Source organism: Spodoptera frugiperda, chromosome 9 (assembly GCF_023101765.2).
Source record: "Spodoptera frugiperda isolate SF20-4 chromosome 9, AGI-APGP_CSIRO_Sfru_2.0, whole genome shotgun sequence".
NCBI classification, from domain to species: domain Eukaryota; kingdom Metazoa; phylum Arthropoda; class Insecta; order Lepidoptera; family Noctuidae; genus Spodoptera; species Spodoptera frugiperda.
In genome coordinates, this window is record NC_064220.1 from 8,722,456 (window position 1) to 8,864,120 (window position 141,665).

General features: G+C 35.1%; 9 protein-coding genes and 1 non-coding gene across 12 annotated transcripts; 6 read left to right on the top strand and 4 right to left on the bottom strand.

Moving 5' to 3' along the window:
• The first annotated feature begins 1,380 nt into the window (after positions 1 to 1,380).
• On the top strand, positions 1,381 to 4,482 carry LOC118271386 (uncharacterized). Its single transcript, XM_035587470.2, has 3 exons — positions 1,381 to 1,507; positions 1,923 to 1,963; positions 2,120 to 4,482. Exons 1-3 carry the CDS (start codon positions 1,493 to 1,495, stop codon positions 4,323 to 4,325), a joined length of 2,262 nt encoding a protein of 753 aa, XP_035443363.2. The 5' UTR covers positions 1,381 to 1,492; the 3' UTR covers positions 4,326 to 4,482.
• Positions 4,483 to 4,919: 437 nt separating this feature from the next.
• On the top strand, positions 4,920 to 63,479 carry LOC118271203 (torso-like protein). Of its 2 annotated transcripts, none has more exons than XM_050695901.1 (7): positions 4,920 to 5,318; positions 56,203 to 56,327; positions 56,731 to 56,955; positions 57,577 to 57,699; positions 58,361 to 58,535; positions 59,058 to 59,192; positions 61,936 to 63,479. In XM_050695901.1, the coding sequence occupies exons 2-7, from the start codon at positions 56,221 to 56,223 to the stop codon at positions 62,194 to 62,196; spliced, it is 1,026 nt and encodes a 341-aa protein (XP_050551858.1). In that variant the 5' UTR covers positions 4,920 to 5,318; positions 56,203 to 56,220; the 3' UTR covers positions 62,197 to 63,479. The 2 variants fall into 2 exon arrangements, with proteins under 2 accessions (XP_050551858.1, XP_050551859.1); XM_050695902.1 differs by lacking the exon at positions 59,058 to 59,192 and adding an exon at positions 61,380 to 61,514 and having other exon boundaries at positions 4,946 to 5,318.
• Trnal-caa (transfer RNA leucine (anticodon CAA)) lies at positions 54,757 to 54,870 on the top strand. The gene is made up of 2 exons: positions 54,757 to 54,794; positions 54,826 to 54,870. It is a non-coding gene; the product is annotated as a tRNA-Leu (tRNA).
• A 4,309-nt stretch (positions 63,480 to 67,788) lies between the features above and the next one.
• On the top strand, positions 67,789 to 71,753 carry LOC118271205 (torso-like protein). Its single transcript, XM_035587201.2, has 5 exons — positions 67,789 to 67,999; positions 68,985 to 69,212; positions 69,919 to 70,222; positions 70,912 to 71,046; positions 71,436 to 71,753. Exons 1-5 carry the CDS (start codon positions 67,881 to 67,883, stop codon positions 71,694 to 71,696), a joined length of 1,047 nt encoding a protein of 348 aa, XP_035443094.1. The 5' UTR covers positions 67,789 to 67,880; the 3' UTR covers positions 71,697 to 71,753.
• A 316-nt stretch (positions 71,754 to 72,069) lies between these two features.
• On the bottom strand, positions 72,070 to 81,559 carry LOC118271204 (tetratricopeptide repeat protein 5). Its single transcript, XM_035587200.2, has 8 exons — positions 81,363 to 81,559; positions 81,001 to 81,133; positions 80,498 to 80,721; positions 79,787 to 80,086; positions 78,894 to 79,079; positions 78,173 to 78,348; positions 74,603 to 74,747; positions 72,070 to 74,145 (listed from the first exon to the last, which is right to left on the bottom strand). The coding sequence occupies exons 1-8, from the start codon at positions 81,429 to 81,431 to the stop codon at positions 74,026 to 74,028; spliced, it is 1,353 nt and encodes a 450-aa protein (XP_035443093.2). The 5' UTR covers positions 81,432 to 81,559; the 3' UTR covers positions 72,070 to 74,025.
• Positions 81,560 to 84,061: 2,502 nt separating this feature from the next.
• LOC118271088 (uncharacterized) lies at positions 84,062 to 85,129 on the top strand. The gene has a single exon (XM_035586973.2). It carries the CDS (start codon positions 84,221 to 84,223, stop codon positions 84,968 to 84,970), a length of 750 nt encoding a protein of 249 aa, XP_035442866.1. The 5' UTR covers positions 84,062 to 84,220; the 3' UTR covers positions 84,971 to 85,129.
• A 2,601-nt stretch (positions 85,130 to 87,730) lies between these two features.
• Positions 87,731 to 91,065, bottom strand: LOC118271192 (uncharacterized). Its single transcript, XM_035587181.2, has 7 exons — positions 90,797 to 91,065; positions 90,007 to 90,214; positions 89,671 to 89,882; positions 89,317 to 89,410; positions 89,083 to 89,211; positions 88,529 to 88,752; positions 87,731 to 88,098 (listed from the first exon to the last, which is right to left on the bottom strand). Exons 1-7 carry the CDS (start codon positions 90,970 to 90,972, stop codon positions 87,825 to 87,827), a joined length of 1,317 nt encoding a protein of 438 aa, XP_035443074.2. The 5' UTR covers positions 90,973 to 91,065; the 3' UTR covers positions 87,731 to 87,824.
• A 348-nt stretch (positions 91,066 to 91,413) lies between these two features.
• Positions 91,414 to 96,684, bottom strand: LOC118271463 (pickpocket protein 28-like). Its single transcript, XM_050695903.1, has 7 exons — positions 96,560 to 96,684; positions 95,904 to 96,129; positions 95,232 to 95,499; positions 93,989 to 94,054; positions 93,350 to 93,539; positions 92,839 to 92,930; positions 91,414 to 91,770 (listed from the first exon to the last, which is right to left on the bottom strand). Exons 1-7 carry the CDS (start codon positions 96,643 to 96,645, stop codon positions 91,649 to 91,651), a joined length of 1,050 nt encoding a protein of 349 aa, XP_050551860.1. The 5' UTR covers positions 96,646 to 96,684; the 3' UTR covers positions 91,414 to 91,648.
• Positions 96,685 to 103,992: 7,308 nt separating this feature from the next.
• Positions 103,993 to 107,735, top strand: LOC118271237 (uncharacterized). Its single transcript, XM_050695906.1, has 4 exons — positions 103,993 to 104,148; positions 106,255 to 106,321; positions 106,707 to 106,877; positions 107,372 to 107,735. The coding sequence occupies exons 2-4, from the start codon at positions 106,264 to 106,266 to the stop codon at positions 107,590 to 107,592; spliced, it is 450 nt and encodes a 149-aa protein (XP_050551863.1). The 5' UTR covers positions 103,993 to 104,148; positions 106,255 to 106,263; the 3' UTR covers positions 107,593 to 107,735.
• A 3,489-nt stretch (positions 107,736 to 111,224) lies between these two features.
• Positions 111,225 to 126,450, bottom strand: LOC118271398 (CAPA peptides). 2 transcript variants are annotated; one of them, XM_050695905.1, is made up of 5 exons: positions 126,308 to 126,450; positions 119,400 to 119,475; positions 114,921 to 115,031; positions 112,610 to 112,792; positions 111,225 to 112,125 (listed from the first exon to the last, which is right to left on the bottom strand). In XM_050695905.1, the coding sequence occupies exons 2-5, from the start codon at positions 119,464 to 119,466 to the stop codon at positions 112,028 to 112,030; spliced, it is 459 nt and encodes a 152-aa protein (XP_050551862.1). In that variant the 5' UTR covers positions 119,467 to 119,475; positions 126,308 to 126,450; the 3' UTR covers positions 111,225 to 112,027. The 2 variants fall into 2 exon arrangements, with proteins under 2 accessions (XP_050551862.1, XP_050551861.1); XM_050695904.1 differs by having other exon boundaries at positions 119,400 to 119,478; positions 126,308 to 126,413.
• Positions 126,451 to 141,665: the final 15,215 nt, after the last annotated feature.

The following is a 141,665-nucleotide window of genomic DNA, read 5'->3' on the forward strand; positions in this document are numbered from 1 at the left end:
AAATAGGGTAGTTTATAGTCAGTAAGTCTCACACTTTCTCTCGCCTTACCCGAGACGGGAGGTTTCTTAGAAAAAAGCACATACAAACAATAGTTTAAAATCTACTATTTGTGACATGCTATGACTATACAGTTGAGGCAGTTGTGTTGCAAATGTTGCAATCGAATGGTGCTGATAGGATGGTTGTCTAACAAATTGATGACAAAGCACATGCATGAGCAACTAATAAAAATAATGCAACCCAATATTTTAATGTAATAGTTACTATATTTGTTCAAAAAAATTAATCAAATCTAAACAATAACAAGTTTATACATCCATAATTTGTTTAACATTAAAATGAAAATGACTTACAAAAATGAATCACAAACAACAATCCAAAAAAATATCTGTGTAATAAAACAAACACAATTTTTTATTTTGAACACCTCACGTAGGCTTAGGTGGTTTCTCAGTAAAGCCTATTTCCTCACCCCTTTTTAGTTTTTCCTTTAGCTTTTCAATCTGTTCTCTCTGTTGCTGATGGAAGTAGCCTTCTTCCTGAGCTGTTCCATACCTGCCCAGACCACCACCAGCTTCCCTCACCGAGCCTCCTGCACCACCACCCTTACCAGCTCCTGATCCAGGGATCCCTGCAGGGAGTGTGAAGTCGGTAGAATCAGTGTAATGTTTAACGTTAGTGTGTGCACTGTATTTGGATGTGGTCTTTCTCAGTAACAAAGTAAACTGATTCCTCGATGGCCCTTTGACCGTGTTCAGCATTCTTGACTACTTTCTCACTCAATAGTTTTGAAGAACAGTATCTTGCTAGTTTTGTCTGATTTTCTTCAGTTTCTTTGCCACTATTTCGCCTTCTTACTTTCTATTGTAAGGCTGTCAATCGCAAGATTTGCTTGTTGAACGATTTTTTACTAGCTTAACAAGGTAATTTTGTTTAATTTTGACGTTTTTGGTCTCTCAACTTGTTTGACGTAAAGGCATTATGTAATGGAAATATTTTTTATACTATATCGTCGTTGGTTTGACGTAGGCAATGCCAGTGCCAGTTGTTTTTGATATGGATGGGCAAAAAGGTTTTGTACTTCTTTGTCACAATAGGTGGTTGTTATGTGGGGGTGTGGATTGAATTGTGGAGTAAACTGTATGCTTATAGAAACTCCAGTGTACTTTTAACTCTCTTATGAAAACAAATTTCTTTGTTTTTTAGAAGATTTTGTTGAAAATTAATACCCAACATTAATAAAAACTCTCACACATGTTTTAATTGACTCTAAAAATGTCTAAAATTACTACTGTAACACATTAACTTCGCGATAACACGAATTTGTTGCAGTAAATTGCACGTATGTTCCAAATTAACACTAATTTGTTACTAATTATTTTCTCTCATATAAAAGACTTGTACTTTAGTAGGTCTGTTTATTATTGGCATTCAGTGGGTAGCAGGGAAAATGTGATTGCTCTTGGAACGAAATTAGTATTCTTCTTTACAATGAATTTATTAAAGGTAACCAAATTGTTATTTTTGCTTGTCTTTATACTCAATTTGCAAGTCGCTTCCAACTGGCCTATCTGGAAGTCATTGTGGGAGGCCTAAGTTCAGCAGAGGACATTTTATAGCTGATGATGATGATGAAGCTCGATGTGTGACGGCAGTATGAAATTAATTTGTGACTATCGTTGCTCATCCCGTGGTGGTACAACACGACTTAGAGACTGCACTGCATCTGAACCTGCTCCTTCCGAACTACGACCTCTCCAACCCACATGTCAAGTGTAGAGTTTACGAACAAACCCTTACTAGGAGGCCCATAGTGTACCAAAGAATTATAGAAGATACTGATTCAAAAAATGCTTATGAGCTGCTTTGTTGCTCAAGAGCAAGAGGCTTCACAAAATTAACGTTACTTCTTTCATTTTAGATCTCACTCCTTCTTCTGTGTGCCGGTAATGTACTTTTAAGGTAAAAATCTCATAATATTCTTTATTGTCTTAATTTATTTTTAGCATTTCTTTCTTTATTTTGAAGTTTATATTTGGTTCTCTAGGATATAATCATCATAGGCACAATCGAATTTACCAATTCTCCTTTCAATTCTTCTTTCAATTTAATTTTCAGTCCAAGCAAATCATCGAAACCATGGCAATACAACACTAGGAAGATGAACTCATTACCAGATGAGACACAACACTGTTTCTGCTACCCTGAAGGTGATCTCCCAGTCGTACACAAGCTACTGGACTCCGACAACAATGGCCTAGAACGTTTGGTCATCTATCTCTACAAATCTGTCAACTCCAACGAAATCAAAATGTACACTCCAAGTGTGGAAAAACAGATCCTTATACCCGACATACCTTACGATTCCAATGATGGACTTGTTACACTAACCAATGAAAACATTAATATGTTGTTTTACAACAATCCCTACAAAATAATTGTCTACAATGATCGCTTAGAAACTCTAAATCCGACTATAGTAAGCTCCTTACCTATTGGACTGCACCAAGGAGAGATAGAAGACATATTGCCTGGAGCTAATGATGGCACAAGCCCAAATGACCAAGATAGCAATGAATACGATTATAATGCTTACGGCAAACCTCAATATAATGGCTATGATGATTCTGATCAGCAACAACCAGGAGTCCCGCCTGTACCCTTAGACTTTGATCCAAACAATTTTCCTGGAAACGATTTAGGCCCAGATCAAAACTGGGTCGACCCAAATACAAACCTGGACGGTTTGGAGCCAGATCAAAACTGGGTCGGTCCAAATACAAATCTGGACGGTTTGGAGCCAGATCAAAACTGGGTCGGTCCAAATACAAATCTGGACGGATTGGAGCCAGATCAAAACTGGGTTGTACCAAATACCAATGTAGAGGGTTTGGGACCGGATCAAAACTGGGTTGTCCCAAATACCGATGCGGAAGGTTTGGGACCGGATCAAAACTGGGTTGTCCCAAATACAAATGTGGATGGTTTGGGACCAAATCAAAACTGGGTTATCCCAAATATAAATGTGGAGGGTTTAGAAGAAATTTCAGCCGTTTTGAATTCAAAAGACTTACAAGATCCAGAATCACAAGCTTTCCCGCTAACACCCAATGATAAACTACATTCGCAATTGGTGTATTCCTTCCCAAACCTGGGAGATCTTGAAACATCTCAGGTGGAAAACTTCGACGTATGGTTCAAGCAACAATTGAAGAGATTCCAACATCCACATTTTCCTGGTGATCTAAAAACTATAGACAGTAATCTACTCAAAATATTGGTAATCAAGATCTTCTCTGAAAATAAAATATTTGTCAGTACCAGTGGTGTGATAACAGGACCAAACGGAGAAATAATCGACACAGCTAATTTAGAACTCCGTCCACTGTTGTTAGGAGAAAAGATCAATCTTCAAATCTTCAATAACAGTCAGAAAAAAATTAGCCTTCTGAAACGTCTGCCATTTTTAGAAGGTATACTAGTCACATTAGTGTCGCCTCCACAAATATTAGGCATAATACCACTTGGTAAGATTTATTTGACCAAAAGTTCCATTTACATGGACCAGATACTAGGCCAATTAAGTGCCGTCAACAGTTCAAAGGTTTACACCAGCAAATATACTGATGCAACCGTTTATGTAAATCCATCACAATCAACTCTTAATCATATTCTTTCTGAACCAGGAAAAGTAAAAGTAGAATCGCTTTCTTCCATCTCAAGCGAAGGTAACACAGGCAATTGGGAAACAGACCTCCAGGCTCAAGCTGTTCCCCTTTCAGACAAAGAAACGCAACTGCCAAGCGCTGGCTTATATCGAAAAAATGGGCAGTATTACTCCGCTCCAAATGTACCATACCCTAACTGGCATCCCTTGGTTGAAATCCAACCTTTAGGTCAAAGAAGGAAGTTAAATGTAAAGATTGAGCATCTCGTTGAGCCCCCACCAATCAAAACAAGGAAGAAAATAAACCACGACCCTAGTCCACAGAAAGATGCGAAAACAAACGTCACAACGACAACTACACCTGAACCATCTGTGAATGTGAATTCCACAGAACCTGCCAGAAGATTCTCTGGACCCCTTCTTAAGGGAATGTTGAAGACATTGATGTTGCTTCTAAATGATTCGCCAAGTAGAAGGAACTATGAATCGAACCAAAATACTACGCAGAATTTTGATATCATCAGCGATTCTGAGCTGACCAAGTATGATGAAGATGGTCCAGATTTTAGAATCATTGGTGGCAGTGCTGCTACCGGCAGTGGAACTCCTGTCAGTAGTAAGGGCAGGAGTGGTTCTGATGAAGAATATGCATCATAAAACTTAATGCACAAAGCGTAAAATATATTTATTATTCATGTTTGTTTAGTAGTTAAGTTATTTTTAAGTGAATCCTAAAAGATAAATGAAACGGCTCGTTAATGGAATTTTGATTATAAATTAGTTATTAAATATTTGGGTTTGGGTGGCATCATTATTTTTGTCTTTTATTTGCAACTCAAAAAAAGACATTTAATTAATTTGTTACTTACGACATCTATCAACATTACATGAAACTAAATTCATTTTGCAAAACATAGGTAAGACACGTTTGAAATAGTTCATGAAGTATCACAAAGATGTCGCTTTACAGTAACTGTGTAACACTGCCATCTACACCTAACGTTCCGAACTATTTAAAGTACTACGTAACAAATTCGTGTTTCTACTACTCAACAGATGGCGCTGATGTTAGTTTATAATCTCGACACTAGGTGGCAGTAATTTTTTTAAAAATTGAAAATAATTATTTTATAAACTGCAATAAAACCAAAACAACAAAGTTAATCTAAAAAACACAATATCTAACACCTATAATCAAAGAATATGAAGCGTAAACATGGCGGCTATTTGTTTACACTCCCCGCATACACAACTCGTCGGTCAAGTTAGCATTCAAGTCAAGTTAGTCGCGCTGCTCAGCCAGTAACCGCTAGTCAGCCAAGGAACACGAGTGCCATTGGGCGCGCTCTAAAAATATCCGCGGACTTCGGCATGTTAATAAAACGAGTAAAATAACTTGACTTGTCAATGACAATAAGCATGAAAGAAGATTGTTAAGTGATTAACAGATTTTTACCAACATTTTGTCGTCAGTTTTGAAGAGACGGTTTATTTTGAAGTAAACTTGATATAGTAGTGAATTCGCGGTAATTTCCCCGTGTCGTATTGTTTGTGAATGGAATCAATGTTGCACCTATAAAAGGATGTTATCGTTACGGCATATGGTACTAGGAAACAGTATTTTCTAAATTTCATGGGATTTGAAAGCTGGTAAGTTGCATTTGTTTACTTATATCTTATTTGTTGTTCTGTGTTAAGTTTAAGTTAAGTTAGCTTATGTTGGTGCGGTCGTGTTTGTTTTGTTGTTTTTAAGTCATGTACCTAAAATTATTTACTTGATTTATGTTTCCCGTAATGTATAAAGAAGGTAATATAAAAAAATCCACAATTACAAAAAAAAAAAAACAAATCTTGTACAATACAATAATGTCTATCTGCGTAAATTTAATTCGAACATCTGTCTCGAAATATTTATTCCAATTAAACCATAAATAGGTACTTTTGAAATATCAACAAATATCGTATATCAGAATCTTCATTTTAGAACATCTATCTATTTCTCTTACAAACTCGAGTCATTGCAAAATTCTTGTAATTCCTACCTAATACATTGCATATTTCATTACCCATTTGAGGTGTGAATCTAACTTTTTGTAACGTAACTTCACAAACGTGGGTAAGCCGTATAAAACACCGACTAAATAGGTAGATATTAAACATTTTGACAATGGATATAACTTACATAGACTATGTAATACCTTCGTATTTAATTTATCTAATAGATATCTAAATAGGTATACGAAAGTCTAAGTTAGGACAGTGCAAAAAAAATCCGCGTGAGTAGGTAAGACATTATTGACACTTACATTTAATTTAATTTAATTACACTACGTATTTCAATAAATAGTGAAAAGTAACTGTAACTCCTCTGGTGTTGCGGGTATCCATCCGGGCGGCGCTGATCAATTACCATCAGGTGACCTATCTGCTCGTTTCCGTATTCCGTTAAAAAATCATATACCTCTATTTTTCTTCACTGTGTTAAAAATAATCTTAATCTTAAATTATTTCGAAAAAGTCGCGCCACAATCACAATTTTTTCCACTTACGAATGTCCATCAATTGCTCCAATTCGAATTAGTTCCACCGAAGAAAATCAACTACGGACTAATTAACAATACAATTACATAATTCTAATCAGCTAAGACAAAGAAACCATGAAATTAATAAAATATTGACAAAATACCATTGGCAATCGAAGTGGCACTAATAAACAGTAGCATTTCACAATTTAAAGAAAAAAAACGACGCGATGGCATTGGACATCATCCATTGCCAGCAGACCTTGTGTCAGGCGGTGAGACTCCCTTGCAAAACAGTTATTGTACCGCTAAGTAAAGTTTTGCAACGTGTCTCTCGTCTCCAGCATTCCGGTCAATGTGACCATATTTAATAAACTGCGACGACTTTGTGGATAAAACCATGTTTTAATTCAGTTCATGGTCGTGATATATGCAAAATAGAAACTAAATTTGTTTAGAACTAAGTGTATTATAGATGTTTACCATCACAGGTGTACTAGACAGTATCACAAAGAACAGGTATTGCCCAAATATTTGGACAAACTCAATTCAAAACTAAGATTATGGGCACATCGGAACTGCTAGTACTCTTAGAGATGTTAGAATACTGTAAGTTTATAATGAACTGCATATTGGCATTTTTAATGGGACAGTAGATACAACCATGAACACACCGGAACCTTAAACTCCAGCGCGTCCCAGGGACATGAATATCTGTCTTGGATAGCACAACGAAACGAAGAAGAAAAGAAAAAGATAGTTTCCACTTTCCTCGGAAAAATTAACCGCGGGAGACAGAATAGCCGAAGCCTAAAGGCACAAAAAGAGATTACATAACTGGGAGAAGCCCTGTCGTTAAGCACCACGGAAATTTGAATTAAAAGTAAATGAGTCCTATGTGTGAGCTGTATATTGAAGACTTATTCTTAGATTAGTTAAAAGGTATCTTCTTGATTCAATATCGCAACTGATATTATTGGAGCATAACATTGACCTTACAGACCGTACACAATACTACCCAATAGACGAATCACTAAATTGCAATGACAATAAAACTAATTTCACAATTACTAGGAAATACATTGAAGGATTTCAACTAGGTACTGGAAATAGGCAATTTGCTCTACAATATGAGTCACTGATTAAATTAGAGTTCCATGAAGCATTTAATATGCAGTTGTGGACTGAGTTGTGAATAGATCTGACAACATGATTTGATGACAGTCATCATGAACATCATTGTAAATATCAGCCACAAGAAAACCAATGATGATTGATGATTACAAAATCGAGACTTCAATGGCAAATTAATAAAAATACTGCTACCGAAATACTGCTATTAGACAGACCTTCTGAGTCCAAAACAAAGTGAGCAAAGTGCAATGAGTGAATTGATAAAAATGTCAAGCTAACAATCAAATAAAATGTCTAGAATCTAGAGCTATTAACCTATAATAAATCACAAAAGACGGAACTTAAACATTTAATAAATAATTGTAACACTAATGCCTACTACCTGAGAAAGTGACTTAATGTCCTGAAGCAGACATCTACAAGCCTATAATGACAACTAACTGATACTAAAAAATATTCAGCTGCACAATCTATTCACCGACAAGCAAAGCAAACACTGTCGATTTCTATAAAAAAGATCATTACCAAACTCAACACGTGTAAAGTCCTTTCCGGCTTCTAAGAACTCAAGATTCTCAAAATCTTTAAACATACTACAAACTTTTTTGTCTATAACCTTGTTAACACTTGAAATTTGAACATTTGAAGTGCCTTCAAGTAGTTTGTGCTTAGACGAAAATAGAAAAAGTGAACAGTCTCTCGAACTTGGAAAACAATAAAAATTCACGCTTCCCTGATCTTGGTCTTGAATGTGATTATTGCTATTGTTATACTCGAGCATAATAAATTATGTATAATAGATACCTGTGTAATATTAGGTTATAATGATATATTTTAGAACATTGGTGGCTGTAACGAAACAGATTATTCATTAGCTATGTTAGCTCATAGTATTTTTTTTATATCTAAAGGAGCCATTGTCGTATACTGATGAACAAATTAGGACTCCTTTCAAACATTTTTTTATATTTTCCATAATCCCTACACTGGGCAGACAGCTTGGGGGTCCTAGTTTTAGCTGTTGCCCGTCACTAAATCTCTTTCATATTCAGAAAAGCACGTGTAGGCGTGAACAAAAATCACATATACCAAATAATTGGTTTTCAAGTTTGTAACTGCATTAACACCGAGACAAGATATTTTATCATACTCTAAAACAAGTTTACTTACATTGAACTCAGTAATATGTATTACTTAATTTTGGCAATCGTGAAACATTACCTCACAACGTGTTTGACCAGTGACTGTTGACAAATTGTAGGCTTGAACTATGTGTGGATATAGTAATGGACTGTACGTTGGTGCATTGGTGATCGGCTGCTGATTGATTGCGAGCTAAAAATGAAGTTGAGACAATTAAAAAGTTACTTCGATGGTCAGAATACGGATTCTGGTTACTAACCAACTACGCAGGAAATATGGTTACCTTAACTTAGCTAGCTTCTACCAGCGAGTTAGCTACTTCGCCCGCGTTTCAGACCATAATCTACCCCTGTTCCAAATTTATCCCGATCCCTTCAGCCGTTTTAACGTGGAAGAGTAACAAACATCCATAATAATTTATATGGTTGATCGAACTATCAGTACTTACTCTCTGTTCTTTTGTCAGGCACTAACTATCAGTTTTACTTGCTTAATGATGCCCTGTGTTGGAACTCCTTCTATTTTCCAAGACACCCTTGAGTTTTCTCAAGATACGTTAAAATAAGAAAAATCTCTTAGTACTTTTTGTCCGTCCTGGGAATCATCGTGTTGAGCTCTCCTACTTACAACCACTCGATCAACTTCTACCTTAAAATTAATAATAATATCACGACCGTCATCATCATCAACATTATCCCAATTATCATTTTAATCGACATCAATATACAATTTTTAAAACTTTGAATTAAAACTATCAATATTTTTAACTACATATTAATTTTATTTAAACGGTAAAATCGGAATATTCCTTGAACCAATTTTAAAATTTGGAATTAAAATTGTAAACAACTCATGTGACGTCATTTAGTAGTTTATTTTGAATATTAAATAAATATAGTATATGCAAGAGACTTAGATCTCTTTTAATGTTAGTATAGTATACGAAATTGAAGGTTAAACTTATTGAAAGTATTTGTAAATCTATCCATTAGTCATAGCGTGCCAGGTACTGTATGAATCACTGATTTTTTATGCTTTTTATTATTTTTCCATGGGATTTTGTTTTTGTTGATAGCAAAAAAAGATACTTTATATGTGTAGCATTTTAACCAACTTCAGATTGAAGATGTCAACCGGAGTCCCACCTATCTAACACGGTTGTTACTAATATGAACATGGAGGCACAATCCCCAATTCTTAAATAACCATTAAATTCCTAACCCCCAAAAGGCCGGCAACGCAACTTGTAACGACTCTGGTCTTTTAGGGTGTCCATGGGTGGCGGCGATTGCTTACTATCAGGTGATCTGTCTACTCGTTTACTGGCTTATACCATAAAAATATATATGTACAATTTGTATCATTTGCGTATGCAAAGACTAAAAACAACATACATACATGTAAGTAAGTACGTATTATTCAGTAAATTTGTCATCAATTATGACATGATTTAATTACATTAATGTACGACGACCACATCAGTGTGCAAATCTGATAGCCTAACTTAGTAAACAAGTTTGTAAAGTGCATCTTATAATAACGAGATAAAGGTTGAAAATAGCGTGGCGTATGCACTTGAGTGAACTAGTTTTGTAGATAATTGTACTCATCATAGCGCTATAGGTCAAGAAATGACGCTGTGGTAGATAATAATAGTAAATTGCTGATATTTCTAAACTTACGAGAATTTGTAGGTAATTTTAGCAGTCTAGTACCAACTTACATGGCTAAAAATGGAAGAAATAACGTTTAGAATGAAAATAAGAACTTGAAGATAATATCTTTAGGGCAGAACTATCCTGATCCGGAGCTGCGGACTACCTAACGGGTTTACCGGGGCTCCGGCTCGAAAAGCAGGAGAAGGAACGGGGTGGTTTTTAGTCAGTAAGAGTCTGACACTCCCTCTCGCCTCGCCCAAGGCGAGAAAAGTCATTGGATGATTTTCCCCCCTCAAAAAAAAAAAGGGCAGAACTATAGCTCTCTATCGTTTAAGTTGATGCCAAAATTAAGAAGTTGTGGTAATCGTTCTAAAATGTGTTAATAAGCCATGACTTCTATTTTTTTTTATTAAATAAAGACACGAAAATAAATAAAGAAAATCAGAAGGATACAAGTGAAAAAAAGAAAGAGAGAGAGAGAGAGAGAAAGAGAGAGAGAGAGAGAGAGAGAAAGAGAGAGGAAATGAGAAAAGCCAACAACTAAATAAGAGAACTCTGAAGCTTAGTTAATAGATGATCCAATTGACATTATTAGTAAGATAGATATAGTAGATATATACTAGATAGTAGATATATAATTCTGCCAAAAATAATCAACAGGATAAAAAGAAACAAGTACCTAATTTATCTTGCACTATTTTCCTTGAACTTAAACGTCATTTGGGTCATCCGTAATAATATGTAATGACGCATTTACAATCAAAATCATACGTAAAATCCAATGCACGCATATTGTTAACAATACCTATATCATCTTCAAGTCAATTGCCCAGTGGAGTGTCGGGAATCCCAGTAGAAGTAATCTCGTAAACATCAATATTAATTTTATGGAAAACTTTAACAAATTTGGAAGGGGATAATTTAATACACCTATTGATGTATGCAGTGCAGAAAACAACTCAAATGGAAATATCATGACAAAACTATTCATTTAGGGATAGCCGCAAAATTGGTTCTATTTTCCTTTATATTGCGGTTATGGCAATTGATGACATCAACCAAAATTCACGGTTTACTCACATAAATTAATGGAGGAAAGGTTTACTAGTTTCGAGTCATAGATGAACTCGTCATTATGAGCAGCGTGCGCAGAAGCGGCGACGTCGCACAGCCCATTATTCTTCTTAGATCTTAAATAGTCCAAAATTATTTTCTACTTTCATTTCTATGAAACAGCTAAATGGTTTGTAGTAGTGTCTTATTGTTGTCAGTTACATCATTACCGTCTTTATTACCGTTTTTAAGGCTGAATCCATTATCATTCCAAACGGTAGGGTTATTGTTATTGTCTAAAACCACCATAAGATCTACTTCCAACAAGATTTGAAAGGAATAAAACGGAAAGGTGTCGTGTCCCCGACCCACGACATTTCTTGGCTCACCGTCAACCGTCACGATCAACACTAATCGTGAAATATCCACAAAATAAGCCAATAATTCAATAGCTTGAGAAACATCCATTTATTTAAGCTACGCTACAAAACTCTTTGTTTTTCAAGTTATTGATTTGTGTATTGTGAAAGATCCATTATCTTCATTGTTGTTTTCTCTTCCATTTGTTCCAAAATTAGGTCTAAGTAAAAGCTTTCCAATTAGAATTAAGGACCTTTTTTGAGGGGGCAAAATCTTTCAATGACTTCTCCCGCCTTGGGTAAGGCGGAAGGTTGAGTCAGACTCTTACTGACTAAAATCACCCTGTTCTTGCTTGTCCTTATCCATATGAATAAGCAAGTGGCTTAGTTACAATATAAATCTCTGTAGTAGTTTGTCCATCACCTTTCAAAAATGTGTTTATTCTTCTTTGTAGTCTTCTAACTTAGGTAAGAGTCTTTGTAACAAATATTATTTGGATTATTAGTCATTTGATTAGGTGTAGGTACTTTCTTAAATTTAACAATTAACGTGTTTATAACTGTGCCTGATTATGATAAAGCATCACAAATCCCAAGGAATTATTAACACAACTGTCATCGTGGTGGTCTCCATACGAGAAGAGGCTTTGGTCAACAGCAAAACTGGTGAAAAATCAAACACGCATGAGCTGTTGTTACTCGTACTTAGCGCAATTTGTAGGCTTTACTAGATTGAAAGAGAGATCAAGTAAGTAAGCACGTGTTATCTGCGGCACAACTGGAGCGAGTATCGCAATCTCCGTGGGTTGGACAATACTCCGGTTACTGCCTGATATTGAAACACTTTAATGTAGGCTAGTCGACACAGGCCTCTTACAATCCTTCGTAGTAGGGGGCATTGGTACAATTACTTTTTATATTTACTTTAGAACTTACCTGTATTCAATTAATAGTAATTATGGGTAGTTCATAGTCCTTTAAGTTGTTAGACTTTAGATATACAATATATTTGCTTGGTTCATTTGATGTGCTATATTATTGGAAGTTTCTGGTTTGGTTGTCAATAAGTTTTTTGTGAGTATTTAGAAAATTTCTCGTAATGAACACTAGTTTAACAGATAGATAAATATTTGATTTCTAGTATTTGGGATTTCTTGTAACGAATGGCGTGAAGTCTGGAATTATGGGTGTATTGATACATGTCTTTGGTCCTTGTAACAGATACATTATTTTGTGAAGCAGTGAAGCACTGTGTGTATAATCAGGCAGACAAACATCTACACTTTTAACGAGTGTCACTTGAAATAAGATACTTAACTGAAGCATGCAAATATTTATTCTCTTTAGTTTAGTGTTCGCAACTGTGACCGCTACACGAGAGTGCGAAGTTCAATTAATAGTATCATGGGGATTTTGGATGTTGTAATCATCCAGTAAATTTCAGAAAGCCTGAATGTCACACTAAAACTTTACCCCGCCTTGGGAACAGACTATCAGAAAAAGCACGTATTTTTTCTACAGAGTAAATAATAAAATTCACGTCTAACCCACAGCAGATAAAAATACCCCTATCGTATTCCAAACAACAGCTTTCAACACGAGATAAAATCTACAAAAGCATCTCACGTACACTAGAGGTTTATTTTCAACCATAAAAATGCTAAAATAATGTGGGTCAAAGGACCACGAACCAACCATTAAAGAATTTCTAATACAAACCAAAACTTTATCTCCATATTATTAGGAACTACTGTACGTTTAGTTTAACGTAGCTTCAACGTATGTTGCTATTCTACAAATCCTCAATTATTCTAGCGTGATTATATTTTATTGTTTGTAATTTTTGCTAAACAATCGATCCTAATATTAGGTGTTACCATTACCTTCCGATTTAATATTAACTATACCCATACAAATATAATATTTTACTAGTTCCCTATCTAAATAAAAACAATCAATCTGTTCTAAACAACACTAAGTAGTCTACAAGTACACAACTTTCATTCCAAACACATTCATCTCGTTAAAAAGACCAATCGTTTTTTAGTTAAGTCGGACAATGGTTACATCTGCTTTGTCCTCTCAGACAAGCGGAAGGACCAATTTAGGAGAGGAGGACCATTTTAGGTCAATTGGACTGTCGTTGCTCCATAAAATCAGTGATGATTGATTACTGGCCTGTGACAGTCCTATTATTAACCGATAAAGACTTAAAGAGAGGTTATGACTTTATGATGCAATGCAAGCTGTGTCGGTTATTGATTGTTTTTCGGTTTAGAAAAGTTTTTGTTTAATGATGCCAGTAGTCAGGCCTAAGGGTTAGTGTGTTTATTCAGATTCCGCCTTTTTCAAAAATCATTATTAATTTATCATTTTGATACTAAATGGAAGTCGTTACCCTAATTTGAAGTCAATTAATGTAAGGACAGATAACATTATGATCGTTTACATCAATATAATTTAGATTAATGTTTATTAAGTTGCTTATAAATATACTGATAACCCAAAATCTGCAACCAATAGTAATACATTAATAGCCTTATCGATTTCAAATGTCTGATGACTGAGACATAACTGCTCATAGTAATCAAGTTTCGGTCCACACAAGACCACAGCGAGTTCTTTGTCAAAAATAGTCGTGACCATATCATTTAATTTTCCATAAAATACAACGTGCCGTGACTAGTAATTTCTAAACCTATGCATATTTAGTACATAGGTACTTACTACAATATAACAATGTGTAGAAGATACATAAACAGTGTTTGGTATCAATGTTATAACTTAAAGGTCATTGTGTTTTGCAACACATACGCCGTGCATCAACAAAAACACGTAGGTATGGCTAACTGTTGATGATTACATTTTGGTCCTTATGTCCGCAAATTATTTTACCAATTTACTCCAAAGTAATGATGTGTTGGATATTGTTTTAAAATTGCTAAAAGATAAGATGTTTTTGTTAAAATAAAATAACAAAGAAAAACATAAGGACCAAATTAGGTAGGTAATGTGGTCCTTTTAAATATGAAGTCCTAAAAATATCATCTTCAAAACAACAATACAGTTTTAATACCAGCAATACATATGAATAAACAATACAAACAAAAATGTATTCTATAATTTAACCAAATGGCACAAATCGCCATGACACATGTCATAGAACTTAAGGACGATGGTTTAGCAACCGCAAAGATTACGAATTTGATTTCCAGTTGCGTAAAGGTTGCAGTTTCTAGGTTCCCTGAATATTAAAAGGTTTAAAAGGCTTTAAATCAGACAGGTACTTGTGTGGGTGCGCTACCGAGAATACTAATCGAGAATTTAAATAAAAAAAGAGTTTCGGTCTTTGAAATCTTTCCACCGCGTTGTTTTTGGTGTCGGAAAAAATGTTTAAATTCAAATTAGGAACTTGACAGGCGTTTTGACGTTTTACTGTTTTTTTTTTATTATTTCTTAAAAGGAGATAAATGTCTTATGAATTTTTCTTTTGATTTTATGAGAATTTGACATTTGTGTGATATGTGGTGATTCTTCAATGTCTTTCTTATTTTTTAGAATATACTTCTTATGCTTGTACTTAAATTATTGATGCAATATAAGTATTTATGTAATATTATCAGAGTAGGTTAAAAAATCTTTCTCAACGACCTTATCAAGTTTTAATTATATGCATTATAAATTATATAATAAAACGGTAACTAAACTAGTTTGTAGGAAACTCATTCGGCATTCATAAGTACCTTGGGTGTTGATTTGTCATAGTAAAAGTTGTTCTTAAATTCATTTTAAAAATAGCAGTTCAATGTCCTACTGAGTGTTTGTTTTATTATGTGTTTTATAAAATATATTTATTGACTATGAGAGAACTTTGTAAGGCATTATCTGCCATATTTTCTTGTCATTACGTTTTAAAATCCTTTCATTCATAACAGAATTACAATTCCATTAGACAATGAATACAAAATACACCATTTTACTTAACAGTACAAATAAAGAAAACTCCTTAAAAGATACATACATAATAGTAATAAATAGTTATCGACTTGTTGACATATAAGTTTAAAAAAGTCGGATTTTCCCACACAATTGCTCAAATCACGTGTAATGTCAGTAGTTCTGCTTAGTGATAAATGTAATCTGTATAATAAATCACTGAATAATAATAAAACATGTCATAATAACATCTATGTGTTACGCATGTCACGGAAAACTCACACATCAAATATACCTAGGTGAAAGACAGTAATGTCAATTTTTGTTTAAAACAGATCTCATAGTTACATCTTCTATCGCTCTTTCTCTTATATGTATGGTACGGTACGAACCTGTTGTTTCTACCAATGCTTTTTATTATAATTTGTTGTTCATAACCCTGATTGGTCTTCTAATCAGGTTAAAGCCTAAAGTCAGTATTCAATGACTCGTGGTATACTTTTTTTTAAGGGGGGAAAATCATCCAATGACTTCTCTCACCTTAGGCGAGGCGAGAGGGAGTGTCAAACTCTTACCGACTAAAAACCACCCCGTTCCTACTCCTGTTTTTCAAGCCTCGTGGTATACTTAAGCTAATGTGCTTATATTATGATGATGATAAACCACAACTCATTGTAGATGGGAACCGTTAACTCATTTTCAAATGATGCATAGTTCGTTCGAAATATTCAGTAATTCGACCAAAATGTGTGTAATTAGTTCAAATACGTGAGACATTAACAAATATAATTAGTAACAGTTAATAATAATCTTGTGCAAAACAACTCAAGGTCGATGCATTGCAAGTTTGTGTCTTAAATTGGCAATGTTTGGCTATTTTAAAAGAATGCCTATCAATCTAGAGTAATGAGTCGTATCGAAATAGTCACATTAAGGTGCGAACTGCGGTGAACTGCCACCATTTAACATTGCTTACTACCAAGATCATAAGTTAAGAAAAAAACGTTTAACAGCGTTCGTCAACTGGCCTTGGAATCGAACTTTAGACTTACTGACGTGTCCACAATCTCATTTGCAATCAGAAACTTAAGAAGGTATTAAAATAAGCATCATACAACATATAATATAAACAGTAGGAAAGCTATTCGGACGAAAGGACCAGAAATAGTCCTTCGATCTACAGACTTCATAGATCTCTTTAGAGTGAATAAAGCTGCAATAATAGTAGTTAGTAACAATAATAGCTTAAGTTATTGATGGACTAGGTACAAAATCAACACACAACCTGCACATTAGTTATATTATTTCAATAACAATCCTGCCGCCATTGTTTCTTATGACTCAGTGACACGCGTCGAACTAACTTCAACAATAATATTTATTTATAGATTATAGGAACACTTTCTAATATAAACCACGTAGTAAGCAGTAATTATGAAGTTATTAAGTAATAGTTTTGAAGTAATTTTGTAAGAATAAATGTGATACTTTATAGTTTTTGTCGTAGACTCGTTTCGGTCACGTGTGGATGCACTTGACCTTTTTAGAGGGCATGACGGAGACGCCTGTTAAATTAACATTCGTGAGGTATGATTATACTTGATATGAATATAGCTCAGCTGTATTTACGATGATATATCCATGTCATGGATGCAGTCGGTTATATCCAGTGGATATAGGTGGTGGCTAGTCATTCTATGTGGACTGTGGAGGACTAAGGGGAGGTCTTTGTTCAACAGTGGACGTCTCTCGGATGATGATGATGGTGATGATATCTACGACATTGTGTAAAAAACCGAAGTCAAGAAGCTGGTAGATGATTTCAAGACCTGGCTTCTGATATGCCTGGTCGATCCTGAATCCTGACTTTTTCTTTCGCTTCGACTTTCTACCAGGGTAAAGGTTCTTTAATCCTCCAATTGCTTGGCCTTAAATCTTCTATCTTCAATTCTACTCTATTAGTCTTCTTTTGCACAACATTGATATTATAAAGTACAAATAATGTCCTTGTACAGCATGAGCTCCATAAGTGCATTCATATTGGAATCTTAATATCAATGCACTGGTAATGGCCAGTCTACTATGAAGAACATTGCTACCCACTAATAGGACCTGTTTGGTACACCTATATCCTTGTAAATATCGGAGGCAGTGAACTTTCATTGGTTTTTCCTTATCCTCCCCCTCCTGACATGAGGAACACCTCCGGACATGAAATACGAAGAAATGTTCACAGTTTTTTTTTTAAATCATTCGTGTACAAATAGGACATTTTGATAATTATTTTTTATTTACGACATCGCAAATATGCGCCCAAAAAGACCACAATATTTCTAGATATCCATTTGAGACAAAAATAAGCAACAGGACAAAATACTGAAATCCGAAATTACTATAACTTTTTACTATTAAAATACCATCTGTCCCAAATATCAATACCAAAACACTTTCAGAGTTCAATGCAGTTGCAATAAAACACCCACACTTTGTCTCATTCAAGAATCGAACCACCTGACCGACCTTGTACGAAATTGGTTCATTAGACCAACTAGTACTCATCCATTGGCAGTGAAAGGTATTTACAGTATCTGGCGATAAATATTGCACATTAACTAAATAATTAAAAACAAATAATATTAATATTACTTTTCTTTTTTATCATTAATGACTTATTTGATTAGTTTAAGTGGCTACACTACATATGAAAAAACAAACTCACTTTCTCTGTCCATATGTATGCTTAAATCTTTAAAACTACGCAACGGATTAAGATGCGGTTTTTTTTTATAGATAGAGAGATTCAAGAGGAAGGTTTATATGTATAATACATGCATAATATATCTCCATTGCATCCATGCGAAGCTGGTGCGGGTCGCTAATATAATCATATACTGGGGCCCAGTAGCGCTGATGCCTGATCCAGAGCTTCGGACTACCTAGCGGGTTTACCGGGGCTCTGGTTCGAAAAGCAGGAGTAGGAACGGGGTGGTTTTCAGTCAGTAAGAGTCTGACACTCCCTTTCGCCTCGCCCAAGGCGAGAGAAGTCATTGGAAGATTTTTCCCTCTCAAAAAAAAAATATTATCATATACACAGCGTCTTGGCTGATTATGTCTTTTCAAAGGTCAATATGCAATATTTATTGCCTGGTACTGTACTGTATTCAATGTCCTTGGCTTACCAGAACCTCTTATTACATTCATATGTGCCTTAAATCAAGTTTAATGTGCAGATTGTACGTCTACCCAACCTAAGTTACCCAGTTTGTTTTTAGAATTTCAACTTTAAACATTTTGTGGTAAAGTTTAAAATACATTTGATTTATTAGTTTAGCTTGATGTGCTGTCGTGTTCACGATGAGCAGAAATATGTATTCTGAAATACGATAGTAAGATACGTTGGGGACTTTTTTCTAGCTCAAGTTGTTATGCGACCAGTACGCGTTTTTGTCGGTCATCGTGGCAAAAAATGTACAAAAAGTATGGATGTATCTAATAGCGATTTAATATTATATAATTATGACGCAGATACTTGCAAATTGATTGAGGTATCTTCGCTTCGACATTGGTGGTTAATTTTCTGATAAAAAAACGTCAATTGATATGTTATTTTTGTAAGGTCAGCCTTGTAAGGTTGCGAGTAAGGACATATTATAATTTCACAGTAGCAACCACATATACGGCGCCGTCCTTATTTATCACACTCAGACTCTTACTGACTAAAACCATCCCGTTCCTACTCCTGCTTTTCGAGCTGGAGCCCCGGTATACCCGCTAGGTAGTCCGCAACTCCAGACAGACAATACCTTGAGAGTAGGCAGAGGTACATTACGGCACGTAATGCCGTTATACAATGTACACCCGCTTTTCACCATTTGTTTTTTAAGTCCCATGTAATAAGGGGTGAGCCTATTGCCATATACTGGGCACAATTCCAGACTCCGTGCTACTACTGAGAAATTTTCGAAAAACCGAAAAAAGCCCAGTAATACTTTGCCCCAGACGCACAAACTTGCAACCACTCAACCAATGAGGCAGTCACTTGCTTGTTTTAATAAAATTCAATTTCAACACTATGTTATTATAATTATCCTGACCACGTGTTCTACAATTGTACTTCACAAAATATCAGTGAGGCATTTTATTCCTAGTTATAAATACTATCGCCTTCAAGGATAACAACTTACTGACATTTCGTACACAAAGCTTATAGTCGAGGCCTATGGATATACTTATTACAATACATACATATACAAACATATATATATAATACATAGATTGTATTAAGGTGTTCCAAACTGGTAGCCTCTGGCTATAAATACTTACGACTTACAAAAAGTATTTCAACTTTTCATTCCCCTTCAGAGGTTGGACCCGATACCTCCTTTAAGTGCAGATCATGGCCACCGGGGAGGTTTTAGTGAGGTAAAAATCCCACACTCTAGTTTTTCCCCAAAAAGCTAGGCGCCTTTTGAAGGTTTCCCCCTGTCAACTAAAAATAAAAAAAGAGGTAAAGGTTAACCAATATGAGAATTAACATATTAAGTCATGAGTGACGTTTGGTCACGATAGTAAATGATTTCCCCTAATTTACTGCTACTGAAATATGTAAATATACATATAAATACACACGAGACAAAAACAGCAACAAAATAAAACCCATAGTTACTTTATCAAACGAAACAGATACAAGTATTCCATTATTGATTTATTTACGATAATTTATCAGAGACCTCATAAAATACTATAATTAAAAAGATACAGTCGTCGATGCCACATTCTTTTTGTCCAACAGTTCCGGGTGCGAACCACTGTGCAAGTTTTAGGTCACGATTCTTTTTTGTCTACGCTCGTGTTTATTTTGACTTATGTCAGCACTTTTTGTTATTTCGATCACTGTGCTACTTTTTTAACTGTTATGTCAATGTAATTTAATGTAAGTAAATATAGTTGCTTTTTGTTCGATAGTAGCTTACATGGTGGATTTGGACAATTTATTTTCTATTGTATAGATTCCTATTTCGTCATGTTTAAAATTGTTAAGCCTTAGACTTAGGTGAATATTTGGCAAAAAGAATTAACCGATTCAGTTAGATATTAGACTAGCTACTTCCGCGCGTTTTGCTTGGCTTCTATAAGTCATAGCGTGATGTTTTACGGACCAGTAGTTCCGGAGATTAGCGCGTTCAAACAAACAAACTCTTCAGCTTTATAATATTAGTATAGAAGTATAGATTATTGTCAAGTTTTTTGCTTAGAAACACATAATAGGATTATAAATAGAGAAGAAGTTATTGCCTAATATTAAACAGGTACTAGAGGAAAATCATCTCCCGCAATGAGTTTTCACGCCTTGGGTGAGATGAGAGGGGTGTCAGACTCTTACTGGCTAAAAACCACCCCGTTCTTATTGCTGCTTTTCGAACCGGAGCCCAGGTAACCCGCCGGCAGTCCGCAGTATATAACACCCTTGCGTGTGTTCCCTGAAACATAGAAGAAGCTAATCAATCTAAAAATAATTAGCAATATTATTAGATAGGTACACGTTAAGTCATTACATCATAAATTATGATTATAAACAGTTTTCCTAAGAATTGTTTATAATAATTATCTGATGAACTTTATAATAATCATAATATTTATAATTTAACTTGTACAAACAAACATAATGGAATTTTATTTCGTAACATCTACGGCCTTTTGATTTTATAGTTACAATCACTGTTAATAAAACCTGTCTATCTATTAAATATTATCAAGCTGTAATAATTCGTATGCTGTATTGTTTCTTTTTTAAAACAAAGTTTTAAATGTTTTTAACCTTTTAAAACAGTTAGTAAAAGTTGTTAGGTTCAAATGGTAGGTCAATACCATTAAGCAAATACAAAGAGATGTCATAACTGGATTCCCCTTTAACATAGTATTTTTTTTTTTATTTATTTTAAGGAAGGCTTACAGACTAATAACATTATTTAGATACTAACTATAGGTTTAACTTATTGCTAATAACAAGCCCCCACATGTAATGCATGACTATTTACGGGGAGCACGAGACGTTACAAACTACATCCCTCTCTATTTTCCAACATGGAGGACGTTACTACGAACACCTTCCTAGTTGTCCACGTTTTAATGTGCCTCTTTCTGAACGCTTTAGCCTATCTACACCTTTTTACTTATAATATCATTAGGCAGGGTCCAATTATTTTGTCACAGTGCACAATCATATTATAGCATCTCCTCTTTGTTCTTGCAACATTTCATGCTTATAAAGTAAGTATGGAAATTTTACTAAAATAAATATAAAGATTGGTATTAGAAAATACAGAAAACAATCAGTGAATAATATCAATTAATCCTTCCTTCATACGATATTAGACCTAGGTATGTTGAAAATTAGTTTCCTTTAAAGACCAGATTTGCCAATCATTTCTGCAATTGACAAAGAAACTTGTCACCTTTTTTAAAGTTATACCACACACCAATGTCTCCCTAACACACGTTTAAAGGTATTAATGTAATAAAAATGTTTCCATAAATAACTCCCACTTACACATCACATAATGTTCCTAACTACAAATAGAGCATCCTCAATCATTAGGGTGTTTAGCACCATTCGCAGGAACAGCTGTTTTTAATAATTTGTTCAGGATTTCCGTTAACGTAAGTTTTTTCTTTACAGCTTAGGTATTAACAATGTTTATTGTTCCAATTTTTGAAGTTTACGATTATCCTGATTTGAACGAAACAACGAACTTATAACCTCAGTACAAGTTTGCTTAACGTTTAATATAATTGATTGATGGACCTGTTCGAATATACCAACCAATCAAAGCGCCGAATGAGCTGTCGAGTTTCGACTACTTTAAACGTAAAGCAAACTCATACTAAGGGTAGAAACACTTACGTTATTCAGGGATGATTTGCTAGTGTCGGATATGAGTTAAATGTAATAAGTAATTCATTTTGCTCTATCAAGTTCGCCCAGTACCTGATATATCATAGTCAAACTGATATAAAAGTTCCTATGAATTAATGAGAAAGATTTTCTTTCATCATCGCTACACATGGCTATCAAAGACATTATTTTTTTTCTAAATCCGAAGATTAGTCGTCGAACTAAATCGGTTCCGGTATTAAAAATAAAATCACACATTAGTTTTAAGCAACTCTTTGTGTGATCCACAAATTGTTGTTTCAGGTCTGGGTGTTATGTGTATGTGAACTGGTATGTTTGTAAACGCACCCACGATACAGAAAAAAATCCTAGTGTGGGGCAACTTTTAAATGAAGAAAGATTTAACAATTCACAACTATTTTGGAATAATTATAATTATGAAACTAAACTACTAACTAATTCTTATAGACCTTTTCATTTAGAAAAGGAAATCATTGACAGAATTGCTATTTTTAAATGACCCGATTGCATTGAAGCGAAAACTTTTAATTAGTTAAAAGGCGTTTAGTCGACTTTTTATTTTATTTAGTCGACTAATTTTAGTGATAATAGTGTTGCTACACCGCGCCGGTTATTCGATACGCTGAGTTTTGGTACGTTTTTAACTGAATTTAGAATGGAATGTGAGTTCAAAGACGTTTTTGGTTTTCGACTTTTGATTTGAATACGGTAATAATATTTTAACTATGAAAATGAGATCGCCATTTTATGAGCTATAATAAAAAAGGTTTATTGCACATTATGACCAATATATTTACTATAACTGTCTCGTTGGTCGATGCCGTAATGTGCACCTGTGCCTACCCCATCAGGGATAAAAAGCGTGACGTTGTGTATATTCACCATAGCTAGTAAGCTACCTTCATTTCAAAGTACATAGGTACTAGATATAGGTAATTGTACTAAATCTAAAAGTCAACGATCCCACCAATTGTCGTGAACACATAATGCTAGGGTACACATTGTGTGCAGCTAAGGATGGAACAATAATGACTGAACCTCACTGATCACCGACGTAGAAACCGCCATAAACGCACCTCGAAATACACTATCACGCCAAAACTATTCAAGCCATTTTCACCTTTATTAACGAAGGCTTAAAGTTAAAACTCAAATACAACAGCGTGGGGTAGCTTGATGTGCCGTACGTACTACGGACTTCCTTTCAACTTGAATTATTGTCATGGTCTACTCATTAGACCATTAAAGCTTCAACATGCATTAAGGTAATGTTTTATATAAGTACAAAGAGTTATGTTATTCTCAAGGTAAAGGTTTCTAGATACGTGTAAGATGGTTGCTTTGTTTTCATAATATAGGTAACTTTGTGTCTTTTTTTCCCAGGTGCAATTTATGTTATGAATACTTGTAACAGAACACGTGCTTAAGGACCGTCCATTCATCACGTGAGATTTTATTAGTGTTTCTTAAAGCAAGATATTGCTAGCCTATTTTCGGTTTTTCGAAAATTTCTCAGTAGTAGCACGGAGCCTGGAATTGTGCTCAGTACTTATATCGCAATACGCTCACCCTCTATTACATGGGACTTATAACATAGATGGTGCAAAGTGGGTGTACATTGTATAGCGGCATTACATGCCGTAATGAGCACCTCTGCCAACTTTTTTACCCAAAATTGGGAGAAAGCAAATAAAAAAAGGAATGCATGTTTTCCCCAAAAACTGCGCAACAAAATACGATACAATTTTGGATTCAGATAGATAGCACAGAAAATCTTTATAAATTAATTTTTAGAACTTTAGGACAGACAATCTTTATAAATTCATTCAATTAATAATACTACGATTAAAAGCACTTAAAGACTAAATAATGATGTATGAACATCTAAAAATACACAAAGTCATTTCATAATTTAGCAGATTTGAGGTCATTACTGCGCATGCGTTTACAATGATATTATTTCGACACTGGTTGTAGCAGCAATGCAATGATGTATCTCTGATAAACCAGATTGAGTGCTATGGTTATGTAATTAGAGTCGATTGCTGAATGAATCGGTGGGTGAATGGTCAAAATATTTTTTCGACTACTAGAATTTCAGCCTGTTTCTTTGGTCCAGTGGTCGCGAGTGCGACTGTTGGACAGAGGGCTTCGATTTGCTTCCAGAAAATATCACTGGGCTTTTTCCGGTTTTTCGAAAATATCTCAGTAGTAGCACAGGGTCTGGAATTGTACAACACAAATAGTGAAAAGTGGGTGTACATTGTACAATGGTATTACGTGCGGTAATGTGCAGATGCACCTCTGCCAACCCCTTCAGGGATTAAAGGCGTCACGTTGTTGTTGTAGAATTTTAGCTGTGAGGTAAGGATTTGAAATTGTTAACTAACTTAAGTTGTATTTAGCATCTTAACTTCCATTTGTTTCTCAAAAAAATGAATACCAATTTTATTTTAAACAAAACAGTTTTAATTCTTGACTCTGTCATTCACACTAATGTAAACCCATGTAATACCTTCTTGAGTGCCAATGACATGGAAACATAAACATAATTTTCCAATACATAAAGAAGCTTAATACATACCTAATAACATGTTTTCCACCAATAGTAATAACGATATCATTTCTTTAAGGTTTACCTTGTGTTAACCTTCAATTCTTCGTAGCATCAAAGGTTATCGGTTATTTCCTTAAACAAGACTAAAAAATACGTAATACTTTGTTACTCAACCGCTAACAAGGTTGTATTGGACACTAGAAAAACCTGAACCATCTTGATGACCTCACTAGTATAATGTTATTGGATTTGTTTAAATTGAGTATTTAATTAATATTAGGATTTAATTTATAAATGTCTGCGGTGGTCGTGAATCACGATTGCAACTGGTAATCACGAAATTGTTGGATTTCTTGTTTAAAATTTCTGTTTTTTAGGTTTAGAAAATAACAATTAAAGGTTGCGTGATTTTTAGTCTTTGTTTTAAAATAACGCTTGAACAAAAGTGTAACAAAAAACCTAGCTTTCTGTTTAATCTACCTATGTTATTTAAAAAACGTACAGTTCCAACCCAGCAAGTCCCAATGTGACTTTTTCTAAAGTTTATGTAGTTTCTAAAATTAAATCCAATGTGACTTTTTCTGAGTTATATCTAAGAATACTTACATCACTGACTAACAGTGAAGGAAAACATCGTGAGGAAACCTGGGCTTACAATTTCTGATTATAAGTTTGAAATCGCCAACTCGCATTGAGCAAGCGGTGTGATTAATGCTCAAACCTTCTCCGTTAGAAAAAAGGTCTTTGGCCAGCAGTGGCCACTTATAGGCTGATGATGATGTGTAGTATAGCTTGGAGGTCTAGGAAAAGTTATCAGACATTTTTTTTGTTACTTGGGTACTTAAAATGTCATACACTACAGCGTATCTCGTTTCCAAAACCAGTTTATAAATGATAATCTCACACCAATTTATGCATCACGTGTATGATGAGCATGCATATTTAAATTTTATAGTTTCTGAGCATCACTGATTACTCTGACATTAAAGGAGACATCTTGATTATCATACCTACCTGGTAATTCTGCTAAATTATCATATTTATGCGAAAAGTCCATTGAAGCTACGTTAATAGTATTATTATCGTGTAACTGTGTGCTTTAGGGATGATGAAAATTTAAAATCTATTTAGTCTGTCAATTAGGTATCTAATTAAAAATATTAGATAGTTATTTTTTTTTTTGTCATATAATAGTAGTTTTTTTTTGAGTTCTCCCGCTTTGGGCGAGGCGAGAGGGAAAGTCAGACTCTCACTGACTAAAAACCACCCCGTTCCTACTCCTGCCTGTCGAGCCGGAGCCCTGGTAAACCCGCTAGGTAGTCCGCAGCTCCGGAGGCATCAGCCCTGGGGTCTAATTCAAACCTCCGTGCTCGACTACTTAAAACCGTTCAATCAAAGAGCATAATTCTGTGGTGTCAAGGTAAAAGGGGATAAGTCATAAATTTTGAAAATTGAGTTAATGACACAGTTGGATGAAATAAATGAATTAGTTTTACGGTAAAAAGGAGATAAGTCAATTTAAATGGACTTATCCCCTTTTTCTCAAATTAAATTGACTTATCTCCTTTTTACCGTAAAACTAATTTATTTATTTTATCCAACTGTGTCATTAACTCATTTTTCAAAATTTATGACTTATCCCCTTTTGCCTTGACACCACAGAATTGTTTCCTTCGCATAACAAAGCACTGTATTATAATAGTTAATAACTTGCAAATAAAGCGGATTGTATTAATGCCCTCGGCGCAAAAATATTGGGCAATGCTACTGCATGATAGTGAAAGGACGCTTTGAAATCGATCTTGTTTGTCTCTGGCCTAAAGTATGAACAGTGGCGGGAAACTGACGCCATTTTGAAATCGAATCAATTTATGCGGTTATTACAAACTTCGGTTACCAAAAAAAGGGTAAATAATTCGCAGTAAATTGACATTTTCGTAATGATTTGTGATGAAATTGATAAGTTTTATTGAATAATTGGTTTTGGTGACAATTTTATGATTTCTTTTTACAACTAGATTCTAGATTAATTATTGGTCATTTGAAACTTTGGAAGTAGGGTAGACTGGGGGCAGTAGTAACAGTGGACAATTGTAACATTGGCGATATTTTGACTATTAAGCCATTAACGCATGTGTGCGTGAGCCTGAATACGCGCAGGACACGTCCCGACCTGCTCACTAGCCAGCAGCGCGGTAGCTGCGAAACTGACGTATTAACGACGAAATTTTATTTCTGTAGCACCAAAGTAAGTTTTTCGTACTAATTAATTGTGTAATATCTACTTAAATAATCTATATTCTCTCGAGATTTTTCATTAAGTCACTTTCTGAGCTATTGTATTTTGCGTGGCCTAATGCTTATTTAATAATATTTAGTGTAGTATTAATTATTTCGATTTTTCCATAGATTGTGTATTAGGGACAGTTGTACCACTGACGACGGGGACAATTGAAACGTTACAATTGTCCTCGTGTTACAATTGTCCACGTGTCCAATTTCGGAAATTGGAAAAGGAAGACTGCAATATATAGATACCCCAGAAAAAGAAGCTATACGTAGAGAAGCAGAAACAAGGGAAAAAGCAAAACAAATTAAAATAAATTTTAGTGCAGATAGTACAAAAGGTCGGGATAAAGGAAAGGTCAAAGGAATACGAAAGGGAGAGCAGAAAAAGAGAAAACTAAAAATATTGTTGAATCTGACGAAGACCTACACTACCAAAGAGTGGTTTTGTCTGGTTTGTATAGAACCTTACAGCGCCAGCCGATCGAATGAGATATGGATACAGTGCCCTCAGTGCAAAATGTGGGCACACGAGGTGTGTACAGCATAAGAAGCAAATTATATCTGTCACACCTGCGAAAGTGTTTTTATTAAATTCTCTTTTGTCATTACTTTTTTCATAGTTCTCTTTTGTCATTACTTTTTTAAATAGATTTTACACCGTATAGGCTAAAATTCTTAGTTAAACTGTCATTAACTTAATAAACTGACATTTCCATGTATTTTATCCGTGTCTCATATAGGCACGCATTAAATGCCAATCGCCTATTAAAATGCTTATACAAATTCACGCATAATTTCTGTTACTTTATACGCCATGCAATTATCACCTTTATTTCTGAAGTCGAATGGTTGTGTTTACAATTTTATGTGATTTAAGTCCTATTGTTCGATTTTATGACTTTATTAATGTTTTGTGTACAGGAATATTTATAGGTAGGCTTTGTTTTTCGAGTAATGGCTATTTCAGGGCTTAGGAAACTACTCAATATTAATTAAGTTTGAATATTAAGACTTTATAAATTCGATTCCAAAAGCTGTTTGGATAACATTAATTTTGTAAATAAAGAATTTGTTTGTTTAGATTTTTGTCCGTCAATGAACTGAGTAGGGTGATTGGACGCTTCTTATCCTACAGGAACGGGCGAAGCCGGTGGCATAAACTAGTAAAATTTATAAATGCAAGTAAAAAAACATGCAACAGCAAACGGTCTATTTTACAAACACATTTGGTCCACTTACAAATAATATAAAAGTGATTGTAATAATGACTGCTTTTACTTATGGCAACTTCTTACACACTAAATGACCTATTGCAAGTCATAAAAGGGTCACATCACCAAAACAAACATTCAATAAACAAAATAACATACAAACACAGGTGCAAACCTAACTATATTAGATTTATCAGCATTACAAACCGCACACATTGCAGTGCGTGGGAAAACAACACGTAACCCATTGTGTTATGAACTAGTTTTTGTCGTTACACATCTATGTGACCGCTTTTTTTAGAATTTGTAATATTGTGATTAATATATAGGTCATTTGATTAATATGTAGTTGGTTTTATTCAGTAAGAGTCTGATACGCCCTCTCGCGTCACCCAAGACGGGAGAAGTCGCTGGAAGATTTCCCTCATTAAAAAAAGATAAGTTTGTGTAAAAAGGAGTGAAGTCAAGAAAGAAAGAAAGGATAAATATAGTATGGGCTTTAAGGCAGACACAAATTATAAATAATATACCTATGATTTAACAAACACATAGCAGGTTATTTTGTCTAAGGTTGATTACATATGTATTAAAAATCCGCATATTTATATATTCGTAATAAGGTACAGAAATATTAAAAAATCCATGGTATAGCAGCCGTTTCTTGTAACCCTAAACCGAAATTCATCCGCCACTAAAGGTCCCGCCACACTAGCTAGATAGTATAGTACAGAATATTCACTGAAAGTACAGACTCATATAAAAAATAACATTAAAAAGTTAAGTAGGTTACTAATGAACCGACACAGTAAGTTAGCACGGATGACCTTGATCTACTCTCATTCCGATACTTATTATTGATATATTTGCATAAACTTTGTAAACGTGTATGTGAACGGTACGTGTCAAATGTTCAGTCAAGTGGATTACTTCAAAACATTTCCTCCTACTGAAGTATTTGCTGATTACATTTAAATATTTGTGCTGATTTCAAGGTAAACGATAATGTTTGCTGATCATCCAGGATATTACGATGATGATCACGGAAAATCTGTTTAATTATTCGCATAATTTATTGCTAATTAAAAAAGTAAATATCAAATACTTAACGTGTAAATGATTTCGTCATAATTTGTCAAAAAAAAAACAAGTTCCTTGTTCAAAGTTTAGCAAATTGGATCGTTTTCTTTATTAACCGACTTACTGCCGCATTCAGAGACAGAAAACAATACCTAACTAAGGACTGGGTTAAGTAACCATTAAATGACTCCAAATATGGCGGTTAAAAAAGATGTTCGGTATTTTTCAGTCCGTTGAAATTAGGTTCCTATAAAATATCTACTACTTTCTGCAGATTAGGCTATGCAGATCCTAAATGCACCACATACCGGTTCAAATTTCAATAAAGTTCATGGTTAGACTTTATTGAAATTAGACATAAAAATACGTTATTGTATTTTATATTCTTATCAAACAATTTATGTACATATTTTCAAAACGGACAATAACCTAACCTTAACCCTTCGAAGAAAATAAGACGAAGTCAATCTTTAAATCACACCTGACAAACAGACACATGCATTTTACAATATATCTACTTAAAAAGCAAAACAAAACATACATAATAATATCAAATTCTACGGAATTCACAAATGGCGGCGGCGTGGAGCGTCGAATACAAATGTCAAGACCAAGTGTCGAGTAGCGGCGCATGCGCAGGTACAGTCGCGAACAGCGCAAAGGTCATCTTTGTTCCGATGATATTTTAGCGAGATTTTGCTTGCTTGTGATTGTGATTGAGGTCAAATTTTAGATGGGTTGGCGAATGAAAGTTAAGTAGAGTGCTGGATTAGTAGGTGCAAGGTTAAGTTTGTGGTCATAATTATATGCAATTAAATGCATTAGTTTAAACTAAAACTAATATATTTTTTTATTTTTGTTGCAGGTACGTAATTTTGTGACGCTGTCTCTTCATGGTGAATGAGCTATCATTTTTGTAAGATTTTTTTTTTAACTTATTTTAATGTGCCTACTTACGTGCGTATGCTTCCTAAACGATATAAAATAAATACTCTATACAACGGAACTAAACTATAAATATCTACAATGCTAGTAAAATCAACAAAGTATCAATTATTTTTAAAGAACCGTTACTGTCGTATTCCTGGACTTAAAGGACTCAGCAGTCGTGGTCACAACTATTAGATCCACACATAAAACAAAGCCTTTTCTGAGCGGCGAAAATCAAATGACTTTTCCGTCTTAAGACGTGAGATACTGTATCAGACTTCTTACTGACTAAAAACCATCCCGTTTCTGCTCCTGCTTGAAGCTGCAGCCAGGTAACATGGGCAGTCGCAAAATCATAGACTTAATTAACATTACAATTTCTCCAAAACTCTAACAGTTAGCCAACCACCACAATTTAACTGTTTATCGTTCAGCCGTTTTGTTTGTGAAAACTACCGAATGTGTAACACTTAGTCCTAAACACGTGCACAGTGTTGTACCACGCAATGCTGATAATGGAGTTACAACATCAACTGCACTCGGCTTGTATAATTGTGCTGTTTGCACGTAGAATTGTGTTTAGTAAGATTTGAGTATTCCAACCGTTCTCTAGTGATGATGATTTTTGGATTAAGAGGAATTTCTACCTCAGAAAAAGAGATTTTATTTGTTTTCCAACATTTTTCAGAGAAAACAGAGAGTCTTTTTTTTAAGGGGAGGGGGGAATCATCCAATGACTTTTCTCGTGGTTAGGTGAGGCAAGAAGGAGTGTCAAACTCTTACTGACTAAAAACCACCCGGGTCCTACTTTTGCTTTTCGAGCCGGCGCCCCGGTAAACCTGCTAGGTAATCCGCAGCTCCGGAAAAGCAAGGAGTCTAGAATTATGTTCGGTGTATGACAATAGGTTCTTATGGTATGCAACTAATAAGTCTCATGTTATAAGCTATATTAAGAGAGTTAACGTTACATCCACTTTTCACCACATATTTTATGAAATAATTGCTGAATAGCTCATGACATAGCTCAAATGGGTACTAAGTATAATCACATTAAATTAGCTAACAAAATAAATGCAACACCACAAAGATTGGCTAACTTACCCAATGAACAGAGAAATTGTCGAGTCGACCACCAAACTTATGGCAGTATTGTCAAAGTCATGCGAAATCATTGTGTCCCCGTCCACCCAGTGGGCGGTGTGACACGGCCTTAAACCAAAATAAAAGAATAAAACAATGCAACTGGGTTAGTAATAAAACAGTGTTGACTTTGTACCAAATTATTGTTCAATTGACCATTCAATAAAATTTGTGTTTGTGGTTTAAAAGATAAGTAGCTTTAAGCAACAACAACATTGTTTTTATATTCAAGACAGTCCAAGATCTTGACTGATACAGTCAACACGCGAAGTACTTAGTTCCCTTCTAAGTAAATGAAATACTAAAAGAACGCAAAACAACGTAAGGGACGCTTATCTCTTTTCAATCGTTCACTGTGGTGGTCTTACTCATGTGGTCAAAATAACCAATAAGTACATATTTTGAAAATAAAAGCAACGTCACGCCTTTTGTAGATAGGTAGGTAGGTAGGCAGAGGTGCACATTACGTCTCGTAACACCGCTACACAATGTACACCCATTTTTCACCATTTATGGTATAAGTACCATGTAATAGAAGATAAGCCTATTGCCATATACTGGGCCCAATTCCAGACTCCGTGCTAGAAAAAAAACCAGTAATACTTTGCCCGACCCGGGAATCGAACCCGAAACCCTTTGTCCGGCAGTGGCACTTGCGGTCACTTGGCCAACAAGGCAGTCCACCATAATAACTTCTCATATTACTGTATTGACACAATGCTACTCTCGTATAATTTTTACACAATTAGGCCTTTATATCTTATCATTTGAAACACCGGTTCCCAACAATACTTACTCATTTAAGTAAATAAAACAAAGTAAGTAATTAAAACAATGTTGCAAACTGTAATTGTAGACATAAATAGTACAAAAACAATCAGCTGTTCTTCAATTATGGTGATAGACCGTGAATTCAATGGTACGACCTTCAATTTTGGGGAAAAGCTCACCCGTAGGTACTCTTGACACCGATTGTCAACCTTCGACTGGTATCAATATTGTAATGCTAAAATGTGGGAAAGTCATTGTTTTGTTTGTTTGTTTACATAAATATAATAATTCGTATCCTATCGTCACGCCTTTTATCCCTGAAGGGGTAGGCAGAGATGCACATTACGGCACGTAATACCACTGTACACCCACTTTTCACCATTTGTGTTATAAGTTTCATTTAATAGAAGGTGAGTTTATTGCCATATACTTACTGGTTTTGTAGAGGGTTGTCAATGAAACAATCATATTACAATCAACTAGCTTCTGCCAACGGCTTTGCCCGCATTTCCGTGGGATTAAAAGTATCTTATCACTCAAGTCAGCTCATACTTTGTCTGTATACGAAGTTTCATAAAAATCCGTTTAATAGTTTCAGCGTGATTGACGCACATTACCAACAAACATTCACATTTATAATATTAATGTAGTTTAACAATATCTAAATGATTCTCCCTAAAACTGAAATGATTGAAATTCCCAGCGAATGTCAGGGGCGGGAGTTAGTGTAATGTAAACAAACAGCAGTTCACGGCTGACTCACACACGATGTAACAATGTAATACATAGGTTAGTATATAAGTGGAACTAATGTGCTAATAATGTAAAATGTTCGTGTATTGTGTTTGTGTTATTTACTACATAGTGTACAATGTCATGATGCCCTACATTTTTTGAATAGCAAATATACTTCACATCAACAGCCTATAAGTGGCCACTGCTGACCAAAGGCCTCTTCTTACTTTCTTACACGGAGAAGGTTTGAACATTAATCTGCGTGGGACCAATGCGGGTTGGCGATTTCAAACTTATAATTTGAAAATTATAAGCCTCAAAAATTCATCAGTATGTTTTCCTTCACCGTTTTTCAGTGTCTAAATAATGTTAGAAAAAGTCACATTAGTATTTGCCGTTGGTAGATTTTGAACCCGCACTCTCATGCATGAGAAGCGGATGTTTTAAACGTCCGGGCCACCACAACATATAAAGATACTATTCTCTCTTAGTATTTGCCGTTGGTAAATTTCTTTTGACTGCACGGTTGGTGCGGTGGCTGGGCAACTGGCTGCCGCGCAACGGGTAGCGGGTTCGATTCCCGCACGGAGCAACTCTTTGTGTGATCCACAAATTGTTGTTTCGGGTCTGGGTGTCATGTGCATGTGAACTTGTATGTTTGTAAACGCACCCACGACACAGGAGAAAATCCTAATGTGGGGCAACGTTTTTTTAAAAAAAAAAGAAATAAAAAGACTTCGAGCCTGCACTTTCATACATGAGAAGTGCGTGCGTTAATTTGTCTGGACCACCACATATATTTTTTTTAAATAATATTCAAAAAATGCAGAAAATTGAATTTATAACTGTTTCCGACCCAAGTATTGCGTTCTTTAAAACCTTAATTAACACTGGACTATCAGAACGAGGCTCGCTAACAGCCTATCACAAAAAATAAGGACATATTCATTATACTCAACCACTAATTAGATAATCGATTACACACCTGTAATTAATCAGTCAAGCGTCGCTCATTCGGCAATAAACTTGATTCAATCGTGTCTGTATCATGTGTGTGTGGAATATTTATAAAGTACTATAAAACAATACACTTGAATTGTAAATTAAAAAGATATTGATACTTAGAGTGGTGTAAAAATACAACTATACCTAAGTAACTTATACCCGTATTAAACGCATAGTAGTTTATAACAGGTGAAAAACATTGAAATTCGTAAAAAATATTATTATAATAATTAAAAAATTAAGTTATAGCCAACATAATTTTATAATTTAATCTAGAATGAAGATTTTAATTTTGACCTGGTAAATCGAACCCAGTTTCCATAAAGCATCCTCACTGACCGCCAACAAAACTTCATAATGTACACCTACATAAAAAATGTTTCATTACATCATACTACATTAATGATAATATTTTTCTTTCAATAAATGTCGTGTGACCATGATATTTTCGATACAAATAGGATAAGTCTTAAAGGATGCTTTTATCATGACGATGACTTTTATCACATTCCTCAAGTAAGTTGTTGTAAGACACCCTTGCTTATTTGTAGGCTTTTAAAACAACAAAAATTCGCGCTCGTGTGCTTTCCGCATGATCAGTTGTTAGCAGCTAACGCTCCAAAATACCTACCTAACTTACTAGTCTTCCGAAAACGCGGACGGGGAAGCCTCGCCTCCCAAAATTTTGTTGTTTTCTTATCGTGATAAAAATAAAACTAGTGAGTACATCAAAAATGTCTTGGAGAAAATTGTATATAATTATAAGTACAATCACGTGTTTAAATATCCTTCACTAATTACCCGTCACCCATTATATAGAAAGCAAGAATTTACAATACAGATTTTATTAATCTTCTTAAACAAATTGTTTCGTCTTCGAAAGCACATTGCACTTTCTTTTCACTGCAAAATTTCACTAAAAACAATAGTACAATACATTTTAGCTTTTACCACACAGATATAACAATACTCATAAAAATATTTATGCCATATACCGCTCACATAAATGTATGAATCGGGAAAGGATTTCCAAGCGCGCAGTTGGAAAGTACATGTCAGGAATGTTTGTCATGTGAACTAGGTCTTATTTCCCACTAGTTTGTTTGTAGTGCAATATTAGGCATAAAAACTTAAGCCATTGATAAAATTAAAAGGAATATATTTCTTGTTTAGCAACAATAATGAGTGCTTAGATAGTTGTAGTCATTATTACACTTTGATTTTATTTGTAAGTGGATCAAATGTACCTATTTGTAAAATTCAAACTTTTCTTTTACTTTCATGATTTTTTTACTATTATAATTTTACTAGTTTCTTGCTTCGACCAGCGGCTCACTTCACTAGCGTTCACGTAAGATAAAAAGTATCCTATCACCCAAGTCAGCTCCTACCGTATCTGTATACCAAATTTCATCAAAATCCGTTCTGTAGTTTCAACGTGATTGACGGACAAACATCCAAACCAACCAGTCGTTAGTTTATATTGTTATTAAATTATGAACAAATGAATAAAATATAGTGTGAACCGATATAAAATCCTTTTAGATCGCCTCTACTCAAAACTAATATAGAGTTTCGATTGTGTATTATCTATCAGCATTTCACTGCCACGTATATTAGTAACGTGACATATTAAACTCACATCAAAATTACTTTCTATCCCCGTAAAATCTTCACGTAGACATTATCTCTTATACACAAAATAACCTGGTTACCCTACCAGCCTTGTCAGTGCATACAAAGACAAAGTGATCATCTTTATGCATGCTTACAACATACGACCACTAAGAGAAAACACGCAGGGGTCACATTTTAAAAAGGTCGAAGTATTAAATAGAACTTAATCTTCAGCTCTTCAATGGAAATGTTAAGAAATCGTCCATTAAAGCTTAAACTAAGTAATATCAAAAGCATATATACTTATACATATGTAGTAAGTAATATCAATTGTTGCACGAGGCCCGCGTTGCTCTATGGTTGATAATGTGTATGTGAATGGAAGTTTCGAAAATGAAAAGAGTGATTTGCACAAAAGAAACAAACGTGGATCAGATAATGAATTATTAATATTGATACTTTATTTGAAAGAATATTTATTTTGTTTGTGTTTTTTATTTTCTGGACCACCTGTAGGTTTAGTGATTATGCACTACATCCTTAATACAAAAAATATTTAATCATAACTGGATGTAAGCTTAATCTTTCTTTGAAAATACTTTTGCATTGTATATCTATATACTTACTATTATTTTATGTATAAAACTAAAGAGTATGTTTGTTTGCTTGTTTGTTTCAACACGTTTATCTCCGAAACTACTGGTCCGATTTGAATAATTATTGTTTTGTTAGAAGGTCCGGTTTAAGGTTTATCGAGGAATTTTATAGGCTATAAAACACTACGACCAATAGGAGCCGAGCAGAGCAGGTGAAACCGCGAGGAAGTAGCTATTATGACAATGTTCATCCAGCATACGTAAAAAGGACCTTCAAACCTTTTTAAAACATGATTCAATACGTTACATCATTATTAAACAACAGCCCAACAGCCACTTTTGGAATTATTCAAACCTTTAGCTATAGCTAGCTTTAGTATACACATGAAACTATACAGAACCAGTATAAACTGACCGTCGAATGCTTTGAAAGATCATATAAAGCGAGATCATGATAAACTGGTCAGTATCATATTGTTGTAAGGACGGGCTTGGAATGATAATGTGAGGGTACAGGATATCGGCGATCAAGCTCATTGTTCCGGTCAGTGACCCCATGGGCTTGTCTATGTCTAGTCATCTATTCAACTGGTAGCTTAGATACTTAGTTGAGACTGGATTTTCGATAGTTAACTAACGAAAATAAGGTTAAAATGCGCAAAGAAACTGAATTTTAAGTGGGGGAGAACCACGCTTCGGCACGAAGGGATCGGCTCGACTGGAGTGATACCATCGCCTCACAGAAACGTCATGTTTTGTTGTGTGAGTGAGATTACCAATGGCCCAATTACCCCCCTTCCCAATCTTCCCAATCCTCGATTTCCAATTCCCCAACAACCCTTAAACTTCTCACTCGAGTGTTTCGCAAGACCGGCGTTTGCTTACCAAGATAAGAGCATACTCCTTTTTAAAAGGCCGGCAACGCACCTGTGACTCTTCTGGTGTTGCGGGTGTCCATGGGCAGCGCTGATCGCTTACCATCAAGTGACTCGTCTGCTCGTTTACCGGCTTATAAAAACTATCCTAATTGCTACCCTTTACCTTTAGCCCAATAGATTTGTCCAAACAATCTACATTAAGAACCCTTGCTATCGTAGACTGACTTGCAACAGCGACCAACAAAACAGTAAATCGAGAACTAAACTGTAATATGAACAAACACCCAAATGTTTTGAACCCAAACACAAACACTGTCTACATTCATTCGTGTTCATTTCATTTAACGGTCCCATGTTTTGTAGACACATTTAGGTGACAGGTCAGATATCGAACCTGAATCAAAACAAACAGTCTCGTGTTGCATAGGTTGTTTTCATAGCGCTTTCCTATTCTGTTATCTGTGGATCAACATGAGGCGTGTCGTTTTACTTCCCATGGGAACTGCAGAACACGATAAGGGTATTTTTTTAAACGTCAACATGTCAAGAAGGATTGCTGTGATAAACGCATGTTGGGTCAAGAAAGATTGCTGTGATAAACTTTGTTGGATGCGAACATGAAGCAAATACATTAGAGGAGATGTCATAAGCGTTATAACTTTTATATGTTTCCTTTTTTTTGAGGGGTTAAAGTCATCCTATGACTTCTCCCGCCTTAGGTGAGGCGGGAAGGAGTGTCAGATTCTTACTGACTAAAAACCACCCCGTTCCTTCTCCTGCTTTGAGCCGGAGCCCCAGTAACCTGTTACGTTGTCCGCAGCTCTAGATAAGCGTCATAACTGGATTTCCCTTAAACATTAATGCGTGACACTTTACAGGCAGCGCGTGACGTTACATCGTAAACCACGTTCCTCTCTATTTTCCAACATGATGATACTACAATCACAGTTGCCAGTTGTCCACATTTTAATGTGCCACTTTCTGGATGTTTTAACCTATCTACACCGTTTTACTTATAATATAATTGGGCAGGGTTCAATTGTTTTGTCACAGCGCACGATCACATTATAGCATCTCCTCTTTGTACTTGCTTTACGGGTGCGACATCCTAACATCATACGGACGTATCATCACGCCGTTTAACTTACAAAAAGGTGAGCAGTGGTACATATATTGTTACCTCCTTTCACTAATTATGTTATGAACATCGCGTACCAGGGAGTAAGCCTATTTCTATACGCTGAAAACAATAGAGATGATGACGGGGTATGAAAATTAGAAATCTATTTAGCCCGTCAGATAAGTAATGAAAAAATATTAAACTCGTATTTATAAATTCACGTATTAAGTTTAGGAGTGGGAGCAAATACGTCATATCTACGTATAAAATGTACCTAGAAGTGACGTAGCGCGATATTACAAAACAATATACCTTCGAAAGTATTTGTTTCAGTAAGGAAATAAAAAATACGTGTCTAATATTTGAAAATAATCTACAAGACGGACATTAAAATAGGAATTACTCATCTACCCCATTAAAAAGTAATGTTTTTGTCAACTTTGAACAACAACAAAGCTACGAACTTTCGACATTTACAAAAACAGAAACATGTGCGAAATAACTATTGCACAACAAACTCATAACTATGGATACTAAAACCAAAGGTTAATGTCGATTTCTAAATCTGACATTGAAGTTAAACATACCATCGCACTAATTGCCTACGATGAAGATGGACTTTATAATCTTTAATCTACTTATTATTAAAATAATTAGCTTATTATATACGAAGATGTTGATCAAACCTTCGATTTTAAACTATTTACATAAGTTAATACCTAATTATTGTAATATGTTTTGCTTTTTTAAATTTTAAATCTATTGACGTTCGAAAAATTAGACTTCATTTCTCAGAAATAACTAATTTGTCGTGTTATTTTTTTTTAAAGAAACATAATATAATTATCTGCTGATTTCACCTACCATATTGTCAATTAACATTTTATTAACAAAACCGCCTTTTTAACTCAGTAATCGAAACCAAAACCTATTCAATCAATAACTCGAACTACATAAACGAGAAAAAAAATAAGATAAGAAAATAAATATTTACCTTTTCACCCGGTTCCCATGGCATGGATTATGTAACAAAAGGAAGGCTCAGTTTGACACGACACGATGCGACGCGACGCCTGATAATTACGTCAAGATAGGCAACGTAAACTCGGTTAAGCAATTTCGGTTAGTTAATTCATGAGGGCACGTTGTTAAACTCACTGTATATTTATAAGATTAAGGGAAAGCTACGATTAAAGGACGGTGGGGTAACGAATAATTTACCTGTGCACGTTTGAAAAAAGTAGGTTCCTTATTTGTTTTAAAAGTACCCTTAACTGACGAGCATGCAGGAAAAGACTGTTGACTGTTGATGAAGCGAAAGAGGTATGTATGTCGTTACATTTTCTCTGTGTCTACACACTTGGGAGTTATGAGGTTATGTTTGTATATACCTATGTATTAGGTATATGCAAAAATACAATAAATGTCATATTTTATTTATTATTTTTTTACTTTTGATGGATCGACATTTGATTTGATGATGATGCGGTGGCCTGACTACGTGGATCACGTCTATCGTCATATATTTTAAGCTAATGTCATGAAAACCAGGGACCAAAGGAGGCAACGTTTGTTTGTTTGTTTTTTACCTTTATTCGTAGCGAATATCGCAACCTATTATTCTAGTAATCACACGTGCAAACACAAAGTTATGGCGCACTTAATCCATGGGAATGCAATACCGCCAGCCCTAAAGCAATGTTCTAAATAATATCACCATAAATTCCAAAATGGATGCCATTCGTCTATGGCATTAGAGGGCTTTGAACCATAATAATTCACTGCACTAAATCAAGTAACAATAGCGAATGCATAAACAACAGATTTAATCCTTCGTTTATAAGATGGCCATTATTTAAACAGGAACGTACCAAAGACCTGTAAAGGATTTACACTGATGATGGGCAAACGGAGTAACACAGCTTTAACTTCAAAATTAGCAATTTAAATTATGTTATTAAACCACATACAATACAATTTTCAAATGATAAAATAAGAAATAAAGTTGGTGATTGTTACAAAAAATATAAATTTGTATTAAAAATAACAAAAAAGAAAGTCAATTGTTATTCTTTTTATTTACATGTTTCTTGTTAAGATACCTGTTGTACTGTTTTAACTATACTCGTACTTGTCATACATCAATTTCTTCTAATTCTGTATTGCCAGACAAACACATTAATATTACAAACTTTTTAATAAAAAATAATCAGTGTCTAATTATATCATCAATACATTGTACAAAAAATCCAAAATATCTTATCAACTTCAAATCCCCACAAATTAGGCCTCCATTGCCTTCATACTCTGTACACAAACAGGAAACTGTATGACTCATGCGTCGGGATTCCAAATTGTATTCAATCCTTTTATGACTCGGAATTATAATGACTGGATCCAGACTATATATCTATAAACATAGGTATGTATATCTAACTAAAAGGAAAATTACATTAACAAATTCGAGTGCTATTGTCCTTATTAAAAATAGTGCTTACATACATAGATACCTACCTACATAGTGTTTTAAGTTGGTATTTTCTAAACCACAAAACATATAAGAATTTATAAGGAAACCTCTTCAAATAACTATTGGCTTAGTAATGTGTTGCATGTTTTTAATTGTATGGTGAATTAATATGTCTTGGGCTGTGAGGAGTAGCATTTCTGTTTGTCTCAAACTCACTTCTGAATTAGGAAGGTTTGGAAGAGTAGAGTTGATCCTCCCGGTGTCCTAAGAAAAGGGCATATTTGACAGGGATCGAGCAACTAAGATCTCTAACCCACCGAATATAGAGATTATTTTAAATTCTCTAGACTGTCACGGGCTGTAAATAAGGATGATACATGATGTTCCATACCTTTAGTACGAGTTTGCTTTACGTTGAAAGAAAACCAACCATCAGGACTGTTAGTTTAGTTTACGTTTAGAGTAATCGAAACGATAGCGCGTTCGCTGCTCTGATTGGCCGGTTCGAATGTACCAACCAATCAAAGCGCCAAACGCGCTCTCGTTTCAATCTCGTTAAACGTAAAACAAACTCGTACTAAGCTCTCTGCTCAGTAATAAAAAGACAAGGAATAAAAAACTCAATTACCTATAATAATAATACATATTTCTTTGAATCCAAATGATGTATGTACCTATATAGTATTTACTTAGTTGTGGTTTTCCAGTTTCTTACAAAACATATGAACATAATGTGCAAGACACCATAACGATATAGTTATCATAATTCCAATGATAATGCCAAGGCTGCCATTATTCTGCCATTACGGATATCCAGATTCATTTCCTGTGCTGTTCAATCTAAGATTTTATCTTTATTCGCTATAATACTTCCATTAAAGAAAATAACTTGTAGATATGTCCATAATTTCTTAGTATAATTTTATTTATATTATTACGGACATTTAAATTTATTACTTATATTGTTACTTATTAGGTACTTACCTATTTATCTATTTCTATAATGTTCTTTCCTTATTAAAGTTTTAAATTAACTTTAAAAGCTAGAATTTAATTTTAGTTATGTTATTGTATCTACTTATTAAACAACTTTACAATGAAACTCTTTAATACTCCACTCTGTAATCGAATCCAAAATTCCTTGTTTGACAGCTCGCGGTCTCCCAAACAAATAAGCTAAATTTTGTAAAGGTAATTGTTTAAGTTTAATACAATCGTTTAATTAAAATCTATTAAGTCCGTCGGTTAGGTAGTGATAAAATATTAGCCACGCATTTTTTTTTTTATTTTGTCATATAAGGTAAAACAAATCAAAGTTTACGAGTGGGATCAAATCAAATACGTCATTTCTACGTATAAAACGTACCTAGAAGTGACGTCACGCGATATTTCAAATCGATATAGGTATCTTCTACAGTATTTGTATCTTTAATATTTTAAAATTAATCAACAAGACGGACATTAAAGTAAAAATTAGTCACCTACCCTACAGTATGGACGGATAGATTTCAGCACTGTTTTCACATTTACGTAAAAACATTGTCCTGTATTACAAAACTACGTTAACAAAGTTATTGTTAAAATGTAAACAAGCGTATGAATGAATGTTAATACGATAATATGAATAACCCACACGGGGAAATAACAATTCATAGTTTGTCATACATGGTCTTAAATTTGATTACTGAAACGGACAAAATGCTATATGACGTATAGCTGGGATATTTTGTATTGTCATTATGTGTTAAGGCGTGGAGTCTGGGAGTAGTGTTCATAATAGTGTCTGGTATAAGTGGATCGGTTAAAATATTATTTGGGTTGTTTCAGTGTATTAATTGAACATAATTATCACAGAGGTTGAATAAGATTAGTGAATCAAAGAACATAATATTTGGTTATACAGTGTCGTTATTCGTCTCTTTATAACTGAGTTCAAAATATGGTAAGTAATTATGATATATCTATATTAAATATGAACACGTATTTTTCTCAATAAGATTGTTATGTATCTAATTATAAATACGAAACCCAACTCCACTATTATAACTTAATTCGCTTTATCTAAGTAGTTCGTTAGAGAAAAGAGTTTGAAATTAACATCCAAAATCTTTGAGCCAATTTTATTCGCATCGGTGCCTACGGTAAATAATACTGAGATTAATATTTATGTTTAGTTCAGTTAAGTACCTATAACAACGATATGAATGATTGTATATAACTTTCCATAATGTGCACCTCTGCCTACTCCTTTCAGGGATAAAAGGCGTGTTGATACGACGAGTATAACTATGTATAAGTCAGTCTCTTGCAACGTAGGTATAACACAATGTTCAAATTATTAGTTCCGACCGACTTATATGATTAGTATTGCGTATTCAATTATGAACTTAATTAGTGCAACATATAGTTGATTATAGTTTGGACTTATTATTGCACGATTATGTATAGGTTTAGATATTGTTTTGGTTTTAACTTCGTAATCGGAGTTGGTAATGTTATTGTACAGAATGTAATGCGGAAATATTTGTGTGAGATGCAAATATATATGTAGATTGTAATTGTTTTGAGTTTTAGGTAATTTAGAGAGAGAATTAATTTAGAGTTATGTAATTTGGGTCAATATGTTTATTTTATTACCTATAATGTGAAGAAGATCATAGTGTTAAATTAAACTAAACAATATTTAGACGTTATATTTTTCTTAGTAATATCGTGATGGTCCGTAATTTTGATATTACCAAAAGAAGTGTGTATAGTGTTCTGTGTTCTTAGATATATCAATCAAAATATGTTCAGTAGTTTAAGAGTGAATGATCATTATTTATCCATCCAACTTACATACTCGTATACTTAGAAACAGTTATTAAATTCAATCACCTGTTATTTCTTTACGTAATGACTAAGTAAACACCTGTACCTGTAGTCATAGAAGTTAATAAAGTAATAATAATTATTAATAATCCTTAGGAATCTGGTGACTAGTCACTTAATCAAGCGGGATTATAAGTACCTGGATTGATCGGTGTCCATTTTTGACAGAAACTTTATAGAATTACCTTTTCGACGACTTCTACAGCCTAGGGTGATGCCGTAGAAGTGAGAGGGGGAAGCAAAAGAGAGTGACAGACTCTTACTGACTTAAAACCATCCCGTTCCTACTCCTGCTTTTCGAGCCGGAGCCCCGGTAAACTCTCTAGGCAGTCCGCAGCAAGCTACTAATCGGTGCAAAATGTGTGTTTACAAACAAATGGCCTACAGGTTTACAGTTCAAGATAGACATGTTAACATGTTTACACTGGATCCTATTAGGATTCAACTGTTAACGCGTTAAATCCGGCTTTGCTTAGTAACGTTCGCAAAAAAAAAAGTAAGAAGGGACAAAAAATATATAATTTATAATTATCTATCAACATTTTAATAGGTATGTACGTACGTAATAATTACGTTGATGGTAATTTTTTATTAATTTATCATAAAAGAACTTTGTATCATATGATATCACATCGCCTAGATAATGAGTTATTTAATATTTTTGTAATTAATTTGGTAATTACAACTTCATTTTATTATAACTTTCGTTAGACATACTTAATCAATTATTATAATTATCGGCTTACTCATGTAACTATTTGACGAGGAACTCGTCTAGTTTTAAGCCATGCTAGAGGCTCATATTCATGAACAGCATTCGATGACACACGACGATTGTCGCGTTTATAAAAAAAGTGTTATAAAAACCCATATTGAGCAAGCGTGGCGATTAATGCTCTTGCTTCTCTATGAGAGAAGAGGGTTTGCTCAGCTGTGTATTTGTGTGTGTTCCTATTAATAAATTATATAACATTTATGTACGTTACTGAAATAATAAAGAAATAAAACATAATCAATACAAAAAAGTGTTCTAATTATAAGACAACTTATTAATCACATAACATTTCATTTCAAAATACATACCTGCAAGTAGGCACTGAATGAAGGCGTAGAAAGTAGATATTTATTATGTTTTGATAGTAGCCCAGTAAGTAACAGTTAAGCAACACTGGTCCAGTTAAATGGGACAGTCAAACACTTCCTTAACGATAACTTAGTTGCTTATGTTAGTTACACTTAAGTTACATACCTAGATTTTCAACTTAAAGAGTTTAATCGCCATACTAAATGACTCTGAGTCATTTAATGTTTCTTAATACAGTCCTTAGCAATTGTTTTCGGAACAACATCGTTACTAAAGAATAGTTTAAGTAATCAGTCTCGGAGTACGGCAGAAAAAGGACTTGTATGATGTGTTAGAAGGTTTCGTCTGACGTTATGCTGTCTAATTACTGTGTAACACGAAAATCGTTACTATAAGGTATAGTTTAAATAATTGGCGACACGTGACAGATTTTTCTTATTAGTTCGAATTTATGCGTATGGACAATTGGACATGACAGATTAGATTTAGATGCACATTGTACAGAAAAAATTAATAAAGAAATCGACATAAAATAATAAACAAATCGGCATAAAATAATAGTCCAAAAATGATAGAACAACGAATGCTCATAAAGTAATCTCAACAATGCATTTTACACACAAAAATAACATTACCAAAAAAAATTAATGCAAAGCTTTTAAATGACTGATCAAACAAATATCAATCATCAGTAACATAAATAAATAAACACGTTTGTTTTGCTGTCTGTACGCAGATGCGCACGAGTTGCGTTTGTTGTCGTATCCTGGCTATAAATACGTGCGCCGGCGCAGGAATGCTAAGTTTACCAGAGTTTGTACTGTATAGGGTAGTTCTTGCAAACATGTGTGTGTTTTATGAGTTTTTGGCTTTCCATACACACATACGTATAGTTTTTTTTTTTTCTATTGAGGTAGGCAGAGACAATAGAATGTCAAATGATGTAATTCTGCCATACCTTTTTACCTTAAATCAAATTCAATAATCCTTTTAAGTCATTGGGCTAATTGCCTACTAGGTTTTAATACTTTTTTCGAAACGTCAACTACGATATTTTTTATGAATTTTGTATGAAATACGATAAATTGTATTTTAAATTGTTTTACGAAATTTAAATTGTTACTTTTTATCTACACTAAAATGTATCTAAAAACTATAAATAATTTGCCGGTTCAGCTAGCTTTATATAAATTTCAGAGTTCTCAAAAAGACAAAAAGTGAGTGTTATTTTATGTACACTTCCTACTTACAGTATGCACACTATTTACAACCTCATTACTTACATATAAACTCATAAAACATTTCTCTTATAATGTAATACTTACGTGTAAAAAAATATTTCTGTTATACAAACCTTGTATAATTTAAACTGAAAATAAAAACAAATTATTCACTAATTGACTGCATAATCTAATAATCTAATCTATAATGACGCCAATGCATTAACATTAGACGAGACGAGAATTTAATCTGAAATTACTTCACCTACACAAAATATTTACATTTAACAAACATACATAACAACATTTTGACTGCACTGGGCAACGTGTCACGGATTCGATTCCCGCACGGAACAACTCATTGTGTGATCCATAGGTTGTTGTTCCGGGTCTGCGTTTCATGTGTATGTGAAATTGTATGTTTGTAAATACACCCACAACATAGGAGAAAATCCTAAAGCGGGGCAACGATTTTTTAGAAAAAATAAAACATTGTAACCCGCTAGGTAGTATACAACTCCTAAAGGAGGTCCAGACACATCGTCCCTTAAAAGGGAAAATATCCTTACATTAAATTTATGAAGTCATGTTAGTAAATCCTATATGAGTAGAACATAAAATTTACCAAAATTACTCATTTTACAGTAACATTGTACATTTGTATGCAATTCCACTCACATTCAGTATTAATTTCGATCTAAATCGGTTCATCTTTATAGTTGCAACATCGGTTCGAGTGCCATTCAGATTCAAGAGTACTCGAGACGTAGTAAATAGGTTAATTAATGCTTTATGATTGCTGTTTTAACAATGTTCTGTGTTAATATTATTTATAGATGTGTTTCTGAAAGATAGATGATAAAGATTTCATGTAATGTACAGATTACAGGCATTGTTTAGTAACTGTGATAATCACATTCGTTATTTTGAAGAAAATGTGTAGAAATTGGCGTCAAAGCTTCTTGTATTATTTTGACGTCAACATGATATCGTCAACTGTTTTAATTGTAGTAGAAATCAATAAGTAGTTTGGATTTTTACAATAACTATTGTGAGACATACTAAATTAACTAAATATCACGGTTTACTGCTCTTTAGGACAGAAGGCTGCGCGACGTCGCCGCGTCTGCGCACGCTGCTCAAGATGAAGAGTCCCCCTTTACCGACTACTAGTAGAGCTTAATTGTCCACTGAATTTAACAGTAATCAAAATCAATCATTTGTTTGGATGTTTGGCAATCAATCACACTGAAACTACTGAACGGATTGTAATGAAATTTGGGATACAGACTACAGACAAGGTATGAGCTGACTTGGATGATAGGATACTTTTTATCCCACGGCAATTCGGACGAAGCCGCTGGCAGAAGCTAGTGTAACGTAATAATGTATAGTTAAGAGATGAAACACAATACATTTATCGTGAAATATCGCAGATTAGCGATTGGTATTTCTAACATGAACTATGAACCAACACTCCTTATATTGTAAGGAGTGTCAGGGTGTGTGACAATGGATTAAGTATCCTGTATATAAGTATTATTCACATTGTTTCACATGTTGTAGGTATTGAAGGAATTTATTGTCAAAAACCGGTAGTAGTTAATTCTTATAATGACTATCGTAAGACATAACTAAAAAATCACGATTTACTCACGTACATGATTAGAGAAAAGTTCTACTATTTTCCAGTCACAGAGAAACTCTTCATCATAAGCAGCGTTGGCAGACGCGGCGACGTAGGTACATACATTAAAAGGATTTCACAATATTGCTGATTCAATTTTTAAAGGTAACGGCGTTTATTTCATAGAATGGTATACACTATATACAACACCCTTTTAAATCACAACATAGACCAATTTAAACTTAGCCCAAAACATCAATACCAAACTCAATGTCAACTGATGTCAAGCTCATAAAACCAAAAACATAGCCAGACAAAAATTGACTTAAATACCAATCAAATTAAGATTCAAAATAGGTATCATCTTCCCATAAAACCCAAAAAGACAGACAAACAAAAATTGACTTAAATACCAATCAAATTAAGATTCAAAATAGGTATCATCTTCCCATAAAAGTGAAGCGAGATCAAAGTTAAATGCTGAATGAATGCAGACTCTCATTTAATTCAATTCACATTGACACTAATTCGCCGGGCCAACCGCGGGGCAAGGCCAAATCTAATAGACGCCATTACGATCTTCTTTGATAAAAACTTGATTTCACTACTTAATCGTCTTGCTTTTAATTTAATATCTTTAATGTATTTTGGAAGATTGTTTTTTGAAGTGATGTTTGTGTGAGAAAAGTGGTTGTTTGCTGGTATTGATGTTTATTTATTTAAGTATTTGTGTAATGTGTGCTCAATTGAACATAATGTGGATGAATGGAAAGGAAAAATTCGATGAAAGAGGAGATAGATGGATTGTGTTTTATTTTAAGCTGTACTTGTAGTAAGCCGGTAAAGGAGCAGACGGTTCACCTGGTGGTAAGCAATTGCCGCCCGGAGCTGCGGACAACCCCCGGAGCTGCGGACAACCTAGCGGGTTTACCGGGGCTCCGGTTCGAAAGGCAGGAGAAGGAACGGGGTGGTTTTTAGTCAGTACGAGTCTGACACTCCCTGTCGCCTCGCCCAAGGCTAGAAAAGTCTCATTGGATGATTTTCCCCCTCAAAAAAAAAAAAAAAAAAAAAGCAATTGCCGCCGCCCAAACATCAGAAGCGTTACAAGAGCGTTACCGGCCTTTTAGGGGTTAGGAATTTAAGGGTTGTTGGGGAATCGGGGATTGGGAAGGGGGTTAATTGGGCCGCTGGTAACTTCACTCACACAACGCAAGCGTTGTTTCACGTCGTTTTTCTGAGAGACCGTGGTATTAATAAATAAACGCATCGAGCTGGCCCATTCGTGCCGAACCATGGCTCTTCTTCACTTAACGCACTTGTATGGGAAATTATTATTAAAAGAAAAGGGGTTTTGATGTGAAAGGGGGAAATAGTGGTGAAGACTATTTGCCCATTGCACGTAAGTAACTTAAGTGAGTTAGGTACATAAGTGTAGGAAGCAGTATTTTGTTGAATAAAGTCTGCTAATGAAAACGATGTTTTTATGAGAAGATAAATTGGCAAACGTATGTAAGAAATCTTCCAGTTAAATAGTATTGATGATAATTGGAATTTAAAAGCCATTGTAGTATATCTGACTGTTGAGACTCAATATCGTAAAGTACACACTTTATACTATTTACAGTAAATGATTTTTTTTTACAATGTTCTATTACAAAAGTCGGTCTTTATTTCAATTTTGACTGTACAAACTAACAGGTTAATTTGTGATATGAAAAAACTACTTTAATAATAGCAAAATAAGTTTTTCTTAAATGTTGCATGTAAGTATATTAGGGACTATCACTTAAAAAGTATTATACTTTCCTTAGGTTTTTTGGTTGCTATTTGTTATTTATTGTATTATTGTTTTGTGTAGATAATAAATAAAGTAAAAAAAATGTATATGTTCTCGGCTTACTCACGTTATTGTTTAACGAGGAACTTGACTAGTTTCAAGATAGGCTGGAGGCATTCATGAGAAAAAAAAGATTCATGAGAAGCATTCCGCGAAACAAGGCGGCGACTTTCGCGCCGTTACTCTTAAAAGTATTGCCGATAACATAATAATTAACTTAAAAAGTATTTTGTAGAATATATACGAAGTACTTAGAACGATTGCATGGCAATATTGTTTTATTTTCAGTAGAAATAAAATGAACCTTGAAATCTTCAGTTCAATAACCTGTCCATAAATATTACAGGTATGCTAACAATAACGTGCCTCACGAAGTTGGTTACATTATGATAAATATTCCTACCTTACCTATTATTTAGCACAAACGAAGATCATTATAATTATTACTAACTGATACCCGCGGCTACGCTTGACAAATAAAAGTAGCCTAAGTTACTCCTTAGTACATCAGCTATTAGCCACTAAAAGTCCCGTCAAAATCGGTTAAGCGATTGCAGAGATTAGCGAGAACAAACAGACTGACAGACACAAAAATTGTAAAAAATATTATTTTGGTGTATGTATCGTATGTATGTTTATGTAGTAGGTAATTAAAAAGCGGATATTTCAATATGTATTACAAACAGACACTCCAATTTTATTTATTAGTGTAGAAGTTCAGATAATATTACATAAACCTTTGATAACAGTTGCATGTCATGAAATCATTGACACGATTCTATCTTTTCTATTCAGTGGCCAGCAACAGCAGATCAAGCTACTACTTTCTGCCAAATTCATTTTCAATTTTATTTGTTTTCACGTAAAGTAGAAAATCGAATGAAAGCTACATGACAGATGGAGTAGGTTGACCTGCTGCTGCATTATTGTACCTTCGTGTTGCATTATCACGCTATGGTTTCTAGTTTTATAGCAGACTTTATTATTTTTAAAACATCATCTATAATGTGCTTCAGCAATAAGTAATAACGATTGTATTCTCCATAAAATATTGCTACGCCTTGGAGGAAATTCTCTTTGGACGCTTCAAAAAGTGCGTAGTTTAGGTATTTTGAAATGAAATTTTGTGAATTTCTTTAGGTAGATCCATTTATTTATTTTGAGCCGTGATCGTTCCATGGCAAGGCAAAGGCCTCCTTCCACTCCTCTACTTGCAGAGCTTTTTACGGTAAATCCTTATCGGATCCTTATCTATCCTTAGCCTACCTAGATCTTTTTTTTTTATTTGTGATCAGCAGTATTGCTCTTTATAGTAGGATTCTAATCCTAGAAAAGTAGTTGAGTACTTTGGACCCCAGAAAACAATGTAGTTATTTCGTTACAGAAAAGAATACATTCAAAACTGCACCTTATCTAGTTCTAAAAAAGTACAATGTTTAAACCGTTATCAGTGCAAGCACAGGTCCAATTTATTTATTCCTGTCATCTGTGTCAAGGGCTGCAGCGTAACTGTTACGAGCTCGTAACAGTCGCATCTCAGATTAGGATAACAGGGTCTAGTTTAACTAGTTAGGTAGCCTAGATTAGAGATAGATCTTCCCCGTTATTTCACGTCCCTAGGTAACATGTTAAATGCATCACATCAATACGAATTGACTTATGATTAACATCAAGTGTTCGTTTCTTCAATCTATTACAAGTTTCATTAAAAAATCTACCCTTTTAGCCTTATTCGTAGAGCTGCGGACTGCCTAGCGGGTTACCGGGGCTCCGGCTCGAAAAGCAGGAATAGGCACTGGGTGGTTTTTAGTCAGTAAGAGTCTGACACTCCCTCTCGTCTCGCCTAAGGCGGGAGAAGTCATTGGATGATTTTTACCCACACAGAATTATAAATTGTTATATCTATGGTATACATACGATTTACGAATAACAACAATCTGTTTAAAAGAGAATACAACAAGAAAAGGTTCTACCATACATACACATACTGGTAGAAAAACAATTCAGTTCTCGTTTTTAATATACAATTTTTTAATTTTGTCCGCAACTAATCTAATTATTTCGCCATTTACTTGCTCGTGGTCGTATTGAGTAATTCTAGATTCGAAATTGCGAACACTAGGTAATGCTAGGCAGGTTGAGCTATAGTTTATATGTACCTAGTTACTACATTCGCCTATACCTAGTTACTACGTTACTATATCTAGGCTGTTTACTTTCAATAGAGAAGTGATGTTTAGGTAACAGTTATGTTTATTATGTTTAAAAGATATTATCTATGTTTGTTAATCACTTAGTACCTGCTTAGAAGTAATAGATACGTACTAAGTATCATCTCATAAGTCACATCTCCTGATTTTACTTGTAGGCTTGTAGATTAGATGTGTACCTAATGGAAATCTCCCCATTATTTCTGGAGATTTTTATTTAACCGTTTCATAAACTAATTAATTAATTAAATCACTCATTCATTGAGCGGTTGTGAATGTTGCTTCTATTCACAGGAAAACCTAATTTTTATTATTTTTCATTTTGAAGCCTGTGCAGCTTCTGTCAGAGTCTAAAATTAAACAGAATCATCCCGTTAGTCCTTTAAAATGCAACTTCTAACATTCCAAATCTATCTTTATAAGCACATATCTCTTAAACCCTTCTACAAATACCATTCATGTTGTAGGTAAATGGTAAGTAATCCATCAACAAAATTACCATAAAATACACTCAACCCCACACGAAGGTGATTGATGATGACTATCCAAGATCAGACAGTAATCATCCTAAACCTGACTGATTTGAGAGTGATTAGTGATTAGTTCCACACGCATCTTAGCATGGAACGTATTGATAACACGCTTGACTTCTATAAAAAGTAATTTATTATTGTTATTATAAGAAAGACAGAAATGTAATAGGCATAAAAGGTAGAGGACGGTTAAAGAATAGAATGTATTTAGAATGATATAAAAGATAAAGTAGTTTGTGATAAGATAATATCTGATAGGAGAGAATGGAAAGAGGGACATATTATTCTGAACCCAAGTAGATCTGAATAAGGGAGGGAAAAGAAGAAGATGAAAAAAACACAAAGACGGAGACCGAGCAGCACTGATATAGGTTAAAGAGCGTTTTAAACTGTGGATGATTTTCCACCAGAGATATCTTTGGTTTTCACCAATCATTTATTGGTACACATATGTTATCACTGTTGGTAATAGACTCAGCTAAGCTATGTTTTTTATATGGAAAGATGTGTGCAATGGATGCGTCATATGGATACGTGCTATGTATGTGTGCTATGTTTGGCTTCCTTACTACCTATACATTGCATACTCGAGCTGCGCATCTTGCTCGCACAGCTACATAGCTTAGTATCAGTGGAAACGGTCACATAGTTTCAAGCTTAGCTTTTACATCTTCGTTGCATAGCTACATAGCACATCACTCGTGGAAAAGCACCCTCAGATCTCGACCAACGTACTAAGCTCAAGAGAGTATGTCACGACTAACCCACTTATTGATAAAGGAAGCATATAGCTCAGCTGGACGGTCAGGGGCTGTTGATGATGCTAACGAACAACCTATCTAAAGTTACTTACTACTTTCCTCACAATTACTAGAAAACCAGAACTTTAAAGGTCTATTTCCTTCAATAATACACTCAATTAACTTAACAACTAATTACCCATCTATTTGAAGAACATACTGACTTTAATTTATAACCGAGTGACCGAGTTCGTTAAAAAATGCGGAAAATTACTTACTATGTTTTTTTTTAATGAAACAATTAAGCTATCGCCCATGGACATTTGAAACACCAGAGGCGTTACAAATGCGTTGCCGGCTTTTTGAGGGTTAGGAATTGGGGATTGTGAAGATTGGGAAAGGAATTGGGCCTCCGGTAACCTCACTCACACAACGAAACACAACGCAAGCGTTGTTTCACGTCGGTTTTCTGTGAGGCCGTGGTATCACTCCGGTCGAGCCGGCCCATGGCTCTCCTACACTTAAGGTTACTATGTAATTAACTGAACGTCAATCAAGCTGTTTGTTTATCAATATTATTACAATGGGGAATGTGTTGTATGAAAACAGAATTTGATATTATTTTGTAGTTAATTGATTCTTGTTTTTATTTGTCATCTTGTAAATGTGTAAAGTGATACGCAAATTATTTTGTTGGCAATGCTTCATCGATGAGACGTCAGGTCGATTGATTGCAAGTTTAGTCATCAAGCGTACAGTTAGGGTATTCTGTAATATTTTTCTTTTAATGGGACAAGCTCGCCACAGCCTCCCAAAAACCGCTGCAACTCCTGTAAGCCAGGATCTACACTAGATACAACCATGAAAATACCGGAACACTGAAGAACAAAAACAAAACGAGAGCGAGTTCGGCGCTATCGAACGCGATCTTGTTAAAAGTAAAACATACTTCTACTAAGGCCCCTGATTGGCTATTGCGAATAAACCAACCAATCAGAGCACCGAACGCGCTCCCGTTTCGTTTTCGTTCAACGTAAAGCAAACTCGTAGGTACTAAGGGTGCATATCGTAAGTGTATCGGAAACCAATACAAATGATCACTTAGATATAATTATTGTGATTAGGTGAGTGATGTAGTGACACGGTTGAACACATTTGGGCTTCACATCAAGTTATGTATAACTAGTATAAACTGACCGTCGAACGTATGAAAAGGTCATACAAAATGAGATCATGATTAAATGGTTTATGTATTGTTTCATGTGTCGCTCAGTGTAAGAGCATCTATTGTCCATGGGTATTTGGTAAATAAATCTACTACGATGTATTCTAGATTTTAGCCGACTTCAAAAATAGAGGAGGTTTCTAAATTTAATTTTACGTAATTATACCCTTTCTTTCTCTTTTATACAATAATAAAAAAATAAAAATTTCATAGTAATTTAATGATAATTTCAAACCAAGAACATTAATTAATACAATTTAGTTTGTTATTGTTATCTATATATTTAAATTTTAATGAAACAATGGATTTCACACATAAATAAAACACAATAATTCCTGTACCAAACACGCTTGTCTATAAAATTAAAATGTTTCATAAATTAAAACATACCTAATTGTGAAGTTTTTTTGTACATTCATAGATTATATTTTATTCACCGTACAAAATATTTATTCACATACATACATACATACAACAAATCAACATTATCATACGGCGATGTTGTCTCATAAATTAAAAAAAATCATTGTCATACATTCATAGCTCTCAACGCCATCTATTAGCCACACGACCGCAACATTTTGTTCGTGAACGCGAACGCTTATTTCGTCACTACTCGTATGTGTCAGGATGGCCGAGCGGTCTAAGGCGCCAGACTCAAGGTTCCCTTGCCTGTCAAACAGGTTCGAGTTGTTCTGGTCCTCTCTGAGGGCGTGGGTTCGAATCCCACTTCTGACAAAACTTTTTGTTCATTTTATTTCATTTTTTTCGTGATGTATAATGAATTTTACTTCATACTTTACTTTTTTTCGTGATGTAGAACGAATTTAAAAGTGTTGTTCCGTTTTTTTATTAAAACAGTGTCGATTGATTATGTAATGAATTCCGAATTGTGATCTCGATTTCTGAGTTTAGTTGTGTAACTATTAATCTAGGAGTAACTACCGGTGATTGAATGACATAATTTGGATCACACTTTGTAACAAGTACCCACTAGATAAATAAATTGTTACCAATACAAATTAAAACAGCACCCAATTTAATTTGAAATGGGCAATGTTATGAAATATTTTGGGTTTTCTAATTGAAAATACTTAATTAACATATTTACATGTCTTACTGCCGCACTCTGAGACACTTAATGATTACTTAAACTATTCATTAGTAACGATTTTGTATTGAAAACAATTGCTAAGTACTGGGTCAAGTACTTAACCATTAAATTACGCTGAGTACGGTGGTTAGGTATAGTCATATAAATGAATCTCACAGTCCTTTTCCCTACATGGGTAGGCACCAGACAGACAGACAACTCAAAAAACACCGTTTTGATTACAGAAAAGAGAAAAAAGGTACTCTTTTCTATAGTTTTACAGCAATACTTAAGTACTATTTATTTACTGCTTTTTTATATTTCAAACTAGGTACCTACCTACATTTATTTACCTTAAAAAATAATGTTATTTACCTAACAACCAATGTGTTTAGTAAACAACTAACATACATAGTATTATGTAGTCATCAGTTCATGACCTTGGTCCACGTGTCCAGGTGTGCCAATGTACTATTACATTGTCAAAAGTAAATTTTATATTACTATACCTACCTACCTACTATAGGTATAGTATACACGGCAGCAAGTCAAGCTAAACGAATGTCTTTTTTGCGATTTTAGACCGTATCTACTAGTACTATAGTTGAAATTCTATTGAGTGAATTTCGGAGCACGAAATCCACACATTGTGAGCATCAGAAAGTCTATTATTGTCTACGCATATGCAGTGCGTATGCATTTTCAGACCGTATCTTCTGGTACTAAAGTTGAAACACTATTAAGGGGAATTTTTGAACACGAAATTCAACCATATTTAGCAGTCCATAAAGTAAATTATTGTCTACATGTGTGCGTGTGCGATTCACATCACATTTGCGCATACGAATTTCAACTTTACACTTCTAAATATAGAATTCATAATTGTCTACAGGTGTGCAGTGCGTGTGTGACAGCACATTTGTGCATACGAATTTCAACTTTACGCCACTAAATATAGAATGTATAATTGTGTACAGGTGTGCAGTGCGTGTGTGATGGTACGGACGCACACGGTGCTGCTGCTGGCGGTAGCACTGTGCGGCGCCGCCACCACGCTCGACTCCGAACTCGGGCTAGGCAAGGCGATCAACATATTTATGAGGTGAGAACTACCAAATATACTTACATTACAATTCCAATGGGCAAAACTCTCCAATGAGTGGAGCTCACTCAACGTGAACAGACGTTGAGGCAAGCCCAAAAGGAAGTGGCTGGACGAACTTGACACCTACGATAAGGATTAGCCGCACAAAAACAAGTGGAAGGAGGGTTGGGAGACCTTTGCCCTGGAATGGGACGATCACGGCTAAAAATAAATAAAATAAAATACAAATCCAATCTTCAAATCTCATCGAAATGCTCTGGTAGCGTTCTTGTAACTCTTCTGGTGTTCCCATTAGCGGTGTCGTTTGCTTAACATCAGGTGATCAGTCTGCTCATCTACCTAAATTAAACTTTAACTACACCTTAACAAGACCACTAATCAATTCCTCATCACCTTCCAGATATGGCTACCTCAGCATCTGCATGCGGGTGGTCCCCCGCAACGACACGGAAGGCTGGGTCTTCAGGGAGCCCACAGTCTCCGTGTTCAGGGAGGTGGAACAGTTCTCCATCGCGCCAACTCCTCGCCACGCGAAGACACTCTTCGACGGAGACTTCCACATGGAATTCTGCGATAACCTGAAGCAGTTGCTCCAGGCTTACTTTAGGGATTTTAGCTTTGAAAGGTACGAGTGACGGTCACCATGTTTGTGTACTATTTTTGTCTTCATAGGTGAAACATGACCAAGGAAATTGGCGAAAGCATGGTAAGGTAAAACTTATTCAAGTTTTTTTATGGAAAATACTGGAGTAAGAAATGGCTTTGATAATACCCGTTATTGCTGAAGCCTAACAGGGGAATGATGTTTCATCCACTGCGTATGCGACTGTTTCTACACTCGCTTTGAAAACATCCTCGTGGATATTTCGTCTTACCTTATCCAAAACTAGCTTGAATCCATGGCATGTTTAGGTTCTTGGAGTTGTCCCAAAAACGTAAGTAATCTCCCATCCTTTTAGATCTTTAACTGCCTGTGTCGCAGATATGCCACACATATTTTAATGTCCCTGCCGCTCATGTCCTATTGCTGCGACAGAGAACATGCATGATTTTTTCGTTCTATTCACACGATTGTTCCTCCTTATTTAGTGTAGATATTTTTTTGTTTTGTAGCCCCGTGATAAGGGACAGTAATTGATATTTATCTGGGCTATTAAAGGGTGAATCAAAACAGGATATTCTCAATTAATATTCCTATTTTAAGTTTTAATTTATTCATGTTTAACACTACATTTTGACGTTCCAGACTGGAGCGTCCATGGCGTGCATTCACTGCGGGCTGGCCGACGGACATCATGGCCAGAAACCTGGGCATCAACTCTTCCTTCATCAACGGAGACCATTGCTACGTGCTCGTTAGAGTTTCCAGGTAACTTAAATCACTATAAGACCTGTTTACCTATTTTTGTAAGGATGGAAAATCATCAAATGACTCCTCCCTCCCTAGTTGAAAAGGAACTGAAGGTACAGTTCGTAACTGACTAAAAACTAATCAGTTGTAACTCCTCCTTCGCACTGTAGACTCGCTTCTTACCTACTGGCAATCTAACCACGACCTCAGCTGAACCATTCACGTATCTAAAATGCAGTTTTTTCTGATACTTGGACAAGTAATAGCCAAGCAAGCAAATTGACATTGTGCTAAATTCTCTATTTACGAAAGGTGATTCTGCTCCTAGAAAATGTTGATCAATAATTTATTAGGAATATTTTAAACGCGATACTAGAACACTCACAACATTCTTCATTTCACCGGAGCTGCAGACTACCTAGTGGGTATATCGGGGCTCCGGCTCGACAAACAGGAACGGGGTGGTTTTTAGTCAGTATAGTCTGACACTCCCTTTCGTATCGCCTGGGCGAGAGAAGAAATTGGATGATTTTCACCCCTTAAAAAAAAGTCTTCATTTCAATCCTAAATCAAGAAGACATTAGATTAAATACTCTCGAAAAACATAACCCTCCTTCTGGCGCAGTCGGGTAAATAGACACCTAATTATTATTAATAATGTGTTTCTACGATATTCCAGGTTTCGTGAAACAGCCAAATTGAGTGACTTGCCAGGGAACATAGCGGTAGAGGATGTGGTCTATGACGCGATACAGGAGGCCAACATAGGCGACACAGCGTCCATCGCTGATTTCATTAGAAAGTACGGTTCCCACTACATTGCGTCCTACATCACTGGCAACTCGTTATATCAGGTACCTGTTGTTTTTTTAGTTAATTAGGTTTAATTTCCTTTGGTAAAAATAAAATTGGGAGTCTTATCTCTTGAAAAAGTTCAAGAAGCCTGGACTAGCCCAAAATACTCATTGTGAGGTGGGGATTGAAATCTGACTTAAGCGAGTAACTTAAACGGCACTTAAGTACTTATCATAAGGATGGATCGAGAACTAAAACCAACTCGAACCCAACTATAAAGAATTATCTCGTATTTTGGGTTCGATTCTCAAGTCGAGCAAATTGCTGGGATTTTTTCGATTTATCGAAAATTTCTCAGTAGCAGCACGGAGTCTGGAATTGTGCCCAGTATATGGTAAAAGACTCACCCCCTATTACATGGGACTTATAACACAAATGGCGAAAAGTGGGTGTACATTGTACAGTGGCATTACGTGCCGTAATGTGCACCTTTGCCTACCACTTCGGGGATAAAAGGCGTGACGTGGCAAGCTAGACCTAACACTAAAACTAAACTATCTAACATATTCATAATACTCCAGGTATTTGTGTTCTCCCGTGGCGTGTACACCAAGATTAAAGAGCGCGTCAAATCCCGCGGTATCTCTGACATACCGATATCTGAGATGAACAACTTCTTCTCTCCGCTCTTCGCTGAACATGTTGGCGCTGTCAAGGTTTGGACTGTGTGTCACTTATAGCCTGATTCTACATACATTTTTGTTTAGAAATTCTTAAATACCATCTGCATTAGTAAAATTCATGTTTTGATTTCATATTCAGCAATTATAGTAATGGCCAAAGAGGTTTCCAGTGATTTTTTTTTTTGTTAATTAAGTTAGTAATTTTCTATAGACAAAGATATTAAATTAACCTATCATTAATCAATAGTTACAAAGTTAGAAAACTAAACAATAGGCAAAGTTTTTGAACATCGAAAAGCCTAAAAATACATTAATCAATCTTATTAAACCAGAACATTTATGACCGACAGCCGTAATTGCAAAGTTAATTACATTCACCTAGTAAGGAAACTTGAAACCTTTGGCCCTTATTTTAGCATGTTCCAAAAATTGTAGAATCAGGCTAAATAATGCATGAACCATCCACACGCCACCACTATCGACCATGGATGACATTATGCATAAACTTCTTTTCATTCATATGTCATACAAAAATCATTGTCATTATGCATGAGCATAGTCATAGTCATATACCGACTTTCCATTCATTCTCTCTCTTTCTCTATTACATAATTTCATCATCATTCGTCTTGGTAAATAAGTCATTATCATGATATCAATCGTCTGCTTGTGAATTCTAAATCGTAATTTGGTTAAATATAAAAGGTAAGTAATAAAGAGGTAGATCATATTTGTAAAGATTTAGCATGTACTAATATCAGTACTTACTGATATCAGTATGCATATCATAAGCGTAGCAAGTGCAGCGTACATACTCAAAGAGTCATCAGACCACAGATGGGACCCAGTAGGGTTGATACCTGATCTGGAGCTACCTAGCGGGTTTACTAGGGCTCCGGCTGCAAAAGTAAGAGTAGGAACGGGTGGTTTTTTTTCTCAAAGGCAGGAGAAGTCATTTTTTCCCTTTAATTAAAAAGTAAAAAATAATAAAAGAAACTTAATCTTAAAGTACCTAAGAATGTACTAATAATTCTAAAAAGAAATACGTCTCGTTGGGGGACCGCATGAATACGGACTGCACACCTAAGTAAGAAATAATTAGGAGCGGTCCACCAACGCGACGTATTTCTTTTTAGAATTATTAGTACATTCTTAGGTACTTTAAGATTAAGTTTCTTTTATTATTTTTTACTTTTTAAAGGGAAATTAAGTTTTTTGTGGGGTTTTTTAAATTTTTAATTTAATTTTTATTTACTTTTTAAAGGGAAATTAAGTTTTTGTGTCGGGGGTTTTTTAAATTTTTAATTTAATTTTTTATTTTATACTTTTTATAGGTAGGTAAGAAATATTTTTTTTCAGCTTACATATCCGTGATGGGTGTCTATGGATAGGTCTTTAAAAAAGACATTAAGGTTCCTATAACCACTTTTCGTCAAAATCAATCGTTTGAAAGTTAGACGCTTCCAAAGTGGAAAAATGTGTATCCCTCCCCTCTAACTTTTAAAATAAGAGAGTGAGAAAACTGAAAAAAATATATGCTGTAGATTTCAATGGAAACTAACAACGAAAATTGGTTTGAACGAGATATCATTATTAGTTTTTAAGAAATAAAACATTTTCAAATTGCAGACCTTCGGTTAATCTCCCGCTTACGTTACTTTCACCGCCCATAACTTTAAAACGGCTCAACCGATTTTCATCAAACATGTCTAAGAACACTCGCACATAAGTCCCCTTTAATACGAAAAAAACTAAATTGAAATCACTGCATCCGTTCGGAAGTTATGATGCCACAGACAGACAGACAGACAGACAGACAGACAGACAGACAGACAGACACGTCAAACTTATAACACCCCTCTTTTTGCGTCGGGGGTTAAAAAAAGCAAGTATAGTAATTTTATTATAATCGACTATGGCAGTTCCATCAAATAACTGAATCAAGGCAATAGACCAGGCACAAAAATATCTTACTATCTAGTTGATGATTCTGATAAAGCAGATTAGTACATACAGACTTAGATTAAGATAGGGAAAGATTAAACTTTAAGAGAAAGAGAGAGAATAATACAATTCCAACGCAAAAGAAAGAGAGAGCAAATAAAACAAATGAAAAGAAGTTTAGACCACAGTCTAACCTCGACACAATCCTGGAGTACACGCAACAAAATTTTAAAATTAGAATAGAAACATGATATCTTGTCTATGCTCTCACTCCAGGTGTTTGTGTTCTCTAGAACGGCATACTCTATGATCAAAGAGAGGTTAAAAAGTAAAGGTGTTGCCGACATAACTGCTAAAGAACTTGAAGGATACTTCTCACCGTGGCATGCCAAGCATATAGGCCAGATCAAGGTAATATAAGTAAATATAACGTTAAAATACATACTCAAAAAGATAATATTTTTTACTATTCGTCCAATCACTGAATTTGTCCAATGATGTAAAAGTAGGAACTTCTCTATTGTACATATAAAATTACGTTTAGCGCCATCTAGTAACTACTAATGTAATCTGTAAATGAAGTTCCATTTTTTCGCTAGCTAGATGGCGCTTTTATCTATTTTGTAAAGTCTCTTCATTCATTATAACGCCTCCATTGCATGTTAAATTCACTACATTACATTACAGTCATAAGACCATATTTTCAATTTCAATTCATTTTAAAGATCCATTTTTCTTTTTCCGTCATTGCATTCCATGGTTCATTCGAGATTATTAATTTTATCTTAAAAGGTTCCCAATTTCGACATAATTTAAATATTTTCTCTTCCAGGTGGCTAGTGGCAACAAAACTGTAGAAAACTGGGCGATGAAGCGCCTAAGGGTCCACTACTACATTTTCTCATACCCCAGCTTACTCAAGCTGCACGGAGAACCATCCCTACTAAGAAGTCTAGACACCTTACTAGGAAATGAAGCCTTATTGCAGTTAGAATTAAAGACATTATCCCCTGCATTTAAGGACGTGAAGAAGAAGAAATGGTTTGAAGAAGTCATAGACAATTATTTAAAACTTTGGGAAAGTAATATGTGACGTAATGTTAGTTAATAATTTAGTTAAATAGTGAATATTTTATGAAGCGAGGGCGTAGTATGAGTTTGTTATACGTTTAACAAGATCGAAACGAGACCGCGTTCGGCGCTCTGATTGGTTGGTTCATTAGAGCCGGCCAATCACAGCGCCGTACTAAGCCCTCAGATGTTGCAGTGATTAGCTGTTAATGTCAACATTATTTTTAAAGAAAATGTTTGACATAAGTATAAGCAGGGCTGGTAATTTCGACATTTGGAACGATAAAATTCGGTTGTTAAATCATAAACAAGATCATTCGATTTTCAACCTTACACTTCAGTTTTAGAGTTGAAAATCGTTTAAATACATTTCTAACTTAGCAACCGATTTTTATCGTTGTCGAAACTATCAGCCCTATGCTAATCCATCTCATTGAAACAATGCATAGAAGTGATCATTTAAGCAACTATTAAAAAAAAACAACGAACATATTTATTTTATTGTGAAATTTTGAATTAAAAATATGTAGTTTTTAAGTACAATAAAATGGAAATGTATTCGTTTAAGAGAAATGTGACTACTTAATAAATATTAGATTTATCCAAAACAAACAAATTAATATTATAACTGAATGAAATGAATCGAATTTTGAACGACTTGCATGAATATAATACCCATATATAAAACTGTATTTTTGTACATATTATATTATCACAGTGTGCCTTATATACTTCCAAAATTAATTATTAAGATATTTACAAAAATTATAACTAAAATTCATGATTACAAACATAAATATGATCTAATGCAGGCAACGTCTTTAAATATTTTTCATCACAATTTACAATACGTACAAATATTTATTTAATTTGAAATGCTAATAAAGTTAGATTCAGAAAAAATATTAATGCCTAATCTTCCATCTATTACTCAATCAACAGAAAAACTTTTTTTTTCTCTATGATTCTTTCAATAGTACACAAATCAAAAGCTAGAGGCGCTGTAATCGTTGTTGTTAAAAATAATTATTTTCTTTAGTTCAACTGTCTGCATTGGAATCAAAGTTTCAGTACCTTTTTAAAAGACTATAAAAAATCTAATCTGTCCATTAATTAAACTTTTAAAATATTTAAATGACAATAAAGTATAGTTGTAAAGTGCAATAAGAGATTTCGCGACGGGATGCGAGATCAAAAACTGTATGCATTTAGTTTCGAATAAGTAGTTAAATTATAAGATTTAATCATTAAGGTGGTGTAAATATTATTATTTCGATAAATTAATTAAAGTTATTTTGTGACTGAGGTGGTTGTGTTATTATTTTTAATGAGTTCTGACTTGTAGGACCCACATCAACATCAAATTATAGCCCGTCATAGTACTTACATTGCACTAATATATGGCCCACCTCTATATAAGTTTAGGGTTCGTCATAGTACTCCCGACTGCAATTTAAAAGATTCTCAGGTGAATGTAGGCCCTTAGTAACTCTTGACAATCGCGAGAAGAGCAACCAGACTATACTATTCTCGCCCGTTATTGGTTGATATAATTCTCACAACCAATGACATGGCGGACCGCGATCGAGCTCACTTCGAATATTTCGAATTGACAATTACAAAATATCCCAGCAGGAGTGTTAAAAAATATTCTATCTTGCTTTGCCAATATCACACGGCTTTATAATATATGATCTACAAAGTCTGTTACATTTTTAGTTAGAAAAAAACACCCCTTTATTTCTAAATATCTCCTTAATTGAGAGCATTATAAAATTAAAAATGTATAGGTACCTACAAGTATTTACAGACTACCTATCTAAATGTGGTTAAACAAACACTTCGCGGGTTCAAAGACCTAGAGTTATCTGATAACAGTTCCCAGTAGTTTCTCAATGAGCTTAGTACTCTAACAATGTACGTACCGACGCATATAAAGTTACGGTAAACTGGTGAACATCTTTGATCAAATTTCTACCTCATGGCTTGTGGTATAAGGATGAAATTCCTTTACAGAATGTTGTTAGAATGGTATAGTTTGATGTGCTTGTAGTTAATGACGGGATATGTACGCGGAAGAGGAAATGAGGACAATCTATGTTCCTCACTGGATATACTGCATAGTGTCTATTATATTATGTCCAGTCGCAATTTGTCATAGATTATGAGCACAGTACCTACTTGTGCTGGGTTTTATATGACTCATTTAGGTACAAAACACAAAACAGCAGTAAGGTGGTAGAAAGAATCTTTTGGGTTTTTCATTATTTTAAACAGCTTCTTGGTATAAATTTATTATTAATTAAGAAACAAGATTTTTTCTATGGCCAATACAAAAATATTTGAACTCCTCAAAGTGGACATTCTTATTATTCAACTGTCGTTTTTAGAATGTTTAATGAAATCGTTCCTTTTATAAAATACCCAAGGGATTGGAGGAAAAGCCTTCTTATTCTTATTATTCTAATCGCAATCATGATACTTTTTAACTAAAAACGTTGCCACACACTAGGCTTTTCTCCTGTCGTGAGTTGTATGTTTATAAACGCACTTATAAACATACAATTTGACAACCTAGACATGTCACCCAGATCCGAAGCAACCATTTGTGGATCACACAAAGAGTTGCTCCGTTACACGTTGCACAGCAGCCAGTTGCCACCCACCCCGTCAACGTTGCAGATACTCGCTGACTCTGCCCGTGTATTTAGGTAGACTAGAGATAGAGACTTCAAATGATATAGATTTTTTCGCTCAGATTTACCTACAGCTGCCAGACAAACCCTTCGAAAAGTGCACTCGTTTCAATACAAAATCAAAAGTTATAATAAAAGGAACGCAAATAAACTTAAACAAGTGTACTATAATTAACACAATACTCGAATTCACAAGTGTTCACGAGATAAGGGTTAATTCACACAAGAGGTGAGCGCGGGTTATCGCGCGCGTGAATGAAGCCGTCTGTACAAACCTTGATTTTAGTTCACCAATTTTATATAGGACATTAATATAAGTTGCTTATTTAAGCGTGGGTGAGCCATGTTTCGGCAAGAATGGACCTGCTCGACCGGGGTGATACCACGGCCTCTCAAAAAACCGACGTAAAACAACGCTTACGTTGTGTTTCGTTATGAGATTACTGGAGGTCCAATTACCCCCTTCTCGGTCTTTTTAATCCCTGATTCCTAACTCCAAAAGGCCGGCAACGCACTTGTAACGCCTCTGGTGTCCATAGGCGGCGGCGATTGCTTACCATCATGTGATCCGTCTGCTCGTTTACTGACTTATACCATAAATAAATCGCAAATTATGAGATACGTCTGCAACATCGTCTGCGTCAAAATTCGGATACAATATTTATTTCTAAGAGATTATGTACATAGCATACAAAGACGCTCCTTGATTTTGATTGGATACTTACATTCCCGAAATTAAGAACATAATTTGCTTATCGTCATTAGTTTTTCCATATTATTATGCTAGTTGAAAACAAAGATGGTTTTGAGCTTTCCCTAACAATGGCGTCTCTGTTTTACAAAAAAATTAAAGCATTTACGTAAACCAATCTTCCCAATTCACGATTCCTCAAACCCTTAAATTCCTGTCCTCCAAAAGGCCGGTAACGCACTTGTAACGCCTCTGGTGTTTCGGGAGTCCATGGATCCGTCCATCAGGTGATCCGTCTGCTTGTTTACCGGCTCATTCCATAAAGTAAGGTATGATAATTGGTACTTCTCTGTTCTGTAGTAATAATATTACAAGTTGTTGAGAAGGCTAATAACCGGTAATTACAGTAAACTACCATAATGTTTACGTATAAGTGTGAACTCTCAACTCGGCACGTGGCCGCTATAAAACTGACGCAATGTCTCAACCAAGAATTGTAGGCATCAGAGAGTAAGGGGATAAACATTGTGGATTAAATTATTTCTTTGTTAATATTAATATGAAAAAACACTTAAAATATCGCAGAAATAAACGGAAAAAATACCAAAGGATCCAATACGAATTTGCTTTACGTTACGTATATCGAGATCAAAACGTTACCGCATAGATTATACACTTATACTGGTACGTTACCATGTTCAGCCCTCTATTTGGAGCAGGCCAATCAGACTCCTTAGTACGAGGTTGCTTTACGTTTAACGAAAACGAAACGGAATGCAGTCGCATTCGGCACTGTGATTGGCCAGCTCCATAGAACCAACCAATCACAGCGCCGAACGTCACAAACGTGTCGATCACGTTAAAGCAAACATGTACTAAGCCCTCTTACACCTACTCAATTAAAAGATCAAGTAACTGGCCAAAATGAGCGAACATCTTTGTAGCGTAATCAAATGATTGCTCGTACCTAGTTTATAGTCTTAATTGGACCAATTAAATTAGATTATTCTCAGAAATTCAGTAAGTAGAAGTATTAGTACGATACCTACTAGAGCCACAAAGAATTTGAAACGAGAAAATATTTTTACTGTCCTAAACAAACCTTTACAATAGAAAAATAATATAATTAGGTTACCTACTGGACATTTAAGAATGTTATATTTTTAACCGTCGAACACGTTTTTATCCGACACAGACGTAGTAACGATAATTTAATTGAATACAAATTAGGAACGTTATCAGGCAGTGTATCCCTGACCCATTATACTATTTTTTTCTTACGTCAACATTGAGATGAAGACGAAATGAGACGACAAGTTGAGAATAAGTAGGTAAATCACTAGTTAGTTTTGTTGGTATTGAAAAATTATATAAAACAAAACACATATACTAAAAGAATACCTTATTTTCATCATCATAATATATCAGCCACGAGAAGCCCACAGCTGAACACAGGCCTCCCCCAGTGACTTCTAGATAGGCCGGTTGGAGGTGACCGGCATCCAACAGCTCCCTACGGTCCTAATTAAAAGAATACCTAAGACGAAAAAGTTAATTCGTGTAAAACATACTCCCCCATTCAAATCTATGTTTAGTGTTTGAATTTCGCCTAAGTAAGTGTCTTGGTACTAAATTAATTTAGATGATGAAACATACTAAAAACATGTAGATAAGACCGTAATTCTAAGAATGAGACAAAGATTTCAAACCAAAGAATTAATTATAACTTTAAATGTGTCACCAAACACTTGTTCGGTTAAAGAATACCTAAACCACGGACTGGCATTGTTATTATATTTAGTTTTTCATTTATATTGAGTCATCTGAAAGTGCGAAGATACATAGTCGAGCATCACGTGTGACAAAGCTTAGCAAACAGGAAGTGCATGACAATCTGTTGCAGCAAACTAAACCAGTAAACCACGCGTTGGCATGTAAAGCCAGAGATAGAAAACACTATCTAACTAAACGAACGACAGAATAAAAAAAACAATATAAAAAAAATATAAATCTGACAAGTGACATATGCAAAATGGCGGCGACTACAAATTGGCGCCAATTTTACTGTCACATTTTTTTTATTGTTTGAATTGAAATTATTACGATAGAAAATGAAATTACAAGTAATGAATTATAATAAATTAATATTAGTAGAGAAAATTTATTCTTACATACATAAATACAAAGGTTTATCACCCCTGCTGCACTGATAAAACCATGTTAGGTCAAGTTCACAAGCTGTTTACTTTGTCGCGTTATTAGCAAAATGTGAAAAAAAATCAGTGTAATAGCCGCGTCGAAGCGGTTTATAAGTATATAATGTGTTTTAATATGTTTTTGTATTATTTTATTGTTTTGTTCACGTTTGTGTTGTGCTATAGTGAGGAGGATCTTGGATACAGTTTAAATATTGGAAACGCTATCGATGTGTTTGCGAAGTGAGTTTCGATGTAGACTGTTGTTTGTAAATATTATTATAACTAGGTGTAATTTAATATAGATAAATAATTAGTGTTAGTGTTAATCAGTTACGTTCTGTTGTTAGGTGGCTCATGAACATTAGTAAAAATAAAATCTGAACAAATAATAATTATTATTTTGTTTAACGAAGTAGCTTATTTTATTAACGCTAGGAAGTGTGCTAAATAGTAAATATTATTATGTCTTCGTCGTTAGGGCCTAAGACTTCACGAGTTTATTTCGCGATAAGTTCTAAACAAAATGCCTTAAGATTTCTTTATGATGGAAGTAAAGTAGATACGATTTGTTTTAGTTTACAGTGTCACTACAGTTAAAAGAAGAGGTTTCTTTTTCTATAATAGACCAGCTTCGGCTGTGTGCTATTATTTTTCGACTTTTCCAACTAAAGATTCCTTTTTTTTTCTTTCATAAAATCATTTTTCTGACATTAACAAATAATAACAACAATAAAGAAACTAGTTAAATATTACCTGAATTTATATTATAGTAAAGTACAAATTAATGTTCCTTTCTCCATACCATCACCACGCCATCATCATTTAGATACCTATCCTATACCAAATATTAATGAGGATACAGTGTATTTTAAATAAATACGAGCACAAACACATAAAAATAACCACAATCGTATTATCAACAAATTGTTACCAAGTGTTAATAGTGTTTTAATGAAATAAAACATCTACGGAAAATTCCTAGGTGATAGGAAAAGAGACTTAATAGTACCTACATTATATGGTTCATTCGGTATATGGTTCAAAATATAATTTCACTATAAATCACATACCCAAATAAACATAAGGGACTCCTTTGTTTAACAATGAATAGTCTTTCAACTGATAATAGTCATGTAGGTACGCAAATCAGCGAAAATATTCACTCACTTTGACAAAGCATTTTAATGTTAATATCTATACTATAAGAGTCTAAATTCGTCTGCAGCTATGGCGACCTGTCCCAAGTAACACAGGTAATATCAGCAGACTACGAAGGTGAAGAAAGCGAAGACTCCATAGTTCCGTTCAGCGAAAAGAATATAAAAGTCTTCACCAATGTCACCAGCAAGGAAAGCGGGGGTGAAGCCGATGGAGTTACTAGCATGGAACTCATGCTATGTGAAACATTCGATGACCTGCTTGATGCATACTTCAAGAATTTCAAGATCGAAGGGTGAGTTTTCATGAAATTCCTATAATACGAATAATAATGGAAGGCAACGCAACGTCACGCAAACATTACTACAAGTAATACCGCTATACAATGTACACCGACTTTTTCACCATTTGTGTTTAAGTCCCATGTAATAGGGGGTGAGCCTTTTGCTATATACTGGGCACAATTCCAGACTCCGTGCTTCTATTGAGAAATTTTCGAAAAGCCGAAAAAAGCCCAGTAATACTATGCCCGACTCGGGAATCGAACCCGAGACCCCTTGCCCGGCAGTCGCAATTGCGACCACTCGACCAATGAGGCAGGCGTTGCAACAATAATGGAACTTATAATAATATATCCAAGTTTAATAATTATACATTTTACTAATAACCCAATAATGACAATCCTTAAACAGTAGATGATGTTTGTAAAAACAACTAAAATGTAGAGGGCACGTGAAAGAACATGTGATTGATATCACAAGTCATAATTTTTTGAGACATCATTCGGTAAAAAAGTTGAATCGACTTACCGACCAAGATAAGAAAATTAAAGAGACGAAACAGTAAATTATGATGCGGGTTATAACTTAAGATACAATGACGTCAAGCAACGATAGCGCTCTCCATGCTATGAAGAAAGGATTACCCGGAAACATGAGTAAAATTATAATCTACAAAGTCAAAGATTATCAAAAATTCATAAAGAACTCTTTGTTTCACAGAACAGACAAGCCATGGAAAGCGTTCATGGGAGATTGGATCCACGACGAAATAATGAGGACATTCGGCATAGAATATGAAATAATGAGGAATTTCGGCATAGATTGTTGTTTCGTACTTGTCAAATTGACGAAAATGCACAAGACGGTAGAACTGGGGAACTTGAACAACGTAGGCGTAAAGGATTATGTTATGAGAGCCATTGAAGATCTGAATGTAACAAACACTGCAGATGTCAGAAGGTTCATGAAGAGCTATGGGACGCACTACATCCATTCTTATGCGACTGGAAATATTATTTACCAGGTACATGTAACATTAATATAAAATACACTAATACGACTAGTCCAACGCAACATCTAGCAAGATATTATTAAATTGAAATCGATAATAAGTACTGTAATGTATTAAAATAAGTACCGATAATATTTATCATATTTTTTTGTCCTACTTAGGCAGTTGTCCCACCGGCAACGATTAACGAGTAACGAGTAGAGCTAGAACTAGCAACGAGTTAGCGAGACGCGGGGAGCGAGTGCATAGTTCCGATATTTGTGTAGCTCAGCTATAAGCGAGAGTGCGAGTGAGGCGGGCGATTACTCGCATCAGTACGATACGCATTGTAGAAAAATGACCACTGGTTGTTCTCTGTCGTAAGTTCTAATCGCTTGGCGAGTGTCGCCGAGCGAGTGTTATCTTTCATAGCTCTTGTCGCTCAGCGACAAACTAGTGAAGCGAGCACTCGCCGGCAGTGTGAACAGTCAGCGATCAACTGTTTGTATATGCATCTCTTTTGTTTACACGGAAAGTATATCTATTGTACGTTTCTTGAGCGAGAAAATAGCCAATAGTTAGTCATTTTCTCGCCGTTGGTGGGACAACTGCCTTACGTCACCGGACCAAAAAATCTTCAAAAGAGAATTTGTTATTTAGCATCTTTAGTTAGCAATATGATTTTTCTACATAATAATGCATGCAACCATTTAATTTTTCAGGTGTTCAAGTACAAGAGGCGTGGATTTGACTTACTGCGTTCATACATCGCGATGCGCAACACTGGACAAGCAAGTTCTGCTAATCTTCGCTTCTATTTCTCATCATATTTCCTCAAACAAGTCGGTGATATCAAAGTAAGTTGTATTTGATGCTCCACTATTTACCTATAGTGCAATACAAAGTAGCATCTTTTATCTGAAATGAATATTATTGGACATGTGTAAAGCTTTTGATAACCGTCTGTGTATTTTACTATATATTGCGGTGAGATTTATCGTATTAGATGTTAACTACAATGTATCTCATATATGTAGTATAAATCCTGACATCAAAAAGGATCAAATATGAACTGAAAAACATTTCAGTTCAAGCGCCATTTCAAATAATAACAAGAGTTCTGCAGGGCAGTATTCTGGGCCCTTCATAAAATACACCTTACAAGTTTCGTCAAATGTTATAAATCAAAGATGTAAACTACCTAATTTTTTTGTGATTAACATAGAATTTGTTTGTCCATCTACAGATAGCTAGCGGCAATAAGACAATAGAAACATGGGCACGAACCAATCTTCGGGACAGCCAATACCTTTACTCAAGACCAAGTCTTCTACGATTAAACTACAACGCCGTTCTAGTTCACAAGTTGAACAATTTAATGGACAATGGAGCCTTAATAGCCCTTAACTTGAAGACTTTAAGGCCATTATTCAGAGACAAACGCAAAGCAGATAAATATGCTGAAATAGTACAAAATGATTTACAATTATGGGAAAACAATGCTTAGTTTAATTTTGAAAATTGTGATTTAATATTGTTTTAAATATAAAAATTAACTACTGCACTCAGAGACATTTAATGATTACTTAAACTTTATCTTAGCAACGATACGAACGTACTAGGTTAAGTAACTATTAAATGACTCTGAATACGGCAGTAAGTTATAGATTCTTATTTAAATAGCAAACTACTTGTAAGCTTAAAGATTTTGTACGTGTTATAAAGTTTGAATAAAAAGGTAAAGAAGATTACCCAATGAGCTTACTTATTACGATTCAGTAAGCAGATTAACTAATATTACTATCCACACACAGACCATAAGCCACCGAAACACTATAAACACCAGTATTTCATTACGAACAAAAATAAAACCATTAAAATACTTACTAAAAGTTTTAATTTATTAATACCTACCTATAGTGAATAGACAAAATGTCACATTAATATTAAAAAGTTTGACTTGAAACTACTAAGCTTGCAGTAACATAACGTAAATTAGGGTTACCAGTGAATAAATTAACAATAATACGATAGGTAACAGATAAAATAAGTGCTTGCACGATGATTTGTTAAATAAAAGGGCTTTATCAGTTATTTTATGAACCCCATGTAATACATTGGTAAAAAGTCCAGATTAGTAGCTACTACTGGAAATTTTAAAACTAAATTTCATTATTACACATTACCCGACTTCAAATTCAAACACAAATCCCCTTGCTTAATTTATCCAGTGCTTACTTAACGAATCGTCGTGCAAGTTATTGTTAAAAATACTTAAAACTAAATATATTTAGAGATCTTATAAGCATAGCATGAACATAATTCGCAAGATCTTTAATTCCTTCAGTTAAAAACTTTTTTAAAGTTGGTCACATCGTAAATTTTGACATTTCATGTCTTAATACCCAATTGATTGATTGCGATCATACTCAAATAGACTAAAATAATATTTGTTCCGTAAAATGGAAGAAAGCATAGCTCTTTCAGTCACGGTCAGATATAGACTACAAAACAAATGTAAGTACATGCTTGTATAATCAAAAAACATATTGTCTTGTCTGCTATAAGCCGACCATAGCGGATTAGCCATAATATTGTTTGTCGTCCATATCTGACGATGACGGTCAAAAGATTAAATACCGTTTGTAATCTCGTTATTCCTATTCACGACTATGATCGCAATCGTTCAATGCACAGCTTAATTCTAACTTACAATCATCTTCGATATCGCCTAATGACGGCTAAAGTATTTGTGCCACCAGATGGCGCTGAGATAGTTTAAGGTCTTATTTGTATAATTTACTCAGCAACTATACGGTTGATGCTGTGGCTGGGGAACAGTGTGTTGTGCAATGTAACGTAGGTCTGATTCCCGCACGGAACAACTCTTCGTTTGATTCACAAATGTCGAATAATTTGTCACTAGGAAATTCTCTATTGAACAAACAGGCTCTTAGTAGTTCCATCTGGTGAGCACAAAAGACCCTAGTCCTCATTACTCCCTTTATAAATGCATACAAAATATACTCCATTATTTAATGTAGAATGTTTCCATTGAAAATAACAATGGACATTATACATACATGGTAAGTCTATTTAATATTTTTCAAAGCTAAAAGTACCTAAGCTCGTTTTCGAAAAAAGTATAATTTTTAATAAGTTTTTTAACTAAGTTGGAGTTGTTTTTTTAGCAATTAATATTATTAGAATGTACTTTATTTTCATTAGATAGGTAGGTGTCCATTTTTTCCATTTAGGTTCTATTCAGTTTAAAATAGTTAAATTTATATTAAAAGGTGAATTTATACATAAAAGTCCAAGATAGATGTGAAATGTTTACAAAAACAACTAAAATGTAAGAAAGACTACATCAGGCTACACCAAACTAGATTTTTCTGTCTTTATATCCTTTTCCTTTGGTGCTTAGTAACAAATAGTAGTTATATAGCAAATTATTATAGTACAGAAATATACGTGAGTCACATTAATTTATCAATACGTAGTTATTGTATTTAAATAGTCCTTTCTATAGCAGCTCGATAAGATATAACACTTAAAAAATTGGGGTCAACATTAAATTTTAGTCCAAATCCGTAAAACATGAGTATTTTAGTTTAAATTTTCTTCATCGAAACACTCCAAAAGTTTTATCCGTACTCTTGATATTGGGATAAGTCATTTGGCACTTGATTTTTTTGGCGCTTAGCAAGAACCTTGCCTGATGATAATGATGAGTACCTTTATAACCGCGCCCAATGGGGTATCTCCCTATTTTCCCATTTTCTGTTTCGCTTGTTAGATCTCATCTCGTCTTGCCGCCTAGATTTCAGCCTTTCTCAGTGTATTTCGTAGGTACTGGTGACTCTTGTGCACGCAAATTGGTTGCGTGCAACCCGTTTCCCGTTGACGAGTAGAAGCAGCGGGTTGTTGATACGTATCGATTTGAAGTCGAAGCTCTGGAATTGTAGGATTTTGGGTTAATATTTTGTCGAGATTTTGCAATACACAATAATAATATTATGTCGCTAATTGTAAAAGAAAACGTTTTGTTTCTATAGACTACTGTCTTTATTACAGACGGCCAGTATCGCCAGCATTAAAAAATATTTTTGAATGGTACACGCATGCACGTATAAAACACTCACTAACGTGAAAACAAAAATATATTTTTGTGGAAACATCTCGAGATAACAGGGGCAATTATAGGTACTTTTCTAAACAGGTATAATATATCTAATATTCTTTAGTAATCGTTTCAATTTTCCTGCACCAGACTACATTGGCACCTAATATAAAGTTACTAACCAATCGATAACAAAAAAAAAAATGAAAACATTCCTATTCCTTATTAGTCATTAAAAAAGTCACAATATACCCAAAACCCAAAAAAAACTACTTTTCAATTCAACTCACCACATCTTCAGCCTCGTACTTGTGTGTGCGCATGAGTGGCTCGGGTATGGTGACGCAGTCGCCGATGATGGCGCCGCGCCCGTCCGCCCAGTTGTACACCGTCACCAGCACGCATTCCATGCTCTCGTCTACTAGCGCGAATGTGCTGGAATAGATGGAAATTGGAGTTTTATTGAAATGCTTATTATATGCGTATGTATGAAGACAAAATAGGTATACACTAAAAAATACATAATAAGAGGCTAATCGTATGATTTTTCCATAAGTGCTGAAGCTTTTTAATATCTTATAAATTGAACCATAAATAAATTAGGCACGCAATTTTTCGATTTTATTATTATTCATATTTTGCTTTTATAAGTTCGCTGTTTTACATTTAAAGCTGATCAGATTATTTTTGTTATTGTTTAATAAGAGATTCGATAAGATCTAATAGTTACCTAATTTAGTTTTAGTTTTAAACCTAGTTTTAGTTTATCTACGAGTGCTATGGCAGTCTAAATTTGATTGTAGGTAAACCATTTATCATTGTAGAAACTAGAAACTAGTAGTATCAATTGTTTAAGAAATATTTCTTCCCATAATAAAGTATTTTCTAAAAAAAGAGGGGATTGATCCACTTATATTTTCATTAAAATATTTTCTTCAAATTACAAAAGCAGCTAGCGTCTAAAAATGCCATGTGGTAATGATAACATTACATAAGCTACCTAGGTACATCTAATATATAAAATTCTCGCGTCACAGTTTTCGTTGCCATACTTCTCCGAAACGGCTTGACCGATTTTGATGAAATTTTTTGTGCTTATCCGGTATCTATGAGAATCGGCCAACATTTATTTTTCATCCCCCTAAATGTTAGGGGTAGTAGAACCCTAGTTTTTTTAATTTTCCGCTGACAAAAGCGCGGGCGGAAGCTAGTTTATACCTATAAATAACCCATAAATCCTGTACAACATAGACATACCACACAAACTGACGTCGTGTGATCCCATCCTGGTGGTAGAGTTCGGTGACGGGTCGAGCAGTGTTCCAAGCGGTTAAACTAAGTATCCGTTAGGCAAGCATTCGAACAAGAGAAAAAATACACGTGCTTTTTTAAAACGGAAACTTACAAGAGGCGAAATGACTGTAGAATGTTTAACATTGGATTCATTCAATTTATTATGTAAGTATCTGTCTTCAATAATAATTATAGGTATCTCTTTTGGATAGCGGACAAACAAGCGAACGGATCACCTGAATTTGTGAGTGATCAGCGTCGCCCATGAATACCAATAACACCAGAGAGAGAGAGAGAGGAGTTACAAATGTACTGACTTTTAGGAGGTGCCTCAAAAGTAGATTGTGTATAGAAGTATCCCACAAAAACATTTCATGTTAAATGTTGCCAAGACGAGACCATATAGCTCGCACTGTCAAAAAGTAATCAGATCCCGTGTAGAGCCAAGTTTTTAACCCTATACTTTTGAACTGGCGAGTAAAATTCTTGCCGCACGGACTTTTTGCTATTCGTCATATGGGCTTGAGCTTAAAAATCTATTCAATCTTCTAAACTCTTTCCGTGCGGCCAACTCGCCAGTTCAAAAGTATAGGGTTAAAAACTTGGCTCTACACGGGATCTGATTACTTTTTGACAGTGCGAGCTATATGGTCTCGTCTTGGCAACATTTAACATGAAATGTTTTTGTGGGATTTCATTTCTTTTTGTAGGTTGCTTATGATAGAAAGATAAAATGAGCGACAAATTCACCTACTAAACTACTAAATTTATAAGAAAATTGGAAACGTAATCCTAATACTTTTTATCAATGAAAATTAAAACACTAGTATCTAAACCTTTACCTACTAAACTACTAACAATTAAATATTAGGCAAATGGTTTTTTTCTCCGCGATAGCAAACTTTTAAATCACCGAAATATTCCGAAAACTTTTCATTCAACGAGACAACTGTCAACGACGTCTGCCCTCGCGCGTCTGCCCGCGTTCGGGTGCCGCGCTCGCTGACGGGCCGATTATTTTTAGCTACTGCGTGGGGACGAGGGGGCAGGCGGCGGGCGTTGGCGCATACTATACTTACGATGCTTATGTTCAAAAGTATAGGTTGATTAATAAACACTTACCGAAGTGAAGTGTAGTAATATTATTCATATCTAAGTACTTATGGGTAGGATACCTAATGTTTTGATTTGATGAAAAGTTTGTGTTCTATGTACTTGTGTATAATTTTCAGATCTCAAGCAGGAAATAGGGAATTAAGTTTCCCTATTTCAGATTTTTACCCCTCCGCGGCCGCATTCAGACCTCTAGCGTCAAAAGTTGCGGAAGTCTCGAACAAACTTTCACCCCCTAGTTTAAGGGGTTGGGGGGTAAAAGTTCCAAGTTTTAGGATTTTTTTGTTGTTTGGGTACTAATACTAGCTTACATACCAAATTTCAGTTTTCTAGGACTTCAGGAAGTACCTTAAGAATTTTGTTGATCATCAGTGAGTGAGTGAGTGACGAAATCGGGGTATTTTAGATATCAATAAAATCTAAAGTATAAGAGCTATGCAATTGAAACTTTAGAGGTTTATTAAGTCTACCACTGACATTATATCCTGAAAATTTTGTTTATCTGGTATAACCCAAACTCAAGTTATGAAGGTTCAAAAATACGACGAAGCGCTTCGAGAAAAGGTAGGTAGTGCCCTTGCGCTTCGCTTGGCTCGTCTTGGCGGGGGCACTACCGTGCCCCCAGATAGAAGCTGTCCTTTTCATTTAATGAAACCAAAAATTTCAATGAAAATTAACTTTGAAGGCTTGCTAATAAGTTAAGTTTGTATAAAAGTCCTAAATTAGGTAAGTCTGTAAGTTTCTATTCTAAAATTCTTTAAAAGGTATGTACCTAGTATGGAGTAGTGCACTAATGAATACATTACGAAAATTACATTAATTAATCCAGGGCTGGCAGACTCGAAACTGTTAACGACAAACATCAGTCGCTACATCGTGAATTCAAGATTTTTCAACTTTATATTATTGTAATAAAGATGAAAATCAATTAATTCCACTTACAACTAAGCAACCAATTACTGTCGTTATGATGTTAAGAATCCCAGCCCGGTAATAAATAGGTGTAATAGATAAATAAAAAAAGGGAATAATTACAATAACTATGGTTAGCAAAGTAAATAGTCAATGAACTGTTTTTAAATAAATTTAAATATATAAGGTAATTGGTAATTAGTGAACGATATTTAAACATGTGATTGTACACATGACAAAAAGTTGGTATGTGAAAGTTTCTTGTAATCTTGAGTACAATCACGTGTTTAAAATCCTTCACTAATTACCAGTCACCCTATATACCTAGTACCTATTTTGTACACAATTCCATGATAATACAATGGATGTTATGTATTTACAGCTTAAATATATGTATGTAAATGTAAAAATGGTTAGCAGCTAGATTTACTATTAATTATTATTGTGTAGTCTAAGCCTAGCCTAACCTAGCCTAGCATAGAGAATATAACTGTACAATTCTACAAAAACTTTACAAACTAAAAAAAAATACATTTACTCACAATGGTACCGCATTATCGTTATGTATGGAGCCGACAACTTTGCCCAGGATCACCCTGGCTTCGTTAGGACCATCTTCCAAGGCATCCAGGCGAGTATGCTCGAGCGCCACCTCGCGGCGACCAGCGAAGGAATGAAGACCTTCACCGTAAACACCTAACATCTTTTTGTCAATGGCCTGGAAAAGTAGATAATGAATAGTAGTAGTATAGTATAGTCTGTGTGCTCTATCTTCGGCCACATCTTCGCTTCGCTGTCCTGGCAGTAAGCGGGTTGGTGGCCAAACTCAGACTTATCAATGCAAAACAAAATGTATATAAGTATTTAAAGTGTGCTCACAAAAAAATAGATCACATTTGGGGGTATCTTAAGATCCTACTCGACCACAGACTTGAGAGAAGCCAGATACCAACACTTTTGGTTGGCCGGCTCGAATAAACCAACCAATCAGGGAATAACGCGCTCTCGTTTCGATTAATTTAAACGAAAAGCAACAATTTGTGGATTACTCAGTGTTGCTCCGTGCGGGAATCGCACCCTCTAGACGTTGCACGGCAGCCAGTTGCCCAGCCACCGCACCAACTGTGCAGTCTATAATGATGACTAACAAAGAAAAAAATAATTTTATCGGTTTACTTACATAACTAAAAAACTAGTCGAGTTCCTCGTCAAACAGTTACATGAGTAAGCCGATAACATAATAATTATTAAGATTAAGTTTACCTGCACCATAGTAGCCAGTTTCTTCGCCTTCAGTTTGCCACGGGTCTTCACTAAGCTGTGAGCTGCATTCAGGAAGGTCACCAGTCTCATTCGCTCCTGCTTCGGAGGCTGCCACGGTGGGTCCAACCGACTGGCGTACTCAAAGTTAAACAACGCTTCGTCGTAGATCTCTGAATATTTTAGGGCCTGAAATGTTATAATAGCTCATTAATACATGGTTTTTTTTCTATACAACGGCTGCAAGATAGCACACGGCCCACCTGATGATAAGTGGTTGTGAACGCTTGCAACATTTGCGGCATTAGGTACATGCGCTTTGCTTCTTGATTCAAAGATTTATTGAATTGATGATATCCAAACAAATACTGTTCAAAATGATGCAATATTTAAAGTACAATAAAAAATTAAGTTAACTACATATAGCATTTCGGTAATTGGGCGTAAGTAAATTATCGGTAGTTTAAGAAAAATAAATCTAAAATGATAAGACAAACCAAAGGCAACTAAGAAAAACTACAAAACATAAACAAAAGATCCATTCTACAAGATACAATCTGTTTACGCAACTATCTAGTTAATTAAATTAAAGGGATTTTCTGTTTACGCAACAGACAAAGGCAGACGTGCACATTACAGCACATAATGCCGCTATATAATGTACACCCACTTTTTACCATTTGTGTTTCAAGTCCCATGTAATAGGGGTGAGCCTATTGCCATATACTGGGCACAATTCGTGCTACTACCGAGAAATTTTCGAAAAACCGAAAAAAGCCCAGTAATCCTTTGCCCGACCCGGGTATCGAACCCGAGATCCTTTGACCGGCAGTCGCGCTTGCGACCACACGATCAACGAGGCAGTCGACAAAAAACATAATAAAAATAAAACTTACAATTCCCTTATTGTAGTACAAATCAGGTTGTCCTTTAGCAATCGGGTCCAACGAAGCTTGCTTATAAGCACTCATACATAGCTTTAACGTAGCCGGGTCCTGTGCAACCATGAAGAACTGACACAGGTAAGCATTGCCCAGCACCGACCAGGACACTCCATCCTTGATATCCTGGCTTACAGCCTCCTTGGCCAAATCTACACTTTTCATAATAGCTGTATGGGCTTCTGAACGCTTTTTGTCACTGTTCTCTTGGCGTAGAATGATTGATAGGCATCGCAGCGATAAACGGTTGCGTTCCTAAAGTAAAATATTACAAATTATATGAGGCAGTTAGCAGGGAAAATCTTTAAATATTGAAAAAATCTTTGTGACAGAAACCCGTTCCTGATAGGTGTTATGGAGAAAATTCATCTAATAACTATTATTTGCTATGCTCTAAAAATTAAAATAATAATCTATATTATATAGAAATCAATTGCTGTTAATTGGTTTTGCTAAAACTCGAGAATGGCTGGATCAATTTGGCAAATTTTAGGCTTGAATTACTTGTGAAAATCCAGGGATGGTTTAAAAGGTGAGAAAAATAATGTCTGAGGTATTACAAGGTTTTCCAGGTCAGCTAGTAATAATAAGAAATAAAATTATGACCTGAAAAAATATAAAAAACTGACTTCAATGACTAACACCTACCCACTTAATGTAACTTACATGTTTCAAAGCGCCTTCAAAGCTTGATTTAGCCTCTTTCACATTCATGTTTTTCCAATAACTCTCTCCGAGTTCATTCCATGCATCTATTAAAGCTGGGCATAGCTTGACAGCCTTGCTGAGACACTGCGTGGCCCTCGCGTCGTAAGTAGGACTTATGTTGTAGCATCGTCCTTTCATGTAGAGGAATTTGGCTCGAAGTGCTTCAGGTATCTGCGTGTCCGCTGAATTCATTTTAAAAGTAAAATTAATTTAATAAATATGGTTTATTTATGTTTATGGTGATTTTGATAGTTTAAGGAAGTAACAATGTTTATTTTGTTGAACAAGAATCCAATTAGAATGTGAAGTGATCAAATAATCAATAATATTCACATAATCTGTAAGTATCTTATGATTATTATTTGTTTTTAAACAAACACACTTTATTACAAAAATCACAATTGAATTTTAAGCATTACATATTAGGTAGTACATAAAACAAAAAGAAAAAATAATATTACCATCAATTGACTCGAATTTCTCAACTAACACTTCTTTCTTTTCTTCTACCAATTTATTTTTCTCTGTAGCCAAGTCAATAGGGTGGTTTTCAAAGAACAAATCCCTATATGAATAAAGATCTTGAAGTTCTTTCTGTAAACATGAAAAAAAATCTAGTTTTAAACTTCATAATAACTAATCATTCTTATAAAAATATTTATTCTCTTTTTACAGAATTGGGTTTCTATAAAAACATATTTTTATCGATTAAAATATAGTTTGATTAATTTCAAGGTGTAATATTCCTTGTTCAGACTAAATAAAACAAATAAATAACTGTAATAATTTTATTATTCAAGAAGCAACATGGTTTTTTACTTACTAATAAATTGTCCATCACCTCCTCTACATTTTCCAAGATATCGGCTTCTGTATCGGAATCTAGAGACATTTTAGAGCTTCTTGTTTCACTCCTTAATTAATTAGAGATCTCAATATAAATTTAATTTATTTGCCGACCGACACCAAACCCGAAATTCAATGAGAAAACTAAAACCAGAGAGCCAAGGCCAAGCAATTTTTTTTTACTGTCAATAAATGTCAACTTGTCAAAATGTCACTATCTTCTTCTATGAGTTTATGATCCTACGTTTTGTTTTAACAATTAGCAGAGAAAACAAACGATATAAAAATGTTTTATCTTATGATGAAATTGATAATATATTGACAAATCTTAAGAATAAAATAAAAAATGAATTCTCATCAATTTATTTGGTAAAATTTGCACTTAGTATACTTCTACAGTCATAACTTTTCAGTTTGACATTTTGTTATCATTGTTACTGTACTGATAACAAATAAACAAGTGCAATAAAGAACACTCGAAGACTCAAAGTATTAAAACAAAATTGTCAAAGAAAGTTGTCTTTATCTTGCCTGGACGCATTTATTTATAGAAGAGTTACGCCTTATTAATATTGTATTGTATTCGAAATTCTTCATACACTGTTATTATTTAACAATGGCATATTACACAGACATTATAGAAGACATAAATGGTGAAACTCAATGTGGATTGTGTAAAATATCTATCCGGAATAGTGATATTTTTATTGAGGCTCATTTAAATGATACGGAACATGCAAATAAGTATATGGAAAGACTGTATATACAGAATAACATTGAAGTTATTGGTAAAGAATTAAATTGCGGTTTGTGTAACAGTGTTACATATGTATCTGAAATTTTAGAGCACTTGGACAGCCCACAACATAACGATAAGAAGAATCAGGTAAAGAAATTGGTCGAAAAAGATGGAGGGCTGCTTGTGTTACCGGAGAATATATCAAACATTGGTTCGGCAGTTGACTGTTTGGCTTGTGACCGCTGTGTGGACTTCAATCCTGAGGCAATTAAATCCCACATTGAATCTCCAAAACACAGAAGAGCTCGAGCCATAGCCGTCCAACCCTCAAATGCAATATTTTCAGTTGAAAACAGTGACAATGACCTCTGGTGTAAAATATGTCAAGTTTATTTTGAAAATTATATTGAAGTCATTTTTGAGCATGTTGATGAGGACCCGGGACATACGAAAAATCTGAGGGACATTTACAGATTAATCAAAGATCAAAATATAAATATTGAAAAATATTTGCATGACCCTAAAGAAGATAAGGCTCTATGCAAGCAATGTGGTATTGAAGTACCATGTAATACCGATAACTTGGAGAGACATATTCGGGGCAGGCAGCACCAAAAGAGTAGTTCCAATAAGGCTTGATATTGTAAAAATGGATGTAACTATTGCATTTCATACTTATTTTATGTACATAATCAACCCGTTGTATGGAAGTTGTAACCTGTTGTATACGGAAGGCAGATCTACACTAGACACAATGTGTTTTCTATTTGTGTCTCATATATTAGTGTACAAGAGGTTAATTTCAAAATACAGTAACTAGTAAGTTGCTACTAGCATATTAATGGCACTGCAAAACTTAAGGAGAAATATTTATATTTCAATTATTTGAAGTTGAACTATCAATGTACTTTTATGATGCTTAATAAATTATTATTCTTGATTTATTGTTTTTTAATCAAAACCTCTTGATGTGTGATGTCTTATGAATAAAATAGATAAAAATTTTAAGTGTTCCTGATTTTGTTTATTTTTTTAAATTTAATTTACATACATTACATGATGTCATACATTCTCGAATTTGTCCCACAGGGATTTCCCCTATACTTATTATACTCTTTGACATGGTAGTAGACAGCTGGTAGAGTATGTCATCAACCTAACATTTGCAAACTTCTTAGGGTCTTGTATATCATATGAAAAGCAGTTTGCTAGTGATGGATCAAAATTGGAATCATACATACATAACCTCACGCCTGTCTCACATTAGGGGTAGGCAGAGACAATGGAACTCCAATTGCCACAGTTCTTAGACACTTTTTTCCGTTCATCAACAGTCATCAGTCTTTTCATGCATGCTCGTCGGTTAAGGTATTTTTAATTTGGCCCTTTTTAATATATCGCCAATCTGGTCGCTATATATCCGTCTGGGGCGCCCTCTCCATTGGAATCAAATACATAAAGGACAGGGGCATTTTGTCGGTAAAATACTTATATGGCTAAATTAAAATATTATAAGAGCATACGCTCTTCAACTCTTTAAGTTTTTATCCACGTTTCAATAAGTACAATGTAATCCTTTTTTATTTTGATAACTGTTTGCAGACAACAGCAAAATTCAGTTTATTAAAATAATTTAAATTTTGTAAAAACCGTAGAAGGTAAAAACTTATAACCGGAAAGTACAACTTTTAAAGAAATAAAGACCTCATATCAATTTCCGGGGATTTCTAAAAAGTTTAACAAATGTTGCAAAATTAAAAATAACTTCAGTTTTTTTTTGTATTTAAATATTTATAAAGAAACATTTATATTATCTTAGTTTTTTCGTTACAATAAAACCGCTGTAAATTATTTTTATTAAAATAACAGACCTGCGACAAAATTTTATCCACATTTTGACCAACCAGTTTCGTTCCTCACTCGTTCGCTCGTTTATTGATTTTACATCGTCTGTCAAACGGAAAAAAATCAAACAAACCTGTCAAACTGTCAAATCAATCCTAAAATATTTCGCGAAAATTTCAAGTTTCTCGATAAGCTGTGCATGTGCGAACAGTTACTAATATAAACAAAGTGCCCAACAGTTATTTATCACAATGAAAACAGATTTACCATACGGTATAATTGCGAGCTCGAAAACCAGGGTACGATGCTTATGTTGTGGCGTATATATTCCTAAAGCGAATAAATGTATCGAGCAGCATACAAACGGAGCAAAACATAAGGAAAACATTGAATTAATGAATGAAAACGCCATACGTTTTAGTAACGGTAAAATGCACTGCAAGCTATGCAAGCGAGTCTTATCGGAGGAGGATTCGGTCACGTATCACATCGAGAGCGACGACCACGCAAACTTTATGGCGGCGCTGGAAGATCTCGTCGATGGTGAGTTTATCTCTCTAGACCCCTATCTGGCTTGCGAGAAGGACGAGGTACACTGCGAGGTGTGCAACAAGAACATCTACTGCTCGCTAAAACAAATACAGGAGCATGTCAACGACTTGTACCATCGCTTCCAAATCACTGAACGTCTGAAACCACTCAATGGCTTGTTCCCAGCAGCCAACAACACTGAAGTCTGGTGCAAAGTTTGCAAGATATACATACAGGATAATGTTTTAAGCGTCCTGGATCACATTGATGAAGATGAAGAGCATATAGAATGGTTCTCTGAAATTGAAGATCTGATTGACAACCAGGATGTTTCCATTGAGCCTTACTTGACTAATGAACACGAGGCCTATGCGTTCTGCAATAGGTGCCAGATGGACATTGTCTGCAATGCACAGAGCATCCAGAGCCACGTCCACAGCGAAGCGCATCTCAATCAGTTTGGGTTATAGGATTACGCCTCCCGTTCTTACCGTAGTGGCTAGTTGGGTTCAATGAGTATTATATTTCAGTTCTGTTAATTTTTATTTAATTGATTTATTTTAAAACCAAGCATTGTTTTGTTATTATTACATTTGTTACAATTATCTGAAATATATCACTACTAAGAAGTTTAATTTATTTTAATGTAGTTAATTTAATTATTGATTAATTTAGAATTTGATTGAACTCAACTGAATGACTTAAAATATTGATTGAGGAAATGGATCATCTGCTAGAAGAAATGCTTGGATGAACGAAAATTACTCAGCCATACGAAATGGCAATCTACTACTTGCCAAGTTGCATCCAATGACTCATGAAGATATTGTTAGTCCACCTACGATGAAGACGGAATGAGGCTTGAAAACTTATAACCCTGTATATTAAGTGATTTTAGCTGTGCTTAGATCCTGTTTCACCACTTCTGATTAAGTATAATAATCTGACAGTAGATAATTTGCTAAACCTTCTATACAGATTGTGTGAAAAAAATATCTCACTTGTGGAAACTAATGGAAACTTACACAGCAGTGGTGAATTAGGCCTATAAATGTAAACTTTAATATAATCTCTATAATAGTCACTGTGTAGTGTCCTTAGCATAGATGACTTGCTCAAAGAAGCCACCATTTCTATGAACAAGCAACCTATGGTTCTTTGTAAAATACCAGTACCCTTAGTACGAGCTTGCTTTGCGTCAAACGAAACCGAAGCGAGAGCGCGTTCGGCGTTCTGATTGGCTCTTGCGAAAAAACCAACCAATCATAGCGCCGAACGCGCTCTCGTTTCGTTTACGTTTCGTGTACTTGTATTTACTCAATATTATAATATGTAATGAATTGATCTTCGCATAATTATCCTAGTTACAATAGTTATGTAATGTATACTACAAACTCATTTTTTAATAATCTGCTTGCCATAGATTCATAAGTAGAAATCCAGAATATAAATTATTTAATTTTGATCTCAAAATGAAAACAATTTTCATTTAAGCTTTGTAGACTGATATTTTTTTATTTATTTAGTTTTAAAAACAATTTGTAGTCCTTTAGACTTTAAATTAATAGTCCATGTACATAGGCTTAAAACTGTTTTTAATGCAGCATGTAATGCAACATTGTAATTAATGAATGTAATCCATAATTAATATAAGCGACATTTTTATATTTATAGTACTTAATGGCTAAATATGTATATCCAAACCACAGCAAATATGACTGTATTTTATAAATGTCACAAGACAAATTAATAATGGCTTGCCGGTCGCGAGGCTACTCGTCTAGTTTCAAGCTAAGACGAGAGTCCATAATCAGAACAGCATGCGCGACAAATGACGCAGCGTGCGTAGTTATATGACAACATATAATAATAATTCAGTTTGATATGTATTTATCAAATTATAATGGACGTTAGTATTAAGTAGGTAGGTATTGTTAAATGGGGTGAATAGATACAGGAGAGAAGTGAATAAATGTTGGCAAAAGTTCTAACATTTATTCACCCTATTTCTGTATATTCACACCTTGATTTCTATTCACCCCGTTTTACCCAAATTAAGTAGGTACTTAATCTTAATAAATACATAGTAATGTAGAATTTAAGACGTCAGCTTCTCAACTCTTCTAGTCTATACTATATAGCTTTTATTTTTTAGTCTCTTTACACTTTGGAATGAAAAGAATTAGCATTTAACATCTTAATAAGCGTGGTGATAGTTAATTGCCATATTTAGGCATGTAATGACTGAATGACTGTTGTTTAGGTAAACTACTGTCATTATTTTATGATTTAAAATTAATAAAATTAACATATTCTTTTATTTAGTTCCATTTTGTTCAAACATTTAGCAAGATATCCGCTGCATTTAAAAAAATATATTATATTATTTTGTATGTAATATAACTATTTTAATAAAAATCAAATAACTTATAGCAGTTTGTCATCCATATTTTATTCATAAATATTATAATCCAATTACAAATATGGTTATTAATTTAATTATAACTCTGTGTTATAAAACGGAACTTTAATTATAAAATAAACAAAATAAATAGTTTTTGGTTATACATAATAGATATTAACTATTTATTTTGTTTTATATAATGAATTTTAAATATTAGGTATTAGTAAAAAGAAATGTGGCGTCCCAATTTTATGTTATAATACGTTAAAATTGTAATATTGTATTGTATTTTATATTTTTGAATAATAACTAACAATACAAATATTACATTTAAGTAGAAATGTGTAGTATTTTTTTATTCGCATGTATATAAGTGTATTGGGACAATTAAGTTTCATCATTTTGTGATATTATTAAAATAGTAATTATTATTTTTATTTCAAAATAAATACATTCAAAAACAAATACATGGGTTTCATCTAGCGACAAGACACATTCTTCTGGTGTTTATACAATGTCTACAATTTAATATAATTATTAAAATAAATGAATAAAACTAATAAGAAGAAAAATAAAATAAAAATAACTATCTAACATCGAAGGTACAGTATTAATATTATGAATTTTTCGTTTGACAAACTTACCTTGGTATTAATTTTTAATAATATTGTAATGTTGAAAAAATTTTGTTCACCAGTTCTCATACGAAATTTTCGATTAATGACGGGTGAAATTCTGTAATGCTTCAATGCAGAACTAAACTTTAATATAAATAAAAATATACTTACTAATTTCTCCAAGTTATATAAAAAAAAATCAACCAACGTTACTTTTAAATATTTGTGCAAAGCTATCACTAAAACTTAATTTAAACTCTAGGTAATCAACATAAGTATTGTTTTTCTAAAACAAAGACCTAATTAACTATCAAATGGGTAGTCATCTTCATTTTCCTCCATGATGGACTGTAAAGAGGTATCAGGGCGTGTCCTTGGGGACTGTTCCGGAGTAGGTGAAGACTTGGGACTGGCTGGGCAAGCTTCAGCCAGGCTTGGTGGAGGTCGGGGTATTTCTGTAGGGCCCTCCCCGAGCCTGGAGACGATTCTTTCATCATCTAAGCGCACAACACAGAGAATGTCCTCCGCACAACAGTCTATGCGAGTCATGCTATCCGTTAAATGGTGTTGCAGTTCCCTGGAAGAAGTTAAATAATTTAAACTTAGCTAAAAGAGAGTAATACGCTCACCCCTATTACATGGGACTTATAACACAAATGGTGAAAAGTGGGTTTACATTGTATAGCGGCATTACGTGCTGTAATGTGCACCTCTGCCTTCCCCCACGGGGATGAAAGGCGTAACGTTGCTAAAAGAGTGTGAGTGTTACTAAAGCTGACAAAGGGACTATACATTTGAAAGAGACCGGACGAACTTTTAAACTGTGATCAAACTCGCTTATGTAGGGGAGACCCATTGTCATATTCCATACAGATCTGTTACGAGCTGTTAATGTTAAAGAGAGTTAAAAAACCCGCACTCGCAAGCACGCATGACCAAAAGTAAGTGATTCACGAAAACAAACTCTCACGCCTAAATAATAATGAAGAAAACCGTCTAACACTCACATGATTCTTTCATGATTAGTTCTCAGCTGCTTGCTGAAGTTCCTCAGCCGTGCCAGCTCTTCTTTTAGCTTCTTATCGACTTCATCCCTGGTGTGTTCCCCCGGGGGTCTCTTGGAGCGGTCAGCTAGCCTGGTTTCAACTACACGCTCTTGTTCCATCGTCTCCAAGAGGTTTTGCTCCGTTGTTGTCATTTCATCAAGTAAAGCTTTGTAGTCTCTCGTTGCCTAAGAATAAAGATGATGGTTAGACGAAGTATCGACATGGTTAGTAGGTACCTTTCTATCCGTGAGGGCTGCGGTGCAGGTCTATTAGAGGATCCGGTGCCCCTTACAGGTGCTGAGGGTGGCCACCGGGATGGTTTTAGTGGGGCAAAAATCCCACACTCCCTAGTGTTTTATCCCCAGAAAGCTATGCGCCTTTTGAAGGTTTCCCCCCGTTATAAAAAAGGTACCTTCCTATTTTACCTACATATATCTACATACTATTATTTCTCGGTTCGTGGATTTATGACAACCCTTTCAACGATGAACGAAACAACCTAGTTTCTGCCCTACCTCCTCTTTCTGCCAATAAATATCCTGTAGTTTAACTTTGTTACTATTCAGCCGTCTTCTGAGTGCCGCATCCACTCTCGCAGCGTACGCCTGCGCCGTGATAGAAAGGTGCACCCTGGCTCCTCGGACCTGATTAGAAAAACTATATTAACATAAGGCAAACTCATTTGGAGATAAAAGATTTTTTAGCGTAGATATTGAGAGGGTATTATTTTTGTTATGTGTAGCATTTACCTGTTGCCGAGTGACAATTGCGTTACTGAGTGCACGAAGACCCGCAGTCTTCAAAGCTAAGCAACGGTTCTCCCATCGAGTAATTGGTGATGTTCTAGAAAAGAAGAGAAATAATAATTCAGTCAATTCTTACAGACTAAAAACTACTGCGTTCTTTCTCCTGCTGTGAGCCGGAGCCCAGGTTACGTTGTCCGCATCTCAGGATTGAGCATCAGCCCTAGTTGGCTCCATTTTCGGTGGTCTGGCTCGTTGAGGCCCGCGTATAACGCGACGCACCCAACGCACGGGTCTGCTTTTAGTTGGGCGGCGAGCTATATTTACTGTACTTTATCATACTTATTCAGAATAAATTACCTCTTTTTCTTTTTCCTCCTACCACCTTCCACTTTCGATTGCACTCCTGAAGTAATTTTGGCGCAGGCTTCTTCTATACAGAGAGCTTGCTCTTTTAAGATAAGATCTTCTGCTATCTTCTTTTTAGTCTTTTCAATCGCTGCAGACTGTTTTTCTAGAGCTACTATCATTCTTTCGAATTTCTTCTTTTCTTCGCGTAAAAAATCAAACTCCTGGAAGCTAAGAAGCAATTTAGTATCTACAGATTCGTATAATCACATCACTGCATGCTAGTCTGAAATTCAGAAGACTTTTTGGTAAAAGACCAAAGAAGAAAAATACAAACACGTGTGTAACCTGCAAAATGGCTTCTTCCACGGAATCAGAAAGTGGTTTCAATACTCCAGGCTTACTAGCATCACGTGAATGTTCGTCTATTTCCTTCTGCAGTCTGCTGACGACCACGCGAAGAGCGTTGTGTTCGTACTGAAGAGCTTCTGCAGCTTCAGACAGGCGCTTGTTCAGGTCATCTAACACCCAGCGCCAGGATGCAATGTCTGACATTCTAGAGTAACATTTTAAGACTTATAAACCGTGTATGTTTGTGTATGTTTCTGTTGCAATTATATATAAATTATACCAGGGGTATTAAAAATGCATTGTGGACAGTATAGAAACACCGTTCAATAGGGTAGATGACTAATTTTTATTTTAATGTCCGTCTTGTAGATTATTTTAAAATATTAGACACGTATTTTTTATTTTCTTACGGAAACAAATACTTTCGAAGATATATCCATTTCAAATATCGCGTGACGTCACTTTAGAGTACGTTTTATACTCTATAGTGACGTAGTTAGCTCCCACTCTTAAACTTTAATTCATTTTATCTAAGTATCGTTATCTTATATGACAAAATAAAAAAAATACGTGTCTAATATTTTTTCATTACCTAACTGACGGACTAATTACATTTTTAATTTTTATACCCCGTCATCATCCCTATTGTACCAAACTGTATTGAAAGTCTGTCTAGTTAAATACAAAATATTCAAATCGGTAAAGGTTATATGTAGTTTTTAAATCTACGGTAGTGCAAAGAAGACAAACATTTCTGACTACATATTATAGGCAAGTATATATATACCTGTCTTGCAAGCATTTCTTGAACTGATACTCATTGCTCTCGTGTGCGAAGTTGTTCAGCATTACAAGTTCCTGGGTGTCGTTCACCTGCTCCACTACCTTGGCGTTCAGTCTGTCGTTCAGAACCCTTAGGTCTTCAAGCCCGTAGGCCCCTAGGTAGCAGGCCTCGGCAAACATTGTTTAAATTTTGGTAGCCGTTGTAGGTAATTAAGTAGGTATAATTTTTGGTAGGTTATGTTTTGGATCGATGTGTAAAAGATTGTCAGAATGACGTTTCATTGGTGTTTCTTTTTCAGTGGTTTTTGGTGTGAAGTTGTAGGTAATGCTAATGTTTAATTATTATTTAAACCTTTTTTCTAAAGTGTCTTTGATTACCTGTAGTAGGGAGAGGAGAGCCTCTTCTACACCCAGAGTACGGAAAAGTAACGAATAAAAATACATTATTAAACAAGTAGGTACAAGACGATAGGAAAAATGTATAAAAAATAACTGAAACCAACATTCATCACAAGAAACATAATTTATTTGAAATTTTTATAACAATCTCGTGTAATATTATAGATACAGAGGCAGGCTCGAATCACTAGGCAAATAACTAATATTAAAAAGTGTGATGTTCTAAGAATCAAAACATTAAAAAATCAAATATTGTTTACAAATTGAACAACACAATTCGCCCACACTTACAAGTCCATTTTAAGGTTGCTTTTAAGAAATCGCTTTAAGCAATAAGGCCACCCATTCAACGATACCTATACCTCATATTTCTTGGTACTACACAATTAAATTATCTAACTAAAACGGTGTAGGTACAATAAATAAAGAACATAATAGAAATTATTCAACTTCAACACTACTTCTGGTTAAATTCTATAAGAATGACGTAAGCAGGTTTGAGTAGAACGAAGAAGATCAGCTCAGCCACGCTGATGATACTGAATCCAAGGAAAAGACTGAGTAGACCACCGATAGCACCTGGAAAAAGAGCAAAAAATTAACAAATGAGAACTATACCGAACCAGTTGTCTTTTTCATAGTGTAAGCCGGTAAACGAGCAGACGGATCACCTGATGGCAAGTAATCACCAGAGGCGTTACAAGTGCGTTGCTAGTCTTTTGGGGGTTAGGAATTTAAGGGTTGTTGGGGAATCGGTGATTGGTAAGATTGTCTCCTTAAGAGCAGGTTCCTTGTAATATCTATAGTTATTTCCTAGCCTTATGACCTCCTTATAAATTCTTAAATGGTTCGCCTATAAATGAAGTTTAGTATCAGCTCGCCCCCTGGATCTTGCCCCTTCCGATTAAAATGTTCCACTCGCCCCGTTTTTATTAATTTGGAGTTGTGGTTCGCCCCTTACGAAAACCCTTACGGGGCGAGTGAAAAATTTAACAATTAAATAATTATTTTGATGCATCGACTCGCCCCTTGCGGCATTTAAGTGTGGGAGAGCCATGCCTCAGCACGAATGGGCCGGCTCGACCGGAGTGATACCACGGCTTCACAGAAAACCGACGTGAAACAACGCTTGCGTTGTGTTTCGTTGTGTGAGTGAGGTTACCGGAGGCCCAATTCCCCTTCCCAATCTTCCCCACCCCCGATTCCCGAACAACAACCTTAAATTCCTAACTCCCAAAAAGCCGGCAACGCACTTGTAACGCCTCTGGTGTTTCAAGTGTCCATGGGCGGCGGCGATTGCTTACCGTCTGCTCGGTTACCGGCTTGTTTCATAAAAAAAAATCCCTTTGAAATTTTTGAAGTTTTATTGAAGAAGAGAGAGTTTTATAAGAAGCATTATTGAAGTTTTAAGAAAAAATATTCATTTAAATATTTTATAAACTTAGAGTGCTGACAGTACTTTTAACTAACCAACAATCGGGGGCGAGTTGGAGTATCTAATAATTTAAGGGGCGAGTTGATGCACTTAGGCAATCAGGGGCGAGATCCAAGGGGCGAGCTGAGCCTACACCGTAAGTTCTAATCTCTTTTCCCCGCTATAATCAATACTTTAGAGAAATACTCTACCAAAAAATATTTAATACTTACCAATAAAATAGTAATCATCATACTGCGCGTGCCGATGTTGTCCCAGAAACATGTCATCGTAAAAATGGACATTGATCTGCGTCACTTCCCCACTGTAGAAATATAAATGTTATTTATTAATAGATCTACCAAGCCCAATAAAATCTTAATGTAAGCATCCAACCAAATCACCCAGTAGCACAAGTACAAAATAGTTTCATCGAAATCGATCCAGTCTTTTACAGATTAATTTTGGACTTCGTAAATATGTCTCATTTTTTCAAGTACATATAGGGAACATCCGTATACACACTGCCCAAGTAGCTTTTTTTTGAGGGAAGGAAATCATGGAGAGGCGGGAGGGAGTATCAGACTCTTACTGACTAAAAACTACCCTATTTCTACTCCTGCTTTTCAAGCCGGAGCCCCGGTAAACCCGCTAGGTAGTCTGCAGCTCCGGATCAGGCAACCTTACTGGGGGCATCTGTGGTGGTTTATTTAGATGGATAAAAATAGCACAAATACAACTCACATTCTCAAATGTCCCCATTTATGGGAACCGTTCACCATTTCCTTGGTCAGGTCGGAGTAGAACACTTGGCTTGCGTATATGACGTCATTGCAGGATGGGTGGCAAGATTGAGACTCCTGAGCCTCAGACGTCCCTCTCTCGTCCTCACTCTCAGCGTAGTACGCGTAAATAAGCTGTTCTTCCACTTTTGCTGTGAATAAAAGATTAAAGTTTTTTTTAGTAATTGGAAAACTAAACGTCGAATTTTTGTAAAAGGTAACATGGAAACCATCAATTACACGTTCAGTTAAAAGGAGAAGCAGGAAGAATAATCAAGAACCTAATAAAAAAAAATTGCTTTCAAGTCTTACTATGAAAACGTATCATCAACTACCCGTTAAAGTCCGCTGCTGAACTGTAATCTTCTACTCTAAAGGTAATAATAGAATATTTAGTTCTCATACCTTCACTGTTCAAAGGTACATATTAAACTTCATATTTTTATCAGGGGCTCATAAACTTACCAAAAGTTCAAAAGTTCAATGACTCAGTAACCATGAACAAAATCACAAATCTTTATTATTCACCCCAGAGGACATAACGTACATTTTAGAAAGTCCTTTGTTTAAATAATTTCAAATTAAATTGTTCTAGACAAACCTTCAACGCTGCTAATGCAATCGAAATCATCCTTCGTAGTACAGACTGGCTCCCTGATGAATTTCCCTGAAAATTGTAATATATTTTTCATTTGCATAGTTTTTCTATTTCTTACCCTTAGACCATTTATATATCAAGCTTTTATTACAAGTCATTTTGTATGGTATTAGCAATTGCCGCCGCCCTTGGACATCCGAAACACCAAAGGCGTTATAAGTTCGTTGCTAGCCTTTTGCGGGTTAGGAATTTAAGGGTTGTTGGGGAATCCGGGATTGGAAAGATTGGGAAGGAAGGTAATTGGGCCTCCAATAACCGCACTAACACAATGAAACACAACGCAAGCCATTGTTTCACGTCGGTTTTCCTGTGCCGTGGTGTCACACCGGTCGAGCCGGCCCATTCGTGGCGTGGCGTGGCTCTCCCACACAGCATGGTACTGTAGTTTAAAAACCAGACAAGAACAACAGAATTGGTTGCATTCTGTGTAATTTTAAAATACGCGACCTCATTTGTAGACAAGGGGATTGTGACACGCTCCGTGACGCATATGCTTAAACAAATTGATCATGTAAAGAATGACCTTTTCTATAGAACAGGAACACGTGTAGGCAAAATTTTTGAGTAAAACAAGCACCTATATATATACATCTTCAAATAAATTCGCACATGAGGCGTGGTATACGCTTCACTTGTTCTGCAAACGGGCTGATGTCGTTCCGTCTATGAATTTGTTTTAAGGCGCAAAATATACGTCGGTTTGGCTCAGTCGAGATATACTTAGATTTTTAAAAGAAGCTAAGTATGTGCATATTTTATTTCATACTGTGTCTAAAAAGGAACGGAGTACCTAAGGTACCAACAATATCAGGATCACGAATGGGCCGACTCGACCGGAATGATACCACGACCTCACAAAAAACCGACGTGAAATTACACTTGCGTTTTGTTTCGTTGTGTGAGTAAGGTTATAGGAGCCCAATTACCCCTCTACTATGGACTCGTAACGCCTCTGGTGTTTCGGGTGTCCACGGGCAGCGGCGGTTGCTAACCATCAGGTGATCCGTCTGTTCGTTCACCGGCTTATACCATAAAAAAATCAATCTGACTATTGTTTTATTTCGTCTCAATACACACCTTTAATATAGCAGATAGACATTGGCATTAACCGAAGCAAAGGCTCGCATTCAACAACGCTTCAGCAGTTTTCTGTCAGCATTAAAATAATTAAGTTAAACATACTTACTAGGCCAATTAAAAAGCACGCAATTACACTTCTTCCTAGCCTCCTGCACCAACAGATCATGTTTACAATTACTATCAGTATAGAACTCATAATATTGAAGACGTTTCTCATTCTGGAAGAAGCATTGCCTCCTATAAGGTGAGAGGGCTCGGAGGGAGAAGTCTGTCTTGTAAGTGAGAGGAGTGACTTCGATGGTGGTCATCTTGTCCATTGGTAGACGGAGGACGGTGCTGGTGTAGACGTGGTCGGTTGGAGAGCTGATGAGGATCTGGAAGGAAATGATGAAGAAGAATTGAATATTGGTGGAATAGAGTTAAGACAAGATGAGGCAAGCGTAAGGGATCGTATATTGCGGCGACCCATCGAAGAGACTTTTGTGCAATGTTGCAATTGTAGATACTTTTAGTAGTTTCCTAGACCGTACCAAAAATGAACCAAGTTATTTAATTATCTATAATATAAAAATAAGTCTGGTTTTCCTTCCTGACGCTAAAACTTCAGAACGCATGAACCGATTTCCAAGGTCGTCTCTCCGTGAGGTTTATAGCAAAGAAAAATTCAGAAAACATTTCAAGAGAAAAGCAGAAAAACGGAAAATCATTGGTGACGAAACGAAGGTCGCCGGGTTTGCTAGTGTATTGATAAAATTCACAAATATTATGAAATGCTTACAGTAAATCCCAAGCTCTTTCCTTCGCAAGCATATTGATGTTCAGTATTGTTCAGGAACAGTTCCACACCCAAGCCATTAGTTTCTCCAGACGCCATGACCCTTAAAGGCTTCATCGTCAGGTCTGGTGGAAACACCTTCGGGTATCCGATGTCCAAGCCCCAGTTCAAAGCTGCTGGCTTTGCATCCACGTTGAAGGTTTTGTGCCAAGCTAGAGTGTCGTTGGTCCTATGACAAAGATTAATTAGATGGATTTATTGGCTAATTTGGAATATATTTTATAGATGACTAGCTATACTATACTTCCGCGCGGTTTCACCTGCTCTGCTTGGCTCCTATTGGTCATAGTGTGATGTTTTATAGCGTATAGCCTTCCTCGATAAATGCACCACCCAACACAAAAATAATTATTCAAATCAGACCAGTATTTCGGGATATTAGCGCGTATATATAGATTATTATTGCCCACATTTATATGAGGCCATCAATACTACTGTAATGAAGAGTCGCTGTTACATAACTACATTAATATTGTAGTTAAATACTATGTTTGATAAGTTCTGTCTGACTTTCAATGGGCTCTCCAGATGCGAGGATAAAAGGCGTGACGTTGAATCGTTGTCTGACGTCCTAGAAGATATAATACGACATTACTTACATAGCATTTAGTGGTAAACTGTTGAACGCGAAGCACATTCCGTAGTTAGTGAAGATAGGCTGGAACAGCTCACAGCATTTGTCCATTTCCCACTTGGTATCATGCAGGGCTGGCCAGTTGCAGGCTTTTACTACTTCTGGACAAGAAGGAGCTCCCTGGAAACATATATTAGTTTAACCATTCTAGTTTTCTGTATAAAGATAATATGATTACATCAAGCAATTTCAACCCTTATTATTTGTTAGTTAAATAGGAAATTAGGTTTGAAGTTTTGGAGTAGTTTGTTAATGCTTGTATCTTTACAAAGAACATACAAATATGAAGTGTACTTCACCATAAGTTACTGAAGTAACTTATAGGTCCACTAGATCCTTATGTCTTGTAGTCTTCAATAAAAGATAATTCCATGAGAGAAAATCTATTTTGTTTATTTTCTTTCACTCTAGTGAACATTAATTTTAAGCCTGAACTTAATCCTAATCAGATAGCCTTTGTATTTATAATACCTGAACAACAAAATCCGAAAGCATATGAAACTGCATATCATCCAAACGGGTACTCCAATATTTGTTATCTTTCGTCATCCTAGGACAGACCATAGCAGCAAAGAATTCCTGTAACCTAAAACAATACAACACACAATTACACCCAGCTTCCTAGTTCGAAGAAAATTAAAGTTTTTCTACGTTTAAATTAAAGTTTTTTGCAATTTGATCCAATCTTGTCTGCATGCATCTCTGGATGAAAATGATGAATGAGTTTCTGTCTAAATTCATTACGGAACGAGGTAACTAGTTTCTGGATAAATCTTCTAGTTGGAACTTTAATCATACTATGGATGGTATTCGTAGGAACTGATTTAAATGCTTGTGAAGTAACGAATTATGTAGAAACAGGATTTAATACAATCACAAATAAAAATTAGAAGGCTAAGATTAGATAGGGCCTTGATAAGGCCTTGATTAAAATTATATGAACCTCATTATGGAGAATCTATTTATATGTCCATCAGTCCCTAATATATGTCCAGTCACTCTATGAAATAAGGCTAGTAATTACCAAGCTTTGAAAATGAATGTGGCAGTAGAAATATTTATAGCTATTAAATCTTCGATCAACAATGTAGTATAAGTAGTATGTAAAAGTAGTTGTAGAACGTCTTCCTTGATTACATTAAAAAATCCAACAAAATAAATAACACACAATAGTGCTCTAATACAGATATTTGGTACTCACCCCTCAAGTTCAGAAACGTTAGCAAAGGACATCTTAACGTGTAGATGAGGACAGATCACCACAGTTGGGAACGGTACAGCCCAAATAGGAGTGGGCACGGAGTCGATGACATTGACGAAAGGTGTGGAGGTCCACTTGCAGAACAGCTGGATGATGACCACGGCGCAGATGAAGATACTGATGAACATGATGATCACCCATGTTGCTTTCTCCTTGTTGCCGAATGTAGGCTCGAAGATATACCTAAAAGAGATATAGATATTAATTACAATAATGTTATGTTAGTTTTTTTTTTGTTATAATATCACGTTTTTATAAAGATGTACTAGAAGAATACTAATTGACTGGATACTAATTGTGTCAAGATGGCCTATTCAGCTTAAAACCGAGAAGAGGAGAGGCTTTTGATGAGAAATGATTACAAAGAGAGTAAGTATTTGCGAACTTATTCCAAACTTAATTAAAGAGTTGAACAGTGAACTGTTTCACTTCTTTTTCACTTATGGGCAAATATTGAAAACGATATTTAAGTACAACTTAAAATTGAGTAGCGTTTCAGTATTCGGGCGTTAGACTTTTTTAACAGGATTCCATAGGACACCACTACATCTTCACCACCAATTAAGTTAATCTTGACACTGTATAAGAATTCAAATACATTACATACATTACTAACGAAACATTTCAATTCAAATAACTAACAATAATAAATTAACGAAACATTTCAATTTTTTTTGCAAACATTTTGTAACCTGTATTAGACTTCATAAATCATATTTTCTAAACTCTAAACCATGCAGGTATCACAAACCACTAACTTGACTCCATGCAGCGACCCTTGATAGAAGAACTGCTTCAATCCCTTCATGACTTCATTGATCCACTTCTCCAGCATAGACTTCGCTCCCAACTTCTCATTAATGACCACCTTCTCAACATCCTTATTAATTACCTTATTCTTGTTTAAATTAACCACATCAGGGCTGATGTATTTAAAGTCTTTCAAATAGAAATCTCTAAAGTAAAGGTTTTCTTCAACGGACAGATTATTCGGTATGCTATTGATTTCATTTATTTTGTTTTTATGGTATTCAAACATTTTTTCTTTATTGGTGGTTTTTAGAATACTGATTGGGTGTGACCTAGTTGCTTTCTGGTGAAGCCTGAACAAGGAATGGAGGATATAGGTGAAAGTAGATCTGATACTAATGGTTATTGTAGTACTTGTGTTAATTGGAGTAAATGCTATTATTGTATATCAAACGGTGAGTGTATATATTGTTCGTGTTCGTTCGTATGTCTGTCTCTTAGTTTGTAGATTAGTCTTTTCAAATAGGTTGATGTTGAAATTGAATTATGTATTTAATTTTAAGTTTTGATTAGACTACAATTACAAAATAAGCTGTTATATACATATAAAGAATAATAAAAATGGACAGTTTTCAAGCTCAAAATATTGCAATTATAATTTAAAGACCTAGAGGTAACTAATTTAATTGGGACATCAATTAAGTCTAGGTATACGAGTATTTTTATAAAATAATTAAGTTTCATCTTTATAACTAAAGTACTAAATTAAATAAAGCAACCAACTTGACGTGAAATAAAATATGATATCATTATTAAACTCCCACGAACAAACCCGCATGTAAAGCCTATAGTACGAGGCGACAACCCATCAATATCTAGCCGCATTAACATTGTATGCACTTAACTGTATTGCCGACATTTACCGCGGTCCACCGCCTCTGCTGATATCATTATTTACCACAACGTATGGCACTATGGCACCAACTTCAATTAACTTAGGTGAAAATGTTTATGGAACCTTCCTGAAACATATTGTATTACATATATCTATACAGAGTTATTTGTAAAACATTGATAATCTCACAGGACCGTATTGTAAACGAAATCTCTGAATTGATGTTAATTTTTGACAGAAACTCCATACAAATAATGTCAAAAATCGATCTTATTCCCAAGATTTTGTATTTCTTTTTATTAGTCAAACGAGCAGAAGTGGGATCACCTGATTGTAAGCAATCGGCGTCGCCCATAGTCACCCGAAACACTAGAGGCGGTAATAAAGCGTTGATGGCCTTTTGGGGGTTAGAATTTGAGGATTGTTGGGGATTTGAGATATTTGTGCCTCCGATACTCCACTCACACGACGAAACACAACGCAAGCGTTGTTTCACGTCGGTTTTTTTGTAAAATCATTCCGGTCGAGCCGACCATTCACACATCCATGCCGAAGCATTGTTCTTCCATACTTAAATTGAGATCGTTTATTAATTTCAGATTTGAGTAATCAACATGATTTTTGGTGGAACATTGATTTGGAAAGTCATTAATTTCTCTCTTTCAAAACCCTTATACCCTTTATAAATTTTTATGTTTATTGTTTTTTTTAAATGGTGCAAATAAACTGTTTTTCTTTCTTTCTTTAAGAAAGAAAGTTTCTTATAGTACTTTAACTAAGTCGTGATGTTATGATACATTCATAACATTGTTATACAAGTTTTTCAATCGACGATATTTACCCACATACGTAGACAGTCAGACATTGTTATTCTATGGTAATATGGAACAAGTTTCGACAGAAAAAGTTAAGCCATGTTATTTTAAGTTTGAAAAAAAACTTGGAGTAGAAATAATGAAACATCTCGATAGATATGAGTAGGAGTAGCAATTCTTTGTTTTTTGTACCGAAGTTTTATTGATATGTATTGCTATTTTATTGGTACGTTGATTTGTTCTTAGTTAGTTTTTTCTTGACGTCAAAATACTGAAGTAGTGAAGAATATTGCTTTGCAGTTCGTGTGGGATGATATTGTTATTTATGAGGTCCTGGGCTGCACGGTTGGTGCAGTGGTTGGATGGCTGGCTGTTGAACAACGTGTCGCGGGTTTGTTGGCCACGCCGGAAAAAAGTGATAGTGGCATTTTCTAAGTAAAGTGATCATTATATTAGCCTAGAGTTAGGATGTTCGGCGGTGTTTCACCACCATGCCTCAAAAAGCACATAAAGTCATTAATCCTGCCCCTGATCTTTCTCCGGCTTTGTCGGTCTGTCGGTACATATAACTGCGGAGTAGGCTAGTCTAGTTAGACAGACTGGCCACCGTGATAGAAATCAATCTTAATTTGCAAACCAGCTAACTCCTTATGAGCAAATTTTTCAGAAGACACTTAAAACTCTATCATACTTTTTATTCCATACGAGGTTAATAAAAAAAATTGCTGGTTTGCCAATTAAGGTATCGATATATCATTTTGATTGCAAACATTGATCTACAAACAGTAACTGCGGTGTAGATGCACGGTTAGATTAACTAAGGCTAACCTCATACCTAATTGCGCCCATCAATCGTAGATACAGCTCAGCAGACAAAACAAAACACAGTCTACAAAAACAGCTACTTTATAGACACACGCGAACATTTTATCTCCCCCAAAAATACTCAGAGAGGGGCGAAATAAAAAATTCTGACAACGTTTCGACGTTCATTTTTAATTAAGCCGTCGATTTTGTTAAAAAGCTTCAAAGGGCAGTGATTCAATATAAAAAAAAACTTGATTTGATTTATTGTAAGTATTTGATGTTGCTGTTAGAGCCAAGGGGCTACAACCGGACATCCGCTTTTATAAAAATAATAAAAATGGCTGTTTTCTAAATGTTTTACTTTCATTTGACAAACGCGTTGGTGGTTGTGATAGTATCATGTAATATTTTGAAAGGAAAATATGTAAAACTAGCTTCTGCCAGCTGCTTTGTCCACGTTTCCGTATGATACAAATCCTATCACCCAAGTCTCCGTATGCTCTGTCTGTATACCAAATTCGTCTCTTTTTTCCACCCCTTGCCACATTACGGCACGTAATGCCACTGTACAATGTACAATTGTACAATATACAGTTTTTCTGTTTAACAAGAATGGCATTCAGCGACCTTTTATGGGAACCTTGAGCTGCGGACTACCTAGACTATCGGTACTCCGGCTCGAAGAGCAGGAGTAGGAGCGCGGTGGTCAGTAAGAGTCTGACACTCCCTCTCGCCTCACTCAAGGCGGGGAAAAGCCATAGGATGATATTCCGCCTTAAAATAAGTATTTTTATGGGAACAGTTCAAGTATCAAGACTATTGTGCAAATGTAGCAACTGGCAAATAATTCCTGAAACCTTTCAAAGTCAAGGATCAAGTTTCAGACCGAAGGATTGCAATAGTATGCAAGTGTGCAAGTATATCCTTATACCTGCCTACTGTAAACATAATAGGGTTAATATTTTACAGCAAACTGACAAACTGTGATTAATCTGGCTCGAGAATCGAATCTCATACATCATGCAACCAATTACCACTTTCGTGAGACGTACTAAATTAATTAAATTATGTTTTTCGGCTTACTTACGTAATTATTTGACGAGGAACTCGTCTTATGCAAGCAAGCTGAAAAACATAATAAGTAACCAATGGAAAGTAGTATCACAAGCTAAAAAAAATTTTAACAAATACAATTCGTTGCCTTCTCTGCTTACCCCTTCAAAACGGCTTGATTTTAATATATGCATGTTGCGAGATAGAAGTAGGGTGGATTTGGTTACGGATAAAATGGCAAACACAAACTGTAATGTTATTCAATTAGCTCCTAACCGCGAATTTAAAAGCAGGGGGTCAGTTTGGTAGAGGTTATAGTTTTTAGATCTATTAGGTAAAAGGGAGTGAAGAATATGCTATACCAAAGGAGAGATGTATTTTATGTGGAATACGAGAACTTAACTAAAATTCCTGAGAAATATAAAGTCCTAGTTTCTGTCAGTGACTTCGCCCTCGTTTCCAAGGGATAAAAAGTCCGATCACCCAAGTCATACCTTGCCTGTATGCTAAATGTAGATCACGAATTTTAAGATTACAGATTGTTTGATCAGTGATCACATAAAGAATTGTTCCGCCCAGAAATCGTAACCGCGGCACTTTACCTAGAAAACCGACGCGTGGCCACTGCGCTAACCGTGTATGTTACGATTACCTGTGATATAGTAACTATATCACATTGATTAGTTCTTTGTAATGGCACTAAAAAGAATCTTTTTAATAAACTTCATAATATCTACATTTTAAGCCGTTCCTTTTAATTGTTTAAATAGTTATTATTAATAAGGAAACATATTACAATTGTAGTGATATAATTCACTTAGTAGTGAGTATGTAGATACGGCAAGCCAGAGGTCATCGCACTGCGGAGCTATCGATAAGGTCCAACAGTCCTTCTAATTTGACAAACAAATGTGTTGAAATAGCTTTACTTGTTAGAAATTTGATAATGTCAATAACATCTTATTAACATTATGAATGCGAATGTCTGTTTGTTTGTTTGTATGTTCTTTACTTTACATCAAAACGGCTGAAGGGACCGAGAAGAAATTTGGAACAGGGGTAGATTGTTTTTTATGGGTTGAAAGTCATCCTGCTGCGCTCTACCGGGTCCATATTGTTTCTAATATATTGTTTTAGCTTTGTAAGATGCCACTTTTATAACATAATATGGAGGCCAAATTAAAAATTGAGTATTGATTAGAACAATGAGAAGTGAAATAGGATTACTTTTTCCTTTAGGCGACACAGGAAGAACCAAAAGTGGAGAACTAGTTTCTAAAAATACAAATTTAATGAAACTGGGGATAAGACTGGTATTTTTATAAGTGTGTAGGTAGACGGATCACTTCCTTCTCCCTTCTATTACATAACACGTATAAAAGAAGGCAAAGTCTATTATCCTATAAAGTTAATGATAACAATGATTGTAATCATCATCATAATCATCAGCTGGAAGCTTGATCGACTGTCTATTCATGTATCGTCACGCCTTTTGTCCCCGAAAGGGGTAGGCAGAGGCACACATTATGTTATCACTTTTCACCATTTGTGTTTAAGTCCTATGTCGCCGCGTCCCCTCATGATGAAGAGTCCCTCTGTGACTCGAAACTAGTAGAGATTTTCTCCATTATTTTACGTAAGTCCCATGTAACAGGGGGTAAGACTGTCATGTGTCTTTTGTCACTGATTAGTCAATAATAATTTCTAAATAATATATTAAACAAAAAAAAAAATAAACATAGTAATGCTCAAGACTAGTAGGTTGAAGTACATACAAACATCGTGACAGACACACATACGTGCCTACACAATTATGTAATGATATATTATTTAGAAGCTCCTCAGTTATCTGTGTAACCAATAGAAGTGTGGTGCGGTATCAAAGTGACCTCTTAAATAAAGATATTGTACTCAAATTGAATTTTTAATAAACATCTTGGGTTAAAGTGTTTTAGTTACGTTTTAAATTGAATGTAAGTATTTTCTTGTGGTTTGTGAAAATAATAGATAGATTTTTTTTAATGAAGTATTAAATGTGATTGTCTCTGTGGTCGTCTTGTAGTTAGTGTGACTATTCAGGATCTAGGGATCAAATTACTGAGTCTATAAACGAAGTAGGTTTACAGACAGTATGAAATTGAAGATTGTGGTCTGTATATGGTATACTCTTGTCAGTTATAACGTTCTTCTTCTCTAAAATATCTTCTGATTTATTCCGTTGCGGAATCCAAGACAGTCATTCATGTCCCTGAGACGCCCCGGACTTCAGTGTTCCGGTGTTTTCATGGTTGTATCTACTGTAGATCCTGGGTTACGGGAGTTGCAGCGGTTTGAGAGGTTGGGGCGGGCTTGTCCCATAAAAATGTATAACGTGGATCTCATTTAGAAATAGTAAATGTGCTTTAATTTACTATTATGGGAATAAAAAGTGTGGCAATAAGGTATAATAATACACAATCATAAGATATGTTTTCTCTCTACCATTTCTTAAATATCATAAACGTTTTTGATATGTATAGAAAGTATGTCACTTGTTGATAAGAAAAATCTAAGAAATGTTTTTCAATCTTTGGCTTTATTATTTTTTTTAGTAAAGATCACCTTCTAGAACTGTCGCTTTTTATTATGAAACTTTGGTGGTAATGACGTAATAAAACGTTACGCACGTTGTAGAATTCTCAGCATTCTAAATGTGAAATACAACACAATGACACTAGTTTAAGCATAATTAACTGGTCTCATTGTGTTATAGGGTAGACCTTTTTTAGATATATACTGTTATAACGAACAATAATTTTTAACCAATCTTGTGATGAATCTCATTTAATAGGTAGCGAGCCTATTACCACAGGACACAATTTGAAAATCGAATATCAATATAATCGGGTTTTGTATCGACCATTCGACCCACAAAGTCTTGTCTTAGTTAGCTGAAGACTCTCTGATGTTAAATAGAACTAGAGCTTTAGGACCTAATCCTCTACTTGATCAAAAAAGACAATGTAATCATAAAAAAATAGTCTTAAATGAAGTCTTGTCTAACATTTTAACCGTTCATATCTCATCTGAGGGGGACTGTTTCGTCTCACTGTTCATGCAATACCGCATTGCCGTCAACCCATAATTTAAACAAATTAATTATTATTTATTTTTATTTCTTACAACTCAACTCCATTAAAGAAAAAGTTTTTAATGACTTCCGACCTTTTACCTTAATAATAGTCTTAAAGTAAATGCTAAAAGGGTGAATAAGTCTTATTAGGGACGCATTATATTTGTACATTGTGCTGAAAGAAAGTTATTAGAGGTATTCACGGTTACTTTAGAGATCATTACGTGTTTTCGTAGATTAGTTTCGTATGATTAAAATATTATTGAAGTTGTTTTTTTATATAAAGAAACATTGCCCCACATTAGGATTTTCTCCCGTGTTGTGGGTGCGTTTACAAACATACAATTTCACATGCACATGACACCCAGACCCGAAACAACGATTTGTGAATCACACAAAGAGTTGCTCTGTGCGAGAATAGAACCCACTACCCGTTGCGCGGCAGCCAGTTGCCCAGCCACCGCACCAATCGTGCAGTATTTAAGTTCTTAAGAGTTGAATTGATAGTTTACTTGCTTACTTTTGGCTGGTTTGATGGCGATGATTAGGGTTTTTATAACGGGATTTAGTTTTTCTATTTTTTTATATTTATGGAACACGCCGCCGGTAAACTAGCAGTTGTAGGTATGACCTGATGTTAAGCAATCGCCGCTGCCCATGGACACTTGAAACACCAGAGGCGTTACAAGTGCGTTGCCGGCCTTTTGGGGGTTAGAAATTTAATGGTTGTTGGGGAATCAGGGATTGAGAAGATTATTGCAGGCTGGAGAAAATTTAAGATAGTCCTACTGATTAATTATTACTGCTATTTTATAGGTAAAGGTAATGTTTCATTCTGCTGGATTTAACTTAACAAAGACGATTAAAGTTCAATTCTGTCTACGGAATATTTATCCCATTTCGTTACAACTTTTTTTTGTTATAATTTTACATCGTAATTCGATTAATATATTTAAACTTTTTTCAGATAACAAAGATGTCTCCGAACAACTTGCTGATGTCAATGACGATATTCTTATCGTTGGTTTACAAATGTAAGTAAAAATAACTAACACTCATGGCCGTTTTCACCAACGCTTAACTAAAACTTACTCATCGTGCCGTATCATCTAAATTAACTCTTTACTTGCACCGTTAGGTGACACTTATGGGTTAGTGGAAATCTAAATGTTGTTAACTGTTAGGTACCTAACAGTTTTTTTAGCTTGGATATTGCTTAAAAGTTAGATTTTTTTGAGGAGGGAAACTCGTCTAATGACTTCTCCCGCCTTGGGCGAGGCGACAGGAAGTGTCAGACTCTTACTGACTAAAAAGCACCCCATTCCTTCTCCTGCTTCGAGCCGGAGCCCCGGTAAACCCGCTAGGTAGTCCGCAGCTCCGGATCACAAGAGTACTATATTTTTATTTTACATTTTCCAGCATCAGCCATATACTGCTTCTACTGCAACAGCGCGAACAACTCAGCGTGTATCGATCCAACGCAGTTCGATGACGAGACCCGAGGCCGCATCATACCAGTCATCGATTGCAACACTGCTGTCAACCGAATCGATCAGTATGAGTTCTTCTGTAGGAAGATTGTGCAGACTAGTTAGTATTTTTTATCTAAAAATGCTTATTTTGTATCTTATCTACGTAGAAATATGGGTAGTTTAAGAATAGCTGAAGCTCGTGTTGAACTATACCTTGGTTATCCTTGCCTATGGGTTAAAAGACGCTTAGCCTGCCACTGGTGACGTGTATTTACCTTACCTAGTTGGTGACCCTAGTCTCCTGAACCGTGGTTTTATGCTCCATGTATTTCTTTTTTAATATTGTTTATGCTCATTTGAATAGGAAAAGACATAAAATGACAAAAAATATTAATAAAAGCATTTTTTTCAGTGGGGAAAAAGAGTCATAAACATCTGGTTTGTCAATCCACATTGAGCAAGCGTGGTGATTATTGCTCAAACCTTTCCCTTTGAAAAGAGACTATTAGCCAGCAGTGGCCACTTATAGGTTGATAATGATGATAACGTGCAATAACCCTTTACAAAGGTCGCCCTTTACAAAAATCAACACTATTTATTTCTGTTTTCCAGTCTACCATCCTCACAAAGACTCAGAGCTTCGCGTGACGCGCGGTTGCGGTTGGGTTCGACACGAGAAGCCCTGCTACAGGGCTGACAACCGGGACCATCTGGAGACTGTCTGTCAGTGCTCGACTGACTTCTGCAACAGTGCCGATTCCATGAGTCCCACCACTACCACGGCGTTGTTCGTCGCTCTTGCTGTTTGCTTGTATTATTATAGGGTTTATTAATTGTTTTTGTATTTAGGTTTATTTTATAGGATGGTAAGAAAATCTGTACTAGGAATTTACATTATTTGTAAGACGATGATTTATTACGATTTGAGGTACTGTAGATTTTTATGCTTCGTAAAATAAAATTAAAGTAATCTTAATACTTCCTTTTACTTTCCTCGTGTTTTACTACAAAAAAATAATAATAATTACATACCTAAAGAATCCAACTAATGTGGTTTCTTACTTAATAGCTAAAGTTCTCAATAGCTATTTAACACGATGAATGCCGTGGTAGTCACCGGTGACCGACGTCAGCGGAGGATTTGCCTTGAACAGTTTTCTATTGGCAGTCAAAGAGTTAATAACAAATACAGAAATCAAAACTACATAAATGAACATTCAGACCAAAATATGGAGAAAAATTTAATAGGTTCCTTATTGTAAGGACAGCAAGAATCACAACTGCACAATGCTCATCACAGCCAAAGAAAAACAACAAAACATTAAAAAACAAACCATAATTGTTAATCCTTTGCTGGTCCAGCTGTCACAACAGTGCACAGTGGTGCACCAATGACCACAGCACAGAAATAGGCCGACACCACTGAACACGTTCCATAATCCGGACAGGTCGCAAAATCTCCCGTTCCGTCCGCCGCACACGGCTCGCTGTTTGATCATTACTTATTTAGTAAAACTCGGTTGCAATGATTGTGTAAGGATGACGTCATTGTTTTAGGGAGCTGTCCTAACAAGAGATGTAATAGCTAAGCTGTGAAACTATGTGACTGTTTCCACTGATGCAAAGCTATGTAGGTGTGCGAAGATACGCTGCTAGAGTGTGCGATGTATCGATAGTAGAGAAGCCATTCATAGTACACATCCATAGCACGCATCTTTATTAAAACTAATAATAATTTATTTTATTTATTACTTTGATAATTTATAAAAAACATCTTAGATGAGTCCGTTTCCTACCAGTGCTAAGCTATGTATACCAATGATTGAAATGGTAAAATAAAGAAAATATCAACCGAAAATGGAATAGCAAATAGGAGAATCATAATTTCATTAAAAATCATTTATTACACAATAAGTTTGCTTGGAAAACTCCGATATCATGCTTTAAAACACATCGCTTTCAGTGGGACTCCTGCATGGATGATCCGTTATGTATGTATGGAAAATAAACAAAAATATTGCGGACACAAACCTTTCTTTGTTTTAAACAAATATATTGATTTAACACGCGTGCACGTGTGTTGCTGTGCCGGCCATTGCTCTAATAACACGTTGCTTGAGAGTGTTTCATATTGGCTTGAAAATTTAGTGATGAAAAATTTAAAATTTAGGTAATATGTGTTAAAAACTAAACGCTAGACTAGAATTAGACTAGGATGCCTTACCGGTCTATTTGAAACAAATAATTTGGACTTTCTATTTTATGTGATTCTCAGTACAAAATCTTATTATAAACCCAATAATACTTTAGCCGACCAGAATATAATCTAGAGAAAGCTCGTTTGACCAACGAACCAATTAACAGTACTGTTTTTAAAAATAAAACAAAATCGTCAAAAAAATCGATAAGAATAATAACGCGTCTTGCACTCAAAAGATTCCTTTCCAGTCAAAACTCACACCTTTAAGAGGCACTAAAATAATAAATATAACCAATAATATTCCTATTCACAACTATTAAGCGAATATCCATTATAGTTTACCGTCTACTTTAATCTTTTTGACGTAGCATTTTACAAAATCGTAGCACGTAGCTCGTAGCGACGTAGCTCGTAGCCCGTAGCACGTAGCGCTACGAAGGTTGTGTAAACCAAGATTATGCATTTATCCCTACTATTAAAGGTATTATTAGGTTACATGCGAATGCATATAAGAATAGTGGATAATATTGTTTTATAGTTTAGTTTATCGTGCTTATATTTTATGTGATTGTTTGTTTATTTTTATTTTTCATCATAACAATGTCAGGCACGTGTACTATGTAACACCCACTTTTCTTTTGTAATACTGGGTGTTACACCCACCTGTAACCGCTTATGTTATGAGTCTAATGTACCAGCCCTCATAATGCCATATACCGGAACCGATTTCAAACTCTATACTTATTACTAATTGTTACTTTACCTGACAGTCATACCATCGTTTATTTTTGTATGAGCTGGGCACAGAAGGTACCTAGCAGTGGTATTCAGTTGCCCTTACTCTTCCGAGTGTTATAAGGACCAATTAAGGGAGTACACATTTGATAGAGATATGGTGGCAAATTTTTTTAAAGTACGGTAATGAAACTGATGAAAAATTGCAAATTGTGTGTTTTTTTAAACATTCCAAATAAAAAATACCTATTTTGTAATCAATCAGTGACAAGCTTATCATCATACGATTTGGGACACAAACATACGGAACTGTAAACTTAGGTTACAAGTACAAACACTATCCCAAGGGCATCGTAGCTTAGTCTTTGTAAAGTTAGTGATCTAGACTAAGTTATAGCAAGCACTGAACCAATGTGTATCGGCACAAACTAAGCATGTCATTAAGTTAACTAGACCTTTAAGTTGTAAAGGTTTTCGTGTAATTAGGGATCTATTTATAGTGGCCGTTTATTTATGGCTTTGTAAGTTATGCTATATTAAGAATACCAGTCTATATGAGAAGAAATCTAAGTTTTGGACTTAAGCCACTTTTAAATTTCTTATTAAATAGTTTTATTTACTCTTATACACACATAATATACCCACTCTTATTCTTGTTGACAATCATTTAACATAAAATATATTATGTTTTATATATTACCTACTTGTTTTAAAGTAATCATTTACTTGTAAACCAATACCCTAATCAACCATTTACAGTTTTTTTAATATCGCTGTAGTAAACTGTAGCGATATTTAAAAACGTTTCTATTTAACTCACGCTTCTTCTGATTTTAATATCCATACCATTCACAACTAAATCACGAAAGCTTGAACTAAAAAAAATACCTACACCAACATTTTTAATCTAGCCGCACGTGCTCGAATAAAAACAAAAAAAAAAAAACAAACGGACGCGAACAAAATAATCCGTATTTCTTTGAAACAATCTAGTTTCAGATATTTATAGAAGCATTTTTTCTACAAAATGAGAACATTTTTTAATCCTAGACAAGTAGGATGTTGATTCTTTTTAATTTGCCGGCCATTGCTAGAGGCGGGATGATCCCCACGTTTAAATAATACAATATTTAATAAGTTGCGAGAAATGAAACGTTATAAAAATGCTTGTCGTTATTCTTTCCAATCTGTTGTACAAATAATGAATTTTCTTTTACGTTCCACGTTTAAAATAGCTGTTGGTAGTTTTATTTTTAAATGTTTGAATTAGGAATTGTGTTGTTGTTGTTCTTTTTTGGAGTTCTATCTTTGAATTTGATGGTCAAAGACAATTTTGTTGAGAATAGAATTGATGAAATGAGTTTTTATGTATGTTTGTATGATAGCAAAATGGTTTGTTATTAAAAGCTAATCAAATGTATATGTCAGTTGCATTGGTATAGCGATAATCAGCTATTTTAGTGATTATCTTAATAATTACTGCTACTATGTCAGCGAATCCGTGTTTAAATCAGAAATGAAACAAAAAAACATATCGGACTGATCTTTATTTCAATAAATTAGAATTCCATAAACAATCTCATTCAATTTTTATATTATTTTTAATAATAAGTAATAATAATAAATTGCCAAAAACATTTCACGGATTTTTCTAAACGGAAGAATAAAACCCGCCCAGCCTAAGAAATAAATTTGGCAATGAATACTTATTAATAAACATTAAAATTACTAAATACATTTAGTACTTACATTTAATTCTTACAATAATGTTGACGGTCGATTTACATTATGATTACAATTAATAATTTAATGCAATAGTAATAATTAATTCATTTAATAATTGTGTGTAGGCGTTTCGGCGGTACAACTAGTGTCATCTACTCGTAACTTTTAAATTAATCTATGGTTCTAAGATTCGGCGCATATTGTCCACTGTCTTAGTATTTATGACTAATATTTTGTCATAACCAAATATGATAGTTAAGGGTTTTAAAAATCATCCAGTAATCCTAATCAGAAAGTTCTTAAGACATTTTTTTTGCTTTCAAAATCTCGATTTAAACGTAAACCAGTGGATAAAAATACTTTTCATATACAGCGTGATATTAAAACTCCTTTTTTGTAGTCGGTTAAAATGCGACTAATCGTACAGTCAAAATTTTTAAACTGACATGATATCTAACACTAACATTAGAATTCATTATAGAATAGAAAACTCATAGACATAAAAATAAACATGGTAAATATCCCGTCTCAAGTTCTAATAGTCGTACAGTAGTACAATATGCGCCGTATTTTAGGGTTCCTTCGTCAGTGGTCATAGCGGTGTGCGTTTAGTTCAGGGTCTGTCTCTTCCTCCGCTCCTCGTGAACGGGTTCCGTCTGTTCGGGCTCGCTGTGGTCGTTGTTCTCGTTTTGTACTGTGAATTCCGCTGGAAATTAATGTTATGTTAGTTTATAATGTAAATGTTATGTTAGTTTATTGGTAAAGGTGAATGGGATTTTCGTTAAAAGAAAAGTTTAATTTAATTTTCGTGGAAAGAATTTGAATGATTTTTCATTTAAAGAAAATCATTGTAAAATGTTTATTTATTGCCGTTAATCAAAACCAAATTATTAGATAATGATATCTCTGAGGATATATTAATCATAATAAGTTCTTTTAATTTTATGCTAGAATCACACACACAATGTGAAAGTTTGTTTGTTTGGATGTTTATCATCAATCACTCTAAAACTACTAAACGGATTTTGATGTTTGATATACAAACAAGCTATACGCTGATTCGTGTGATAGGACTTTTTATCCCACGAAAACGCGGATAAAGCCGCTGGCAGAAGCTATTGTAAAATATAACTAACAATTACGCCATTAAACTCTTCACTTTCTATCAAAAACAAATCAAAATTCCTTACCATCATCATCACTCTTGAAGGACCTTCCGAGCCGGGGTCCGAACCACATGCCAGGACTCTCAGTGCGCCGCACAGCCGTCGGCTGGAACTCGTGGGAGTCGACACGCGACAGCGACAAGTCGCTGCGACCGACGCGCGGGAACGCGTACAGTTGTCGCTTCTCCATCGTTGATGGCTCGTATTCTAAGAGAGGAAAGTTTAAATAAGGACTATGGTGTAAGAAGAGGCACTTATAGCCATTATTTATCGGGAAAAGTCCGTACAATCTCCCAAACCGCTGCAACTTCTGTAAGCCAGGATCTACAATAGACACAATGAAAACATCGGAACACTGAAGCCCGGTGCGTCCCAGGAATATGAATGACTGTCTTGGATCCCGCAACGAAATATTTCGGAGGATATTATTAGAGGGGAAGTAAAAGAAAACGATAGTTTTCACTTTCTTGCACTTATAGGCTGTTGGTGATTGACTAGAAATGACACACAATAGACATGAGGTCTGACTAGAAAACAAAATCCTAGACTTTAGACTATCCGGAGCTGCGGACTGCCTAGCGGGTTAGCGGGACTCCGGTTTGAAAAGCAGGAATAGGAACAGGGTGGTTTTTAGTCAGTAAGAGTCTGACACTCCCTCTCGCCTCGCCCAAGGCGAGAGCAGCTATAGGATGATTTTTCCCCCTCAAAAAGAAAAAAAAAGGCTTCAGACTACACTAAAGGTAATCAACAATTGAATTACAATCTTAGTGCTTAAATGATAAATGATAAATGATAAATGATATTTATTTTGCAAATAGGTTATAAAATAACACTTTTACACGTCAATCTCTTAAATAACTAGATGAGGCCGGCATTTCCTATCCGACTACTCTGAGAAGAAATGCCGAAACAAACTCAGAGGTCATAGTCTCTTTTAAAGTCCAGACAAAATCAATTAAAGATGTCGGAGAACCGTGCAAGTTGATTCTGTAGTGGTCTTTTGAGGAAAGAACCACAGCAGTTTGAGCGGACCTGTTCAGATGGCAGCACGCATGTGTCAGTTTACAATCAGCTCAGCTGACGGCTGTTGCTGAATGATCCGACGAACAACACCAACCAAAAGAACATTTGGGTAGGCCACACAAATGCTCAAACTGTCAGAATATAATTTACTAAAAATAAAATGACTAGCAAAAGTCTCACACGGTCCTCAAACTAACAATTTTAAAAGGAAATATAAAAATATAAAAGGAAAAAAATATAAAACAATGTCAAATTAAGTTAATGTCAAATTGTATAAAAAATGTAACTATATGTTACAAACATGTCAGCAAGACCTGTGTGGACATTATAGCAGTTCATTCCCAAGCCTGACTATCCTCCAAGTAGTCTTTTATTTTATAAAAAGCTTTACTACAAAGTTTTTCTTTAATAACATTTTTAAATTTACCTAGGTTTAAACTTTGAATCTTATCTAATGATAACATCGCATTAGTACTAATTTACGGCTATATTGTCCTAATAGTAATTCATCAAGATTCAAAACTGATAGTATCGGGACCCGTTATCTTATAATCTGTATTCAATGGATTGACTCATTAGTTAATTACAATTTCACTCACTTTAATGATCTAAAATGTCAATCTAGATATGACATCCTGTATCTGAATTGATTTGAGTGGTATACTACGTTTGATTTGGCCTGCCCTTTATAGATGAAACTATCTCTGTCACACGTTTGTCTTATGCATACTTGCATCTCATTCTCTCATGGGACTGTCAAAGTTTGCAGATGTCAATACAGTTGGAATATACTATAAGTTCTAAGTCGGTATGCAAATTGAAACTAAACTTGCAAACACTGACTTGCACAATAGATCTTCTTATAAGTGTGGGAAAGCTATGCCACGACCTCACAGAAAACCGTGGAACAACACTTGCGTTGTGTTTCGTTATGTGAGTCAGGTTATCGGAAGCCCAATAACCCCCTTTCTAATCTTCCCCAACAACCCTTAAATTCCTAACCGGCAACGCACTTGTAACGCCTCTAGTGTTTCGTGTTTCCATGGGCGGCAGAAAAATTGCTTTCCATCAGGTGATCCGTCTGCTCGTTTACCGGCTTATTCCATACATTATTATTAACGTAAATATTTTTATAGATGTACAGGACGTTTGCTGCTCTTTTACGCAAAATCAAAAATTACTAAACGAATTATAGGAAGTATGGACGGGGTTATAGACTAGAATAAAACATTGACTATTTTCTCCTGGTAACTGGAGCGAAGACGTTGGCAGAAGTTAGTATTCAATAAACAAGCACTAAAGACTAACATACCAAGATACAGGTCGTTGAGAGGCAGCTGCCACGTGTTCCGTGACGCCCGGCCGACTCTAGGGAACGGGTATAAGTTCAGCACTCCATCCCGCCGGAGCTTGGCACTGCTGTCTGTGGGGTAAGCACACTTATGATAGTAAACTAACTTTGGTTCAGCGGTTGGTGTTTGGTCGAAGTCTGATCTCAAGGGTCTCTGGTGTAAGTGAAGATTCGGTTTGCAGTAAATGTGTAATAGGGATGATGATGGGGTATGAAAATTAAAATTTAATTTGGCCATCAGTTAGGTAATGAAAAATCCACAGTAACGTACATCTCTCTATTGTAAAAAAGTACCAGTAAGCCAATAAATTGTCCCAAATACAAAAAAAAAATCATAATCTAAAAAAGTTCAAAGATAAAAAATAAACTCATTGCCCTATACAAAATAAATAATTCGTAGTAATAAAATTTTACTGCCAATAAATAAATATTGAAGGCAAATCTTTCGCTAACGATACACATATACCATAAGACAAAGGCATAACACTTAAAGGTTTTATAATCACGAATTTAAAAAAATAATAATGTATCTCCAAATTCTCCTCACATGGCAACAATGCACAAGATGGCGGCTAGAACCATAAACCATAGATAAAACAATACACTACAGATTCTATTTTCGAATGCGCGTCGTAAGAGCTTTGCGCGCAAATTGACTGATGGATTGCCTGCACTCTCAAGAATCCACAAATAGCTGGTTCAATCCCCCGTCATAGATCACGATCACATTTTTTAGACCTCTCTTTGAGATCAATACACCAAGGCTTGTATCCTTGCGACGTGTAATAGGAAAAAAAGTATTGCTTTTTTAGCAAAACACAAATTAAATGTCGATGATGTTACGGTTTTCTCAGTAAACTGCTTAAATTATAAGTTATTTTGGTTTAAAAATGTATTTACTTTAAATCTATTTGATCGCATACCATCAGGTGACCCGTCTGCTCGTTTGCCGCCTAGTCCATAAAAAATAGTTTTTCTAGCGACACATTTTAATGAGTCTAACAACTTGTTTCACAATGTCTGGATAGCCGCTATGTATCAGATAACTTTGAATTAAGAACGTAATTTGTATGCACTATCTGTCACATAAGTTTATCGGGCACTTATATGAAGGTGGTGAAACAGGAAGTTTAGAATGAAAGATTAAATAAAGCAAAATACAACAATGTTTTACTTATCGTTTCTATCAGAAATTAACTATGCAAAACGTCAATCGTGACTGCTTCAACATTTATTATGATAGTATCTATCTATCTCTTCTGTAAAAGTTAAATTTAAAACCTTTTGTTTTGATATCGGCAGCCCTAGATGCATCCACAATACATTTGCAGTTGCAACAAAACTTTGGACAGCTGACACTATTGAGCTGCGGACTGACTCTAATCTCATAATCAAAAGATTTTGTTCAATAGCCTGTTGTAATTTTGTTTTACAATGTTCGTTACATAATAACCTCACGCCTTTTAAAACTCAAAAGTTCTTTTTTTCGAAATCCGAAAAATCCAGTAATACTTGCCCGGCCCTGGAATTGAACCCGAGACCACTTGCTTCGACCAACGATTCGATGAAAAACCACCATCTTCTAGCAAAATATCACACGAAAATCTTCGTAATCTTCAATTTAATAATAATTATATATTACACACTACGTAGAACTATTACCTATATTAACTTAACAAACCAACTCCCGAACAACTAAATAATTGTCTATGATTATGTTAAACAATTTTAATAAAGCTTCGAATAGTCTTGTTAACTTTAATTAACCAGATATAGTTTACAACAAAGACAACATAACCTTATATTGTGCAGGTTAACAAAATAATTAATAAATTTGAGTATTATTAAAAGCAACGTCAACGTCACGCCTTTTATCCCCGAAGGGGTAGGTAGAGAAGTGCACATTTTGGCACGTAATTCCATTGTAAAATGTGAGTGTACGTTTCACCATTTGTGTTATAAGTTCCATGTAATAGGGCATCCATCCCATTGCCATATACTGAGCACCATTCCAGACTTAGACTTAGAGAAATGTTAAAAAACCGAAAATAAGCTTTAGAATACTTACCTACTACCCGGGAATCGAACCTGAGACTTAGGTTTATACGATAAAAAAAATCGTTGAGCACCTATTGCTAAACGCTACATTTATGATTTCCATTTACCTTATTCATTGTTAATACAACATTTTACACTCAAATTGAAAACAAATCACTTAAAAAATAAATAAAAAATCCACAACCCACACATACAAAAAACCTTTCAACGTTCAAATCCTTAATTTGACAACGCGTTACCTCTTTAAAAAATTGTCGGAACAATTTTATTGGAACAATTCCCGTTAACATTTGTGTTAAAACCCATCATGTTCCCATCTTAATATTCGCGGCACGCTGCTAACATTAACGATCAGCAATAATCTCTTAAACCGCTTTAGTAATCTTTTGCTTATGTTTCGCTGGTGCTGAAGCTGAAACTCCCACGCGATGTACCATTTTATTGCAATTATCAACTTGTTAAGGTTTGGATTTCCTTTAAATTGTTTGTTTGTAAACGCACCCACAACGTAGTAAATCCTAGTGTAACAAAGGTCTTCAAAAAGGAGGTCCGGCTTCAAAACAGAGGAAGTTCTTAGTTTGACCTGAATGTATGTATGTATGTTTGGCTGAACCGATTTTCATGCGGTTTCAGCATAGTATTTTCCAATCTTAGGAGAAGGTTTTAGGGTTCTGACTTATAAAAAAATGGAGGCAGTAAAGAAAGTTGAAGGATATTCCCTTTTTTTTAAAAAAGGGGAAAAAAAGTTTTATTTAATTATCTTAATTATTAAGGCACGGATCCGATTTCCGCGCAGATCGTCACTTTGATTGATCTACAGGTCTAATTGATCCAGTTATGTGAGTGTGATGTGTCCGTGAAATTATGTATTTGTAAACGTACCCAGGATATGAGAGATCTTAGCATAGAGCCAAAGTTTTCGTTTTCAATAAATAAATTACCTAAGCATATACACCCGAGAGGTCACTGTCAAAATAAAAAAGGCCAGCTATTCCCCTGGGATTGGCCGATACGGGGACTTCCTCAAACAAAGCCGGTACAGCACTAATCTGGAGATAAAATAACTGTTCTTAGCCATTAAGAAGTAAAAACGTTAGAGTGGTACACTATGGCCCCTAAATGGTGCTTAATTTTCTATTGTACAGTATGGAGATAGCTCATATGACTTAAATGAAACTACAGGTAGTACTAGACCACAAAAGCATAATACAACGAATTATCAAACAAAATAAGTAATTCAATAAATCAAGTGTTAAATTCTGTGTAAGCTCTATGTACTTTGACCACAGAAGAGCTGTAATATTATAGGTGGTCTAGGAATGTTATGGACACGCGCCGCGGCTGATTTGTAAAGAGTGTTCAAATTAGCTCAAAGATAATAATGCACTTTTTGGCTTACCTACTGGGCCTATTTCGCTTATTTTTCGTATATCGTCAGCCAAGATGATAACAAATATGTGGTTTGAATTAAGTCATAAGAGGTTTCCCATACGATGTTTACTTTTGTCATGAATTTCTTGTCTTGGTGGCCGTGGCCGGTAAGCATGAAGATTCGAAAATTTTCAGTAAACTAAGTTTAATAAAAACCGACTTTAACCTCCTCTTTTTTAAGTCGGTTAATATATTGATACCTGCATATATTTGTACCATAACCTGTTCCTAAGTGCGCCCTGATCTAACGAGGTGATTAAAACTTCTTCTTAGTGTAAGAAGAGACCTTAAATCAGTAAAGCTAATGATCAATCGATTCTAGATTTTAAACTTAACCTCTTACATTTAAAATTGATTTAGCAAATATAAATAAACTCCTTTTGATAATCTCAATGATCGACGACGGATGAATCCTCAACCTTATGAAACGTATTAATAACGGTTGGTATAATTTCTACACGATGTGATTTTAAATAATAGGTAAGTACTTCGGTACATGTTGTTTATAAGTTATTTTAATGGACCTATCTTATTTGATGGTCAGTAACGTAAGATTGTCTTATGGAATAAACATGAGACACATGTTTATTTTTTTTACTCTAAAGAATAACTTTGTCTTGGCGTTATATTTTAACTACGATTCAATAAAATCGTGGCTTTATTGATATATTATTGATATAAAGCCACGATTTTGATAGATTTAGACAATCTTGATAGCTTTTCTATAGTGTTTTCACGCATTAGATGTATGTTGTAATCTGGAGCTGCGGACAACGTAACAGGTTACCGGGGCTCCGGCTAAAATCAGGAGAAAGAACGAGGTGTCGCTTGAAACGAACCCGTCACACTTTGTATACGGTCACCTCCTAACTACGCCAATTGTGCAGTAAATTTTAGGTGAATCTGTAAGTGTTTGTGTTTTAACTGGATTCTGTGTATTGTTCTACTTACGGTAAGCACTGGCGAGTGCTGATGCCAGCAAGACCATGGAGACGACGATCCTCATTGTGGGCTGCATAGCTGTGATCTGCTGAACAAACGAATTACAATTAGGTCTTTGACTGCCAGTAGAAAATTGTTGAAAGCAAATCCTCCGCTAACGTCGGTCACCGGTGAACCCCGTGGAGTTTAAAGTGTTAACAATCAAATCAAACAATATCCGTACGTTGTAAATTTGTAACACATCATCAAGTTTTTAATTGCCCGTGGGCAGAGTTGCCTGTGTTAAAAATAACAACCAATTTGCACAAGATTTGTAATGAACTTTGTACCATACAGGTTCACGCCAATTGCAATAAATACTTGGGACACAATTCCAGACCCATTTCGCATTTCGATCCATTACTGACAATTTTCAAACGTGGAAAAGTCCTATAATACTTGGCGTGATGCAGAAATCATATCCAGAGCCCTATTAAAGCGTAACAAAGGTTACTAAACATAACTAATTCAACCCCATATCTATAAATACTAAGAATCTTCAATTTAAATACTTAGAAATTCCCGCAGCCTCCTCATACGAACACAGAGATTAATCTCAATCTGATCTTAATCACGTGTTTAAAGTTTCAACAGGTTATAATGTGCGGCGCGGTTTAATCTTAAATCTTTCTCTTTAAAATTCCGAGTAGAATGGATGAAGAAAATATAAGTTTATTAGAGTTTACTTAAGAATGAGGTGAGCGGTTTTATCTAGGAGATAGCATCGGGATTGTTTTTCTACGAAGTGGTTGACAGTTATGTTACATACAGAATATTTTATTCCCCAACTACACCTAATCCATCTCTTAACTTAACTAAAAGTTACTTAACTTGACGTAGCACCTAAACTAACCTCTTACTATTTTGTGTTACTTATAGGTTGATGAAAATGGAAATATCATTAAATGGCCACCTATCTTAGCTTAGAGCTGCGGACTACCTAGCGGGTTTACCGGGCTCGAAGAGCAGGAGAAGGAACGGGGTGGTTTTTAGTCAGTAAGAGTCTGACACTCCCTCTCGCCTCACCCAAGGCGGGAGAAGTCATTGAATGATTTTTCACCCTCAAAAAAAGGTTCCTTAAAATTTAGGAGAAGTTTGATGGAAACTAGCATTATTATACTCTTTTAAAATTTGCATCGACTGAAAAGCTAAACAATTTTCACCTAATTATTTGCTTACCTCACAAAGTAAAATAAAAAAAAAGCGTTTAAACATTCGCCTTCCATTAGCCATTGAGTAAGGACAAACTAAACATATTAATTGAATTCCTTTAGTAGAGGCTAACAGGCGTAAATAGTTTAAGACTGGAGAGATGTGACGTCACTAAGCTGCGTACCTTTATGACGTCATGTGTTTAAGTGTTGAGAAAATAGTTAGTGATTGCTCTCTTTCCTCGGCTTAAAAAGAAATTGACTGTTGTAGTCAAATTAGTATTAATATTTCTTTATTTATTTCTAATACTTGTTAATTCTTTGACTGCCAATAGAAAATTGTTAAAGGCAAATCCTCCGCTAATGTTGGTCACCAGTGACCACCACGGCGTTCAATGTTTTAATTACATTTTTGAATATTAATTATAATAAAAAAATCATTTAAATATATTGATTGCTAATGCTACCTATAGGAAGGAAAATCTACCATCATTATTAATAAGTTATTGAGAGTGGTTGAAAGTGAAAACTAATGTATTGATCGCACCAATTACTTAAATTAAATGGGTGTTTGGAAATGTATTTACTGTTGTGTGACAAGTTATGACATGTCCACTTAAAGTACATGTGTTTTCATTTGATATTGAAAAAAATATGAAACTTTTACTACTTATTAACTTTCTGTAGTCACTTTTTTGTGACGCATGTCTACTTAATAAATGTAGGTATTACTTAATTCTATAGTTTAAGAAATAATAATGTTATATATTTAAACTGAAATATACAATATGTTTCAGAATCGCTTGCATTTGGATAACACATAATAATATATTGTATGCGTACCTATATTTAGATTTGATTTAAATTATGATCTCATTTGATTGGTTCTAATTTGGTTTAATTTCATGGCATTGTATTCTTGATTTTATTCAAATTCTTGGTAGTATTTTTCATCTATTATTATCTTATTCTATATTTCTTTATAAAATCGTTATTTTTTTTCAATTTTCACTTTATTTAATAAGTTACATATTCACAGCAAATTGGTAAAAATATAACGCGTAAATTGGTAAAAATGTAACGCGTCAAATCTAGCGAGAAAGTCGTGTATCTTTAAATAAATAAACACACATACATAGCTATAACATACAAATATGTGTATTTTATAAAAATGAACTCGTTTATGCATTAAAACAAAAAACACGTACAAAGCGCATTGCACATAACTACAGGTCGTTTTAAAGTTATAAACGTATGAACATACAGACAGAAAGATCATAAAAATAATCGTATTTTTAACGTTCAGATTCCAGACAGAAGAACTATATTGATATTGTTAGTTTTTATGCATTTTGTAATGGCTGTATTACAATATTAGTTATAAGTATTCTGTAGAGAAAAGCATTTATTATTCCCCCAAGAATATATTAAAACAGGAACGCATCGACAGTTTGGCTTACATGTCAGGTCCCTAAAGCATCGGAGCTGCGGACTAGCTAGCGGGTTTACCGGGGCTCCGTCTCGAAAAGCAGGAGTAGGAACGGGGTGGTTTTTAGTTAGTAAGAGTATGACATTCCCTCTCGCCTCGCCCAAGGCGGGAGAAATCATTGAGATTTTCAGTCCTCAAAAGTATTCTATACGGTGTGATAACACTGATTGATCGCTATGGAAGTTAACATGTTAGAAAGTGTTGATTTTGATTCAATCCTACTAGTATTAAAGATGCAAAAGTATGTGAAGATGTAAGGATGACTTTTTTAAACGTTGGCCCTAGGTTTTTTTCTGTTGCTGGATAAACACTGGAACTAAAAATGTGTGGATCACACAAAGAGTTGAGAAACGAATACTTGGCAGCCGAGGTAGATTATTAATTATAATACAGTTTAGAAATAATTTTTTAGTCAGTCTGACACGGCGGGAGGAATCCCGCCTAACCCAAGTGGGGAGAAGTCATTGGATGATTTTCCCCCTCAAAAAAAAAAATGGTGCACGAACCAACATATCCGACTTGATAGATAAGTTAAGTCCTATTAAGCAAACATTTCGATCTTCTGGACCGTACCGACCGTTGGAAGACGGCTTTACGCTCTCTCATCCAACACGAATAATTAATGCGACAAACGGATAAACAGCTAATTGTACACATATACATTCGATCACAAGTTAAACGTGAATCGATTTACTTTTGTTTTAGGAATTTAAGTTCTATGATAGTTTGGGATAAGGTTGCAAATGTGTATGTGACAATAGGGTAGATGACTAATTTTTATTTTAATGTCCGTCTTGTAAATTATTTAAAAATATTAGACACGTATTTTTTATTTTCTTACGGAAACAAATACTTTCGAAGATATATCCATTTTAAATATCGCGTGACGTCACTTTAGAGTACGTTTTATACTCTATTTGTGACGTAGTTAGCTCCCACTCCTAAACTTTAATGCTTTTTAAGTATTGTTATAGTTATTATGACAAAATAAAAAAATACGTGTCTAATATTTTTTTATTATCTAACTGACGGACTAATTAGATTTTTAATTTTCATACCCTGTCATCATCCCTATGGTGGGTTTGGTTTGAAATGTTTTTGCTTGTTGATAGTTTAATGTAAGTAGGTACTCATTATATGGTGATTCAATTTTGATTCAGAAAGTAAATACGAGTTTGTGGATATCGTGATAGGTGTGATGAAATATTTCATTGGCAAAGTTTTAATGAAATATACTACTAAATTAGTGACGAAGAGATCTGAGATTCGAAACTAGTAGAGCTTTTCTTTATTAATTTACGTGAGTAAACCGTGGTTTTTAGTTAATTTAGTATGTCTCACGATAGTTACCTAAAAAAAATATAGTACTTATTTTTTTTTTTTTTTTCTTAAAGGATCTTTCTGTCTTAACTGATATTAAGATAACGTTTTAATAACATTGTACTAGTATTTTAAAAACATATCTCCGAAATCAATATAAAAAATTTCTAGTTACGGCAACATTTATACAATATTTGTATGTATATGTGTCGCTGCCTCGTTGGGTACAAAAACCTGGACCGATCCGACTATTTTTTTTTCAAATATTCATAGAATCCTAGGATATTCAATCCATACAAAAAATACAGTTCGTCTATTGTTCAAGTCAGACCTAGATTTTTACCTAGTTTCTAAATAAATTGTAAAATAAAATCTCCCTCAAAACTTATATTCGTATAAAAATACGTTATGTTACCGGTATTCAATATTGTATTTTCAATATGTATTTTTAAATCTTTAGCTCATGTTTTTCTTTTTTTTTCCAACGATTGGTTATGTTCAATCTTTAGGGCGATTTCTTGGCATCAATATTGGATTTTTTGATGCTCTGTCACGATATACATTATACTTTTATTAATGTAGACAATTGTTATAAAATTTATACACATATTAAAAGCTAATTTCGCAAGTAACTGTTTCGAAAAGATAGTTAATATTTGAAGAAAATGTTTAAACATTTTACTTGTAGACTGTAATAAAAACAAAAATATATAACTGTGAGAATTGCATTGTTTTTATCAGTAAATACGCCTATGAATATGAGTCGAAAAGAGTGTAAAAGTAGTCTGATTCCTCGTCAAACAGTTACGTGAGTAAGCCGATAACATAATAATTAATTTAGAATGTTTCACGAAAGTTATAATAAAAAAATGCGCCTATCATGAATAATGACATGATTTATAGCAAATGTAGATTTTTTTCTATAATATTAATGTTAGGCACACAGTTAATCAATTGGTTTACCTTACTTTATCTTAGGAAAAAAATAAAATATCTACCTATAAGTAATGCTGGGACATTTCTACAGGAATATAGTTTATTTAATAATACTAGTGGTCGCCTAGTGGCCGAAATTCGACCATATATGATTTAATTTACAATACCACTTAACGTACGTTGAAGGATAATTTTTATTTAACTCAAACTCTTTTATAAAACTCTTTTCATATGAGACGTGAGAATATCATCGCAATATCTATCGATTTTGACGTTTTGTCAAATACGATCAGATACTATGCATGTGTGTGTAATATTTTATTTATTGATTTAATGTACTTTATAAGCATTATTTTTGAAAAATATTAGCGCTATGCACTTCTCCTACACATAAACTATAAGTGTACCAAATTTTATGCTCCTACGTCCGCGCAATTTTCGTAAAAAGAATTACAAAGTTTTTGCTTCACGTATTAATATATAGATTTCCTTAATAAAAACGTCCAAAAAAAAAGGTAATTTAAAAAACTAAAAAACCCGACTGCGTTTCTTTATAATATTAAAATGAAAAAACCCTAAAACAAGAAAGTCATCGTAAAATTTAAGCAGTCGGGACCCATTCTTAATATAAAGACTTTGTGAGGGCACATACGGCTGGCTTTCTAGAATGGGTCCCGACTGCTTAAATTTTACGATGACTTTCTTGTTTTAGGGTTTTTTCATTTTAATATTATAAAGAAACGCAGTCGGGTTTTTTAGTTTTTTAAATTACCTTTTTTATTTTATTTTTTTTAGTTTTATTACTTTTTATTTTGATATATCCAGTGTCACTCTCACAGTAAATACGGATCCAACGACACCTCTCAAGTCAAAATCCATCAAGCCGTTTAGGCTAGAGAGTGAGAGATATTCGAATTTGGCGCCAAAAATCCGCCATTTTGTTTTTTTATTATTTTTATATATCTAGTGTCACTCTCACAGTAAATACAAATCCAACGACACCTCTCAAGTCAAAATCCATCAAGCCGTTTAGGCTAGAGAGTGAGAAATATTCGAATTTGGCGCCAAAAATCCGCTATTTTGTTTTTTTATTATTTTGATATATCCAGTGTCACTCTCACAGTAAATACGAATCTAACGACACCTCTCAAGTCAAAATCCATCAAGCCGTTTAGGCTGCAGAGCGTGCCAAACAATTATACATACATACATACATACATACATACATACATACATACACTCGAAAAACATAACCCTCCTTCTGGCGCAGTCGGGTAATTACTATAAAGAATGTAAATTAAAATACTATTCAAGGAAAATCTGCTTTAACGGAAATTACGTTAATTTTGTATAAAAAGTATCATACGTTAAAGTCATAAATGCACTATTAAAGTTATGTCTAAGTAATAGGCAATTTTACTTTTTATATGACTAATTTACTTTAGCGAAGACACGATTTAAAAAACTGATTTTGCAACTGTGCATATAAATTAATCAAAAAATAAAATTATTATTTTAACCCGCAACACTATCGTAAAAAAATACTTAATTCAAATTTTAAGTCTCGAAAAAAAAAAACATTAATTTACCACAGAAAAAATAGAAGAAACATTCTTTTTACTTTAAAAAAGGAACAAATTCTTTTTTCAAATAAACGCGGGTCATATGAGCACGTATCGACTTACCTTCTCAACGTAACTCAAATTTTAAATCTCGAAAAAACAAAACATTTTTTTACCACAGAAAAAATAGAAGAAACATTCTTTTTACTTTAAAAAAAGGAACCAATTCTATTTTTCAAATATACGCGAGTCATATGAGTACGTATCGACTTACCTTCTCAACGTAACTCAAGTTTTAAGTCTCGAAAATCCTTTTTTTTTACCACAGAAAAAAATAGAAGAAATTATGTTTTACTTTAAAAAAGGAACCAATTCTTTTTTTCAAATAGACGCGGGTCATATGAGTACGTATCGACTTACCTTCTCAACCTGTTGCACGCCGAATGCTGTGCCGTGATCCGTATCCACCGTTTATATAGGCCCCGACACTGAAGCGACAGGGGTGCTCAAACTTTTTCACCTGTAACTGAAATTGCCATACAGTTATCCAATGTCTTATGACGTCATTATCTTTCTGTGACGTAGGTCGTGATTTGGATGAAGTAGCTAAAGTTAGTTTTTAAATATTAATAATGTTTACTTTAGTTTGTGTGTAATTGGGTAGATGACTAATTTTTATTTTTATTTAATGTCCGTCTTGTAAGTGGTAGATTATTTTATCCAATTTATAAGACCTTTTGTCACTCTTCTGATTTAGTATGATATGGCCTTATTCCCCGAAAACTAAGCAATTTTTAAACGGTACACTCGACATTAAAAAAAATATTAACACAATGTGCAATTACACTATAAGTACACTATAATCATGTCTTCACTTTAATCAGTTTAATAAGTAAATGATGCAATTTCTCGTAACATTTAGTTAACACTGTATAAATTAATAATGCTTGGTCAGCAATTCGACGTAATTTTTGCAAACATAAACGACCTTCTTGCATAGCAGCAACATACCGTATACTTTGGAGTGTGTATATTTCTAAAAACGTGTCAATTCGTATTTTAATTTTGTATTGATTTTATTAATGATTTAGATTTTTGCTGACTGATTTGAAATTGACGTTGTTGCTATGATTCGAATTTTATTAGATTTTCTGAGAAATCTTATTTCGATAAATAATTGTGTAAATGTGTGAATTGCTTGTGTGCACAAGCAATTCACACATTTCTTAATCAAGACAAGTACAAATTATAATTCTTCGTCGTGTTCCAAAATATTCCAATATTCTAATTATAGCTAGGTTCAATATATTCCCAATTTATTATGGTAAGATTCATTTGTATTGATTTACTGCTTTAAAATATGATTTTGATACCTGTACACATTTTATTTTAAATTAATTTGTTGCTAATTTATTCACATCTATTGCTAGTGTTATTAATTGATAATTTTGTTTAAAGAATATTATTTACGAATGCTGTGCTCGCCTGTAATCGATTGTAACATTTTACTTAAACATATTGGAAATGTTTGTTATTAAATGTAATAATGTATACAATTGTTGGAGGGCCAATAAAGATAAATAAAATGTTTGAAAAATCTGTTGACATAGAATTATGAAACATTTTATATGAATCAAATGTAAACATATATACTACATTTTTTATTTAAGCACATAAACAATAAATAAATTATTTAATACTAGCTCTTGGCTCCTGGAATATTGGTAGCTATTGTGTAAAAGGTTGAGCACCTCAGCGGTTGATAGTAGCGGAATCACGTCCACAGTTTAAAGATAATTCATTTACGTTTCGCCCCGTGGCGCGCCTCGCCCTCGCACCGCATTTGTAAACCTTATTCATAAAGGTTTACACTCACTTTTTTGTCACTACTGGACATAAGAAGTGAACATAAAAATAAACTTTAAGTAATTAAGCCTTTTTGGATTTTCGTAATTATGATTGGAATGCTTCATTGGTCAATTGGTCACAAATGCGACTGCTGGGCAAAGGATCTCGGGTTCGATTCTGGGGTCGGGCAAATTATTACTGGGTATTTTTCGGATTTTTGAAAATTTCTCAGTAGTACCACGGAGTCTGGAATTGTGCCCAGTATATGACAATAGGCTCACCCCCTATTACATGGGACTTATAACACAAATCGTGAAAAGTGGGTGTGCATTGAATACTTTGTAATGAAATGTAATGTGCAACTCTGCCTACCCCTTCGGGGATAAAATGTGTGACGTTGCTACGTAATTATGATTGGACTGCTTCATTGGTCAATTGGTCGCAAGTGCGACTACCGATCAACAGGTCTCGACTTTAATTTCCGCCTTTGGCAAAGTTTTCTCTGTCAAGTTCAGTAATATTTTAAGTGAGTTAAGAATGAGGGCGATACTTTGACAATATTCTAAATACAAAGACTTACAACTAATGAGACTTTATAATAGGACATATTTTCCATTACTTAATATAGAGTAGATGGTTACTTAATTCTATTAAGCTTAAATTAAGCAAAAGTGCTTTTCAAAAATATTGTAGAAGAGTTGTAAGAAATCTTGAAAATAAAATAACATCAAATGCCAAACTCAGAGTATTGTATTGTATTGAAAACAATGGCTAACTTAAGTAATCATTAAATGACTCTGAGTAGGGCAGATAATTTATTGTATGGAATACTAATCTGCCTCGTTGGCCGAGTGGTTGCAAGTGCGACTGCCGGGCAAGGGGTCTCGGGTTCGATTCCCGGGTCGGGCGAAGCTGGGCTTTTTTCGGTTTTTCGAAAATTTCTCAGTAGTAGCACGAAGTCTGGAAATGTGCCCGGTAAATGGCAATAGGCTCACCACCTATTACATGGGACTTACAACATAAATTGTGAAATGTGGGTGTACATTGGTATTATGTGCCATAATGTGCACCTTAGGCAGAGTGCACATTATGGCACCTTTAAAAGGGATCAAAAGGCGTGACGTTACGACGACGATTACGATGGAATACTAATTTGCAAAATTTTGTCAGTATTTTCTTGACCACTGACGGCACCAGGGCCTTCAGGATATAAGCAGAGGCATTCGACATCAACAGTCCGTACCAGCATACTGCTGAACTATGAGCCTATTCTACATAAGGGTGCATTTCCACGAGAGATGTGCTATGCTACGGTGAAAAAGCAACCTTGGACAATTTGCTATAATGTCGTCAACGTCACTCCTTTTATCCCCGAAAGGGTAGGCAGAGGTGCACATTACGGCAACAGTATATGGCAATAGATTATAGCGGTTTGCTATAACCTCCATGAAAATACAAAACATGGTTCTATATATAAAACACACCACCCACACATTTACAAATCTGCATTGGCCTAAAGAAAGAACATATATTTCGATATCCCCATTTCAAATACTCCTCATAATTACAAGACAATGTTTGAGTTTATATCATCCAAATCGCAGCGTCCCACATTTGATGTAATGTCTTTGTTATATTATATTAAGTGCCTCCCATAAAAGAGACGCTTTAATTTCCATAAGTGCCTGTAAGATAGGCAAAGAGATTAAATTATTATGTGTTTGTAACATGCTGACTGTTTCGATGGTCGAGTGGTTGAAAACGTGACTGTCGAGTCTTAGTCTAGGATTTGATTCTCTGGTCATGCAATGCTTTGATGTGTATCTTTCCAGGTTTTACGAGGTTATGCGAAATGTTATTGGGTCTCTTAATTTTGCAACAAAACAAAGAATTAATCTGGCGGGAATCTAGCGTACCACGTCACACAGCAATCGGTCGTCCAGTCACAATTTTGATAACGCTATTCTTACTTATTTTTAAGACATTATTTTTATGTTATGTATACATTGTATGACAAATAGTCTAAAATAAGTTTCCTATAACTTTTCCAAGAAAATAACTTTCAAGAATCCTCCAGCAAAGGAAATATCATGACTACTTTTCTTAGAAATTAACTATGACAACAACCTCGAAGACAAACTATGTCCGAAATTAGAATAATCCAGTATTTCAGTTACAGCATTGAAGGGACACAATAGTAAGGTACTCACGGCGACACATCGATCTAAACAAAACCAGTTTATCATGGTCTCGCTTTATATGATCTTTCCAAACATTCGACGGTCAGGTTTATACTGGTTTATATAGATTGATGTGTAAACATATGTTTTCTTGCATTGTGTTTGATATGTAAACCATCTTAATACAAATGACAAGGTTCAAATATATAGCATTTCGAACAGGGTTGTCTTATAAAATTAGGTTACAGCGTGCTACGCCGTAGCTCTGGCTACGAATTTTTGTATAATTTGAGAACACGCTGACGATGATGATGATGAAATATGTAGTAAAGATTAGACTATTATTGAAATTAATATTAGTATTAATTTGATAAGTAAAGTTTTAAGTGTGGGAGAGCCATGCTTCAGCACGAATGGGTCGGCTCGACCGGAGTGATACACTGGTCTCATAGAAAACTGACGTGAAACAAGGCTTGCGTTGGGTTTCGTTGTGTTACCGGAGGCCCCATTGCCCCTATAATCCTTAAATTCCTAACCCCCAAAAGGCCGGCAAAGCACTCGTAACGCCTTTGGTTTTTCGGGTGTCTATAGGCGGCGGCGATTGCTTACCATCAGGTGACCCGTCTGCTCGTTTACCGACTTATACCAAGCAAAAATAGATTTTGTGTTTTTTACTTTACGTTATATTTGTTGTAATAAAATCTATTTATTTTGTCCTAACTGCCATCCTTATTAATGAACAGAACATGTACGATATAATTACACCCCAAACTAAAACTAATACGTTTACGCATCGTCGGCCGATCGCTGTACAACTGAGAGGGATCGCCATTGTAATGAAAATTGTAAACTATTACATCTCTGTATCATCTAAAATAGTCCTTATGGTCATATACATAATAACCATATTTAGGGTTCCCAAACGATGCTGAGAAAATGTAATAGTTAAGCTGTAAAACTGTGTGATCGTTTTCATTGATACTTTAGGGAACAGCGAGTAAAGTTCCCTAAGAAAAGGAGGATCCTCCGACCAGGCGAGGTGATCAGCCTGGCGGGCTTTCTGCCCAACTGTTGTTCGTTGGGATTTTCTATCCGTGTTAATTCGCATGTAAACTTCATATGTGCGATGCAGGATATTTGTGACGTCATCCATTGATTTGCTCGTCGATAGTCTATGTGCGACTTCTGTCATCTGTCATCTGTCACTTGTCAGTGTCGCCACAATACTAGGCGATGTAGCTATACGAGTAAGATGTGCTATGAAGATGCGCTGCCGAAAAGAGCTGTGCGAGGAAGCTTTGCTGTTCGGCCTCTGTAAAACATGTCGTCAATTAATCTTGCGACACAAAAGAAGGTAGTAACAGATGTGTTTTGGCACACTATAATACAATTGCCAAAAATAAATAGTGGAAAAGCCTAATTTAAAGTAGACCCTTTTTTTTAAGGGGGAAAATTATCCAATTACTGAGGCGGGAGGGAGTGTCAGACTCTTACTGACTAAAAACCACCCCGTTCCTTCTCCTGCTTTGAACCGGAGCCGCGGTAACCTGTTACGTTGTCCGCAGCTCTGGAAAAGTACCTTAACTTTTAAGGTACCTTAAACAGACGAGCGTGCTTAAAAAGACTGATGACTGTTGATGAAGCGAAAGAAGATCCATTGTCTCTGCCTACCCCCATGGGAGGCAGGCGTAAGGTTATCTGCATGTATGTATGTATAAATAGTGGGCCATAAGTTACAAGAACAGCGTAGGTGTCAAGTTTATGTGACAGGGTGATGTCAGCACTGCCTACTTACATTCGTAGAGCATACACTAACAAATGAATCTCTATTTTTTATTCAAAACTCCGATAAACAAAATGTGTATCAAAAGCTATTGTAGTTGGATTTAGTGATTTTGGTAGTTGTGTTGTGTGAGCGTCTTCATACGCATCGCACGCAACGGATTTTAGTTTGTATTGTATAGAAACTCATAGAAGTCGGATAGGAAATGCCGGTCTTATCTAGCTATTTCAAATATTGACGTGTAAAAGTGTTATTTTGTAATCTACTTGAAGAATTAATTATCATACAACTGCGTCTACTGATCCGCATCGTACGGTCCGCTCATAGGCAATGCTTACATGCGATGCGTGCAATGACGTCATACGGAATGCTGATGCCAAAAATCCGGGTGAAAGTTGGATCGGCAATCCGAACGCTACCGTACAGTGGACGCAGTCTGAAAAAATTATCCGTTTGATGCGATCCGTCCCATGCGTGCGATGCGTACGATGCGAGCCCGTGGACGCTTACCTTTAGCCAGAACCCATGACCAATGCTTGAATGACAGCTATCAAATTAAACTGTTCATGATGTAGGTTAGCTACGGAACAGAATTAATTTCTTATGCTCAGAATTACTACACATGTCAATAACGTTAAATGTATGATTATTAACCCGTTTGTCTGTTATTCCTTCCACGTGCCAAGAATTAAGATTACTAGGGTTTTAAAACTCACGGGACTGCCTCGTTGGTCGAGTGACTCGATCGATTCCCGAGTCGGGCAAAGTATTACCAGACTTTTTTCAGTGTTTCGAAAGTTTCTCAGTAGTAGCACAGAGTCTAAAATTGTGTCCAGTAAATAACAATAGGCTCACCTCCTATTACATGGGACTTATCACACAAATGTTAAAAAGTGGGTGTACGTTGTACAGTGGGATTACACACCATAATATGCACCTTTGCCTACCCCTTCGAGGATAAAAGACATGACGTTACGTTAGTTAAAACTTACGGAAAAAATTTAAGTTTTCTTTATTTTAAACCTAGCCTGGATGTCTTTATGAATATCATTAAAAAAAGTTATGAATTAAATTACTGCAACCAAAATACCACACACACATTTTTACATTACAGGCTATAAAGTATCAAAACTAGACACCAGAGTAACATATCCGAAGTTAATATGATCACGTATAGTATCCGGCACTCAGTCTCAATTTGCGAAGCGCGTGCTAAGCGAGTGTCTAAATAATTCATACTTTAGCCCAAGTACCTCTCTGCCTCGGACTCTAGTGATTTTTGATTGCTATTTCCATATATTATTAAGTGTCTTTGAATGTAGTACAGGGACGGATTGAGTGTTTGTGGGGCCCAGGTTGTCAATACGTATAGATGAAGTAAGATGTGTGTGTGTTGTTAATGTAGTGCAGTTGTGTCAATTTTCAGTCTAATTGTAATAGAACTGTAGGTTTTAATCTTAGAAAAAGTTTTATCAGCAAATAACTATTTAAAATACAAAAAGAGGAAGCAAAACTAATAATCCTAACCGTGAAAAAATCCGTAAAGTATTATTTAGTGACCTTCTTTTTTGAAGTGGGGAAATCATCCATTGTCTTCTCCCCGCCTTGTGTGAGACGAGAGAGAATGTCAGACTCTTACTGACTAAAATCACCCCTACTCCTGCTCCTCAAACCGGTGCTCCGGTAACTCGCTAGGTAGTCCACAGTTCCAATTATTAAGGGACCTGATATGCAAATCAAACTATCGATCCGGCCCTGTTTTAACAGATTCTTCGGGGAATAATAAATGTTTTTCTCTATTTTTATTAATCCGTTATAAGTGTACACAACACAGAGATTTGATTAAAAATATAGAATGATGTTGCTAACGAGTTTTATTTACACCTACACTTTATATCATTTTAATTTTAATAGTGAGTCAGAAAATGCTTATCCTACTATTTCATTTAGACTCGCCTGGTAAATATAATTTACTTTAGTAAATGTCATCCTACATAAACAGACTACATAGTGGCCACTGCTGACCAAAGCTTAAAGGAGAACGTTTGAGCATTAATCACCACGCTTGCTCAATGCGGGTTGGTGATTTCAAATCTATAAATAGAAATTATACGCCTAGCGTCACGATATTTTCCTTTGCCGTTTGTTAGTGGTATATAAATAATCTTGGGAAGTACACATAACTCGGAAAAAGTTACACTGAGACTTGCTGTTGGCAGGTTTCGAAGTCGAACTCTTATGCAAGACAAGCGGACATCTTAACCGAAGCTACCACACCTAACTACTAAATATAGAATTTTCTTTTGCAAAAAAAAACTGAATAGTTTTAGGAATTATTTCACAATGTCTGGATAGCCGCTATGTAATTATAACTTTGAAATAAGAACGTAATTTGTATGCACTATCTGTCACATACGTTTATCGGGCACTTATATGAATGTGGTGAAACAGGCGTTTTATAGTATGAAATATGAAATTCAGCCCGGTGTATGCAATCGCTTCACTTCCTAGGCATGTGTGGGACTTATAACTTAGCTCTTGATTATAGGTAACGACCAACTATAGTATCCTTCGTGAAAAAAAAAGCGTGAAGCTACGATTAGGCACATTTTTTCAATGTCTGCTAATACCACAAGTAAAGCGACCTTCTAATTAACTAATCAAAAATTCAAACAACGTGAAAAATATACTAATTGTTATAATTAAATATTCTCACTTAATATTCTGTTCAATCACTTATCCTTTAAAGTCTACGGATCGTGATCGGAATCTTTAAAAAAATACGCACAGATTTCGACACGAAATAAAATTTAAAATTATAAATATTCAAGTTTACAAAGGAAAATATTATTTCTTTGTACGTTGAATAATTTTACATTATAATCGATGTAGACCTTAGATTTTAGTGTAACAAAAGATAAATGTGATTTTTATGTTAATGTTGTAAGCCCCTGGTTATCTCCCGATGGTTTGAAATTGATACAATACGACTTTATCGATGGTAAATACTACACTATAAGTAAATCCACCAAAAGTAAAACTAAAAGTATTATAGCCATCCATGGCACATATCCATTGCACGCATCCATAGCACGCATCTTTCCAAATAAAAATATAGCTTAGCTGCGTCCGTTTCCACCAGTGCTAAGCTATGTGTAACAATGTATATGATTGGTGGAAGCTAAACGCATCCATAGCAACTTAGCATAGGCACGTCTTTGTTGGAAAAGCTAGAAAAACTAGGCTAATCTTAACCACGTTATTTTACCTGGCCTTTTTCTCTATTATGGCAGAATTAAGGCTGAATCGATTTCTTTTCATTGTTCAAGATCATTATTGGCTAAATTAAACTAAATCATACTTGTATTGATGACTACATAATTATTACTAACAAGTTACAAAAAATCTTCCCAAACACTGAAATCACGACAAAAAACTAATTTTAAACCCTTTAACGTAGGAAATAAAAACCCAAATTGTTTGTACAAAAGACCGAATGTAATCCGTTTAGTGTCGATGCACCGGAAACTCGGTTATGGAGCAACACAGCCACGGAGCACCCACACAGCACCGGTATAACACCGACGCAAGTACAATCGACAAAATCTTTGGTGTCCGAGTAAAAATTACGGGTCTAACTACCTAATAGACAGTGTAAAAAAACAGCGGACGCGATTGAAATATCCTCTTGTATCAATAAAGTAAATCTTTTAGGAGTTAACGATTTATTGAAAAGCTGGTTGAAAAAAATGTGTCTTAACTTAATAACAACGTGAATTTTTGTCAGCTTTAGTTAAACACTATCATTCTCATTATTTATTCGATTATTATGGTCTATTATCCAGATACAAAATGTAATGTGATAGAAAATATAAATTATATTTTAAAAAATCTATCTACATACTAGGTTAGGAACATGTTTATTTATTTATATTTATTTTTGGGGCAACCAACAGCTAATACAAAAATATATGTAACAACAAGCATAACAACAAGAAGTTAACAGGTTCCCGCTTGTAGAAATAGAAAAAGTTAACAGAAAACTTAAATAAATATAAATAGATATACAGTATTTATTGCCATAATTATACCAACAACTTATGTCAGAACTCCATAACCTAGGCACCAAGAAATACTGCGATAGTACACGACACAGCAATAGCACGTAGCACCGCTAAAAGGGTGCGGAAATTAGAGTTAATTCAGTTTGGCCCTTGATCTACGTGGAGCCGAGTATTTTGAGAGTGCACCTTTATATAAATACAATGTTTTATGATGGGTTGTACTAGTGATGCCTGCTTTTAATAGTAACTAGCTGATGCCTGCAGCTTCGTTCGTGTAGATTACGAAATTTGTGACTATAAGTCTAAGTTACTGAACCTGTAGTAAACACCCAGCAAGGAGAAAACCTAGTGTGGGGCGTTTTTAAAAACTAATATATAATAATTCCCGTCAAACTCGGTCCAGCCATTTTAGAGATTAGCCTGAACAAATAGACAGACAAATCGTTTATCGTCATGTCTTTTAATCCCCAAAGGTGTAGGTAGAGGTGCACATTTCGGCACGTAATGCCACCGTACAATGTACACCCACTTTTCACCATTTGTGTTGTAAGTCCCATGTAATAGGTGGTGTGGCTATTGCCATATAGCGGGCACATTTACAGACTCCGTGCTACCAATGAGAAGTTTTTCGAAAAGCCGAAAAAAACACAGTAATACTTTGCCCGACCTTTGAACCCGAGTCCCCTTTTCCGGGCAGTCGCACTTGCGAACACTCGACTAACGAGGCGGGCTATACTAACTAAGAAAGTAACATAGTTTTAGAATTTTAGCTATTTTCTATCTCAGCAGGTGACATCAACATGCATGTAATAACATTTAGCCGTTAATTAATGGCTTTCATTAATTTGTACCACGCTGCGACGTGTTCATAAAGGTTGTAGTATTAAAATATGTAGGTTTAAATACATGCAGTGTATCTACACCATCTCTAAAGTAAAGTTATTTTAGCAAAGGAGGATCCTCCGACCAGATGAGGTGATCGTGCTAGGCAGGCTTTCTGCCCAACTGTTGTATGTGGGGATTTTCTATCCATATTTATTACCAAACTTCATATGTGGTATACATTCCACATATAAAGTTTCCTACAGGAAGTCATACAGGATTTATGCCGTCATCCGTTGATTTGCTCATCGATGTGCGACTTCTGTCATCTGTCAATATATAATTATTAATTTTATTCTTAGAAGGAAAATATCTCTTTTTTTATCTGTGAAAGCAGTAAAAGTCAATACAAACCGAAACCTGCTACCTGTTATATCATTATAATAAAATACACAAAATGTCCAACAAGGGCATCGAATCAAGAACCTTGTATTGAACGGTAGCCCTTATGGCCTTCATATTAACGTGACTTTCAATATTATAATTTACAATTAAAACATAATTGTAATGTACAACCATTGAAAATAATAGATCTATATACCTTGCCTGTTCTAAAATAAACACTAACACCCTATTCAAAACATATGCTCCGAATCAATACTAGTTATCGATTCAAAGTAAATGAACCCAACTTGAACCCAGTAACACATTTTGAAAACAAAGCCAACCACTTCAGTTAAAAGTTAACTACAACGCCATCTATCGAGGGGTAACGATATGACGTTTGCAGTCTATAAAACAATAGACTATCAAAGGGGAACCTTTCACTGTTGGTTGTTGTGTGAAACGTAACTACTGCCATCTAGTGAAGGGTGATGAAAAAAGAGTTTACAGATCAACATCATAGATGGCGTATCCGTCACAGAAAGCTATAATTAGATAGTAGCTGGCTTAAATTTTGTGCGCAATGTTTTAGGGTGCGAATGTCTTGCATATAAACTTTCTTGACCTAAACCAATAGATGGTGCTACTAGCATATTCTCTTTTCCTTGTAGACTTTTATGCTAAAGTTTAGGAATAGATATATGTATACTCCTATTTAGCTAGCTAAAGTTATATTATAAAAACGTTTCATTATTTAACATGGGACCTAAATAAATGTGTCCCTTGCATACACAGTCATTATTTCAGTTTTAAACAAAGTAAAATTAAACAATACGATAAACAGTTTTAAATAATGAACACAACGACGCACGACAAAAACTTTACTGAACCCCAGTTTTCTGTATGGCTGTTGTAACATAGGTACATACATACAGAAAAATGTATCAAGCATCAGAATATCTAGGGGCGCGACAGATATTATTAGTATTTAGTATTTAGTCTCTGACTTTCATGTGTTAAATGTTATGCATACCTGTTATTTGCATGGTTACTGAAATGCCTTTATTTTGTTGGTTATGTTAATTGAATATGTGGGTGACTGTGTTGTTGGTGTGCTTATTGTTAAATAAATAAATAAATATCCCGCCAAGACGAGTGCCAAACAAACATTGCCATACCATTCATTTACAGGACCCATTTCACCGCATTTTCTGGACCCTATTTGAGAACCTCTGGATAAGACTGATGAACACAGATTTTTTTGCAATCCAGAATGCTATAATCAGGTCATTTATTTCCGATATCAAGCGAGTGACTTGGCTGTTAAGTTATACCCACTATAACGTATAAAAAATAATTTTAACGGCTTGTCGTATAATATGAACTATCATAATAAACAAATCGCAGTAAGAAACCTTAGATGTCTCATGACTTTGTCTAGTTTTCATTACTTTTTAGAGATAAACAAGCAACTCCATCGAGACTTGGTTAGTTTTTTACAGAATGTTTTTCGTGGGATGTCTTATACAAATACCTACGTTCACTTACATAGGTACCTTATGTATGTATGAGTAAATACGTTATTACTGTAATTAACATATTAGGTATTTAGTTGTTGGCGTGATGAACAGATATGATCCGACATATTTCCATAGCTAGAGATCGGGTCACATTGATCAAGGGTAGGGAATGCTCTTTTTATCTCATGCTTTGAATGTATGAAGCAACTTATTGTAGTTGTTATGTAAAGTTAAAATAAATAGGTTTTATGAAATTCTATTAAATTTTTTGAAATATATTTTAATTTTTATTCTTTATTTGCATGTTGTAACTGAAAATATTAGATATAGAAAAATGAGAAGTGTTTTTTTTATGGTATAAACCGGCAAAGGAGCAGAGATAAGCAATGGACACCCGAAACATCAGAGGCGTTACAATTGCGTTGTCAGCCTTTTGGGGGATAGGAATTTAAGAGTTGTTGGGGAATCGAGGATTGTAAAGATTAGGTAGGGGAGTAATTGGACCTCTTGTAACCTCACTCACACAACAAAACAAAACGCAAGCGCTGTTTCACGTCGGTTATCTATGAGGCCATGGTATCACTCCGGTCAAGTTGGCTTATTCATGCCGAAGCATGGCATTCCCACACCCGTGGATAGAACAAGAGTAGGTAAGGTAGTCCGCAGTTCCGGGTTAGGCATCAGCCCTACTAGGCCCCATCCCATGTGATTCATCTTTTTTTCAGAGGGGAAAATCATCCAATGACTTCTCTCGCCAGGGCAAGGCGAGAGGGAGTGTCAGACTTACTGACTAAAACCACTTCGTTCCTACTCCTGCTTGTCGAGCCGGAGCCCCGGTAAACCCGCTAGGTAGTCCGCTGATTTGTGATTCATCTATCCTATGGTTACTTTTACCATAATTTTCTTTAAAAGTTAATTAAAATTAAAACCCAAAGTTCTATCAATAAGTATCTACGTGGGTATTTGCATAATAATTGCATGCTCCGGCGCAGCAGTCGTGTACGGGAAGTGCAGCAGATGGTCACAATGGCGGCCGTGGAATATTCATACATCGTGCATCCATTGTGCATCCATTGTTTCATATTCACATGTAAATAGGTATTGTTATAAGTAATTATAAGTTACAATTATTATGGGTATGTTTTATAGGTAAACGTTTGAGAGTAGGTTTTTTTATAGGGCGGCAAACGAGCGATTTTTTCCGATTATATATGAACTTTCTAAGATTATTTATTTAAGAACCCACTGACAAACGGTGAAGGAAAACATCGTGAGGAAACCTGGGTCTATAATTTCTAATTATAAGTTTGAAATCGACACTCCGCATAGAGCAATCGTGGTGATTAATGCTCAAACCATCTCCGTATGAGAGCAGGCCTTTGGTCAGCAATGGTTCCTTTATAGGCTGATGATGTGATGTGAAACGAGCGTCTACTCGTGTTCATGCAAAACCAGAGGAGTTACAAGTGCGTTGCCCATCTCTTTAGGGTTTTAGCGATTTGAGGATCAGGAAATTTATAGGATTGGTAATGGGGGGAAGATTATCTCGCGGTAACCTCATTGATATGTGTTCTGACAACATAGCAGCTTTAGTTCACGGCTCTCCCACACTTTGTTGTATTACTAGAGAGAGCTAATCCTCAAATTATACATTAGCTTACTGCCCACAGCCTGACTTAAGCATTCTCGTTTTTTTTTACCTTAAACCTTCCTTAAACGTAACTTTCCACTGGTAAAGGTTCAATATAAAACTGTTTTATAATTTTCGGCGATTTTAAGCGAGAGATTAGGAATTTTATTTTATAATATTAGGGGTGTTTTTCCACCAGAGATGTTGTTGTTGATGCGCATGGCTTCCACCAATCATATTCATTAGTGGAAACGGACTTAGTCAAACTATGTTTCTTATATGAAAAGATGCGTGCTAGGATGGATGGCTTCTCTACTATTGATACATCGCATACTCGAGCTGCGCATCTTCCTTGCACAGCTACTTTGCGGCAGCTCATCTTCCTCGCACATCTTACTCCCACAGCTAAATAGCTTCGTAAAAACTGTCACATAGTTTCACAACTTAGCTATTACACCTGCATAGCAACATAGCACATCACTGTTGGAAAAGTACCCTAAAAGATAGTAAGTGCCTAAGTAGCCTCTAAAAGTGTAACATTGACCTCTAAAGTTATCAGTGCACCACACGGGATCCCGGTTGTTTGGCAATGGCAACCACGCCGCCGACTCCGCATTGCTGGGCAATTGCGTACACGCTGCGTTGCACGCCGCCTCGCTTTGTAAGGAGACGGCGTTCACTTTCCTAGAGATACATTTCTTAGACGATTTTATAGAAAAAAATGCATTTTTAGCTATTACATCTTCATAGCATAGCTAGACAGTACATCTCTGTTGGAAAAGTACCCTAAAACATAGTAAGTGCCTAAGTAGCCTCTAAAAGTGTAACATTGACCTCTAAAACTATCAGTGCACCACACGGGATCCCGGTTGTTTGGCAATGGCAACCGCGGCGCCGTCTCCGCATTGCTGGGCAATTGCGTACACGCTGCGTTGCACGCCGCCTCGCTTTGTAAGGAGACGGCGTTCACTTTCCTACAGATACATTTCTTAGACGATTTTTTAGGAAAAAATGCATTTTTAGCTTTTACATCTTCATAGCATAGTTAGATAGCACATTTCTGTTGAAAAAGTACCCTAAAAGATAATAAGTGCCTAAGTAGCCTCTAAAAGTGTAACATTGACCTCTAAAGTTATCAGTGCACCACATGGGATCCCGGTTGTTTGGCAATGGTAACCACGCCGCCGTCCCGAGTCCGCATTGCTGGGCAATTGCGTACACGCTGCGTTGCACGCCGCCTCGCTTTGTAAGGAGACGGCGTTCACTTTCCTAGAGATACATTTCTTAGACGATTTTTATTATTTAGACATATTTATATTTTATAAAAAAAAATACTTTCCTTCTTCGGTTTTTCGAAAATTTCTCAGTAGTAGTACGGAGTCTGGTATTATGCTCGTGCCCGCAGTGTATGGCAATAGACTCACCCCCAATTGTTGCATGTTTTTTTTACAATGTCACGCCTTTTAGCCCCGAAGACTCATTACGGCACGCAATGCCGCTATGTAATGTACACTCACTTTTCACCATTTGTGTTATAAGTATTAGGG

What these genes read in the sequence shown, in the direction of transcription:
- LOC118271088 (XM_035586973.2), top strand. Translation starts at nt 84,221, where the DNA reads ATGAAAACAGATTTACCATACGGTATAATTGCGAGCTCGAAAACCAGG.
- LOC118271203 (XM_050695901.1), top strand. Translation starts at nt 56,221, where the DNA reads ATGGTACGGACGCACACGGTGCTGCTGCTGGCGGTAGCACTGTGCGGC. An exon ending in GCGATCAACATATTTATGAG is followed by an intron (nt 56,328 to 56,730) that starts GTGAGAACTACC and finishes ATCACCTTCCAG; the next exon opens with ATATGGCTACCTCAGCATCT. An exon ending in GTGCTCGTTAGAGTTTCCAG is followed by an intron (nt 57,700 to 58,360) that starts GTAACTTAAATC and finishes ACGATATTCCAG; the next exon opens with GTTTCGTGAAACAGCCAAAT.
- LOC118271463 (XM_050695903.1), bottom strand. Translation starts at nt 96,645, where the DNA reads ATGGACAAATGCTGTGAGCTGTTCCAGCCTATCTTCACTAACTACGGA. An exon ending in AGTTTACCACTAAATGCTAT is followed by an intron (nt 96,130 to 96,559) that starts GTAAGTAATGTC and finishes TCTTTGTCATAG; the next exon opens with GACCAACGACACTCTAGCTT. An exon ending in AAATGGGGACATTTGAGAAT is followed by an intron (nt 92,931 to 93,349) that starts GTGAGTTGTATT and finishes ATATTTCTACAG; the next exon opens with TGGGGAAGTGACGCAGATCA.
- LOC118271205 (XM_035587201.2), top strand. Translation starts at nt 67,881, where the DNA reads ATGTGTTTTAATATGTTTTTGTATTATTTTATTGTTTTGTTCACGTTT. An exon ending in GCTATCGATGTGTTTGCGAA is followed by an intron (nt 68,000 to 68,984) that starts GTGAGTTTCGAT and finishes ATTCGTCTGCAG; the next exon opens with CTATGGCGACCTGTCCCAAG. An exon ending in CTGGAAATATTATTTACCAG is followed by an intron (nt 70,223 to 70,911) that starts GTACATGTAACA and finishes TTAATTTTTCAG; the next exon opens with GTGTTCAAGTACAAGAGGCG.
- LOC118271192 (XM_035587181.2), bottom strand. Translation starts at nt 90,972, where the DNA reads ATGTTTGCCGAGGCCTGCTACCTAGGGGCCTACGGGCTTGAAGACCTA. An exon ending in CAATTGTCACTCGGCAACAG is followed by an intron (nt 89,212 to 89,316) that starts GTAAATGCTACA and finishes TTTTCTAATCAG; the next exon opens with GTCCGAGGAGCCAGGGTGCA. An exon ending in TTTATTGGCAGAAAGAGGAG is followed by an intron (nt 88,753 to 89,082) that starts GTAGGGCAGAAA and finishes CTTTATTCTTAG; the next exon opens with GCAACGAGAGACTACAAAGC.
- LOC118271204 (XM_035587200.2), bottom strand. Translation starts at nt 81,431, where the DNA reads ATGTCTCTAGATTCCGATACAGAAGCCGATATCTTGGAAAATGTAGAG. An exon ending in AACTGGCTACTATGGTGCAG is followed by an intron (nt 78,349 to 78,893) that starts GTAAACTTAATC and finishes CTACTTTTCCAG; the next exon opens with GCCATTGACAAAAAGATGTT. An exon ending in AGTACGAGGCTGAAGATGTG is followed by an intron (nt 74,146 to 74,602) that starts GTGAGTTGAATT and finishes CTACAATTCCAG; the next exon opens with AGCTTCGACTTCAAATCGAT.
- LOC118271398 (XM_050695905.1), bottom strand. Translation starts at nt 119,466, where the DNA reads ATGCAGCCCACAATGAGGATCGTCGTCTCCATGGTCTTGCTGGCATCA. An exon ending in TCTCAACGACCTGTATCTTG is followed by an intron (nt 112,793 to 114,920) that starts GTATGTTAGTCT and finishes TTCCTCTCTTAG; the next exon opens with AATACGAGCCATCAACGATG. An exon ending in CTTCAAGAGTGATGATGATG is followed by an intron (nt 112,126 to 112,609) that starts GTAAGGAATTTT and finishes ATTAATTTCCAG; the next exon opens with CGGAATTCACAGTACAAAAC.
- LOC118271237 (XM_050695906.1), top strand. Translation starts at nt 106,264, where the DNA reads ATGTCTCCGAACAACTTGCTGATGTCAATGACGATATTCTTATCGTTG. An exon ending in CTTATCGTTGGTTTACAAAT is followed by an intron (nt 106,322 to 106,706) that starts GTAAGTAAAAAT and finishes TACATTTTCCAG; the next exon opens with CATCAGCCATATACTGCTTC. An exon ending in TAGGAAGATTGTGCAGACTA is followed by an intron (nt 106,878 to 107,371) that starts GTTAGTATTTTT and finishes TCTGTTTTCCAG; the next exon opens with TCTACCATCCTCACAAAGAC.
- LOC118271386 (XM_035587470.2), top strand. An exon ending in GCCGGTAATGTACTTTTAAG is followed by an intron (nt 1,964 to 2,119) that starts GTAAAAATCTCA and finishes TTTAATTTTCAG; the next exon opens with TCCAAGCAAATCATCGAAAC.